The sequence below is a fragment of the Pelophylax lessonae genome (assembly GCF_965119305.1).
Source record: "Pelophylax lessonae genome assembly, chromosome: 2".
In the NCBI taxonomy this organism is placed as follows: domain Eukaryota; kingdom Metazoa; phylum Chordata; class Amphibia; order Anura; family Ranidae; genus Pelophylax; species Pelophylax lessonae.
In genome coordinates this window covers 129,101,412-129,245,590 of record NC_138769.1, presented here as the reverse complement: position 1 = coordinate 129,245,590, position 144,179 = coordinate 129,101,412, and the positions used below count along the sequence as shown (strand labels likewise).

Below are 144,179 nucleotides of genomic sequence, written 5' to 3'. Positions count from 1 at the left end.
TTCATGAAACTACTCGGGGTAAGGAAAAACCTGACCCGATTTTTGGGCTTTGCGGGTCCCAAAGGAAGACCGCTTACCCGACAGGTGGGGCTCATCATCCAAATTTAAAGTGTCTTTTACAGAGCTAATTCAGGAGTACCTGAACCCTCTACCAGATCTGGGGGGAATTTGCTATCCTGGGACTCCATAATAGCAATCTCAATTTAAATGACGCTGGCCCTTTAAATCGGCGATTCCTGCGGTCCCCAACGCAAATACACCGCAAATGGAGAGCAAGTCCTGTGCTACAGGAAACTGCAAAAAAATGAATGCTAGCAGGAATGCAGGCCAGGAAATACAATTAAAGCCCCCCACAGTGTGCTATACTTGCCCCACGCTGCTGAACAATCTGAAGGGAAGAAGAAGGAAGTGACCTCACACCCCTAGAGGCAGAAACAGCCCTGAGCCACAAAAAAATGGTTGCCAATACAAGTCTATGGGAAAAGCTCTGGGAAAATGGCTGCTGTCCACACAAGGACACTTGCCCACACTAAAGATGGCGCTCGATTGGCGCCAAAAGTACAGTAGAAACAGCCTGCCCACATAAAATGGCGGCCGCGTGGTTTTGCGCCAAAAGCGGCCCCACACACCATGTACTGTTCCCCAGAAAGTTGCACAAGCACCTCAGGGACATAGGAGACCCCCGCAACCCCCCATACAGCGGTGAAACCGCCACAGTGCCCCCGCAGGAACCGGGAAGGGACACACAGGGACTGCACCTACAGACATGAGGGGGACATCACAGAACCCATACCGAACTGCCGTCCCCATAAAACAGAGGGCCCATATACACCCCCCGACAGACATGGTCAGAGACAGAGGGGTATTATGGTACTCACCGGTCCAGTGAAAACGTGGGTACCGCTCTGTGACAGGAAGCCTCCCACCCTGAGTGGGGGTGCTGTCAGCCGAAGGGGACGCTAGCAACACGCGGGCGTACCGCAGTTGAGACATCCCGGCGAAAATAGCAACTTCGCAGGCTCGACCCTGAGGACAGGGACATAGTCGTTTGCGAGTCCTGGGCGTACCAATAACCTGCTAATGCTTGACGGCAGGCTGGGATTCCGTAAGGCTCTAGAATAACCAGTGCAATTCCCAGCTCCACAAACGCTGTAGTCTTCCAAAGTCCGACTAACTAAGCGCAGGAACAAATAAAAACCTATCTTTTAAAAGAAAAAATACTTTTCTAAGGATAAAACATAAAAAGAAGAAAAAAGCTGAGACCTCAGCCCCAGCCAGGGAAAAGCCAGCCTACTCCTAAGCTAGGCAGCAGCAAACTGAATTGGGAATGAAGCTAGCTGTGGGTATTGACCAGAGGGACAGCGCGCTGTAGGTGTGTCTATACAAAGTTTTTGTGAATATTCTAACAAAATCTTCTGCCTAGCTTACTCCTGTGGAGAAGGCCAATACCCACACGTGCAGATTGTATGAGTGGGCGGCGACTGTCAGAGCACGTAAGAGAAAACTGTATTTTTGACTTACCATAAAATCCTTTTCTCTGAAGTTCATTGACCGACGCAGCTCCATATTCTTCTTAAACTTTGGGTTATGCTGCCCCCTAGAGGAGTAGGACACTAGGCAGGAAAAATCTTTCCCACGCCTATGTGGCAGTCCCGGGGGGTATACACCCACACACTCTGCTATAGGCATTCAGTTTTGTTGCAAGCAGTGTCAGAAGAAAATAACCCCAACCCAACTCATATATAGAGGGGCAGGTGCTGCGTCTGTCAATGAACTTCAGAGAAAAGGATTTTACGGTAAGTCAAAAATCAGTTTTCTCAATCGTTCATTGACAGACGCAGCTCCATATTCTTCTTAACTATTGGGACGTCTCAAAGCACTATTAACATGAGGGGTGGGAAAACAACACAGAAAAGAAAAGGCTAAACTTAGCCAACCAGGTAACAACTGGAGCTCACGTAGAAACAACATACACCCTCAAAGAGAAGAAATTCTCTTTTAAACAGCAGCCTGCAAAATCTTGTGGCCAGAAGAAGCATCCGAAGATGCCAACACATCTACCTTGTAGAATTTTGTGAATGTAAGCACAGACGACCATGTTGCCACCTTGCAAACCTGTATCACTGACGCCTGATGGTGAAAAGCCCAGGAGGCATTTAACGCCCTATTATAATGCGCCTTCACATGGAAAGGTGGAACCTGACCCTTAATTGAATAAGCCTGTCCCACTGTCTACCTGATCCATCTAGATATGGTCGCAGCAGACACAGCCAATCCTTTCCGAGGTCCGTCCGTGATTACCGTATATACTTGAGTATAACCTGACTTTTTCAGCATGTTTTTTTATGCTGAAAAAGCCCCCCTCGGCTTATACTCGAGTCACGGTCTCACTTACCTTTTCCCCGGTCATTGCGCACGCGCTGCCGCCGCTTGGGAAAGCCCGTACACGTTAGGCTATTCCCGGGCAGACAGCGCATGAGTAGTGACGTGTTGGCGCCGGGCGGCGCCATTTTTAAATGTAACACAGAAAGGTAAGTGAGACTCCTCCGCAGCCTCTGCATTTCCTCAGGAGATGCAGTGCTGTGGGCATGGTACAGGAGATTCTCCTGTACCATGCCCGCAGCACTACATCTCCTGTGCCATGCCTGTACCATCTCCTGTGCCATGCCTGAACCATCTCCTGTGCCATGCCTGTACCATTCCTGAACCATCTCCTGTACCATGCCCACAGCCCTGCATCTCCTGTACCATGTCCGCAGCCCCTGCACCATGCCCGCAGCCCCTGTTTTGGGTCTCGTGGTGGTCCAGTAGCTGCTGCATTTCCCACCCTAGGCTTATACTCCAGTCAATAAGTTTTCCCAGTTTTTTTGTGGTAAAATTACTGTAGGTGCCTCGGCTTATACTCGAGTATATACGGTAGGTCAAAATACCACCTTGTCTTTGTGGACCACCAGATAAGGTGAGCGGCAGGATAGTGCCTCCAATTTCCGACACTCTGCGCGCAGAGGTAATAGCCACTAAAAAGGCTACCTTCTTTGACAGTGTAAGCAGAGGAATCTCCCTAATGTTTTCAAAAGGAGGTTTCTGAAGAACTGCCAGTACCAGGTTAAGATCCCACGGAGGTAACGGGGACCGTATCGGGGGAGCCATGTGGCGAAAAGTGCGAATCAAAGAATACGTGGCTTAATGGTGCTGAAAAAAACACTGCTAGTGCTGACACCTGGCCTTTGATAGTACCCAAGGCCAACCGCTGCTCAACCCCTCTTTGAAGGAAAGTCAATATCCGAGCCACTGGAAATAAGCGTGGATGCACCTTAATGGATTCACACCATACAATATACAATTTCCATGTATCATGATAAATCTTCCGAGAGGTAGAATTTCTGGCCTTCAACAGTGTGGGAATCACAGAGTCAGAAAGACCACCATCTTTCAAAACCTGGCTTTCAATAGCCACGCCGTTAAGGCCAGCGACTGTAAGGCAGGATGGAATATCAGCCCTTGAGACAGCAGATCCTTCCTGAGAGGAAGTCTCCAAGGAGCATCAGCGGCCAACCTCACCAGATCAGCGTACCAAGAACGGTGAGGCCAGTCTGTAGCCAGTAGAGTCCCTTCCACATCTATTCTGCGCAGAAGCCTTGGCAGTAGATTTTAGTGGGGGAATCGCATAGATCAGCCGATAATGTTCCCAAGGATATGGAAAGGTTGGGAGACAAGGATTTCGGGCACTAGATTTTCATAAAATTAATTTTTATTAAACAAACACTTTAAGGATTATATATGTTTTTTTGTTTTCATTTATTTGCAAATTATTGATACTTAACCATGCATCTTCTCTGTAATCATTATTTAGATCAATGTATTGTCTGTTTTTTGTTATCATATGTTTGCAGATGATTCGTACTGAAGTATGTAATGCTAGAAACCTTCGGGGGCGCTGTGGGACGCTAGAAGTTATAGCCAATCTGGTGATGCATGTGCGGCCTGGTAAGCCACAGCGGACTTCCGCTCCTAGGAGCGCAGTTTCCTGTGGCACCAGATCGGACTTTCCGGAGCTTGTCAGCTCTGGGAGTCTGATCTACCCTCATGGAGGTCTGCGAGTGGCTGCGGCAGAGTCATTTCCGCCTACGCCGCATCGTCGTATCCGGGGGGTGTGGCCGGGGCGGCGACGTCCTTTGACGAACCGCCCGGGACCCACGCCATAAAAGGGCGCCATACAAGCGTCCGAGTATGGCGGCGGTTCCCCATCCGGGGAGGACTCTCGTGACGGAATATAGCTCAACAGGGTAAGCCGAAAAACTTTCATCTTTGCGATCTTCTGGAGTATGCACACCTCCTTACTTACAACTTTGTTTTCAATCCTCTTTTAATTCAATAGTGTCTGCCACTTACAAGGCAGGTCTAATTACCCTTACCTAAACAAAGTATTCCGCAGGACCGGTGAGCATGTTTAACTATCAAAGCCCCCAATACACTTGCATGCAATTCTTGGTGATTCTTAAATGTCTTGAAATATGCATGGACTACCACTGTTGGGCATATTGAGAGAAGTGTGGTACCAATAGTAATCTTTTCAATCTATCATATATCTAAGGCTGAGTAATGGATATACCACACATGTGGAAATGAAGTACCTTGCGTTTTTTCTGTATGGAAATTTAGGACCATACAAGTGGTTGCTGCCTGGGTAATTATCGCTTTAGAATTGTTTTCAAAATAATCTTTAAATACTGTGGCACATGAAAACACACAGTAAAAGTTCCCTGCCCCTTATTGGTATATGTCCATGCATGCACAACATCTTTCTCCCCCCCCCCTTTTCCTTTTTGGATTAATGGGTTTCTTTTCTATATATAAACAATCCTGTTTTTACCTATCTTTGTATCAACATGCACCGGGTGTGGCTATCTGCTATTGATAATGGATTGATATGTTGATATATCATAACTAGTGCACTCTCTATATCTAACCCAGACACAAACATACAGGAGCGTTTGTATTTACACTCCATGTGAATATCGGCTCCCTAATTTATGAGCTCCGTGACCGTCTCTTAGTCCTCCTCGTTATATTATCAAAAGAGTTCAGAATATACAATGTACAGGTATGTTCATATCCTATATAGATGTGTTTCTTTTCTATTTATACATACTTGTGTTTAAAATACAATGTTACCCATGTTATACGGTGTGTGTCCCCACATGCGTCCCAATGGCTGTCCTCTTGCCTTCCCACCAGCCCCCTCTGCTGGCTAGAATAGTAATACCATGATTATCATATGCTTTTTCCTCTACATTGACATTGTATGTTATATATAATGCATTGTTAATAATAATACTCTCATTTGTGAAATATGTATTAAATAATACATTTTGTTTTCTTAAAATTACTTATGTTTCTATACAGACAAAGCAATTAGTAAGCTCCAGATGAAGCTTTCATCAAGAAGGCGAAACATGTTGAGCAAATTGTCACAAGTAATGTATACTATGTATCTACTGTAAACTTCAGCCGACCCTGCTGACTGGCACCTTGAGCATCGAGGTGTCCGCCGGCAGGCTCCGTCTGCTTTGAAGTATATCACATTGGATCTATGCATAATACAACTTGTTCTGTACACAATTGTTTTCATACTATATGAAGGCCCAGTACCTCATGTAATATTGTATCGCATACTGTCGACCGTTTTTGGTCTTATGCTCAATGTAGATTTTTCATCTGCTTGTATTATTAGACGTTTTTAAAGTGTTTGTTTAATAAAAATTAATTTTATGAAAATCTAGTGCCCGAAATCCTTGTCTCCCAACCTTTCCATATCCAATGATTTAATGTAGGATAGGGGCACCTTCAGGTGTTATATGTAATGACCCAGATTGCTGCTATCTGGTGAGTCATTTGTTTTGGAAATGTTCCCAAGGAGCCACTAGTACATCTGTTGCATCAGCCAGAGGATCCCAAGAATGGCTACAAACATCTGTACCTTCCTGTAGAGCCGAGAAGCTAACAGATCCATACCAGGAGTCCCCCACCGGACAAATCGCAGGTGGAACACCTCCGGGTGAAGGGACCATTCTCCCTGATCCAACACCTGATAGCTCAGGTAATCCGCCTGCCAATTCTCTACTCCGGGGCTATGCAGATAGGGCTGGAACAAAATTTCTGCCCATATTAGGATCTCGGCCACCTCTTGAGCCGCCAGGACACTCTTTGTGCCCCCTTGATGATTGACGTAAGTCACGGCACCGGACACCCTCAAAGGTGATTTGTCCAGTGAACCAAGCAAAGCTTTATTGCTCTGAGTTCCATAATATTGGTCAGTAGTCCTGACTCCTTTACAGTCCAGGTTCCCTGAACATACATCTTTCCAAGTACTCCCCCCTCCCCACCCACCAACCGGACAGGCTGGCATCCGTGGTAACCACAGTCTAATACAGGGGATCCTTGTTCCACTTGACAAGAATTTCTCTTTTCAGAGGTCTTGTGTGGAACTGTGCGAACGGAACCCCCTCGAAGGTAGACACCATCAGGCCCAGCCCACGTAAGCAAGGCCGTAGAAAGGACAGTTTGCTGAATAACAGAAGGCGAATCGTCCTCTGCAATTTGTGCAGTTGGTCCAGAGGAAGAAACATCCTCGCCGAAGCTGAGTTTAGAGTCAGTCCCAGATAATCCAGTTTGGAGGATGGGACTAGAGCAGGTTTCTGGAAATTGAAATTCCAACCGATCTCTTGCTGACTCCGTACAGTGATGGTTAAGTCGGCCAGCAGGACCGAATGGGAGTCTGCTCTTAAGAGGAGATCTTCCAGGTACCCCAGTACCGCAATCCCCCCGCTGTCCCAGTAATGTAAATTCCGGAGCCAACACTTTGGTGAAGACCCTGAGAGCAGAGGAGAGACCAAAGGGTAACGCCACAAATTGATAATGCTCCTTGCCTACTCGATAGAGGCCAAAAGGTCTCCTTGGTGTAGGGACGCCACTACCATGCAAATGGACTCCATTTGAAACTTCTGTAACCGCACAAAGCGGTTCAGAGCCTTGAGATTCAATTTAGGATGCAATTGCCTTCTTTCCTGGGCACAGTGAACAGGTTTGAGTAAAACCCTTGAAAGCGTTCCAGAGAGGGTACTGGCACAATCACGCCTTGCAACAGCAAATCTTGTACTGCCTCTCGTAGATCTCTTAACCGGTCTGGAGATAGGCGTAGATTGGATGGAAAGAATCTGTCCGACGGTCGAGACCTGATCAGTTTGTGGACCCATTTGTCTTGAATCAAGAAGGTCCATGGTTCCAGAGGGAAACAAAGATGTTCCCCCACCCCAGGTAAGGGTGAGGACGCCCCTTCATGCAGAAGAGGGCTTAACTGTGGAGGGGCCTGCTCTCGGCTTACCCGACCACGTCTTCTAAGAATCCCAAGATGATCTTAGATCCTTTTCCTGCGTGCCAGAGGCAAAAAAAAGGCCGCTTTTATGCTGAAAAAGAGGGACCCCGTCGTGACAAGGTGCCTTGCCCTGAGCAGATTGATGAAGATGATCGATGAAGAAGAGTACTCTTCCCACCAGTAAGACCCTTGATAAGTTAATTCAATGAAGAACCAATTAAGCAATCCCCTGTAAAGGGCAGGTCTGACAGAGCCTTTTTGGAAGCCCGGTCCGCAGGCCAGCTTTTTAACCACACCATGCGTCTTATGGTTACCCCTACTGCGGATACTCTAGCTGCAAGCAGGGGCTGCATCTAAAGATGCATCACCTATAAATTTTAAACCTTCGGCCTTTTTGTCCTCCAGTTCGGCAAAGTCAAGGGAAAGCTGTCTCACTTCCAAATTACTCTTCAAGAGCATTGCCCATACCGTAATAGTGAAGACCGGTCTAAGTATTGAGCCCACTATCACATGTAAGTGGTGGGATAGAGCCTATCCTTCTATCAAAAGGGTCTTTAAAGACCGGAGACTCCTCCTCCATGAATCACAGTGGATTTGTTCAGTCTGGAGACTGGATGGTTTACCTTTGGTGGAACGGTCCATTTTTTGACCACAGCGTCCGCAAGGGGATAGCGTCTCATGACACGCTTCGGCACTACTAACGTGCTTATAGCGCCCCACTGTTCAGTAACAATTTCATCAAAAAGTTCAGAACAGGGGAAAACCTTGACCGACTCACGGCTTTGCGGGTGCCAAAAAAAACCTGCGTCCCTGACGCTGTAAAATCATCTGCCATTTTTTGAGTTTCCCGCACTGACACTATAAGTGCCTTCACCAGCACTTTTTTCTGCGTGGCTGCAGATGAAGAGTATCATCCTCGCCATCCGAATCAGAATGCGATGTCGCAGACCCCTCAGGGTAACTCGCGTCCGTGGCGGCCATATCAACCTCAGAATCTGAAGCTAGAGCTGAGGCAAGTGAGGGCAGTCGGCACTTTTTAAGAAAAATGAGAACTTCCGCGCTATGGATTAAGTGGATAGATAAGTGAATAATTAAGTGAAAAAAATGTGTGTATAAATAAATAAATAAAAAATATGTAGTAAATGTATGAAATATAAAATATATATATATATATATATCTAAAAATAGGCTGCAGCCTCCCTGGATGATAGTCCGGAGACTATGCACTGGATATAAAAGGAATAGGGGTGATGGCGCTGCCTATATAATTTAGATATAATAAAAAGCTGTGCTGCAAAGTGCCTTAAACTAAAAGCAATAATGTGTAATATTCAAACAATAATATATTTCATAAAAACTTCAATTAAGTGCAAGTGCAAGGTATAAAAGTGCCTGCAGAAAGATTAGAAAGTGACTGGTGCAATGATGTATGAGCAATAAATAATATTTAACATGCAATATTAATGTGCTAAAAAATATATAATGTGCTAAAAAGTATAAAATATAATACTATATAAAGTGAGCTGTTCCACTAATACCACGTGTTGGTATGGGGAATAAAAAAGTGCCAACAGAGCAACAATAGAAAAAAGTTATTATTTTAAAAAAAAACAGCTTGCAATGTCCAATAAGAAAGATCCAGTAGAAAAGTCTATTTCATGTGCGGTGACTTCAAAAGCAATAAAAGTGACAACACTCGGAACAAACCGACACTCAGGTGGAAAGGTGACCCCGTGGTGGGTGGTAAGGTGCTGGGATTCCTTTGATAAAATTGCACACTTACCAGAGACACCCACCCCACACAGGGGTATAGAGCGGGTGTATTTATGGGTCTGGCAACCTAGCGGTATCCTCCTATCCCTGGGTGGAGGGCGTGTGCCGAGGATCAGGCTGGTCCTGGTATGGATGTACCCTAGGATGGTCCCCTGTGTGCCTTCCTGCCTAGGTATATTCCGAGGGATCCACTCAGCTCCACTCCCGATATTTAAACCAGAAAATAAATGGTGGACATAGTGTAATTCCGCGATATGCTTTATTGAGCAGAAATTTGAAAAGGTACTCACATTAAACAGGAAAAAAACGAGCGTGACTGTATTGTCCGAGCGCTTGCGATCCAAGCCTCGTTCCCATATAGGTTTACCGGAAATGACTTGACACGCTGTACGCGTTTCGTAGCTTGTACGTCATCAGCAGCGTTGCTGATGACGTACAAGCTACGAAACGCGTACAGCGTGTCAAGTCATTTCCGGTAAACCTATATGGGAACGAGGCTTGGATCGCAAGCGCTCGGACAATACAGTCACGCTCGTTTTTTTCCTGTTTAATGTGAGTACCTTTTCAAATTTCTGCTCAATAAAGCATATCGCGGAATTACACTATGTCCACCATTTATTTTCTGGTTTAAATATCGGGAGTGGAGCTGAGTGGATCCCTCGGAATATACCTAGGCAGGAAGGCACACAGGGGACCATCCTAGGGTACATCCATACCAGGACCAGCCTGATCCTCGGCACACGCCCTCCACCCAGGGATAGGAGGATACCGCTAGGTTGCCAGACCCATAAATACACCCGCTCTATACCCCTGTGTGGGGTGGGTGTCTCTGGTAAGTGTGCAATTTTCAAGTAAAAAACAAAACCTCCTGCGCTTAAGTGCTGTCTGATGGAGTAGAAAGAGGTGCACTACAAACTCAGATGTAAAGAGAGCTGTTTGGTCTTGCTGCCCCCTTCAGGATCAAGGGTATCCAGAACCACTGGTAGAGAAGACAAAAAAAGAAAAAAGAGGGGCGCACCGACCTAGTGCATTACCATAAAAACTTTTATTAAAATATTAAAAGGTGTACAATATACTCACAAGACTGGTGTGGTACAACACACATCAGGAATAGCATATACAGTCTCCAAGGTAGCCAGGTCCCAATAGTGACAAATGGGCATACAGATAGTCGCATGGGGCTGCTGTGGCTAGGCTGACGCGTTTCAGGGGCGAGCCCCCTTCCTCAGAGCCAGAAAAGATGCTGCTAGATCACAAGCCGAACGGTCAAAGACTAAATGGAAGTAGGCCCCACCTCTTCCTGCTCCACCCCAACCCTAAGGGCGGGACAGAGGGGAGGGGGGAAGTGAGAAAAGGGAAGAAGAGGGGAGAAGAGAAAGGAGAAGAATAAAACGGACACAGCAGCAAGAAGGAGAAGGGGGGGGAAAAGAAAAATGGGGATGCTGGGACAGGGAAAGAACATGGAAGGGGGGAGGGGGAGGGGAAGAGGGGAGGACAGAGAGGACACTTGTCCAGTCCGAGCCAAAACACACCCACCTTCCAAGGCCAGCTCGGACTATGTGATCAGCGGCAAAAGAAATATAATAGATAAAATAAATATACAGCAAATGAAACACTTGTTCGAACAAGAAAGGAGATAACAAATCAAATGTGACGGGTAATGCATTGTGGTCAGAAGTGGTATACATATATACGTATATACATATACACATGTAATAACTACACACGTATATATATACATGCACACATACATACATATACATATACATGCACACATATACACTCACATCAACAGTCAGTACTTTAGGTCTCTATTGGATCAGATGAGAACTCCACTGCTTATCCTGTGCATATCCACTAGCAAGCAGAGCAGTGTCAGCCACCCCTGGCCTACAGCCATGCAGGGGGGACACTACCCGTAGGAGCAGAGCGTATACAGCTAGCCTGGCATGGTGCAAGAGGATCTCGCTGGCCTCCACACACAAATAGTACCTGTGATCATGATGTGAGGAGGGTGCCGCTGGCCGGGACTAAAAGGGGTCTGCTGTGTGTTGAAAAAAATCTCCTTTATGTAGTATTATCTTTCAGTGGTATTGTTGTATTATTGCATCATGTTATCAATCAATCAATCATTTACCTCTATTTATTATTATCACTACTATTATTATATATATTCTTTTGTCAATATGTCCTGATCATGCTATATGTACCTTGCAAGCTTATGCAAATGGTGCCATCATTGCCCTTATTTTTGAACAGCCTGCCTGTTCACCACGGACATTTTATATATATACATATGCACTTGTAGCCACTTGCTTAGAGACGCAAGGAGGAGGGCGGAGTCGGGTAAGCGCCGCTCTGTCCATGTCCACTGCTGGCTGGCACAGCTAATGACTTGCAGAGAAATGGTCCGAGCGGCGCCCCGTAGTGATGGCGGAAGTGATGCGGGTGAAACGCATCCACCCGCACTTCCGGTTTCTCACTTCCGGGTACGGGTTGGCGTGCGTCCCAGAGAAGGGACGCAGCCATCCAAATAGGGATGTTTCAACATACAGCAGACCCCTTTTAGTCCCGGCCAGCGGCACCCTCCTCACATCATGATCACAGGTACTATTTGTGTGTGGAGGCCAGCGAGATCCTCTTGCACCATGCCAGGCTAGCTGTATACGCTCTGCTCCTACGGGTAGTGTCCCCCCTGCATGGCTGTAGGCCAGGGGTGGCTGACACTGCTCTGCTTGCTAGTGGATATGCACAGGATAAGCAGTGGAGTTCTCATCTGATCCAATAGAGACCTAAAGTACTGACTGTTGATGTGAGTGTATATGTGTGCATGTATATGTATATGTATGTATGTGTGCATGTATATATATACGTGTGTAGTTATTACATGTGTATATGTATATACGTATATATGTATACCACTTCTGACCACAATGCATTACCCGTCACATTTGATTTGTTATCTCCTTTCTTGTTCGAACAAGTGTTTCATTTGCTGTATATTTATTTTATCTATTATATTTCTTTTGCCGCTGATCACATAGTCCGAGCTGGCCTTGGAAGGTGGGTGTGTTTTGGCTCGGACTGGACAAGTGTCCTCTCTGTCCTCCCCTCTTCCCCTCCCCCTCCCCCCTTCCATGTTCTTTCCCTGTCCCAGCATCCCCATTTTTCTTTTCCCCCCCCTTCTCCTTCTTGCTGCTGTGTCCGTTTTATTCTTCTCCTTTCTCTTCTCCCCTCTTCTTCCCTTTTCTCACTTCCCCCCTCCCCTCTGTCCCGCCCTTAGGGTTGGGGTGGAGCAGGAAGAGGTGGGGCCTACTTCCATTTAGTCTTTGACCGTTCGGCTTGTGATCTAGCAGCATCTTTTCTGGCTCTGAGGAAGGGGGCTCGCCCCTGAAACGCGTCAGCCTAGCCACAGCAGCCCCATGCGACTATCTGTATGCCCATTTGTCACTATTGGGACCTGGCTACCTTGGAGACTGTATATGCTATTCCTGATGTGTGTTGTACCACACCAGTCTTGTGAGTATATTGTACACCTTTTAATATTTTAATAAAAGTTTTTATGGTAATGCACTAGGTAAGTGTGCAATTTTATCAAAGGAATCCCAGCACCTTACCACCCACCACGGGGTCACCTTTCCACCTGAGTGTCGGTTTGTTCCGAGTGTTGTCACTTTTATTGCTTTTGAAGTCACCGCACATGAAATAGACTTTTCTACTGGATCTTTCTTATTGGACATTGCAAGCTGTTTTTTTTAAAATAATAACTTTTTTCTATTGTTGCTCTGTTGGCACTTTTTTATTCCCCATACCAACACGTGGTATTAGTGGAACAGCTCACTTTATATAGTATTATATTTTATACTTTTTAGCACATTATATATTTTTTAGCACATTAATATTGCATGTTAAATATTATTTATTGCTCATACATCATTGCACCAGTCACTTTCTAATCTTTCTGCAGGCACTTTTATACCTTGCACTTGCACTTAATTGAAGTTTTTATGAAATATATTATTGTTTGAATATTACACATTATTGCTTTTAGTTTAAGGCACTTTGCAGCACAGCTTTTTATTATATCTAAATTATATAGGCAGCGCCATCACCCCTATTCCTTTTATAGTCGGCACTTTTTACTAGTGCTCTTTTTAGGACCATAATAACTTTTGACACCAGGATTCCAAAAAAACGACATTAAGGCAGACAAGGGTTGCGACCCGGAGGTCCCAGGAACACCAAAGGGGGGATCAGTAGGTGATACTTGCTCCTGGGACTCCATGTTAACCAGGGGACAGTGCAGTGTCACTTTAAGAACACTGCAAAAAACTGCCCCACACAGCTGCACCAGCAGTACTACAAGTCCCAACACACTAAGCTGCAATATAGCAGAGTGAGGGAGCGACCTACAGGGACCCCAAAAGACTCGCCACTGCATGTAATAATGGGGAGGATGGCCTGCGGGGGGGGGGGCCTTGGAGGGTCGATGGGGGATGGTCCCTAGAGACCCCACATACAAGGGGGGGCATTGGGGTTGGGAGGTAACCCGAGGGTCTGACCGTCCCAGGGAGGGGCCTACGTCCACCCAGAGACCGCAAGGGATATGGTGAGTAGTGTCCCCCCATACCAACAATATTCGGGTGGGCGCCACTCCGGACAGACCACCTCTCCACCCGAAGTGGGGGTGCTGACGGCCAAAGGATACGCTGCGACTCAAGCCAAACTAGGTCGTGTGCGTCCCGGTGAGGTGTTTCACTCGCAGGCCAGCCCCTATACAATAGGGCTATGCCATGGCAAGGCCTTGCGCATAGCTGCGACCTGCATACGCTCGCTGGCCCGACTGGGAGACCATAAGGATCTAGAATATCCAGTCCAATGCCCAGTCAGGCTGTTCATTGCAGTTCCCTCAGGAACATAACTAGCTAAAAAAAAAAAATTTAGACAAAAGGTTCCCTTTTTACATAAAAAAAAAAACATGCTAGAAACCAAAATCCCAGCAGGGAACTAGGTCCTTACTCCTGACTAGGCAGAAAAAAAAACTGAATGCCTATAACAGAGTGAGTGGGTGTATACCCCCAGGGACAGCCCCATAGGAGTGGTAAAGGTTTATCCTGCCTAGTGTCCTAGTCCTGTAGGGGGCAGAATAACCTATTGGTTAAGAAGAATATGGAGCTGCGTCTGTCAATGAACAATAGAGAAAAAAAGATTTTTGACTTACCTGTAAATTCCATATCTTAAGCATGTATGGAAAAATGTCTTTTTAAACCTAACTAGCCTCACCACTCATACAAATAGTGGTCTGTTTTGGTTGTAGAGAATCAGGTGCGGTTAAGCAAAAACGAATGCGCACCACATAAATTTGTGTGTCCACAGTGGAAAGCATTAGGCGGAAACCCATAGCTTGTAACTCATAAGCTTTAGGGAAGGGAGCTGCCTCTACTACAAAATTAATGTCCTCAATACTTTCATCCATATCTTCAAGTAAAAGCAGTTACACTTCTGATTCCTGAACAGGGTCAGGGGGAAAAGACAACATGTGTAAAAATGTGCTATGCCTGGCAGCTAGCGCTGTTGTACAGCTAAGAACCAAAGTACATCTAAAGGGAAACCCTGTTTTACTATATCAATGATGCTGGCTATAATAGGACCTCACCTATGGGCATTCATCCAAAAGGGATCTTTTAACCACAGAAATGGGCCACAGAACAGAACCTGTGTAGCACCCTGCAGCTAACTTCACACGTTGAACTTTATACCAAGGTGGTCACCTAACGCAGGAACCAGTGCCCTAAACAAAAATTAGTGGCCAGCCCTATAGAGTGGGATGTGAGCAGTTCCCAAGGTAAACTGCAAAGATGACCATTCTGGAAACTGCTAGGTAACACAAGCCAAAAAAAAAAAAAAAAAAAAGATGTTAATAGACAAGTCAAACAAAAAAAATGTAAAAAGAAAAAATACTTATAGGCAGAACTGGCAAAAAAAAACTGGAGCCTCATGACATAGGTGGGAATATATGGATACTCTAAACTTGCTAGTTTGTCTAACACTACCCTCTCCCCAGGGTGAAATTGCTATTTTGCAAAAGGTGTCTCCAACCAGAATGAAGACACCCGAAGACAGGAAATGTGTTACTGGCAGGATCGCAAGATGAAATATAGGGGGGAAAATGCCTAAAAAAGAAAATGAATGCACCTACCATAATAAAGGCTGATAAACCAAATAATATTAAATTCTTGTTTTGCAGTTTGATACAGCTTTATTGTGAATGCTATCAACCTGTTAGATGGGTTTCAACAAGCTTTAGCGCTGGTGTGATACAACACTTAAAGTAAAGTGCCTTGAAAGAGTATTCACACCCCATGAAATCTTCCACATTTTGTAATTTTACAACCAAAAATAAATATATTTTATTGGGATTTTAAGTGATAGATCAACACAAAGTGGCACATAATTGTGATGTTCTTAACTATTGCGTTATACTGCCCCCTACAGGAGCAGGACACTAGGCAGAAAAAAAGTCTGGCTACGCAATATGGGCAGTCCCAGGGGGTATACTCCCTCTCTCTGCTATAGGTACTCAGTTTTGTTACAAGCCAGAGGCGTAACTAGAACCTTCGGGGCCCCAGTGCAAGAAACCATGAACGGAAACCCTGACCGGGGCCCTTCCCTTTAAGCCTGGGGCTCTTCCCACTGATCCTGGGGCCCACAGGAGCCCAGAGACAGCAGAACACAAGTTAACTGGATAGGAGGAGAGGGGCAGCATACAGAGGAACCAATCTCCTCCATTTTCCTCCTGCAGCTACAGGAGGAAAAAGGAGGACAGTGATTTCTCTACATGCTGCCCCTCCTATCCAGGTGTACAGGGGAGCTGCACAGGCCCCCTGGAGCATGGGGCCCGGTTGCAATTGCAACCCCTGCAACCCCTGTAGTTACGCCCCTGTTACAAGCAGTGTCAGAAGAATTACAACTCCACAGAGGGGTGGGTGCTGTGTCCCTCAATGAATGTCAGAGAAATGGATTTTACGGTAAGTCAAAAATCCCATTTTCTCTTTCGTTCATTGATGGACACAGCTTTTTATCTTCTGAACCATTGGGACATTCCAAAGCAGTGTTAAACATGAGCGGTGGGAACAGCAAAAAATAAATTCCCTAGGCTAACTACAGCCAACCAGGTAAACAGGTGCGCAACCAAAACCTCCGGAGCTCACCTGAAAAAAGCAATACATCCACAAAGAGGACCAGGTCCTCTAAACAACAGCTTGCAAAACCTTGCGGCCAAAAGGAAGCATCCGCCGATGCCAACACATCCACTTTATAGAACTTTGTGAAAGTGTGCACCGACGACCAGGTGGCCGCCTTGCAAACCTGAGTCACTGACGCCTGATGAAAGAAGGCCAAAGAGGCACTGAGTGCCCGAGTAGAGTGTGCCTTGACAGGGAAAGAAGGAACCTCACCCTTGATGAAATAGGCCTGAATCACCATCTGTCTGATCCATCTGGAAATGGTCACAGAGGAAGCGGACAACCCTTTCTGAGATCCATCAGTAAGCACAAATAGGGAGTCTGATTTCCTAAAAGACTCCGTAGCTGCCAGGTACACCCTAATCGCCCGGACCACATCCAAGGCATGCAAAGCAATTTCCTTCTGATGTTTTGGCTTGGGACACAGGGAAGGCAACACAATGTCTTCATTCAAATGAAAATCAGACACAGCCTTATTTTGGAAGAAAAAAGAAAATCAGAGACAGCCTGAGGAAGCAATGACGGACAGGGGCGAAGAACCACCTTATCACTGTGAACCACCAAGTAAGGTGAATGACAGGGTAACCCCACCAATTCCAACACCCTGCACACAGAGCTGAAAGTCATCAAAAAGGCCACCTTCCAGGACAACGTAAGCAGGGGAATCTCACAAAGATTCTCAAAAGAAGGCTTCTTGAGGACTGAGAGCACCAAATTGAGGTCCCGAGGCGGCAACAGAGAACGCACTGGAGGGATCAAGTGCCTAACTCCCTGAAGGAGTATGTGGCCTTAGGAGTATGTGGCCAAGGGCCGTTGAAATAGGACCGCTAAGGCCGACACCTGGCCCTTGATAGTACTCAAGGCAAGTTTCTGCTCAACCCCCTGTTGAAGGAAGGTAAAGATCTGAGCCCCTGAGAAAGAGTGAGGATAATCCCCAAGAGATTCACACCATGCAATGTACGTCTTTCATGTACGATGGTAGCTCTTCCTAGAAGTATATTTCCTAGCTTTCAACAGCATTGGAATCACCGACTCAGACAAACCTCTATCCATCAGCACCTGGCGTTCAACAGCAAAGCCGTCAAAGCCAGCGACTGTAAAGCAGGATAAAAGATTGGTCCGTGGGACAGCAGATTCTCCCGAGAGGAAGCTTCCAAGGAACGTCGGCGACCAGCCGCACCAGATCGGCGTACCAAACCGGCGAGGCCAGTCTGGAGCCACTAAGATGACCGGAATCCCTTCTGCCTTGATCCTGCGTAGAAGTCTTGGCAGAAGCTTGAGAGGAGGGAAGGCGTAAATCAGACGATACTGACCCCCACGGGGCCCCCAGCGCAACCGTGGCATCTGCCAGAGGATCTCATGACCGAGCCACAAACCTCTGCACCTTTCTGTTGAGCCGGGACACCAACAGATCCACTCAGTGGATGCCCCGCTGAAAACACAATAGATGAAACACCTCTGGATAGAGGGACCACTACCCTTCGTCCAACGCTTGCCGACTGAGGTAATCCGTCTGCCAGTTTTCCACCCCAAGAATGTGTACCGCGGAGAGGGCTTGAACGAACCGTTCTGCCCACCTTAGAATGTCAACGACCTCCAGAGCTGCCAGGACACTTCTTGTGCCCCCCTGATGATTGACATAAGCCACGGCCATGTCCAATTGAATGTGCACTGGACATCCCTAAAGATGATCTATCCAATGTTCCAGGCAATGTTCGGTAGTATGGACAGTGTCCAGAACCCCTAAGCAGAATTTTTGCCAAGGACGACTCCGCAGCCGCCACAGGCTGGCTTCCATGGTGACCACTCTCCAATACAAGGGGAGGAAGAATTTGCCCAGCCAAAGCACAAAGCCACCATATCAGGTACTCTTTCGCTGCCTGGCTCAGCCGGATTTGATTGTCCAGAGACTGCAGATTCTTGTCCCATTTGGACAGAATCTCCCTTGCAGTGACCTTGTATGGAACTGTGCAAACAGAACCACCTCGAAGGTAGACACCATCAGGCTCAGCACCCCCATGCAAGCCTGGAGGGATTACCATCTGCTAGACAGAAGGAGACAAATTACAGCCTGCAGTTTCTGGAGTTTATCCAGAGGAAGGAGCACTCTATCTAAGGCCAAGTTCAGATTTAGGCCCAGATAGCCCAGCTTTGTGGATGGAACCAGAGCAGACTTCTGAAAATTCAGATTCCAGCCCAACTCCTGCAGATTTCGTATTGTGATATTCAGGTTTTCCACCAGAGCAGAAGGAGACTACGCTTGCAGAAAGAGGGTCGTCCAAGTAGCCCAGTACTGCGATCCCCCATTGGCTTAACAATGCTAGTACCAGGACCAACACTTTCATTAAGACCCGAGGAGCAGAAGCGAGACCAAAGGGTAACGCCACAAATTGATAATGCTCCTCTCCCACAGCAAAGCGGAGGAAGTGCTGGAGACCTACACATTGGATTGTGAAGGTAAGCGTCCTTGATATAGATGGAGGCAAGAAAAATGCCCCTGATGCAGATACCACCACTGTGCAAACAAACTCCATTCTGAACTTCTGCACCCGCACAAAGCAGTTCAGCACCTTGAGGTCCTGAATTGGACGCACCTTGGCTTCCTTTCTGGGGACTGTAAACAGGTTTGAGTAAAAACCCCTAAAAAAAAAATTCTGAAGTCAGAACAGGGCCAATCACCCTGTAAAGTAAAAAGTCTTGCGCCGCCACAAAAAGAGCCTGTAAGCGGACCGAGGACAGTTGAAAGGAATAATTTATTCAGTTGAGCGTATTTAATTTATCACCAGCCTTTGTTGGTGAATTGCTGTTGATCTACAGCTTCCTTATCATGGTTTATGGTTGCTTCCTGGTCTGAGATGGAGGCTTGGGTGCATCCTAGGGTCACTTCCGGGTACATGATTGCGTCATTTCCTGGCGCAACAGGAAGTGATGCTAGATGTACACAATCACCGTTTGGCCAATGAGAGAAGCTGACAGCATCACTTTCTGATGACGCTTAGTGTTTTCCAACCAATTGGACATGTTTACTTTTAATAGTGTCATTTCCTGGTGACGGAACGGCCCCTTTGATTGAATTCATAGGGAGGCTTGAACCGCAAGCCAATGTGGCATGGCCACAACAATGTGAGATATTGAAACAATGCCCATTTGGATTGGTTCTTAATGAAGATACCTCCTAATTGGTGCACTAAAAGGAGGCTTGATTTACATGCCGGAGCCATATTGGAATGGTCCGGTTTGTCATCATTTTCTGATTTCTATCAGCTGCTCCCATACACCTCTATAAATACAAGGTATGTTGATTCAGGCACCAGGCTAATTCCTTTGAAAAGGTTATGTGTAATGAAACGCGTTAGGATTGTCAAGAGTGCCGAATTGTATTGAATGCTTCTTACCATTTGACCCATTGTAAGTGTATTACTTTCTTTGCTTTAATAAACCATTTAAACGGTATCACGCTATGGTGTCTTTTCGATTTATCCTACATACACCTTTCTGAGTGGGGATTTCCAGATATCCATATGTGTACCATCCTTGAGTGACCTTCCTATAGCCACCATTTGGAGGAGAATTTGTGGAAGCCTCTGCCATCTGTTCCAAGGAGATCATCACTTTCAGCCTGCATGACCCAATTGCTGTAAGGTACTTTGGGTCCATGCCATCTGGTGAGCGAATTATATTCTCTGTTTGGTGTGGGATTTATCACAAGTATTCACTCTTCTATGTGGGACTGGTCACCTTCCCTTTTTTGTCTAATTTTGAATATTGGACTTTATTTTTGCATTTCATTGTGTATCCCACTGTACTCACTTTAACATTTGAGCGCTGCACAATTTATGTTTATAGTTGGAAGGAAGAACCTTCACCAGAGTGCAAGAACAAAACTCGATCTTGTAGTCGGACCGAATTACCTCCTGGACCCACCTGACTTGTACCAGAGGAGTTCACGGGTCCAGGAACCAGCGAAGTTGTCTCCCCACCCCAGATACAAGTGAGGGCACGCCTTCATGCTGAAGGGGCCTTGTCTGTGGGTCTAGAGAAGCAAGCCCTTGACTTGCCAGCCACCGTTCACTTGGATCCTCCAGAGGAGGCCCCGAAGGGCTCCGATCCCTTGTCAGTCGACCCTGAGGGACGAAAAAAAACGTATGAGCCGAGGAGGGCTCACATCTACGGACGAGGGTCCTTGCCCTTAGTAGTTTACAGAAGAAAGGTACTCTTCCCCCCTGTGAGACCTTTAATGATGTCATCCAGGATAGTGCCAAACAAGCAATCTCCTTGAAGATCAGTCAAGGCCTTTTTAGAAGTCTGGTCTGCAGACCAGCATTTGAGCCAAAACACACACCGAAGGACCACTGCCGAAACAGAGTCGAGCCACTAGGGGAGCCGCATCCAAAGAGACATCACAGATAGACTGCAGCCACTGGACTAGGTGGTACGCCAACACAGTAAAGGCAGGGGGGAGCTACTCCCCCTCCAGGTCATGGCGCAAAAGCCTAGCCCTTTGGACTCTGCAACACCAGTGCCAAACCAGCCAGGGTGTACATATTGCGGGCCACAGCCTCCATCAGCCAGGTCCTTAAATCCAGCCTTTATGGTTGCCTTGTTCAATCTGGAAACCGGAAAGTTCAATTCTTAAGAAGGGACTCCTCATAGGAGTATCGCCTTGCAAAATCGCTTAGGGACCCCAAGGGAAAGCTTTGGTCGTCCCCGCTATTTAGTGACAATTCTGTCAAATAGGAGGGGAAAGGGAACACTTTTTCCACTCTGGATGGCTTGTGAATGCCAAAGGGAACCTGTGCCTCCGCCGCAGCTTCAGTGGCATTCTCCATCTTTAAGGTCTCACGCACAGCTATAATCAGTGCATCCACCAGCGCCTTTTCGTATGCGGTTGTAGAAGTGGAAGAATCCTCACTATCTGAGGATCAAAGATGTGTGGTCCCACAACAGCAGGGTGACCCACAACCGCGGCATCTGAATCAGGATCCGATGAGCTTTTTGCCAGCCCGTCGCTCAAAAGCCACCACCCCCCGGGACACCAAGACCGGGGATAAGGGACAACCCCCACTGCTCTGGCAGCCCACCCTGTTGTCAGCCACAGAGCACCAATCAATCCTTAGTAGAGAGGAAGAGGACCACACCAGACTCACCACCCCACAGAAACCAAGCACCGCATCTACCAGGAGAATCTGCACTGCAGATCCAGGAGTCAGCACCAGGAGATGTAGAGGGGCTCCCACTGCCGAAATTGCTGCGCAGAGGGCTCCACTATCATGCCCGCTGCTTTTTTTTTTTTTTTTTCAATGGCAAACCACCGAAAAAATGGCCGCTGGACAACACAAACATGCCTGCCATGCATTAAGCACACAGGATACAAGAAAATGGCAGCACCACGAGGCTCCCAGAAGGGACCCCTAGGCCTCAGAAAATGGTGCAGGCGGGGGGGAGGGTTTGAGTACCAACCAGATACAGCTCCCCGCCCACAGCTGGTCGCCGGAGACTCACCCCGCCACAACCCTAGGGGGTGAACCAGGCCACTCCACAGCCCTGTCAGTACAGGAGGGGGTCAAATGGGGGGGGGGCGAGAAGGCCCACAGGGACCACCAGACTGATGTGGGGGGTGCCTAACAGGAATAAAAGGGAATCCAGGGATTCCGATCGTTCCATGGGAGGGGCCCATGTCCACCCCAAAACCCTACAGGGGTAGAGGGGGTGGACAGTTTCTTACCATACCAGGAACCAGGCGAGCACTGCTCCAGCCAGAACCTCCTCTCCATTGAAAAGGGGGAGCTGTCAGGCAGGAGGAACGCTGCGACTCGGGCCGAGACCCGGTAGTAGGCGACCTCGCAAGATGTTTAACTCACAGGCCAGCTCCCGCCCGGTAAGGCTACGTAGTGGCGGACCTAGCACAGAGCTGAGTTCTGCGCACGCTCACTGGCCAGACTGGGGTGACCAGTGGATCTACATTATCCAACCTGTCGCCCAGTCCGGCAGTTGATTGTAGATCTCACAGGCAAAAATCTAGGAGAAAAAAAAATTCTATCTAAAAAGGAAAAAATTGCCAAGACCAGAGATCCCAGCAAGGAACTAGGTCCTTACTCCTGACTAGGCAGGAAAAAAAAAAAAAAAAAGTATCTATACCAGAAAGAGGGAGTATACCCCCCTGGGACTGCCCATACACGTAGCCAGACTTTTTTTTGCCTAGTGTCCTACTCCTGTAGGGGAGGCAGTAAAACCCAATGGTTAAGAACATCAGGACCTGTGTCTGCCAATGAACGAAATAAATGCTAAAGGGTTTTCAAATGTTTTTACAAATCAAAATCTGGAAAGTGAATTTGTATTGAAGCCCCCCCCATTCTCTAACATATGAATATGCTTTGATCTAAACCATTCCATTGGCACTGGCTATATGTTTAGGGTGGTTGTCCTGCTGGGAGGTGAACCTCCGTACCAGTCTCAAGTCTTTTGAAGACTCTTAAGATATTCTTTTAGGATTGCCCTGTATTTGGCTCCATCCAACTTACCATCAACACTGACCAGCTTCCCTCTCCCTGCTGAAAAAAAAAAACATCCCCACAACATGATGCTTCCGCCACTAACTTTCATGGTAGGGACGGTGTGTTCAGGGTGATGGGCAGTGTTAGTTTCCCGCCACACAGCGTTTTGCTTTTAGGCCAGAAAGTTCAATTTTGATCTCATCTGACCAGAGCACCTTCTTCCATAGGTTTGCTGTGTCCTCCACATGGCTTCTCGCTAACTGCAAAAAGGACTTTTAATGGCTTTCTTTCAACAAAGGCTTTCTTCCTGCCACTCTTCCATAAAGGACAGATTTGTGGAGTGTGCCTGACTTAATAGTTGTCCTGGGGATAGATTCTCCTACCTGAGCTGTGGATTTCTGCAGCGCCTGCAAAGTTCCCATGGGCCTCTTGGATGCTTCTCTGATTATTGCTGTCCGTGCCCAGGCTAAGAGTTTAGGTGGACGGCTAGGTCTTCGTAGGTTTGCAGTTGTGTCATACTCTTTACATTTCCAGATGATGGATTGAACAGTGGTCCATGAGTTGTTCAAAGGTTGAGATTTTTTTTTTTTTTTTTTTTTTTTAATAACGTAACTCTGATTTAAACTTCTCCACAATTTTATCCCTGACTTATCTGGTGTGTTCCTTGGCTTTCATAATGCTGTTAGTTCACTAAGGTTCTCTAACAAACCTTTGAGGGCTTCACAGAGCAGCTCTATATATACACAGGTAACTTCTGAAGGCAATTGGTTCCACTAGATTTTAGTTAGGGGTATCAGAGTAAAGGGGGCTGAGTAAAGGGGGCTGAATACAAATGCATGCCACACTTTGCAGATATTTGGAAAACCATTTATCATTTTCCTTCCACTTGAAACTTATGTGCCACTTTGTGTTGGTCCATCACATAAAATCCCAAATAAATACATTTACATTTTGGTTTTAACATGACAAAATGTGGAAGATTTCAAGAGGGGTATGATTTTTTTCAAGGAACTGTATAGGTAAACCCTAACAATGCTCTTATTTGTTCCCTTTTGGTATGCTAACTATACCTTTGATTTGGTTTTATTATACATGTTCAAGAAGTGCAAAAAGTATCTTGTGAGCAGATAACTTACTGTGCAGAACGTATGAAAAGGAGAGATCTGTGTTCTTTATAATACATCAGACATTAAAGCAGACATGGCTGATGACGTGGGGTTGATTTACTAAAACTGGAGAGTGAAAAATCTGGTGCAGCGCTGCATAGAAACCAATCAGCTTCCAGTTTTTTTGTCAAAGCCTAAATGAACAAGCTTTTGCTAGAAGCCGTTTGGCTATTATGCACAAGTGCCCCGGATTTTGCACTCTAGTTTTAGTAAATTAACCCCCATGTGTTTAGGAATTCAGATCGGTCTTGCCACGTCAAAGAGGAAGGTAGCATTGCACTATAGGGAAGACTTACTAAAACTGGTGCACTCAGAATCTGGTGCAGCTGTGCATGGTAGCCCATCAGCTTTTTACTTCAGCTTGTTCAAACCGCAAACATTTTTTTCTGCAGTAAAATGCATGAGGGGACGTGCATGAATTTTAGGGTTGTACTAAATATTTTTTTAGTCTTTTAATTCTGCCTTGGCTTTCACTTTAAAGGCCAAAGCATAGACAAGCCCTTACTTTGTACAGCACCACAGAATATGTTGAAGGTACATATATTATAAATAGAAATGAAAGAAGGAAAATAAAATGAATACAACAATAGGTAGCCTTTGGCATTTCTATAAACTTGCCGTATTTTAAGGTGTCTGTCAATAAAAACATAATACAGGAGCTTGGTAAGGCATAAAACAAAAGTTGTTTAACTGACAATAACAAATGGAATCACAATTTGAATCCTTTGTATTTAAACCCACTTGCTGCCAAGAATATGAAGAAGAATTTGTTCTGCTGATGTGTGGCCATACTATCAAAAAGCATGGCCCCAAGCTGCCTTAACAATAAAATATCATATGATAACAAAACAGACATAGGTTGCACCCTTCAAACAGTGCCCTTGAATGCATTGCTAAAATCTCCGAGCTTTGCAGATTTTTCTGAAAAAAAAAAAAAAAAAAATCACTGCAGAGCTCAACACTGTGTGGTTAGGAAAGAAGACTGGAGGACTTTAAAAAGTCTATGTTGGGGGTTGTCATAACTCAGAGTGTATGTAGTCTGTCCTTGGAGGCTCACTCGGTTTCATGAAGATGCCTTCCATTACTTTCCAGTAGTTATGCTGACTTGCATACATCATGCCGTGCACTTCTCTCTGCCCATTTATAGGACGACCATACTGTTCCCCTGTGACAGACAGCAACATGTTGGTTGACACATGTTTGAGCCGCACCTCTTCATCCCGCTGCCAGTATTCTCCATTGCAGAGGATAGTCCAGTCATCTAGGATGTCTCCTTCTCCATCCTCTCCAAATGCACTGACCTCCTGCACAGAGTAAAGAATACACACATTTAGTAGAATAATGAACATGATGTACCCCAAGGCCTCTTGCACACAACCATAATCATTTACGGGAGGTTTTATATGCAGGATCTTTCTGGCAGAAAGATTAGAGAAAGAGAGAGTAAAAAAAAAAAAAAAAAAAAAAACTTAAAGTTACATTCTGTAGGAACTCATGTATACATGCACCTTTCTGCTTGGTATGGCTGTTGTGGATGCTGACACAACATTAACCCATCACTACCATGCATTTGCTAGGTTCTACTCCAAAACAAAATTTGCAATGCATAGCACCTTGCTCCTGCGCTCAGAAACAGGGCCCCCCGACCACTCCTATTACGGAAATCATACTTGGCATCCCCAATGGCTAAGGCCTTGCTGCCCTCTAAGACTGGGGTGGTCCACTGCAAAAAAACAGACAGGGCGCACCGGCCTAGCGCATTAGCCTCAATAAGGCTTTATTAGTACAAAGTAAAAGTGACTACTCACAAACGATGGTATAAACCAGCATATCAAATCCGAACATCAGGATCAATTTGTATCAATGTCCACGGTCCTTGATGAAATGACGGCTGAATCGTTTCGAGGCTTCGCCTCTTCCTCAGAGCTGATGGGCCATGTCAAGACCACCAGTTTATATAGCAAAAACAGTTCATGCCTCATCTATGGGGCCTTACAAAACCCCTCTCTCATGGGTGTGGTTGCAATGGAGATGTTAACCCCTACCACACACACTATTAGCTTACAATACTGCTGATTCATAGTACTCAAACATTATGACAAATGTCCTGATTAGACATGCAAACAATATGTCCACAATAATACATTAAAAGATTAAAAAAAAATTCATTAATTAGAATATATATATATATATCATCCGCAGCATCTCCATGTAACACGGGTGGGCACAATACAATTAAATAAAATCAATTCACTGATTTCATTTGAAACCAGTATGAGATAAAAAAAAAAAAAAAAAAAAAAGTCAGTTTTATGTTTTGTGGGGACAGCGGGTATATGGTGGGCTGAGGTGCAAGGGATAGAGAGTGCTCATCGGCTTAGTTTGTCGCTTCTAGTACTTTTTTTTAAACTGTCTCTCGTTCATTTGTATGGACAGACCGCAATTTAATGGAGGCGGAAGTTGCAGGAGACGGAAGTGACGAAGGAGGCACTGACGTCACGGGTTTGTAACACATGACGCAACAGCTATTCGGCATCCGGCGGCGTGCGTTCCACGCATTTCTATTCTATGTTACAAGGGGTAAGGGGCTCGTAAAGCGGTGTTTAAGCCCCATTACCACATTAAATTCTCCAAAATATATTTAAAGTATATATACTATGTGTATTCACAAAGGATTGGAGAATATATGGTTCACTATAAAGCACAGCAGTATTAGTGCATAGATACGAGCATGGCTACATCCGATCCCCAGCAAGGCCCAGAGTGACATTGATTTCTACTATATATCTGCCATCATACTCCATGACAGCATCTCCCTTGACTGGTGTGGATATGTTCTGCTATTAACCCTCCCCTTTTCTAATTAATGAATTTTTTTATCTTTTAATGTATTATTGTGGACATATTGTTGTAACGCTCTGGTTGGTTATTTCATGAATTGGATCTACAGCTGCAGAGTTCCACTCAGCAGTCTTGTAGAGATATGTCAAATCACCTGATTTAACTCTGACTCATCATAGTGGTTCAGCCTGGTTCAGTATGCACATGCACAAACACTCAGCAAGCGATGTTATAAGAGTGACAGGTACTAATGCAAGTAGCAGTGAATATGATACACTGCAGATATAATATAGGTTCAGCGGTGGAATAGTAAATTGTAATGACTAGTGTTCTCAAGAGCTAGCAATCAGACACGTCAAAGCAGGTGGTAGGTAATAGTAGACAAGATGTACAAGAGCTAGCAATCTAGTTCAGCAATGCAGGTAATAGGTATTAGTAGCAAAGTGTTCAAGAGCTAGCAATCAGGTTCAACAATGCAGATGACAGGTATTAGTAGGAGTTGCAATGGATAACACATATGTTAGTCTCCCCCATTGGGGTACTTATCCTTATAGGAGTGTGGAAACAGGTTGGTAACCGATGTGAGAATCGGATAGGGCTGGTAACCGATGTGAGAATCGGATAGGGCTGGTAACCGATGTGAGAATCGGATAGGGCTGGTAACCGATGTGGGGTTCAGAGGTAAGCACAAACAGAGTTACAGGGTAACAGATAGTAGTAGACACAAGAGCTAGCAATTAGGCTGAGACATGCAAGTAACAGATAGCATATGTGGTCTTGATAAGGGAGTTCCCCAGTGGGATACTTATCGGATCTTCAGGATACAAGCAGCGGCTAGCAGAAGGTAGAGAAGCTCCAGTCGGTCCAGCAATGAGGTACAGGGTCACTGGCAGCTACAACATTGTCGGTTTAAGCAACTCCTCTGAGCGGTTGCACCAACACCCTCTTCATCCAGACCAGCAGTTCAAATAGGCGCCATGAACGGCACCCGATAATGACGTCACGGCGCCGTCAGGCTTCACCACGCCCACATGCGTTCCACCTGACCAACTGGTGGAACGCAACCCGGAAGTAGGAAACCCCGAGGGATCTTACAATTGTTTGCATGTCTAATCAGGTCAGTTTGAGGACTTGAGACCTGCTTGATTAAAATTAATTAAAAACTCGACTTGACTTTGATTTGGTATTCATGACTTGAGACATGACTTGGACTTGAGATATATGACTCGAAATGACTTTACTTTTTTAAGTTATTAAATATTTGCATTTTCTCAACATGTGTTAAAGCAAAATGAATGTGCCTGTTATGTTTCTGACACCACAGTCAGTTAAAACACCTCAGCGTGTTCTGATTTTTAGGACGCTGGCTGTTTTACAATGGAAATACTTAATACAATGTTTTTAGTGACTGTGGTGTTGAAACATGACCGGACGAAGGATTTTGAGCTGTTTGGGCATTCAAAGTGTTTCTTTAATATGCCAAGAAAAAAGCACTAAGCAGTTTTGTTAATGTTGAAAATAAAACAAAACCTTTCCTGACCACTGAATTAACTGATTTAAAGGTGAAAATTGGGGTAGATCAGTATTTTGACTTGATTTGTGACTTGACTTGCTTGACTTCTAGCAGGGACTCGACTTGACTTGGTTGTTTTTTGCCACAGTTACTTGGGACTTGCTTGAGACTTGAAGGTTAAGACTTGAGACTTGCTTGTGACTTGCTCCCATGTCTGGTAAGCTAACAGTGTGTGTGGTAGGGGGTTAACATCTCCATTGCAACCACACGAGGGAGGGGTTTTCTAAGGCCCCCATAGATAAGGCATGAACCATTTTTATGCTATATAAACTGGTGGTCTTGACATGGCCCATCGGCTCTGAGGAAGAGGCAAAGCCTCGAAACCCGTCATTTCATCAAGGACAGTGGACATTGACACAAATTGATCCTGATGTTCAGATTTGATATGCTGGTCTATACCATCGTTTGTGAATAGTCACTTTTACTTTGTACTAATAAAGCCTTATTGAGGATAATGATTTGCTAGGTTCTGGCTCAGGTTATCCAATAAAATCTTCACTACCCCCAAAGTAGATGTGGCAATTAGTGACGGCACTGCTGACCACCTCTAACCTGCTACAATCTTTGCAGATACAAGCAGTCAGCTCCCAGCACAGAAATTCTTCCATAACTAATATTTCAGGCCTATGAATAACCAAATCATCATGGCATTCTGAGCTCCGACATTGCATCTCCCTGCTGCTCAGCACCCCCTGCACTCCTGACTGTGAAACTGCTTGCCACCCAGCATCCCTACACACTAACACACTGCACTCAACTATGAACCTCTCCGACACTCAAATTTCCAACGCCCTTTACACTATCACACCTCCCAAGACATTGCACCTTTCTGCCAACAAGCACCCCTACCACTGTACTCGACGCTCAGCACCCCTGACTCTAAACCAACAACCCACAGAGCAACAGATTCAACTTAGTATAAAAAAAGCTATGAATTATAGTGTTATTTAACAAGGCATAGTCATAGCCATGGCTGCCAATAAGGGGGCACCAATGGTCCTCCTGTAGAAAGGCATCAGATGTGGGCAGGACAGGGAGGAGGATCAGTGTGGTGGGAGGGCAATTACAGGAACGATGCCCTGTGCATTTCTCTGCAGCAGGTGAAAGCCGGTTTCTCCTTCTCTCCCTCTTACCGGCTTTTAGCTGCTGCAAGGAGAGACACAAAGCAGTTCCTGTAATTGCTCCCCTCACCACACTGATCTCCCTTCCCTGTCCTGCCCACATCTGAAGCCCCCTGCTATGTGCTCCCCCACAGCTCTGTCGGCTGAGTGAGAAATTGGGCCCGTAAACATTGGCCTTTACCAGCCCCTTCCTTTAGTGAATGAACACAGTGTTTACTATGCTTCAGTTCATTATTGAACAGAAGCCTCTGTCTGGTGTTCATTCTTCTGCAGTGCAGCTGAGTCTGCAGAGAAAGGAATTGAATAATCTGTGAGAGAGAAAAACAAACTGTAAAAAGTTAAGAACTCATTCACACAGGTTCCCTGGCCCATACAATGTGAATGAGTGGCTTGTTTGTGTGGCTGGAGCTGTCTGTTACTCTATGTGTATGCAGCAGCTGTATGAACACAGTCGCAGGCCCTAATTTGACAGGTGTGGTTGAGTGGCACCAAATACACAGTCAGAGTTCAGGGGCCATACAGTTGTCAGATTGGGACCTGCGGCTGTGTTTTGTACCGCTGCGGTGTCTCCCCCAAATGTAACGTAGGCTGCTTGCACACAGCTCCAGCCACCCACCAAAAAAAAAACTCTGCTTTGCACTGCACAGGCCCCAGCACTCATGTGAATGAGCCCCAGGACCTAATTTACACACAGAACTTTATTACCTTAATACAGTTGTATCCTTTAGATTTAGCAGGAATGTTGAAAGCTATGTTTGTGTCCGCTAATGATGATTTTAGTGGATCAATTTTTTTGGGGGGGGGGGGGGGGCCCTGTCAGGTAGGCTGTATAGGGCTCTGATTCAGCAGCCCTGATCACATCCATAAGAAATGTTTCAATTACATTAATTCACAGCCTGCTATATACGCTAATGAAGTAATCTATACAATTCTGTATTTATTAAATATGGAAGATCTGAAAATCTAAGTAGTATGGACATACTAATGCAAGGAATATACAACATAACCAATCAATCTATACATTAAAACACTAATGCAGCTTACCTGGTTTCCCGATAATGGAGAGGTGAAGTGATGACTGTGAAGGTTGCGCCCAGTATTGACATGTGTAAGACGGACAGATTGTCCACATTTTATTAGTGTTCCTCGCTCACACACTGTGGAGGTTTTTCCACGGATTCTCCAGTAACTATTGCCATCATCTGCAGTAGTGACCCCAGTCACTGACTGCTGACCACTGCCTAAAAGGGAAATCATAAATGAACAAACTAAAACACTGGTACTTCACTATTTTAATTTTATTTAGTTGCCTAGTACGCTAACAAACATTTTTAAAGTGGAACTATACTTACCTCGAATCCAGCTATGTCCAGTCCCCGGAACTCACTGCCAGTCGCTGACATCTTGGCCAGGCCAAGATGAAATCACTCCTGCACATGCACTGGAGTTCCATCAAATTCTGCAGTGAGCTGTGCCGGTACAGGGGCTGACAGGCAGGTAGGTAGCTTTAATGTAGGTGAGAACAGTCTCTTCTGCATTTAAAATCCTACCTGCCCACCCATTTTCACTTGAAGGATAACAGTGCAACTTCCTGTGGTCTATTCCAAAAGAACCTTTGCAGTGGAAGGGTGTGTTTGCCTTTGCCAAGATACAAGGTAAGATAAAAGGTAAGGCTAAGGACTCAGTTTAAAAATGTTCATTTTCCAGCAAGCAAGCTTGGTCTCGCCTAACAAGACCCTGTCTGGTAAAAAAAAAAAAAAAAAAAAGGATTTTTAGACTTGTGTTTTTGTTACTTTGGAGTACAGTACAGGACCCAGGACTATTTATAGATCACCCCTAGAGCGTACTCATAACCCCACAAACCTTTTTTTTTTTTAGCAAGCGAGTAAGTACAACACAGAGAGGAGGGGCCTGTACAGTACACCAAGATAAAAAAAAATATATACAGGCAAGTCAAAATTCCTATTGACTTTAAATAGAACAGTACCGTATGCAGGACTTGTGGTGATAGAGCATGGGACAAACCAAGCAATAAGCTGAAGGGCGGGCAGCAACATAGCAAGCAGAAATGCTAACAGATCTGCAAGAAAAACAAGGGTTAAAGAACCGAAAAAAAAAACAAAAAACACTTAGCTTGAAGCAACTTGCAGCTGAAGTTCAGATCAGTCAAGGCTTTAAAGTCCACCTAGTAGAAAATGAGGCCCCTTTCACACTATCCGTCCATCGGACGGATTCCGTTTTTCTCAGCGGGGGATCGAGCCGCCGATCCCCCGCTGAGCAGGAGGATGACAGCTGTTCTCCGCGCTGTGTGCGGAGACAGCTGTCAGTTCCCCATGCATCTCTATGGGGGAAATCGGATGGGAACGGATCGTTGTTCTGTTCTCATCCGATCCAAAATAGGGTTTCCATCCGTCCAGATTTGACGGATCGGATGTCAGCGGACATGTCTCCGCTGACATCCGATCCCCAATAGAGATGCATGGGGGGACCGTTAAGATCTGCCAAAAAAACGGACAGGAGGATCTGAACGGTCCGCCTGTGTGAAAGGGGCCTAAGACTGTGTGGTGGGATTGCAAAAATAACAAGATGCTTAATGCTGAAAAGCCAAAAGAGACAATGGTCTTAGTGGAAAGGGCACCGATAGGGAAAGGAGCAACTCTTCCCGAATGAGTGTAGATCTTGGGGAGGAGTTGCCTGACCCATCTAGCAATGGTGTAGCAGGAATCAGAATGCCCTCTACAAGGACCCACAGGTAGGACAAAGAAGAACTCAGGCTGGCCAAAAATGATACCATTTTCTTTCCTTCCAACACGGATGGAACGCAGGGAGCATTCTCGCCCAACAGAATACAATAGTTACTGCTGGTGGCTATAGCCTCTGGCAGTAATCATATGTAAGAGAATCTGAGATGCTGGTTGTACCCAAGGTGATCGATCAGCTTGGGTACAATCAGCCTGCCCATACATGGTTAGAATCTAGGCCAGTCCCTGCTGAACTGGCCAAGATTCGAACAGTCTATGGCCAGCTTCAGTCTTGCAAACAGTGGCTGTGGTTTTGTCTTGTGGCAGGACAAGGGAAGGAAGTAAATTTGTCATCATCAAAGAAGTTGTAAAGTTAGGAAGGTTTTTTTTTTATCTTAATGCATTCTATGGGCCTTAAGGAGACATTATAATGCAGGCACTAAAGGGGTCTTTTAGGCTAAACGAGGCTTGTCGCTGGTATGGTGCGCATTTTAGATTTAAAGTGAGGCCTGGCCCTAATGCGGTGTCCATTTTGAGATTTGGAACAAGGCTTGGTACAGCGACGAACATCTTCGTAAGGATGAATGTCCAGCCGTGCGGTTTAATTGCTGCCTGTGCCCATCTAAGCCTTTAGGCGAACATATAAAAATACATCAAATTACTTCATGTAGGGTTTTGGCCCTTTGAGATAGTAATTTGTTGATAAAAAGCATCAGAGCAAGCCACGTAGGTGAGGTCATCAAGACTCAGAAGTGTCCCCAAGATGGAATTTGGCTGATCAATCTGTAGAACACGGTTATTTCTTTTCCCATACATGTGAGTGCATCTTTTTAATAAAAAAAAAGCGGTGCTTGATTGATGGAGCATGGGTCTCCTTTTACATTTTGAGTGCACGGACAGATGTTTGTAGCCAAAATGAACCTTTGGAAGTGTCCTGTGAGATCAAAAATTGAGTCGTTTTTGTTGGCTTTTTTGGCAACTACGGAACATCTGGAAATACCCTAAGCCCATTCTGCCACGAAGTAATGAGCTTTGAAGTGTGATGATGATCCATGCGATATATGACGGCTCCAATAAATTTAAAAAGGTTATATATTTTTGGTAAGCCTTTGCAAATAAATCCCTGATGAAGACCTTTTTTTCTTCACTAGTGTGGGAAACACTGTCAATCTGGAAGTGGATTATAATAACACACAAGTTGACTTGGAAATTTGCAGACGTGACATATTAAAGTATTGGTGTTTTTGCATGATATGCACGTTTGGTGTTTTTACCTTTACTGAAGCACAGCACATTGTTATTCAAATATTGTTATTCAAATATTGTTGGCTAAGGTAGATATCGCCTAGAGTGCCTTCAGCTATTTAGTTCACATCCACTGGTGTATCACTAGCACAGTTTTACATTAGAATATACCATTTTGTGCCTACAGTTTGTGTGTTTCATCACTGACCTTTCACTACTGAACAGTGAGAAGTGGGTGTGGGTAAATATGGATTTTTTTTTTTTTTTTTTAAATAATCTTATTTGTTTAATCGCCCCAGTTTTTCTACAATTACCCTGCTCCCTCTGTACAATCCTCCGGGCACAAGGGGCCAAATCTGTATGCCACGGAAGCTGGGATGCTCCACGTTCATAGACTTCTAGACAGGAATGTACTCCTCACAACAGAAGTGAGTTATATTGCAGCACTGGAAATGCCTATGGATGCCATCTTGGTCCACTTAGGCTGCCATGCACCCTTCTTACTGGCCAAGAACCCTCTGGAGCCATTTCTACCCCAACTCATCACCACCACTAAGCAAAGAGAGAGGATAGGCAGAGCAACACAGGTCAGGTCACCCCCATATTTTCTGGAGGAAGTGAGTTCCAGCTGTAAGATAAAGGACCCAAGGATGGGTAAACATGGGGAGGACACAATTGGGCACTGGATCTGACTACACTGAGGGGGGCCTAATAACCACAGTAATCAGGGCCAGGGAACATGGCAAAATTTACGGTGTACTTCTGGAAGGTTGGAAACACAAATCAACTAAGGACCAGGGGAAATAAGAAGCTTTTAACTACTTTGTTGGTGTGTTCTGTTGAAGGTGGAGCCAAATCAGTTCTCAAGTAGCTCTCTTGGAAGAAGTTTTGGGAATACAGATGTTACGATGCCCACTTCTGAACAGTCAGAAGAAAACACAATGAAACTGGGGACAAGAAGGTTGGAAGGACTTTTAAACTTATTTTGGTTTGAGTTGCCTGTTGAAGGTGGAGTTAGTCTCAGATAGCTGTCCTGGATGATAGATGATTAGGGACAGTTGTTTGTACTTCCCAGATAACTTTTCCTATGTTTGAAACACTAAATGTAGGAATGCGAACAAATCCTCATATTAGTGTCCCTTTAAAAGGGTGCTAGATAGTGACAGCCATTATGTGGCACAAACATCAAAAGAGAAGGTGTCTTAATTTAAAAAAAATTAATCGGAAATTGTAGCCAGGCTCCTGATGTTGCATTCTGACAAAACATGTAGGGCAGGGCTTCTGGTGACATAACTTCTGCTTCTTTGAACGCACACTGGAGAGCAAGGCAGTAGTTTCAGTTTCACTTTAGTTACAGCTAATGTTTTTATCTATGCAAGTGCAATACTATTTCCAAGAGAGTTTAATAAAAATATTACACAATGAGAGGCTTTCCTTTTGATGTTTGTGCTACATGTCTATCACTATCAAGCGCCTTAAAAACCACAAAAAGGTGAAGGGCCCAACGGCTGGACCATAAAAAGGGACTGAGGAACATTAAAAACCAGAGGGAAGACCCAAAGCATGACATGCCGGCAGAAAAGAGCTGTTTGACTTCTTTTTATACTAGGAAGTCAACATCATCAATGGAGTGCGGTATGTATACTAGGGACAAAGAGGAGGAAGCACACTAGGTTTACAACACACTTCTGTCTTTTGGATTTCATTTATGCACAAGTAACTTTATTCACATAGTAACTCAAACAATAAATAAAGGACATGGTTGCATAAATATAAGAATTTGTTTGCATGATTGGGACATTATATGTTAGATTGGTAGCAGCTTTGGTTTGAGTGTTTTTTTCTTTGTTTTGCCATTTGCACACAATATAAACGAGCATGGGCATGCTCTAATGTTTTAAAAAGTGGTAATAAACTCTATATACTAGTGGTGCACCGAAATTTCGGCCACCAAAATTTTCGGCTGAAAATGGGCCTATTCCATTTCGGCCAAAAATGGGTTAAAGATGCTGATATTAATGATGGCCGCCACGGGAGCAGGTTTCAAAAGTCCCGCTTCTGGCCTGCAGCCCACCTCCCGGTGAGGTCACTACTACGACTATGTATGAATGAACTAACACACCGGGCGGGCGAGCTATAACTAGGTGAGCCCTTCACTTCCTATCAGGGAAGTGAAGGGCTCACATAGTTCTAGCTATCCTCCCACTCGGTGTGTTAGTTCATTCATACACATAGTCGTAGTAGTGACATCACCGGGAGGCGGGACTTTTGAAAGGAAGGACACAGGAGGAGCGGAGAGTTTGCCTGCCTGTGACATGGAGGTTCCGACAAGTAAGGAGATTGCATCATTGCGGTGGGGAGGAGCGCTGAGGCAGGTTGGGGGGGGGGGGGCGCTAAGGCGAGGTTACCCATTGTATTTGTATTATGCCGCATGAGAGGGTTAAGGTATTGCCACTGCTGGTCACTGATGCATTAGTGACCGACCAGTGGCAGTTAATTAACCCCTTTGTGCTTCATTAGTGCAACTAGTAGTAGTGCAACCAGTGTTAACACTGACACTGGTTGCACTACTGCAGCACAAAGGGGTTAATTACCTGCCACTGGTCGGTCACTAATGCATCAGTGACCAGCAGTGGCAATACCTTAACCCCCTCATGCTGCACAATACAAATACCATTGGTAATTAAATTAACCACTTGCCAACCCGTCACATATACTGCGACAGGGTGGCAGCTACAGGTGTACGTTGCCTGTTTCTGGCGTATGCCCCTGTTCTATTTTAATATAATTTGGGGGAAAAAGTAATTTTCGGTTTTCGGCCAAGGGCATCCTGCATTTTCGGTTTCGGCTCCCGGAATTTTCATTTCGGTGCATTCCTACTATATACAAAAAAATAAAAATTCCTCCTGCAAGGCAATCTTATAATGCGCTAGTATGCATCGCATACTCTCTGAATGGATGGGTAGAGAGGACGTCACTCCCACACATGCACGCGGGCGTCGCTGTTCATGGCACAGCCCTCTGATGGAACGTCACAGGTATGCCGTTCCTTGAGGAGCACGTGTGTCGGTGATGTCACCGCAGCTGTCACAGTAAATATCTTCTAAATGGTGCAAGTATAGGTGATATTCCTGTGCTGAGTGCCTTTGCTTTTCAGGTTTATGTCATTTTGTTATGAGCACAGATATATTGCTTTGCTTTTATAGATGATATTTACTATACCTATAGGTAAGACCTATTCCTTAGTTTAATCCCACTTTAAAAAAAACGCAGGAGTATCAGTGTGCATAAGGCCTTAGGCATTTGACATCTCTGGGAGTGCCACATGCCTGTGTTCCCTGCAATGGTTCTCTCCTTTGACTCCTAGGTCACTATAGAACGCATCAGTCACATAAGGGCTGGAGGACAAAACTACGCCATTTAGGAACACATTTACTAATTACAGTGCTGTGCTTAATAAATGTGAGGCGTTTATTTTTTAAAAATTATTGGTATGGCTGTGCACTTCTCTTTTATTACCTGATCCTTCATTTCACTAAATTATGGAGGCATGTCTAGAAAGGAATGAGAATGATATTTTGAAAAAATGAACATGGTCACCTTCAAAATATGCACCTTGTAAATGTACATAATGCTCCCAGCTATTCCAACCGCCCCATTCTTCAAAGCATCCTGGATGTCTTCAAGTGAGATGGTGTTGAGAGCCTATGTAGTGGCCCTTTGGACGTTATCCACTCTACCTAACTGGTGTCCCTTTTAAATCCTTCATCTTTGAGAATACGAAAAAAAGTCGCAAGGAGCCAAGTTGGGACTGTAGGATGGATGGGGAAACAATGTGATGTGACAGCGAAATCACTGTGACTCGGTGCAGTGTCGTGATTAAGGATCCAAGTTGAGGTGATCTCAGGAAGCACACAATAAAAACAATTGGTCTCAAGCGACCAAGAACTCCCAAACCTTTGATTCACAATTTGACCAGCAGGTACAAATTCCTTATGGACAATTCCAGGTAAATAAAAAAAAAAAAAACAATTAAGTCGACTTTGATTTGCTTGTTCGAGCCTTCTTGGGTTGAGGGAATTGGGGGGGGGGGGGGGGGGGGGGTGTATGTCATTCTGAACTTTGTTTCTTCGGCTCAGGATCGTACTCAAACACTCAGGATTATTCTCCCATGATCACTTGACTCCAAAAATCAGGCTCTCTTTCCAAACAAGTCAACACTGTTCCTTCTGATCAGGTGACAAGTTCTTTGGAACAAGTGTTGCACACCTTTCTCATGTTCAAATCGTAAATGATTTCATGAAAAATTGATTGATTTGGTAATCCCTTTTCCTCTGCAATCATTCCTCTAGTGAGCCTTCAGGCATGGTTGAGAACAAACCTCACAGCATCCACATTCTGTTCTTGACAAAGAGGGGCATCCTAATTGTTGTTAATCTTCAACACCTTATCATCCTTCCTTGAAGGCCTTGGACCATCGGTACACCTGTGCAGATGATAGTGCAGCTGCTCCATACGTTTTTTCCTCGCCATTTCCAAAATTCCTGAGGCACTTTTACCCAATTTCACACAAAATGGTATTGTGTACCACTGTTCTAAACTCGCTTCAATTCAGGGTGTTACAAAAAAGAATGTATTGACTGTGAAAGGGCTGGAATGCAACCAATCAGTTTTCTAACAGATACCTGGCATCCCACCCCAAGTGACCTTGGCCAGCTTCTCCCTTCACAGAGCCCTTCTCGAGCGTAGGAACTTAATTCTCATACTCTGAACACACCTTGTATATTACTAATACAGCGACTCATTTTCACATAAAAAAAAAGTAATCTCCAAAAGCATTTTATATTTCTTGCTCCTGTCCTCCTGGCAACAAAATGCATATAGCACATTCTACATAGTGTTGCTCTGCTGGTAGTTGTCAGCATCCCCTTCTTCACCCATGGCTAAATAAAGGCCAATATTTACTTAGTGCTGATTGACAGTGCTCGTCTTGGGCACCAGACATGCATGACCACTAGGAATGCAGCGGAAGGGGAAGAGTCAGTTCCCCTGTTCCGCACCCCTCTGAAGCAGTGAAAAGCTCAGCTAGATCCTCCACATGGCAATCTAGCATCATTGGTTGCTAGGATGCAAAAGGCTGGGCTGTATAGCCCCACTGTCGATTGGGCCTTAAAGCATTATCGGTTGTTAGTATGCAGATAGCCAGGCCTTACAGCATCACTGGTTGCTAGGATGCAGACAGCCAGCCTACACAGCATCATGCATTTTCCATAGTGCAGCCAACTCAGCTGTCTGAACCATAATAACCAATAATGCTGTACGGCTCAACCACCTGCATACCGTTGTGGAAATTTTGGTTGTGGACATTTCTTTAGTTAAATAGTCATAATGTCTCCCAGTGTCGAGTTTTACCGATAATCGCTATTTACAGTAATTATCGCTTTAACTGTCATCGCAGGAAAGACTTGTTAGTGAAAACCTTCCATTGGATGAGATGGCACAATACTGGTAGCAGAGAGAGTCCATCGCACGGATCTATGTCCGAAGTTCGGGGCCCTGTACTGCTGGGATATGTTTGCGATATGGAAATTCTTATCATTGTACCAAGATTAATAGATGGCACCTTTTAGTCACATTCGGTGTGACTGAGGGGCTGCTGCTATTATCTTATGCAGATAAAACCACATCAACTGGAACAAATAGAATGGTCACTATCAAATGTGCTTTATATGTGAATCGTGTTTGATGAAGATCCACTAACTGGTAATGGTTCCATGTTTATGGATTGACATGAATGAACAATGAACAGCCATGTGCCCCTTGTGGCAGTTGAGCCCTTTGTTCGCTCGTGTCCATTCATGGGCATGTACTCCACAGTTTCTATTGTGTTTTTTTGAATGTATACTTGTTCTGCGATTGGTGGTCTTGAAGCCACTCCCTGTAACTCGCTTTTGTTAAATAAACCGGATGTGTCCTGGAGGAGTTCAGTTACTCAGAGGGACTCTCCAGAGAGCATCAGATTGACTACAGCAAGCGTGTCTGTTCATTTCTTTGCTGCCAGCGCTTGGAAACCTTTACACAAAAGAGCGGTACAATTGAACTTTTCAGTGCAAGCTATTAATGGAGCTTGGTGCGTGTCAAGTGACCTCTGCCTGCACTCAATACTAGGATTGCCCACAAATTGGGCTTCTGTCAGGGGAGGTGCAGAGAAGATAAAAAAAGCAAGGTCTATAGAATAGATTTTCTTCATATATCAAAAGTTTCCTCAGGGAGGCAAATACAGATATTTAGCAATAGATGTATGGACCTGAATTCAATTTTTAATGTTCATACGAGTTATTCCTTATAGTGTATACAATTTTTTTTTTTTTTTTTTTTTTAGGGGGTTAGCTTGGAAAAAAGGGGGGAGGGGCAGGGGAGTGCCTTGCCATCTTAGGCTACAGGGCTGTGTGCTTCTCTTGATGCTCACAATGTCAGAAAACACTAATTTTAGATGAATGCACATCCTCTATTAAAGTACATTCTCTGTCTACACATCTTGATGGACGCACAAAAAAAAGGTGACCCTGGATAGTTTTTTGAAATGTTGGCTACTATGAACTAGTAAACTACAATATAATAAAAATGATTGCTTTGGGGTTTAATATTGCTTTAAATCCTCAGCTGACTATGAGGAACACGAATGACTGACATTTGTATAGTCCATACAGACATGACACTGCTTACCAAGTGACGTCACCCCCTGCCATCTCTCCTTACCTGAGCCGTATCTGACGTCATGGGAGTGAAGACGGACGTTGTGTTTGGTGTTGAGCAGCTTCACCGCGGAGCCGCATGTTACCACAGAGAGCTCAGAGGCGAAGCTCTGCGGAAGCAACAACGGGGTGATGAAGAGCAGGAGAGAGCCTGCTCCTTCCTGCGCCTTCATCATCGCTCTCGCCGGCCGGTGTTGTAAAATTTTGTCGGACCCGTGAAAAAATCGGACCTCGTCACTTCCGGTTATGGGAGTCTCAAGTGCGCATGCGCACAAGACATTATCTTGGTTTGGTAAACTTATAACACATAGCGGGCAGCTGAATGAGAGGAGGCGGGGCTGAGGTGGGACGGAAGACACCGCCGCGTCATCTGCAGAGCTGAATAGAGGAGGCGGGACGGAGGTGCGGCCGTGTAATAAATGCAGGACTTTAGCGACTCCTTCTGTTTTATTATCTTTAGTAATTATCGTATTATTTACCCTTAGGATTTCATTACATTTAGTATTTCTTATTTTGCATTATAGAAATACTAAATGTCATGAAATCCGAAGGATAAATAATACGATAATTACTAAAGATAATAAAACAGGGAATCGCTTAAGCCCTGCATATATTACACGGCCGCACCTCCGTCCCGCCTCCTCCGCCAGCTCTGCATATGTGCCTCCGTCCCGTCGCACCTCAGCCCCGCCTTCTCTCAATCAGCTGTCCGTTCTCTGTTATAATTTTGCCAAACCTCGAAAAATGTCTTCTGCGCATGCGCACGGACGACTCCTATCAACTGTTTTGTGACGCTCTGTCACCGGAAGTGACGAGGTCCGATTTTTTCACGGGTCCGACAAAATTTTAGAACACCGGTAGCACACTAACGTAGGCAGGATGCCCCGGAAGTGCAACTCCCACCCCCTCACCCATCGGAAGCCGTGAGGTCCGTGCCGCCATTTTGGTTACTGGCAAAATCAGCAAACTCTGCCACCAAGCTAATTACCGTCTGTGTTATCAAATAAACTGCGACTTATTTTATTATACCAAGGACGTTTCTGTCATTGTAAATGGGACGTTGAGAGGTATTATAATAACAGCGAGCCGTGTAGTGCATTCAAACCACTGACGCGACAAGTCTCAATCCCCTGTAATCCCACAACCTGGGGAAAGCAAAAGGGGCCTCGTCTCTACGTTTTTCTTTACACGGCCAGATTTGTTTACAACATGTCCTCAATTACGCAACCTAGTCACGCCGTGTAGAACGCATGCGCTGGAGAAGACTCTAGGCCGTGCAGTAGTAGAAGATCACACTTCTTAGTTCGCCACGCCTTCGCGCATGCGTGCTAGGAACTCGGCCAACTGGACTGGAGGAGGGCGCCTGCGCACTGCGGGGGGAAATGACGTAACGTGGGCTTCTCAGTTTTCTCCCCTTCGCTGGTCTAGTACCTGGAAGTGGGGCCCTCGGTTTTCATCGTGCCGTACAGAAGAACCAGACGGGGGAGGAGACGCCCGACAATTGAGGTGAGGCACTCTTCTCCGGTAAAGGGACCGCCGTTCTAGGCCTGGCTTCCTCTCCGTGAGACTGGGCGGTGTTGTGGTGGTGAGGCCTGGACACAGAGCTGTACGGCTGGCTCGGCCTGAGGCTTTGGTTATCAATATAGACACCGCTGGGGCTCCACTAGTCTTGTGGGCAGCTCCATCTTCTTCTCTGGATAGTCCTGAAGAGAGGAACGTTTCAGTGAGGGTGTCAAACCGTCTTCAACATTTCTAAGGTTCCTGAGAGCACAACTCCAAGTACTTCTAAAGGCAGAACATATCTTACCTCCATGTATTCCCCCCCTGCATTCACCTTCAAGAGGAAGTCAACTTCCTTCCCTTGCTTTTACTTCTAGGTAAACCTATATTAAGGCCTACCTAAAGGGAGTGTAAATATCTCCTAAACGGTGCCCGTTGGAATCGCCTAGGCCAGTGGTGGCGAACCTGGGCACCCCAGATGTTTTGAAACTACGTTTCCCATGATGCTCCTGTACTCTGTTTTGTAGTTGAGCATCATGGGAAATCTCGTTCCAAAACATCTGGGATGCCAAGGTTCACTATCACTGGCCTAGGTGATCCTAGTGAAACCCCCCCCCCCCCCCCATTCCGCCCTGCCGGCAACCTTCTGGAACAGACCCCAGGAGGCCATTCATGGAGCTCAGTGCTGCTCACCTATATGCAGTCACAGCTGGCTTCCCACATTAAACATGGTGGCGCTGGAGAACCATAGACCAGAGAAGAACTGGCCCAAGTGAGGACAGCTCTGGATCCCAGGACAGGTAAGTGTCTCTTTATTAAAAGTCAGCAGCTACAGTATTTGTAGCTGCTGACTTTTCATTTTTTTAACCTAGGGTGAAGATCCTCTTTAACCACGTCTGGACTGCCTGCCACAAATGTACTGCGGCAGTGCGGCCTGACTGCGCAAAATCAAATACATGCACGTGATTTTGTGCAGGTGGTGTCGGGGGAACGCACGCTGCTCCCGCTGTGATTGGACGCAGCGGGAGCCAATCCGCGGGTCAAGCGGGACCCGCCGATGATTCAGCGGAATGACAGACAAGGCAGACCGCGAATGTGTCACAGAGGAAGAGAAAGATATTGTGTTTCAGCTAAGCTCTCTTTTCCTCTAGTGTGGGGGTGTCGAACTCAATTTTCTGTTTCAAGTATTTTATTGAATAATTCAAGTGAGTAACAACGTTTGACATACAGAATAATGCAATTTAATGTAAACAAAGCTTGGTAACAGAGCATGGCCAATAACTGTAAGTGCCGGTTCACACTAGGGCGACCTGGTCGCCTCACAGGTCGCCTCCCATAGGGAAGCTGCGGACCCGTTCTAATAGGAGCGACACAAGTCGCTCCGACCTAGAAAAAGGGTCCGGAGCTTCTTTGGGGCGACCCGGAGACGACCGCCATAGACTTCAATGTTATGAAGTCTGTGGCGGCCGCTCCGAGGTAGCGGTGCGCTGCTCGCACCGCGACCTCGGAGGTCGCGGTGCGAAGTAGCGTCGCCCCTATGTGAACGGGGGCTAACTACAGCAAATTGTGAGGGTTAGTAGACTAGGGGCGGTAAAATGGGTGGTCACGAGAGAGTAGTGATTGGCATCCCCAACCCACCGGCACCCCATATAGGGAGCACACTGTGCCTAGGTGGGGAAGCAAAACCAACCAATTGTTAAACTAAAAGGGAACAGTACCCAAGTCTACCGTATCGTGTGGGGAGAGGCAGGGGGATGAGAGGAACCTCACGGGTATCTACCAAACAGGAAAAACATGGGCTACAGTCAGCCAGAATGAGGGAAAAAGTCGAACGGGTAACCTGTAAACTGTATGTCGAACTTAATTTTATCACGGGCCTCACCAGCATTATGATTGTCCTCAAACGGGCCAGTTGTATCTGTAAGACTAGACGTTCAAAGCATCCCCTACCCTTACCAAAGACGTCAAGAGCCTCCCCACCAAGGACTGATTGTATGATGTCCAGAGCATCCCCTACCTTTACATAAGACGTCAAGAGCCTCCCCACCATCAGAAGTTGAGTTCCCCCACCCTCCCTTACAACACAGTACACCCCCCTTTGCCATGTGCTGCTGCTAGGAAGAAGCTGGAGGCATTGCTGAAAAGCAGAAAGTACAGGGTCTAGAGGAGGACCAGAGACGGCCTGGAGCTCTCCTGCAGGTGAAGTGTGAGAGCCACATGAAATTACCTGGGGGGCTAGATTCGCTCTTCGGGCCTTGTGTTTGACACATGTGCTCCAGTGCATCCACTCCCCGCACAGTTAGAAAGCACTCCGTAGGAGCACACTTAACCACTTAATCACCTCTGGCCTGTGCATTTTTCTTAGGACTGATCACTGTATTGGTGTCACTGGTCCCCAAAAAGTGTCACTCTGTGTCAGATTTTTTTGCAGCAACGTCGCAGTCCTGCTAAAAATCGCTGATCGCCGCCATTACTAGTAAAAGCAATAATAAAAAAAAAAAAAGCCCATAAATCTATCCCATAGTTTATAGACGCTATAACTTTTGTGCAAACCAATCAATATACAACTATTAGGATTTTTTTTTATCAAAAATATATAGTAGAATACAAATTGGCCTAAATTGATGAAAAAATTAGAATTTTTACATTTTATTATTGGGTATGTTTTATAGCCGAAAATAAATATAATTTTTTTTAAAATTTTGGTTCATTCTTTGTTTATAGCGCAAAAAAATAAAAACCGCAGATGTGATTAAATTCCACCAAAAGAAAGCTCTATTTGTGGGAAAAAAAGGGCATCAAGTTTATTTGGCTACAGCGTCATAGGACCGCGCAATTGTCAGTTAAAACAACGCAGTGCCGTATTGAAAAAAATGGCCTGGTCATTAACCACTTACAGACCACCCACCGTGTTTTTACGTCGGTACTTTGTAGTTCAATTCCCCGGTATTTTTTTAAACAGTGGGCGGTCTGCTTTAACATAAGGGTGGTCCCATCGGCGAATTCACCTTTATGGTGCCCCCTCCCGCCGCTTCCGGGTCGTTTTCCCCGCTTATCTGAGCCGCCAGTAGCGGGGAAAACGATCCGGTCCGCTCTCCTCTCAGGCAGGAATTCGAGTGAGGGCAAGATGGCCCTCCCCTGACTTTATGGCCTTGGAGGACCGGAGCAACGTCATACGTTGCTTCCTAGCAACGGTTTTAAAGAGTCCATTTTTTTTTTCATCATGGAAAAAAAATGACTTTTATTTTTATTTTTTAGTGTAGATGTGAGATCGGAGTTTTTTTTTTTTTTTTTTACACCAAATCTCACATTAAGGCCCCTTTCACACTTATGCGATGCAATTTTACCGCGACTTTGCCGCGATTTTGACGCAATTTTGAAAGCAATGGCAAGGCTATATGCCTCAAAACGCATTAAAATCGTGGCAAAGTAGTGCAGGAACTACTTTGAAGTCGGTGCGACTTCAAAATGCACTGATATGAATGGGGCTCATTGAAAATAATGGAAAACGACTTGTCATGCGATTTTTGCGGTCCAAAATCGCGGGACAAGTCGCACTAGTGTGAATGGGGCCTAAAGAAGTCCTGTTGTGCTTATTTCTATTACTAGGGATGTTTACATTCCTTGTAATAGGAATAAAAGCGATCAAAACATTTTTTTTTTTTTTTTTAAGGCTGCATTCACACTTGAGCGTAGCGTTTTACCGCGTTTTTTTACAGCGATTTTCAGGTGTTTTTTTCAGGCGTTTTTCATTGACATCTATCAAAAACGCTGGTAATCAGCCCAAAAAGAAGCTCATGTACTTTTTTCAGCTACAGGCGTTTTGCAAAACGCTCAGATGTGAACAGGGGCCATTTAAATGAATGGGGTTTTACTTGTTGGGCGTTTTGGAATGTTTTTTTTGAGCGTTTTTGGAGCTGAAAAACACTCAAAAATGCCCAGGTGTGAATGGAGCCTTAAGGACAGTGTTAAAATAAACGATAAAATAAATAGAAAAAAAATTAAAGCACCCTGTCCCTGTTAGCTCGTGTGCAAAGTGAACTCGTACTCAAGATATGCCCACATATGTAAACGGTGTTCAAACCACACATGTGAGGTATCACTTTGATCGTTGCAGCAAGAGCAACAATTAGAGCCCCTGAACCTCCTCTGTAACTCTAAACTGGTAACCTGTAGAAATTTTTAAAATGTCGCCTATGGAGATTTTTAAGTACCAATGTTTGTCGCCATTCCACGGGTGTGCGCAATTTTGAAGCATAACATGTTTTGTATCTATTTACTCAGTGTAACATTATCTTTAAACCTATAGAAAAAAAATGGGTTAAGTTTACTGTTTTCTTATTTAATTCAAAAAAGTGTATTTATTAAAAAAAAAAAAAATTGAGTTTGCAAATACGGTGTGATAAATATATAATGTTTGGGGGTTCTAAGTAATTTTCTAGCAAAAAAAAAATTATTTTAACTTGCAAACAAGTGTCAGAAAAAGGCCTGGTCCATAAGGGGGTAAAACCTTCTAGAGATGAACAGGTTAAAGAGGTCAAGCCTCCTTCAGAAAAATTAAAAAGTCAGCGGCTACAAATACTGTAGCTGCTGACTCTTAATATTAGGACACTTATTAGAGCTGCACGATTATTGGTTAAAAAAAATCACGATCTTGATTCAACCCCCCTCATGATCTCAATCCTGCATTTCCACCATTCATTGCAGAGCCGTTCTCAGCTGACAGCTGTCAAAAAAAAAAAAAAAAATCAAAGTTTATCACAACATTGTTAAGCACTGAGAGATGAGGAGAAACATTGTATCTTTTTGTACTTTTATATCAAAGGGATAACCTTTGTCTGTAAATGAGGTCAGTTTAACCTCCTAAAGTCTAAGGGCTCTTTCACACGGGCGTTCCGCTTGTCCGTATATCATCCTATTTTTTTGCGGATGATATACGGACATAATGAATGTCAATGGCATTGCGGATGTCAGTGGATGACCATCCGCTGACATCCGATTTTCGTCCTTTCAGTTCTGTTCTGTTTTTTGGAACAGAACCCTATTTTTCTTCCGTTTAAAAAATGAAACGGATGCAAAATTGGATGTCAGCGGTGTCATCCGCTGACATCCGCAATCCCCATAGACATACATTATGTCCGTATATCATCCGCAAACGGATGGGATGATATGCGGACATATGGAGCGGATGACACAAGTGTCATCCGTGTCCGTGCAAAAAAAAAAAAAAGCACCGGAGCGGAACAAAAAAAACTGAACGGCCGTGTGAAAGAGGCCTACGCCCTTTTCTTAAATTTGTTGCCTACAAGTTAAAATCAGTATTTTTTGCTAGAAAATTTCTTAGAATCCTCAAACATTCTATATATATATATTTTTTTAGCAGAGACCATAGAGAATGAAATGGCGATTGTTGCAATATTTAATGTCGCACAGTATTTGCGCAGCGGTTTTTCAAACACAATTTTGATTTTTAAGAAATACACTTCAATGAATTAAGACTAAACTGTAAAGAGAGCCCAACTTTTTTAGTATCATGTGAAATATTTTGTTACACTGAGAATCGTGATCTTCATTATAAGCAAAAAATTGGTGATTCTCATTTTATCCAGAATTGTGCAGCCCGAGCTCTTGCCTGTCCAGGGATCCCGCAATGTCAGCAACCCATCGGCTCTGGGGTGCTGCCGCCACGATTGCTTCCATGTGAAACCCGGCAGTAAAGCCTTGCGGCTACACAGCCGGTTACCTACTGTGCATGCGGGAAGCGTGCTGTGCTTTCTGAATGACCTGGAGGTGAAAGAAGAAGGTGGGGGGCGAACTTCCGAGTGATCCCGTCACACAGATGGAAAAATAAGTTATATTCTTCCCTTACTCCATCCAAAATGAAAAAAAAGTTTTGCCATGTTGGGGACAAGAGCCTCTTCCGTGTTTGTGGGGGTCTGCGGGCAGGGCACTTATAAGAATCTGGAAGCCATCTTCAACAAGTCCGGCCCCCTCTCCTTATGTGAATGAGTATGGGGTACATTGTACCCCTACTCAATTCAGCAAAAAAGTGTCAAAGAAAAACACACACAGTTTTTGACAATTGCTTTATTAATAAAAAAAATGTCCCCTGATGTAGATCTATCTCACGCCGCCTACTGGACCCAGGGGAAAAAAAAAAAGCTTGCCCGTGACGAAGGCTAACAGCCGACTGCCTGCTCCTCCATCTGACGGTTCTTCAATAGGGAAGGTGGGGCCAACGGGCGATGTCACCTGGTGGAACCGCCCTATGTGAAGTCAGCATGCACTGGTTGAGGTGTGGGGTTCCCAAAGGGCCTGATATGGATTTGGGGAGAGACCCCATGTCTCCCCCCCCCCCCCCCCCAAATGGTTTGTTTTTTTTTTTTTGATTTTACATTCAACTGTCAGTGGTCAGTGGGGAAACTTGCTTACAGCTGATGACTCACCTGGTGAATAAATACCACCAAAAAAAGCTTTATTTGTGTAAAAAAAAATGATATGGGTACAGTGTTGCATAACCATGCAGTTGACATTTAAAGTGCAACAACACTGAAAGATGAAAACTGGCCTGGCCAGGAAGGGGGTGAAAGTGCTCGGTATTGAAGTGGTTATGGCACTTATTTAAAATAAACTTTTCCTCTCTATACCTGCTCTGTATAATGGTTTGGGCAGAGCAGCCCTGATCCTCCTCTTCACAGGTCCCCCCCCCCACTGGTGATCCTGGCCCCTCCGACCTGCTGAATGCCCCCAGAGCAAGCAGCTCCATGTGTCCAATCATACACCAAGCAATGGCTTGGCCCCACCCCCTCTGTCCTCATGGGCTCACTGGCTGTATTTGAACGCAGCAGGAGCCGAGGCTCTCGTGCACATCACTTGATTGTGATAGGGGTCGTTTTTTTTTTTTTTACATTTCTTCAGTTTCTTCCTGGTTTTCATACCTAGGCAAATTTCATACATCCCATGAGTCTTCAGGAAGGGGAGAGGGAGGGGCAAGGGCAGATAATTCATGTAGCATGGGATCCACACTTTCTCAAATCTGGCTTGCTTGACTCTGAGGATGCTGGTCAGCTCTTCATGTTTCAGGAGAGTTTTTGTTTTACTAAAGTAACGTTAACCACTGGAGATTCAGGGCTAGACAGTTTTTACCGTGCGGCATTTCCTGCATTAGGGTAAAAAATGTTGCAGTGTTTTATTGCCCCCCCAACTTAGTTCTGTCTCAATTCAGTGCTGTGCCTTATCGGCAGAGGTTCCCTTCTCTCTCTCTCTCTCTCTCTCTCTCTCTCTCAGGCAGCATTGTGGGGGCCATTGGCTTTTGCTGCTGTCAAACCAATCCTATGAGTGGGGGGGGGGGGGGGGGGCTCTGAACCACCCTTTGTGTGTCAGTAGAGCAGAACAGAAACTACAGAACAGTCAATCTCTCTAATGGAACCATGTTACAACACTAAAACTTGATAATTCTAGACCTTACCCATTTCATCCAAAACTAGAAAAAATGCAGCTATTGATTTACTTTAAGCTATATTGCTGGTGTCAGTGTTTTGATATTGGCAATTGCTCAGGTTTAAGGCTAGATTCAGACTTGTGCCGGGGGTCAGGAACACTTGGAAAATTGCACATGTTCGCAACCTACAGGCAAAACCCGCTGCTCTTAAGCAGACACTTGGGGTGTCAAGAATTCTTAATGGCACTTGCACACCTCTGCAAAACGTCCATGTTTTCACTCAGGCGAAATTGCATGGTACTGCAGCAGAATGCAGTTTAGTGTGGCGCAATTTAAAAAAAAAAAAAGGTCTTGGACTTCATCTAAATTTCTTGCGGCCAAGGCAGGTCATTGAAATGGGTGGGCTGCCCCAATCGCAGAACCTGTGTCACGCTGATATGAACCTAGCATAGTTGTAAATAAACAATAAGAGGGAAACAGGATACAGAAACTATATTGGGTTAAAAAAGAGGAACAGAAACAATAAGTACTATGTTAGTAGTTTATACATAGAAATCTGGATGCAGGTCACATTACCAATACCACAACAAACTGTTTTTTTAAAGGTATGGGATTATTATTCATTGAGATTACTTGACCCTAATAATGCTGTTGCATGTTTTTCTCTTCCATAATCTAGTCAGGGAAAGCAGCACAACTAAGAGCCGGTTCACACTGGGGCGACCTGGTCGCCTGACAGGTCGCCGTAGGTCGCCTGCCATAGAGAAGCTGTGGACCCGTTCTAATAGGAGCGACACAAGTCGCTCCGACTTAGAAAAAGGGTCCGGAGCTTCTTTGGGGCGACCCGGAGCGACCTGCATTGACTTCAATGATATGAAGTCCGTGCCGGCCGCTCCGAGGTCGCGGTGCGAGCTGCGCACCGCGACCTGTGAGGTCGCCCCGGCAAGTCTGATCGCTCATATGTGAACCGGCTCTAACTGTTCTTTATATTCAATCTTCATTTGTATTACTTTATTTTTTTGGTATTTTTAAAACCTAGATTGTTGTTTCTGGGATCAAAAGCGAGGGTATATCCCCAACAGCATTCCATGAAGCAATTATCTAGAACTGAAATACGTTTTGCAAAAAAGAAAACAATTTTTCTGGTACGCTATTTTTATTCTCATGCAGGGGATACGAACAGTAGGTATAGCATAAAACCGCATAAATACACACATGGAGTGTTTTAAGGCATAAACTGCCGAACAACAGTGACCCTCTGACCCAGAGATGAGGGTCAACACAAGGTGCCTGAGCCTTAGGGCTCAGGGGCTGGAGTTAGGCGCAATCCACAAAAATCTGGGGTAAACAAAACAGCATAAAAAGCAGGTTTTAAGGCAAAAACAGTCACTCTCGGACCAGAACCGAGGGTCAACACAGGGTAGCTCAGCTCAGTGGCTGTAGTGTGGAGCAATTCACAAAAAATTGGGATAACCAAAGCTTAAACTGACATAAAAAAGGGGGGGGGGGTCAGGGGTCAGGTAATGAAGGAGAAGGTGAGAGGGGGAACACAGTAGAAGAAGAGGGGGGGGGGGGAAAGAAGGGGAAAATTTAAGTTTTGGTTATCCCAATTTTCTGTTTTGTTGCTCCACACTACAGCCGCTGAGCGGAGACTCCGATTTTTCCAGGCTGGGAGGCAGGAGAGGTCGATTAGAGAGGCCCAGACTGGTTGGGTGTAAAGTTGGGAGAGCCGTTTTGTTCCAAGCCAGATCTATTGTGCCTTTAGCGGCAATAAATAAATGGCCAGTTTCTGCGGGTAGGGGAGGAGGCCTGGGATGGGACAGTGACGCAATGCAAATTTAGCATCTTTGCGGATCGGTACATGGAAGAGAGAGAACATGAGAAAAAAGACCCTCAACCAAAATCCCACTGGATGGGGCAGGACCCTACCAGATATAATGATGCACTCCATCACAATAAAGGAAGCTGATCTATTTATAGAGTAATTCGGGGCTCAACAAAACCCAGTTTCGACTTGGCGCCTGGGCTGCCACTCAAATGCTCCCCCCCCCCCCCCCCCCACCTCGCGTATGAGACCCTGGATGTCCCATTAAAGAGAACCTGTGACCAAAAATAATCACATAGGGTCCTTGTCCCCTATGTGATGGGGAAAAAAAGTTATTTAACCACTTAAGGACCGGGCCTTTTTCTGACACTTGTTTACAAGTTAAAATCATTTTTTGCTAGAAATTTACTTAGAACACCCAAACATTATATATATTTTTTAAGCAAAGCCTCTGGAATTGTTGCTATCGCTCTAACGATTGCGGCGATACCTCACGTGTGGTTTGATATGTGGGTGCGACTTGCGTATGCGTCCGCTTCTGTGCATGAGCTCAGAGGGACGGTACGCTTTTTACATTTTTTTTTTTTTCCTATTTATTTTACCTTTTTTATTTTTACACTGTCCCATATTTTTTTAGTCACTTTTATTCCTATTTTAAGGAATGTAAACATCCCTTGTAAACGAAACAAGCCGTACAGGTCCTCTTTAATGTGAGATCTGGGGTCAGAAAGACCTCAGATCTCACTTCTACACTAAAAAGCAAAAAAAAAAAGGATTTTTTTCATCATGAAAAACAAATGGGCCCTTTTAAGGCCGTTGGGAGGAAGCAACGTATGATATCGCTCCTGTCTTCCAAGGCCATAGAGTCGAGTGGGGGCCAGCTCGCCCTCAATTGACTTCCTGCCTAGAGGGGGAGAGGACCGGATCCTTTTCCCTGCTCTGGCATACCGGGAAAACCACTCCATATCTCCTGTGACTCTTGGGTTATGCTGCTCTCAGGAATAGGACATTAGACGGAAAAGAGTTACGGTCCTTTCTCACGGTCCGCCGTCCGTAGGTGGATCCGTGCTGCTCAGCAGGGGATCGTAAAAACAGATCCCCGCTGAGCAGGAAGGTGACGGCTCCCTCTCCGCTCTGTGTGCAGAGAGGGAGGTGTCAGAGCCCCATGCATCTCTATGGGGGAATTGGATGAGAGCGGACCGCCTGTCCGCTCTCATACGATCCTAACCCCTGGACGGATGGAAAATAGGGTTTCCATCCGTCAGGATTTCATGGACAGGATCCGATGCGGGTGTCAGCGGGCATGTCACCGCTGACATCCGCTGCCCCATAGGGATGCATGGGGGATCCGATCAGATCCGCCTAAAAATACTGACAGGAGGATCTGATCGGATCGCTCGTGTGAAAGGGGCCTTAAGAGTTTACTACACCCATAGGGCAGTCCCAGGGGGTATACTCCCACTTCCTGCTCTAGCTCTTCAGTTTTTTTCTGCCTAGTCAGGAGTAAGGACCTAGCTCCCTGCTGGGATCTTTGGTCCTAGCATTTTTTCCTTTGAAACTGATCTTTTTGGTTTCTTTCTACTATCAAGTCTGTTCCAGTGAGACCTACAATCAACAGCCAGACTATGTAATGCACTGGATATCCTAGACCCTTGCGGTCTTCCCAGTCTGGCCAGCAAGCGTGTGCAGACCGCAGCTCCGCACTAGGTCGGCCGCGACATAGCCCCACTGGACAGGGGCTGGCCGGCGAGTGAAACACCTCGCTAGGACGCAGCGTACCTCTGGGGGCCTGAGTCGCAGCGTACCTCTGGCTCGCAGAACCCCCCAAGGCCTGCCCGGTTCCAAGGTGTGTTGAGCAGTGTCCCCCCCCCCACCCCTATGTTTTCCTCGGGGTAGGTGTGTGCCCCTCCTTGGGATGGTCCGACCCATGGGTTCCCTTCTATGCCCCCAGCCCCTCTAAACAGTCATGGTGGGTTTTTTATGGCATCAACCAGGAGGACTTTTGGCATTCACCGCACCGGTCTTGAGCTCTTTTGACCCCAGACTGAAATAGCCGAGGGTCCAATATTTCCAGTGACGTGTGGGGGGGCACTGGAGGGGAGTGAAGCACCCCATACCGGTTGATGTGTTTCAAGCACTCCAGCGACTTATACTTGCAAGCACATTTATGCACTGTTGTGGACATTTGGAGCACTGTTGCACTTATATTTGTGGGCATACCCTAGCACCTTATTATTCATTGTTGCACTTGAACACTTTATTGTTTTTTTTGTTAGATCTATCAGTTTTTAGGCAAGCGCTGTTTTATTATTTATTTCACGAGTGTTGGCGTTGTTGCGTCAGAGGGGGATTGCGGTGCTGGATTACCTGGATGATCTTTTAGGAGAAGTCTCAGACTGTTCTGGCGGACAACCAGGAGATTACTGTGCGGACTCTGTAGGCGTTTGGTTAGAAATTTAATTTCCAGTTATTGGCCTTGGTTCCATCCACCTAGTTGAACTATCTGGGTCTGTTCTGGACTCAGCCTCAGCCAGGGTGTTCCTCCCATGGGACAAGTTCCAATATCTGTTTACACGTGACCTCTGCATGAATTTCTTGCTTTGTGAAGCGAGAATCCACAGTCTCTAGATCATTCTAGATCATCTGATCCTGTTAAGCCAGGGTACGAGAAGGTCCCTGCTTCGGTGGCTTCACTCTCCTGCCTTTCAACAGGGTGATTTTTTCCTTCCCCTGTACTGGACAGTGGTCACCATGGATGCCAGCCTGTCCATTGGGGTGGCGTGTTTTTGACACGGATTGAGTTCAGTGGGTCTGGCCTCCTGGAAGAATCCAGACTACCAATCGATCTAATGGACATCTCCTCGGAGGTGTTTCATTAGTGGTGTCTCTGGTGGGAAACTCCTGAGTTGGTCCTGTTAGCCGCTTGTCTTCCACTCCTACCACAACCGTTTCGTTTACACGTCAGCTGTCAGCACTGGTACAAAGCATTGAAAAGTTATTTACAAACAAAATAAATGTTAGGTTTTTTTTTTTTTATGTGAAAATATAGGTTAAAGGTGTAAAAATATTAACGAACAAAGCAAACAAAGTTTTTTAATTATGAGTAGTTTTTAAAATAGAACTGACTTCATCTACAGGTTGAAGTTCATCCCTTTGATCTGTAGATAAACTGAAAGATACAAAAAGAAACAGTGTTTCTTTTTATCATTCTGTTTCAGCAGTTGAGCAATGTTTTTGGTAAACCTTTCCAGGCTGTTTTTTTTTTTTTTTTTTTGTCAACAGGGGAACCCCATTGACAGCTGAATGAGTCATGAGTTGGCAACTTTTTTTTTTTTTTTTTGACATTTCAGCTGTCATTGGGGTTATCGGTTTCAGTTATTGAGCATTTTGCACGAGTACCGAAACCTGTGCAAATGCTTGGTATCGGTACCAATATCATTATCAGTGCAACCCTAATGTAAACTGATATATTCTGCTGGAAAGCTTGAGCTTTTGAAAAATAGACTTGCTGGCTGGATCCCCAGATGACTATAGAAGAAAGTAAGCCAAAAAAAAGAAGGAATTGGTACGCTGCAATATAATGTTTGCTTTTAGATTTAATACTGCTTTAAATCAAATTACAGGTTACTTCTGCTATGGTTATCTCACATCCGTGGCATCAGTTCACTTTAATATAACCCCTTTGGATTATTCATAGTTACATAGTAGTTGAGGTTGAGTAAAGACTATAGTCCATCCAGTTCAACCTGTGTAGGTGTGTGTGGCCATAATCATTTCTCATACCCCTTAATGTTCTGATACTTGAGATGTATATCCAAGAGTCTTTTGAAAGTAGCCATACTTCCTGCAGTAACTACCTCTTGTGGTAGAGAATTCCACAATCTTGTAGCCCTAACAGTAAAGAACCCCCTGCGTTGCCTGAGGTTAAAAAGCTTTTCCTCTAATCGCATTGTATGACCTTGCGTCCTCATGCAATCCTTTCGACTGAATAGTTTTTTTCTAAGCTGAGATCACCATTGAGGTATTTATAAATTGCTATCATGTCCCCTCTCAGGCGTCTTCTCCAGGGAGAATAAATCAAGCGATTGCAGACGCTCTTCATAATTAAGGTCCTCCAATCCCCTAATTAGTTTAGTTGCCCTTCTCTGGACTCTCTCCAGCTCCAACATCCCTCCTGAGGACTGGCGACCAGAACTGGACAGAATACTCCAGATGCGGTTGGACCAGAGTTTTATAAAGTGGTAGGATTATAGTTTTATCTCTGGAAAACATCCTCTTCTTTATGCATGCTAATAGTGTGCCAGCTTTGGCAGCTGCAGCTTGACATTGCATGCTATTGCCTAGTCTATCCTCTACTAAGACTCCCAGATCTTTCCCCATTTTTGATTCCCCCAAAGGTTCCCCCCCTAAAGTGTATTGTGCTTTTATGTTTTTAGTGCCCAAGTGCAAAACCTTACACTTCTCCACATTAAACCTCATTTGCCATTTAGTTGCCCACTCTGTTATTTTGTTCAGGTCATTCTGTAAGATATCTGCCTCATGTTGTGAAGTTATCGCCCTGCCCAATTTTGTGTCATCTGCAAAAACTGAGATTGAGCTACTGATCCCATCCTCAATGCTGTTTATGAATAAATTGAACAAGGTTGGTCCCAGGACTGAGCCTTGGGAGACCCCCACTTACCACCCCAGACTAGTCTGAGTACGTGTTTTTAATTACCACCCTTTGGACACGCCCTTTTAACCAGTTCCGCATCCAAGAGCAAACCTTGTGGTCGATGCCTGCAGACCTTATTTTATAAATTAAGCGCTTGTGGGGAACTGTATCAAATGCCTTTAGCAAAATCCAAATTTGCCACATCCACTGGTCTCCCCCTATCTAGCACACAGCTCACCTCCTCGTAGAATGTCAACAGATTGGTTTGACAAGAACGCCCTTTTGTAAACCCGTGCTGATTACTGCTGATGATGATGATGTTGTTGTCTTTAGCAAACTCTTGGATATAGTCCCTTATAATCCCCTCCAGAAGTTTACATACTATCGACGTCAGGCTGACCGGCCTATAATTTCCCGGCACATGCCTCTTGCCCTTTTTTGAATATCGGTATCGCCTTAGCCAGGGGTTGACAAATTTTCTTTGAATCTAGGAGCCAGCTAAAAAAGTTAGGAGCCAGTTTTTTTTAAAAAATCTGCCCCGCGCCCAGAAAAAAAAAAGAAAGAAAGAAATAAAAGGGAAATAAAGGGAAAGAAGGGGAGGGGTGAGAGAGAGAGAAGGAAAGAGAGGGGAGGGGGAGAGAGGGAGGGAGAGAGTGAAAGTCTCAGGCAGATGTGTATATGTACAGCTCTATGGTGTGTACAGAAGAATTCTCCAGAAGTGTGGCACTCCCCCACCTCCACCTTCCTCCTATACACTCAGAAAATGGCCTGCTCTGCTCCACCACACACATGTCTATGCATTTTAAAGCACATTTCTAGAGTGTATATAACAATGTGCAATGCATGTATTGTGTGCTGATTTTTAATGCGGATTGATTTGTTTATTTTCCCTGTTTAGTAGGGAGAAGAAACAAAGCAACTATTCCCTTTGTACAGAGCCCTCCCAGGGGAGTTGACGGGTGAGGGCATGCGCCTTAAACAGGCAGAGATGTATGGGTACACTGCAGGTCCTGTAGTTACAGCCCTGTTGCAGTATATGTACTTCGGCAGGTGGGCAAGTGGTTAATTACCAATGGTATTTGTAAAATGCAGCATGAATTGGGTTAATGTATTGCCACTGGTAAACCCCTACATGCTGCAGCATAAATGAACACCGATACTAATGCAACTCATGCAGCACAAAGGGGTTAATTTTCTGACACTGGTCACTAATGCATTAGTGACCAGTGGCAATACATTAACCCCCTCCTGCTGCATATTACCATTGTAATTATATAACCTCTGCCCCCCCCCACCCAGAGTATGCCAATTCAACTGTAGATGCAAATCTGCTTACTTTTCGGATGCGCTGGCTGGCTGAATCCTATCCCGGCGGCTCTCTATGGTGCTCTCCGATCCCGCCTCCCGGTGACGTCGCGCCTTGCCGAGACTCGTAAGCATCTGTCAGGCGGAGATTACCCTGCGGCTCTGCCTTACAGGGAAGTGAAATCCGGGTCCTAGGCTTGTGCCGAGTGCAGGAGTGCACTCGGCACATCCTCCTTGCAGCTCTGCAGTGTTGTAGCGCGACCGGCGCCCGGCGGAAGTCACTTGTTGCCCAGAAAGTAACACACTGTCAGCACTTCACCTGCTCTGCGCCCCCCCTTTCTAAAATAAATTGATCTGCCCACCCCTTGTACCGGGCGGCCCTGCTCACACACCGCTCAGCTGCGGACCCAGCACTCTTACCTGATGTGCCGGATGACCGCAACGAGAAGGGCTGACAGTGGAGACTGGAGAAGAGGCAGCCGGTTCTGATTGGTCAGCGCCGTCCATGTGACGATGCTGACCAATTAAAATGCCTTGTCAGGACACAGAGATAGGAGCCGCGGGGATTTCAAATCTCTGCATCACAGAGCGGCGTCCCGATGCCTGACAGGAGATGGCTGAAATCCTAGGCGCCTGGACTAAGTTTCTAGTCGCCAATGCGACCTGGCGCCCGGGAATTGTCGAGCCCTGGCCTTAGCTTTCCTCCAATCACCTGGTACCTTTCCTGTCATAATACTGTCAGCAAACATCAGGAACAGTGGTCTAGATATAGTTTTACGAAGTTCTTTGAGTACTCTCGGATGTATTCCACCTGGGCCTGGTGATTTATATGTGTTAATTTTATCCAGCCTCTCTCTGATTTCACCCTCTGTTAGCCATAGTGGCAAGTCCTGTGAAGTACTGCAAACCATAAAGTCGTGGTCAGTATATCCCTCCTTTTCCTGTGTAAAGACTGAGAAGAAAAAAGCATCAAGCACGGTTGCCTTCTCAGGGTCCTCTGTAACCATCCTCCCCTCATCGTTAATTAGGTTTGCAACATGCTCAGGCCTCGTTTTTTTGCTGTTGATATATTTCAAGAATTTCTTAGGGTTCTTTTTACTATTCTCCGCTATTTGTCTCTCGAAGTTTATTTTAGCCATTTTCATTTCATATTAACATTTCTTATTTGCTTCCTTGTATTGCTGGAAAGCCGATAATGTGCCTTCTGATTTATATTTCTGAAGGCCATTTTATTTCCCCTAATAAGTTTTTTTTTTACATTTCGGGTTAGCCAGCCTGGTTTGGCTTTGTCTCTTCTAAATTTATTTCCCATAGGAATGCACTGCGAGATGCATTTGTTTAATATGTTCCTAAAACATTCCCATTTTTCCTCTGTGGTCAGTGATCCCAGGGTTTGGTCCCAGTTTACCCTTTCCATCATTGAGCACAATTTGGGAAAGTTTGCCCTTCTGAAGTTTAGGGTTCTTATGTTCCCCTCTTGCCTTGTTATATTTTTAATTACGCTAAATGTGATCATCCTGTGATCGCTAGAGCCCTGGTTTGCCCTGGACTCCTACCTCCGAGGTTAGGTCTGGGTCATTAGTGATCAATAGATCCAGCACTGCATTTTCTCTACTAGGAGAATCCACCAACTGAGACATGTAGTTGTCCTGTAAGGTTTTCATGAAGAGACGGGCCTTCTGTGAGTGAGTATTCCCCTCTCCCCAGTCAATGTCGGGATAATTGAAGTCCCCCAATATGATGACTGATCCCAGCTTTGCCACTTTTCCCAACAGTGATATAATTTCCAGCTCTACCTCCTCCCTCCTCCCTTTGGTTGGGTGGCCTATAACATACCCCCACAATTACTTTCCCCTTTCCTCCTTCCCTATGCAGTTCTACCCACACGGATTCTAACTCTGTACTCATCCCTTCCATAATATCACTCCTCTCCACCACCCTTACATTATTCTTGACATAGAGACATACCCCTCCCCCTCCCCCTCTTTTTCCTACCCTGTCCTTCCGATACACAGAATACCCTTGTATATTGGCCAGCCAGTCATGTGATGGGTCGAACCAAGTTTCTGTTCCCACAAGGTCTATGTCCTCCTCATGTACTAACATTTCCAACTCATCCATTTTATTAGCTAGGCTCCTGGCATTTGCATATACCCCTCTTAATTTTATGGAAGTTGATAGTGAATGGTGCTTATTTTTATCCCTGTTTGGTCTGAGGTTTGCCCACACAGACCCCCCCCCCCCCCCAATTGACGTTATTGATCTATTGTCGCTGCTGGTCCCAATAATACCTTCTGTTCTTTGTTCCCTCGTGACTGACTCTACTTCTGAGCCCCCCCCCCATCAAACACTATATAAAAAGCTGTAGTGATGGGTTACTTACAGAAAGAAGCAGAAAAAAATCCTGTTGCAGCAATTTCGATCTTTGTCCTATTCTGTCCCCCTTCCTTGACCTTAATTCCTGCAATCCTATCACTTTGACAGTAAAAGAATGCACAGGAGCAGAGACACAGGCAAATGCTGGGTTCACCTCTTACCATTAGTCTATTACAATCACTATCAGCCCATCTTTCTATTCGTTATAGATATAATTGTACTTTAATCTGTTACCAGTTTGTGTTGTCTTGCATGGGCTCAACATCTAATTTCTGAGAGATGACCAATATAATGTAAATATTTCATATTTTGTTTCAGAAATCACAGATCCTGGAATAAACATGTCTGATTTTGTGGAGAGTGAAGCCGAGGAGTCTGAGGAAGAGTACAATGAGGATGGAGAAGTTGTACAGAGGACTACCAAGAAGTTTGTTGAAGATGATGATGGTAAGTTTAAGTACTAAGACAGTAGTTTATCCATGAACTACGGGTACTCTTGGGATGCAGGATACTGCAGTGGATGCAGTTTGTTGATTTTTTTTTTTATTTTATTTTGTATAGGGGAAATGCTTTGTTAGATATTTTTCAACTTTTTGTGTATACGTGTTATGGGATAACTGTTGTGCTCCATGAGATGGGGAGAACAGAATCCCTGCAAGTTACCTGGAATATCACTGGAAAGCTAACTGATCTAGGATTTTTTAAATCAGTTTATTTAAGCCTATACTGCAGGCTTTCCCAGTCCCCCCCCCCCCCCTTTTTTTTTTTTTTTTCTTTTTACATTGGATGAACCCTTGGCAAAAACAAATAATCAGATCTGCAGCTCACAGAACATTGGATCTGATGGATCAGCTATGTGTAGATCTAAAAACAATTTACAAAGACCATTAAATAATATAATAAATGTAAAAAAACTTGCCTCCCTAATGCCTGGGCTTGCTTTTTTTCTGCACAAACGCTCAGCTCTGGGTTGAACATGCGATAAGCACACAGAGTTGCTTTCCTCCACATGTAGGGCAGCACTGGGAAGCTACTATTGTAACATACTTTTTCCCCTTAATCCCTCCTCTTGTCCCAGGTGATATCACATACAAGAGTCTGGGACAGACAGAAGAGGAAAAACGGTGGGGAACAGCGCAGTATTTAATAGTATGTTTCCCTGCACTGTTCTACAAATCCATAACACAGGGTTTCTCAACTGGAGTTCCAAGAGCAGTCCCCAGGGGTTCCGCTGAATTTCAATATTGTGGCAGATGTATATCTGCCCAATTTTTTCAATCCACACGGACGGCGCACATTGATTCCTGATGCCTCCTCTGTAGTTGCGGCACCGGGAGGAGTGTTGAGTATGGAACAAGTGGCTGGATCAAGAGGTGACATGCTGTGTATGGCAACGGTGAATGCAAACTATGGATGGGGACGCAGAGAGCTGGAGCACATGGCTGAATTTATCAGAGGCACGTGGCTGAATGAGACTGAATGTACCCCCCCCCCCCCCCCCCCAGTCAGTATTCACTGCTGCCTTACACATATAGAGGATCTCGCCTCTTGGTCCAACCACGTGCTTCAGCTCTCTTTTCCCACACCCTCCCTTCACCCACCCTGCATTACACCACTGCCATACAACAGGTTCTTACCTCCTGATCCAGCTCTGTGCTTCCTCCCACAGTCTGTATTTAGCACTGCTATAGGAAATCACCTCCTCCTTCAGCTCCTGAACTCTACACTCCTCCCAGAGCCAGTAGTTCACTACAGACCTACAGAGGAGACATCGAGTATGAATAGACGCTGACAATACCAACTGTCAGTGCGCATTAGGAGTAATACTTGAAACAACATTGACTGGTATACGTCTGCCACAATATTGATTTGCGGCGGAACCCCTGGGGACTTTGAACCCTGGCTTTAGAAACTGACGGCGGTCCTGGAGTCCCTTGTGTCCCGGGTGGAGGCGGCTTACGGGCTAGCAAAAAGTGCCCCCTGCCTTCCCTTCCTCATCTGCTCCTCAGATCAGATAGTGAGGATGATTCCCCTGCTTCTGCAACCGCGCATGAAAGGGCGCTGCTGGACGCACTTATTGTATCTTTGCTTAAAACTTAAAGTTGGAGGACGCAGCTATGACGGAGGCGTGGGTTCCTTTTGGCACTCACAAGCCATCCAGAGAGGCAAGGAGTTCACTTTCCCCTCTTATTTTGACAGAATTGTCACTGGAATGTGGGGACGACCAAAGCGTCCGCTTGGGGTCCTTTAGCGAGTTGCTAGACGATACCTCTATAATGAGTCCCTTCTTAAGAAGTGGACTGTTCCACTGGTGGTGGACCCTCTGGTTTTCAGATTAAACAAAGCTGTAATTTCGGTTGAAGTGTCCCCGGCCTTTAAGGACCCAGCTGACAGGAAGGCGGAGTCTGTAGCCTGCAATTTGTACACCCTGGTTGGTTCGGCACGGAGGCCGATTTTCACCATTGCCCTGGTGTTGCAGACCCTGACCGAGTGTGCTAAGCTTTTACGCCGTGACCTGGAGGGGCAATAACTTAGGGTCAGTTTAAGATTTCTCTGAGATTGTTTAGAATCTATTCTGGGCTGCAGTTGAACTCCATATGAGCTATGTTTGACCAACTTCAACTAGGTTTAGCATTTTTCTTAACTGGCATAGGAATGCAAAACACAATTTGAAACAAAATCTACCCTGCCGATACAGGCCCAAAATGTGTCAAAAACACGGGAGTGGTTATACTCTCATGGATTCTCATGCAGCATTTGTTAAGCAAGGTTGTTGATGGGATCGATTTGATATATAGCAACAGGGTCACTGGAAGAGAGGTTACAAACTTGCATATGAATATACAGCATAGAAAAAAGTACCAAATCAGGAACTGCCTTCAAGTCGACTAAATAGTAATTTTTATTGCAGTTACGATTTTTTTTTTCACACTTTTTTTTTTTTTTCTAGATGAAGAGGAGGAGGAAGAAAATCCAGAGGACCAAGATGAACAAGGAAATTTGAAAGGTTTTATTAACGATGATGATGATGATGAAGATGAGGAGGAAGAAGAGGAGGGCAGAAGTGGTTCTGAAGGATCAGAGGATGAAGTTGGTCACAAGCCAAAGAAACGCTGTAAGTTGTTGTTCTGAAACATTGAAGGCATTGCTTATAGTTACATTATTACTAAAATCATTTTGTTAACATGCAGCATTCGATGACAGACTGGAAGATGATGATTTTGATCTAATTGAGGAAAACTTGGGTGTGAAAGTCAAACGTGTAAGTAATACTTGAAGAATGTTATTTACTTGGATATCCTTTTTTATTTCATTTTTTTTTTAATCTGAGATATTAGCAGGCAATTTGTATATAAGAGCTGTATTTACCTGGCTCTTTACCAATATAGCAAAAGTTCAGACGTGTGCGAAAGATGTCCGAAGACGAGGATGAGGAGGAAGATGCAGGAAAGGAGGAGCATGAGAAAGAAGCCATTGCTGAGGAAATCTTTCAAGATGGAGATGATGAGGGGAGGCATGAATCTGCTGACCAGCCTCTTGTGGATGGTGAAGGAGAGGAAGAGGAAGAGGATGAAGAGTCTGGTAGGTGTTTTTAAATGTGCTTGCCTAATGTTAATGAGTTAAAGTAAAATTCCTACACTATGTTTAAAAATGTTACTTCTACCTATGCTAAACCTACGCCTAACCTGTGTGTAAAAAAAAAAGGGTATACTTGCCTATTTTTTACTCTATTCACGTGATCCGCAGCTTTAGCTTAAATTAATTTTAAAGGCAGAAGGTTTTTTTTTTTTTTTTTATCTTAATGCATTATATGCATTAAGATAAAAAAACCTAAGTGCAGCAGCCCCCGAATACCTGAGCCCCATCTCGTTCCAGCAAAAGATTTGGCTGTCCAGGACTCTCCCTCCTGATTTGGCACAGCAGTGGGAGCTATTGGGTCTTGCTGCTGTCAATCAAAGTCAGTGAGCCAATAAGGAGAGGGGCCGAGTTCCTTGTCTGTCTGGACACATAGCAGCTTAACTCGGGTGCCCCCATAGCAAGCTGCTAGGTGTGGGAGCAGGGGGGAGGGGCCAGGAGCACCAGCAAGGGACCCGAGAAGAAGAGAATCTGGGCTGCTCTGTGCAAAACCACTGCACGGAGCAAGTAAATAAAACCTTTTTTACCAAAAAAAAAAAAAAAAAGACTATCACTTTATTTGTCAGTCGGCGGCTGCTGCAGGGGAGAGGAGGGAGTGCTGATGACAGCAGAGACACGGGAGCCTTTAAGTGACATTACAGCTCCTGAAATTACTAGCCATTGTCAATCGTAACCTCCTCTCCCTTGCAGCCACAGCTCACTGACACCAAGGATCTTGTGACTGCAGAAGCTTAAACATTTGTAAGTATACAGGTCTTTTTTTACGCAGGTTACCAAGTGTGGGTAGCAGGAGAGTGAACACATAGTTTATTGTTAGACAGAAACTCCACTTTAAGGGCTTATTCAGACATGCACTGAAACCTGTCCCCCATGCTGAGCTGATTTTTCTGCACAAATGCAGCCCATAGTGGCTGCATGGACACAGTTGCATGTCAAAATTTGATTTGCAGGCAGGAGCAAGTGCACAAACATGAACTCGGACTTGAGGTTGAGTTGGTAAAGGCAAAAAGGTCATGCACGCTGCAAGTGCAGTCGTTCCAGAGCTTAGTAAATGAGGTAAAGCCAATCCTGTGCAAGGAAAAAAAAAACAGCATTTTGCTTGCACGAGTTTGGATGTTGGAAGTCAGCAGAGCTTCTGCTTATTTACTAAGCTCTGGAGCAACTGTGCTTTGCAAAGTGCACAGTCTATTTTCCTTTAGTAAATCAACCCCATTGTGCTTTCAAACCTGTGCCACCCATGCCTGCCTGCATGTCAAATTTTTTTTTTCAATAGTGTCCGCGCAGCTGTTGTCTACATCCACCTCTATAAGGCTGCCTGCGCAAGGCTCTGAGATGTATGCAGACGCAGCAAAAAGCAGCTCAGCATTAAGGACTAATCTCTGCACCTGTCTGCATGAGCCCTAAGGCGAAAGTGTAGCAAAGAGCAAACTTAATTATGTCCTTTGTTGCTTTGCAGACATTGACGACTTTATTGTTGATGATGATGGACAACCATTAAAAAAACCTAAATGGAGAAAGAAGCTTCCAGGATATACTGATGCGTAAGTTATGACACTGTAATGTTTAAAAAGGATAGCATTTGCTTATTTATAGTACTTAAAGCGTAACTAAACCCGCTGGTTTAGCTGTTTCCCAAAAGAAAGCTCAAGTTAGAAAGGTTCAATAAATGGTATTAAAACCAAAATGGTAATCTAATGCAGCTTATCAGTCTCTGGTTGTGGTGGCTGCATTAGTATTTTTTGTAGGCTTTTACCCTCTGTTTTTATCTGGTGATCTAGCCAGTAACACAGTTTCTGTATAACTCTGGATAGAGGTGCACAGGGGCACCTTTGAACAACAGCATTGTCAGTATTGGGTACAGGGGGAGGGGGGAGGGGGGAGTTGGGATGTACTATCGGATTTACATACACTAACAAATTGAAGTCCAGCTAAAACTACAGTTACAGCAACCGTGTTTTTTTTTTTTTGGGGATAAAGGGCTTAGATGAATTAATAAAAAGGCGATCATTTAAAGCGCCTCTGTCAGTGGCAAATGCTTTGTCTGATACCTGTAACTGCTACATCTGCAGAAGAGCTTGTTATTTTGAAGTACAGATTAACTGGCAGAATCGCCAGGTGAAAATATTTCAAAGCAAGCCCAAAAAAGTAAACATGCAGCCCTCACATCTAAGAATTGCTAAGTTGCAATATAATTTGTTTGCTTATGGTTTTAATGCCACTTTTAAATTGTGTATTTCCACTTTTGCAGTCAAATTTGAGCAAAATCTACCATGTGTCCGGGTTCCCATTCAGACAGCATGCCTACTTTTTTTTTTTTTTTTTTGTAATACTGTAGAAATATTTATTAACTCTTTGGATGCTTCACAGGAGAAGGCCTCGTGGCCGATTGCAAGCATTTAGGAACCATATCTGAGTCAGTCTGTTCTATATGCTGAGTCTCCTCTCCCTAACTTACAATGCAAGAAGCACAGCTTCTAAATTCTTAACCCTTTTATAAGACGTAAACCGAATTGAAATCAGCACCGCTCACATGCTCCTGTCTGATATACTGGCTGGTTTAAACACTGCTACTGGGTCTCTGATAAGAGCACATCAAGCCCATCCCTATGTTTCCCAGGACTGCATACCGGTATAATGAATTTCAAAACACATGATCACAAAATGGCTTCAGCTGGCTCTCCACCCATCAGGAAAACCCATTTTAACATGTTTCACCCATTTACGGCCTAATCATAGAGGCCAGTTACTGCTCAAATCTAGTTTACAACTGATAGAGTAGACTGGGTCATTTGTAACTATAACAGCTTCCTGTTAATCTATGATTTTTCAGTGCTGCAGTCATCGGAAGAGCATTTAAAATGTTATGCAGCACATATTTGAAGTGAAAGTCCAGGATCAGTTTAACCTAAACCTGCTCCTACCCCCTCTCCACTGTATTCTGGGTTGTGATATGAGACTTACTCTCTCACACCTGGAGCAAAATAGTATTTTTGCTGAGTGGCACTCGGCCATTCAAAGGCAGATTTGTATTTCAGTTAATATAAATATTTCACTTGATTGGCTGAATCAGATTGTGACATCACTGGCCTGTCTCTCAGCCAATCAGAAGAAGTTTTGTATTCATTTAAAGAATAGCCTATAAATGACTGAGGTCCACTCCATCTGATGCTATTTTGTTCTGGGTGTGAGACAGGAAGGTCTCCTTTCACACCCAGAACACAGTGCCGTAAGTACTTGAGGCTGCATACAGTTTACACCGCGTGATCAGTGGGCGAATATGTTGGTTAAGGAAATAGTTCGCTTGGGCCAGTTTCGCCCAAATTAATTATTTAAAATGAAAGTAAAGCTTTACATTAGCTTTTATGTAGAATTCCAGGTACGATCTAACTAAGCTAAAACTGCTCCCACAACCTTTCTAAATCCTAACTACCTTGTAAAAGGAAGCAGTTTATACTTTTCTGAGGGCTCTCTGGTCACATGATCTTCTCCAAGTGGTGGCTTCAGTTGAGAGGAGGGACAGCTCACAATAGATGCCCCATACTATGCCCATGGGCTTACACAGGCATTGCAGTAGTTGTCGGCGCTTTCTCCTCTCCCCTGAAGCTGGCCATGGAGTCAATCACGTGACCGAGCTAGAATGCCATCACAATAATTAAGTATAAGCATCTTCGTTTTGCAGCGTAGTTGGCATTGGATTTAGAAAGGGGGGTGGGAGCAATTTTAGGCTTAGTTAGATCAATCCCGAACTTTTACTTTTAAGCCCATGTCCAGCTTTACTCTCATTTTTAACTGTGCTTCGAGTGTGAAACAAAACCTTTCTGTCTTACAGCTGGAGAAAAATAGCATCAGGCTAAATAGAACTCATTCATTTTCAGGCAGCCTTGTATTCTGTGAATGAACATAAACCTTTTCTGATTGGCAGACTCTGAGAGGTGGGTCGATAATGTCACGCTCTCCGATGGTCAGCGGAAGATTTCTATTCATTGATAGAATACAAAGCTGCCTATAAATGGCTGGGCGATGCTCAGCACAACACTATTTTGTTGCAGGTGTGAGATGTGATTCTCATCTCACATCTGGAACACAGTGCTGTACACTACATACAGTCTATACAGTTTGCTGAATAGGAGCACGTTAACGAAGTTAGTAGTTCTTTTGGGCCAGCTTGGCCCAAATTAACTATTTTTAAAGTGGTTTATCATCGCATACTAGTACTATATGAAATACCCTAGAAGGAAGCCTTCCAGCGGTGCACTGTCACTGCTGACAGGGCTTCCATCATCCCCAGGTCTTCCTTCCTTCCGGGTTTGCGTACTCTGGCTATGTGAGTGGCCGGAGCCGCGATAACATCACTCAGCTGAGCCCTCTGTTCCAGGTTTGTGCTCTGAAGGTCCAGGCACGGTATGCTGGACCTTCAGAGCGCATGTGCTGGTGATGTCACTGGCTGCATCCAGTGTGAATATCTGCTAAACGGTGCCCGTTTAGCGGATTTTCATTTTACTTACAGGTAAGCCTTATTAAGCGCTTACCTGTAAGTAAAAATCAAAAAGCGGACTTTACTACCGCTTTAAAGTGAAAGTAAAGCTGGACATTAGCTTTAAATGTTGTTTTTATGTTATGCTATGTGAATGAGAACATGTAACAAATGTAAAGTAGATGTTATCCCAGTTTGGTTGTAAAAGTGGCACTTTAATACAAAATACCAGTGTTGCATTTTGGAAAGCTCCAAAAAAACCTCCTCGGAGGCTTCTACCTTTTCAAAACGAAGAGTGCCCCATCTCTCTATTCAGGCTTCATCTTCTTAGCCAAGACTCAGCCTCTTTGAAATGAAGGGGCGCCCTCACTTCTAAGAGTTTGGACATGTATGTTTAAGTTTCCTCTTCTCTGCGTCACAGAAGTCCCAGACCTGTGGGTTCAGTCGGTGGTTTTAAAGAGGTGCAAAATAGAATTTCGAAACTACCCCCTCATTGCTTTCAAACCAAACAAAATATGTTAAAGGACAGTCAGATTTGCAGACCACCCTAAACCAACACTTTTCCCTGGGAGTAGTTGTCCCGTTCCCTCTAGAGGACCAGTTCAAAGGACTCTATTTACCTACCTGTTCACAGTACCAAAGCCAAATGGTGGTATTCATCCTATCCTGGACTTAAAATCCTTAAACAAGTACCTTTTTTTGTTTCTAAAGTTTTGCATGGATTCCACAAGGTCAGTTATTGCCTCTCTGAGGCAAGGGAAATACCTAGCATCAGTAGACATCCAGGATGCCCCTCAACATATTACCATTTACCCAGCTCATCAGCACTTCTGTGTTTTTCAGTAGCAGAGAAACCCTTTCAATTCCTCACACTACCATTTGGCCTATCCTTAGCGCCTACAATATTCACAAAGGTACTTGCAAACCTCCTTGCCTTCTTATGAACTCATTCTGAAGGACTCCTCTCACTTTCAACTATCTGCAAGGGACTATTCAGACACTTTAGGCTTTTAGTTGGGTAATCGACTTTCAACAGTGTGCAAGTATGCCCTCCAACCTTCTTTTATCTAGACTAGTCAGGCCTCATTCTAGACAGAGCCCAAGCAAAGTTTTCCTTCTAGAAAACAAAGTTGTCTCTCAAAGATTTCATGTTCAAACCTTATTATCAAACCAACCTCCATCAGTGAGATTCTCAGAGTTCTGAGCATCATTGTGGCCTTCTTTGGGGCTATCCCCTCTGCCTAATTTCCATTCAATGCCTCTCCAGCACAACACCACATTGGCCTGGAACTAACATGCTCTGTTTCTCAGTCACTTGCTTTGACAGCATGGATTTTGAAACCCAGGTTTTGCGAGTGTAGACTATCTCCCATTCCCACATGACTTAAAACCGAGAAAGTCACTTCCAGAAAGATCTGTTTGGACCTGGAAATCCTTTGCTGGTAATAACAAAGGCACTCCAACCCCAGAGATTACTCTGTGCCTTGCTTTCTGTCCTTTATGCATTCGGGACTTGACTAGAATTTGACCTTAAAGTGAAACTAAACCCATAACCGTAAAATCAGTCTGTATATACTGTAAAGCATGCTTGCTATACTCGTTGTGGAACCTAAGGTTTTAATCCTCTGCATTGTGAATAAAGGCCGCGTGGTTGTCTTCCCTTATCTTCCCTTTTAACTGTCCCCAATCCATTTGTTGATCGGGCAGAGCCCTAGGAGGCACCCTGCACATGCTCAGTTTGGTGTGTATTACTAGAGATGTGTTTTTTTTTTTTTTTTTTTTTTGAGAGGGTGCATGTGGTCAGCACAGGGCCAAAGTCAGGAGTCATGCAGCCTCCTAGAGCAATCAGAGGCGAATGAAAACTCCTCCCCCAAGCTTTAATCAGGGCTTGACCAGGCACTGATCGAAGTCACAAGACTGCTATATACTGCTGATAAGAAAAGGTATTTAGCAGTTTGTTTACTAAAATGCATTTCTGTGTACTGAGAGAGACCAGATACAGTGAATGCAAAGTACTGGGTTTAGTAAGTTCTCTTAAGGGATGTTTTTCATCCCTGCCCATTTTATTTCTAAAACCTCCGGCTGCACTTTCCCTTGTAAAAATCTTTATTCAAGTTATTTAACAGATCAGACCACTCTTACAGCACACTGTGCTTCCTGAAATATTAAGCTGCTGGTGGATGGGCTTCACGCTTTTGGGGGGCGGGGGCTGCTACTGATGGTCCTGTACTCGGTCCCCCCTCTACGTGCTGGAGTGTGTCAGGGATCCCTCCTAAGAGCTTCATGGAGCCATGTGCGGCAACTATTTGTACGTAGCTGGTGACTATTTCTTTGGGGCCTATGTCTTTTCTAATGACCAGCAGCTATGTTTTTTTGTAGTCCGGCAGCCATGTTTGGTTGGTCTGGCATACTAATAGAGCAGTGGCCATGACTGTGTTTTCCTTTCCCTTGGACGGGGTGTCCCATAGTGGTGCTACACATTTTTTGTGGTGGGTCCCCCTTTTTACTTATGGAGTCTCTCTGGAGCATGTTTCCCCACCTGACCCCCTCTCGGAGGAGGCAGGTCCCTCGAAGTCGCAGCCATTCATTGATGCACTGACGGCCCTAGAGTCCTTTGCTACCCGGATGGAGATGGCCTTTGGGCGGCGGGCTGGCAAAAAGCATCCCCTGCCCTCACCTGCCATAAAGAATGGGAGCATCCAAAACCCCCCTTTGTGGTTCCTAAACGCTTTCTCTGGCTTTTAAAGATCCGCCTGAAAGGAAGGTGTAGTGTGTGGCCCGCAATATGTTCACTATTGCTGGCTTTGAGCTTAGGCCAGGCCAGGCCAGTCCAGGCCATTGCCCTGGTGTCACAAACAATAACTGATTAGGCTAAGCTTTTGCATCGTGACCCAGAGGGTGAGCAGATTTCCTTTTGTTGAGTTGGCGGACCAGACCAGTTGGTCCAGAGGCTGCAGTTTGTCTACAGTGCCTCTTTGGAAGAGGCTCCCCTGATTTCTAAGCTTTCTGTTTCGCCAGTGGTTCTTAAGCGTGTGTTGATCTGTGGACCAAACCTCTAAAATAGCTCTTACTTTTTTGCCCTTTCAAGGCGATTGCCTGTTTGTGGCTACCCTGGATGACATCATTAAGAGTCTCACAGGGGGGGAAGAGTACCTTTCTTCCAAAGTCTGGGAAGGGGAAAAAACCTAGTAACAGACGTAGCCCGTCTGTCTCGGCTTACAAGAAGTTTTTGTCCCCCAGGGTCCACTGACAAGGTTTTAAAACCTTTTCAAGCCCTCCTCATGAGGTTCCAAGCAGCCATGGTCTGGCAAGCCAAGAGCCGGATTCTCTAAACCCGCAGACAAGGCTCCTTGAGCATGAAGGTACGCCCTCACCTGTGCCTGGTGTGGTGGGACGTCTTCACTGGTTTCTGGGCCTGTGGACCTCCTTGGTAAATGACAAATGGGTGCAAGAATTGATACTGTCCGGTTACAAGATCGTTTTTTCTGTCCTCCGGAAAGTTTCTTCCCTTCCAATGTGTGTCTGTCCCCAGTCCGATTGCAAGTTCTCTTTAGGGAGGTGCAAGACCTGTTGCTTCAGGGTGTGATTGTTCTGGTATTGAACAGTTTCAAGGTCTTTATTCAAACATGTTCAGTCTCCAAGAAGGAGGCCAAGGTACGTCCCATTCTGGACCTCAAGGCCTTGAACTTTTTGTGCGTGTATAGAAATTCAGAACGGAGTCCATTCGCACGGTGGTGGCATCCCTACATCGGTGGGACTTTCTTGCTTCTATCGACATCAAGGATGCTTATCTGCACATTCAAATGTGTGCCCGACACCAGTGCTTCCTCAGTTTGCTCTGGGAGGGGAGCATTATCAGTTCACGGCATTACCCTTTGGTCTTGCCTCGGGTCTTCACAAAAGTGTCGGCACCCGGTTCTTGCATTGCTGTGTCAGCAGGGGATTGCTATACTGGGCTATCTGGATGACCTCTTGCGAGTGGAGTCCTCTGCTGCCTTGATAAGCGATGTGGAGATCACAATACAGACCCTGAAGGAGTTTAGTTGGCTTCTGAATTACTAGAAGTCTGCTCTGATTCCATCCTGAAAATTGGATTATCTGGGTCTGACTCTGGATTTAGCTCTAGCCAGAGTGTTCCTTCCTCTGGACAAACTCCAGAAGTTTCATGCTGCTATTCATCTACTGCTTTGCAGTAGATGGTCCTCCCACCGGACTTGCATGCGAGTGCTGGGCCCTGATGATATACACCTTGGAGACCGTTCTGTTTGCACAGTTTCATATGAGGCCCCTTCAAAATGAGATCCTAGTGAAATGGGACAAGTGTCTGAGGTCTCTGGACAACCAGATTTGGTTGAGCCGTGAAACCAGGGGGTCCCTGGTCTGGCGGCTTCCCTCTCCGGCAGGGCAAATCCCTTTCTCCCCTTGCTTTGGACAGTGGTCACCATGGATGCCAGTCTGCCCGGTTGGGGAGGTGTCCTGGCACTGAGCTCCGCTTCTGGTTGTTGGAAGAGTCCAGACTATCGATCAATGTCTTGGAACTTCGGGTGATCAGGCTGTGCCTGGATTACTGGATTGGGGCTCCTGGTACAAATCCAGTCGGACAATGCCACGGTGGTGGCCTGTGTCAATCGCCAGGGCGGAACAAATAGTGTGATGGCCCTGCAAGTAGCCAGCATGATCCGGTGGGCAGAGTGTTTCGTTCCAGGAGTGGAAAACTGGCAGGCTGGCTATCTCAGTTGGCAAGCGTTGGGCCAAGGGGAATGGTCCCTTCACCCAGACATATTTATATCCGATATGTCTCCGGTGGGGCGCCCCCAAGGTGGATCTGTTGGCATCCCAGGTCAAATGAAAGGTACAGTGGTTTGTGATAAGGTCACGGGATCCTCTGGTGGCCCTGTGGGGCCGGTATCATCTGATTTACATATTTCCTTCTCAAACTTCTGCCGTGGCTTTTGCGCAGGATCGACCCCGCAGGGAATTCCGGTCATTCTGTTGGCCACCAGACTGGCCTTGTTGGTCTTGGTACGCTGATTTGGTGCTACTGGTCACAGACGTCCCTTGGAGACTGCCTCTCAGGGAGGCTCTCTTGTCCCAAGGGCCGATCTTCCATCCTCATTTTCAATTGCAGCCTTAATCGCAGCCTTTCTCCACCTGGCTGTTTAAAGCCAGGTGCTGAAGGATAGAGGTTTGCCTGGGTCAGTGATTTCTGACACTGCTGAAGGCTAGGAAGTCTACCTCTAGGAAGATCTACCATCGTACAAGGAAAGCGTACATTTCGTGGTGTGAGTCGATTGGTGTTCCCCATCGTTCTTTTTCGGTGACCTGGATTTTGACCTTCCTTCAATGAGGTGTTGAACAGATATTGGCCTTAAGTGTCAGCCTTGGCGGTCTTCTTTCAGCAACCCCTGGCCACGCGCTCCCCGGTGCGCACTTTTATTCAATGGGTTTGACATCGGACTCCACCGGTGTGGACTCCTCTACTGTTGTGAGATCTGAACTTGGTGCTTTCAGTTCTCCTCCAGAAAGCTCCCTTTGAGAATATTTGGGAGATTCAACTGCTTACACTGTCCCAGAAGGTGGCCTTTTTGGTGGCTATCACCTCTGCTAGCAGGTTGTCGGAGCTGGCGGCATTATTTTGTCATACCCAGATACCTTTTTGTGGTTCGCAAAGATAAGGTAGTTCTTCGCCCATGTCCGTCATTCTTCCTAAGGTAGTTTCTGATTTCCATTTGAATGAAGACATTGTGTTGCCTTCCCTGTGTCCCAGGCCCAAACATTCTAAGGAATTTGATTTGCATGCCTTTGATGTGGTTCGAACAATTTGGGTGTGTTTGGCAGCCACTGAGTTTTTTTCGGAGGTCAGACTCACCGTTTGTGATGACGGACGGGCCAAGAAAAGGGCTATCCGCTTTTTCTGCGACCATTTCCAGATGGATCAGACCGAATATGCCTGAGTTCACCGTCTATCAAGGGTCAGGTTCCTCCTTTCCCGGTAACAGCGCACTCTACTCGGACGCTTAGTGCTTCTTGGGCCTTTTGTCATCAGGCGGCAGTGGCACAGGTTTGCAAGGTGGCCAGTTGGTCGTCGGTGCACATTTTCAATAATTTCTACAAAGTGAATGTGTTGGCATCTGTGGATGCTATCTTTGGCCGCAAGGTTTTGCAGGCTGCTGTTTAGAGCGTCTGTTCCCTCTTTTGGGGTGTATTGTTCAGTTTGGGCTCCAGTGTTTTTGTTGAGCTCCTGTTTACCTGGTTGGCTATTGTGTTTTAGCCTTGGGATTTTTTGTTGTCCCACCCCTCATGTTTGGCACTGCTTGGGGACATCCCTGTGGTTCTGAATAATGGAGAGCTGTAAAATTCATTTTTCTGCGGTCATTGACGGACACAGCACACACCCTTCTATGGACATTTAGTACTTCTGACACTGCTCGTTACTAAACTGAAGGCCTATAGCAGAGAGGGGGCGGTATACCACCTAGGAATGCCCATAGGCATAGCCAAGTCCTTTTTCTGTCTAGTGTCCTACTACTGTAGTGGGCAATATAACCCTTTCATTCTGAATAATGGAGAGCTGTGTCTGTCAATGAACTCAGAGAAATGGATTTTACGGTAAGTACAAAAATCCTACTATCTTGGGGTAAATTATAGGACACAGTGTCGGTGTCCAATCACCTGAAGGTAGTAGCTTATAACCCAAGGTCAATAAATATTCAACCTGTGTTCTGTACTTCACTTTAAGGTATGGAATATTTATAGATCACTCAAAATTCTTTTTTTTTTTTTCCATAAATGTAATAATTAACAAGTCTGTTAATCTAGTCTGTCCTAGAATTGTTTTGCTTTCTAGTCCGATATTATAAACTTCCAATATTAGCTAATTTTGTTGTTCCAGTAATTTTCAGTATAGTTGGCTCTTAAACGTCACTTTTGACATTTTGTGTTTTTATTTTTTTCCCAGTGCTTTGCAGGAAGCCCAGGAGATCTTCGGTGTGGACTTTGATTTTGAAGATATTGAAAAGTACAATGAGGAAGATGAAGAAATGGAGGAGTATGAATATGAAGATGAGGAAGCAGAAGGAGAAACGCGTGTTCGCCCCAAGAAAACTGCTAAAAAGCGTGTGAGCAAGCGAAGCATTTTTGAAATCTATGAACCCAGTGAACTGGAGAGTAGCCACTTGACTGATCAAGACAATGAGATCCGCACGACAGATCTCCCAGAAAGATTCCAGGTACATACTGCATGCTTTCTTCTTGGCTTGGCCTGTATCTTAAATTTAGGTTCTAAGTACAGTATAATAAACTTAATCATTGATCTTCATACGGCTGTTTGTGGTCAGAGTCACCTTAAAGCGACTGATTCCCCATTTGTTCTACATTCAGGACTTTTGTAAGGGACATTGTGCTCCAATATCCACTATTGCTAGGTGGATAAGACAGCTCTTCTCAAGAGCTTACACCCTGCAGGATAAAGCACCTCCTGCACTTATTCATGCGCACTCCACCATGTTTGAAGGGTTTTTCTTAGGCATTCCAACATCAGGCCTCATAGCTTCTTATTCATTTCTTAAGAATGTCCCAGGGCCTATGAATTTGCAGCTTGTGTCCTGTACTGTACGATTATGTTCAAAGTAATTTTGACTTTCCTGTAAATTCTGTATCTTGGAGTACAGTACTCCAAAGCAAAAAACTGAGATTTCATGGAGTGGGGTTATAGGGGTGTGATCATGTCTTTCATGGTTTCCTGGCAGGAGCCAGGTGAAGGTAGCAGCCTAAAACCCACGGCCTATGAATTTCATGCCGGTGTTCTGCATTATACTCCAAGGTTTTGAATTTACAGATAAGTTAAAGTCCCTCTTTCCTCTTGACTGCTTGCTGTCTGCCCACGGTAGCTGTATTGCGAGTGGGTGGCAGCTGCAGGCCTGGCGATGTACTGGCACGTTAGGGCCTCTCTTCTGGGTTTGGCATACATGCGCCCCCTGCCAACCCATGATGTGATTGGACACAGAACGAGTTTGGTGGTTTATTTCAGCCCATAGGATTGGCTGAAGTCGGGTGATGAGCTCTGGTCAATCACACATAGAGTTCTGTGTTTACAAAACAGCGATGTGGCTTTTTTTTCTTCTCGTCAAAGCAGGGGAAAAAAAACACAAGTAAAAGCAACCTACATTACACATTGTTAGGAACTCAACCCCTTGATTGCCCCTAGATGTTAACCCCTTCTCAGCCAGTATTAGTACACTGACTGTGTACAGTATTTGCACTGATCACTGTATTAGTGTCACTATTGATGTCAATGTTCATGTACTTTCCAGTCAGTGTCAGCTAGCCAGGTTGCTGTTCACCGCGATTACTAGTATAGTGTCATAGCTGCGTAAATTCCAGTCTATATATACCTTAGTTTGTAGAGGCTGTAATTTTCGCACAAACTAATATACCCTTATTGGGATTTTTTTTTTTTTTTGCCAAAGACATGCAGCAGAATAAATTTTGGCCTAAGTTTATGAAGAAATTAGATTTTATAGATTCTTTTATTGGATATGTTCTATTAGGCTCGGTTTACATATGCAGTGGGGGAAACGTGAATCCAGTGCATTTCCCACACTGCATTGAAAATGCATGGCATGCATGCATGCATGCATACAGCAGGGGTTGTCAGTGTTAACGACCCCTCAAAATGGTTTGCAATACGCAGTGCGGTTGACAGAATCACACCGCATATGAACCCAACTCAAGAGAAAGTAGAAAATCTAGGGGTTTTGTTTTAAAATTTTCAGTCTTTTTCGTTTTATATTCCACAAAATAAAAACCCAAGTGATAATCAAATACCACCAAAAGAAAGCTCTATGTATGTGAAAAAAAAATAACATTTTAATTTACTTACACTCAGAGTTGCATGACTGCACAATTGGCAGTTAAAGTAGTGCAATGCTGAATATCAAAAAATGGTCTGATAATGAAGGTGGTAAAACTTTACAGAGCACAAGTGGTTAAAGAGTTAATTCGGGGACGCAGATCTTGCATTAATCTTTTTTTTTTTTTTTTTTTTTTTTTTTTTTTTTTTTTTTTTTTTGGGCTTGTTCTGTGGCTTGGTTTTTTTTTGTTTATTTTTTGAAGAGGTTCCCTCTTCAAAAGCTTACGTCAAGATTTCAGAGATGGGTACATTAAAAAGTACAGAGAACAAGTAGTAAAGAACAGAAGAGTTGTTTGTGTGAACATTTAGTATTTATTTCTGTTAAGTACTTCCAGCTACTACAGAGTTCACATTTTCCTTTACTGAGGGGTACAACCAACAGAAGTTGAAGCAATGCCTGTCTGTCTGCCTTATGTTCATCCTGCAAGCAGCAGGGCTCATATTGCAGAGGTCTGCTGTGCCCTATTGATCTATTTAAGAACAGGATTTTTTTTTAACTGGTCTTAAATATTACATTTAAACTTTATTTTTTTACTGCTGCCCTAATAACGTAATGAATATGTACAAACCCATTTTTGATTCACTTTAACATGCCTTACATCAAATGGCATTAAAATATACCACGCTGACTTCCTGTTACTGGAAATTAATACTGACTCCTGTAGTTGTGTACCATTCATAACTAGGTACCTAAGGATATCTTCGTAATATAATTCTGTGTTCTTTTAGCTACGTGTCATTCCTGTTAAATCTGCTGAAGAGGATGAGTTGGAAGAAGAGGCTGAATGGATTTACAGAAATGCATTTGCTACACCAACAATCTCTCAACAGGTAACCTACCTGCCTTATGCATGATCATTAAAATACCCACCTTTAATTGCAGTCTTCGTTTTTCTTATGACCTGTACAAGTGGTTCTCAACCGTCGCACTGCAGCCTCCTCCTTCTGTGCCATGGCTTCATGTGTGCTTCGGTCTACAACCGGGGATAGCACCGAGCATCGCATATACAGTGGGGGAAAAAGTTATTTGATCCCCTGCAGATTTTGTAAGTTTACCCTCTTACAAAAAAAAATAAAGGGTCTATAAATTTTACCAGGTTTGCACACATCTTGGGAGGAATTTTGGTCCACTCTTCTTTACAGATCGTCTCTCAATCCGTAAGGTTTCTTGGCTGTCGCTTGGCAACTCGAAGTTTCAGTTCCCTCCATAAATTTTCTTTAGGCCACTCCATGACCTTTAATATACTTCTTCTTGAGCCACTTCTTTGTTTCCTTGTCTGTATGTTTTAGGCCATTGTCATGCTGAGGGAAGACGTTTCTCATCCAAGATTTTACAATACATGGCCCTGTCTATTGGCCCCTCAATGTGGCTAAGTCGGCCTATACCTTTAGCAGAAAAACAGTCCCAAAGCATAATGTTTCCATCTCCATGCTTGACTGTAGGGATGGTGTTTTTAGGGTCATAGGTTTTATTCTTTCTCCAAACTGCGACTTGAGTTAATGCCAATGAGCTCAATTGTGGTCTTAACTGACCACAGCGCTTTCTCTTAAATGTTGTCTCCTTCTAACCAAGGTTCTTAATGCTGGTCTTGTGCAGATCTACAATCTTGTCCCTTCTTTGATAGCTCTTTGGTCTTGCGCATGATGGTGATATTTGAATTAAAGAGATTCTGGGAACAGGCGTCCTTTTATACACATAATGTGTTGTCTTTTAGGAGCACCTTAAATTGACAGGACTAATCTGTGTATCAGTGAGCACATACTGTTGCCAGTCTGTGGGAGCCAGAATTGTTTGTTGGTAGCGGATCAATTACTTATTTTACTCACTGAACTGCTACTCAATTGATAATATTTGTATCATGTCTTTTTCTGGATTTTTGGTTGATATTGTCTCATTTAAAATACACCTATGGTAACAATTACAGACCATCTCTTTGTAAGTGGGCAAACTTAGAAAATCTGCAGGGGATCTAATAATTTTTTTTGCCACTGTAGGGCTGAGGCAGAGAGGCTCCCGCTTGAGCATGGCTAGGGGTGGGAGCCTCCTCTGATTTTACATTGTCCCTTTTATTTGCAGGATGCAGCTGTCAAACTGAATTCCCAGTACTGCAGATTACATTGTGAAGAAACAATCAAATAATCAAAGCAAAAGTGGTCTGTTGCAGTTGTCTGCTCTGTATTGGAAACACCAATACTACTCCTGATTCACAGAACACTTCTCCATAATCTGAATAAAATTTGCACTTCATAAATAATAAACTACAATATTTCCAAAATGGGAACACAATATTTTTAATAAGATTTGTCTCAACATGCTGATTAGGACTAAATCAATGATTTTATGGCGCACACACAATACATGACCTAATTTTTTTTTTAAACGCCTTCTTATGCACCAGGTGTCATTCAAACTACATATTGCAAGAAAATGCTAATAGTGAAGCTCTTTCTAAAACCGTTCACTTAAAAGGTAATAACTACTCAAAAATAGGCAAAAGCCTGTCCGGAGAGCTGGCGGGCGCTTTCTGTCTTTATATATTAACTTTTTAAATAAACGGTTTTGGAAAGGATTTCACTATCAGCCAATTTGTAAACATTCTTGTTCTTTCTGTGTGGTTTGAAAAACACCTGGTGTATGAGGAATAGTTTTAGAAAGCATCCGAGTCAACAGTTTGGAAACTGAGATGACTCTTGGACTTGTTTTATATAGTGGTTATCATCCACACATCCATCCTGTGTTTTATCCCATTAAAAGCACTGTTAGACCTCCCTATATTTGAGGTCTATGAATCTGGTAAGCTGCTGCGATGAAGAACATAACCTAATTTCACAGAGGATTCCAAGATTATGGCACTACTTACTTTATATTATATTAGGTCTGCACATAATTTGTGAATTTTACACTTAAAGTGGCAGTGCAATACATTATTTAATACTGGTACTTTTATAGTGCTGCCAATTTACGCAGTGCCACACATATATATATATATATATATATATATATATATATATATATATATATATATATATATATATATATATATATATATATATATATATTACATTCACATCAGTCCCTGCCCTCGAGGAGCTTACAATCTAAGGTCCCTAACTCACGTTCATGCATACACACTATGGCCAACTTAGACAGGAGCCAACGACCTTTACCAGCAGGTCTTTGGCATATGGGAGGAAACTAGAGTACCCTTAGAAAATCCACGCAGGCACAAGGAGAACCTGCCATCTCCAGGCAGGTAGTGTTGTGGTTTGTGTTTTAAGATATATTTTGTGTTCAGTATCGGTGAGTGCAGCTGCTGCTCTGCTTTAATTATTGCCTGAATTTAAGTGAGAGCATTATTTTCACTTGAATTACCCTAATTAGTTGTAAAAAGGTTCTAGCACTTCCTTGTTGTTACTTACTTTGCACTGTCCCAACGTTTTTGAGATATGTTGCTGCCATCTTTTTCAAAATTACCTCATTTTTTTTCTTAAAAATTGTACAATTTTTTCAGTCTAAACATTTTGATCCAAAACCAAAAAAAGGCGCTTTCCCTGTGTACTATTGTGTTGAGCGCCTACATTTTTATGTAAATATTAAAAGTTTGATGCACTATATTACCAAAAGTATTGGGGTGCCTGCCTTTACAGACACATGAACTTTAATAGCATCCCAGTCTTAGTCTGTAAGGTTCAATATTGAGTCGGCCCACCTTTTGCAGCTATAATAGCTTCAACTCTTCTGGGAAGGCTCTAATTCATCCCATGGAAGGAACATCAGGTTTATACTTTAGAAAAAGACTGCTAGATGGCCATGTATGTCAATCTGTATATAAAAAACAGACACCTACGTCCCCAACGAATTACAAAAAATGTGTTAAGAGGAGTCACCATGGGGCAATGGCATGAATATTAACCCAACCGGAAATGGGAAACGCTCATAGACCCAACAGGCAGTGGGTTAATGTACCAGCCATATGGGAGGCTCCAAAAACACATATGAGGGGAGGGGCAACATATGGGACTTTGATGGTGTCCTACAATATGGGTAAAGACAGATTCATAAAGTTTTAAAAAAAAAAAAAAACAAGAATTTATTTATTACATCATAACAAAACATATCTTTTAAAAGACAATGAACAGGATAATAGACTTATTCAGAGAACATATCGTATATAGACAAGAGGGACATGGAGAAATACATATTGTATCAACAGAACCAGAAACTCTGGTAAGTAGGTGCAAAGGGTCCATGTCCATCTGAGATACTTTACATGTTTCGCGGTATTGAGACCGCTTCTTCAGAAGTTTTTTGTGCGTACATAGTCAAACATATCTAATATGAGACAATACAACAAACACAGAAAAAAAGAAAAACAGCGTAAATGGTACAAAATTCAATGATACATATTGTACTATACCAGCTCACTGATAGCAACCCGTGTAGCAAGTACCCATGCATATATCCCCTACAGTGCCAAAAAAGGCCTAGTTGGAAAAGGTAGGTGATTAGAGGTGTGCGCCCAGCCGCATAAAGGTCCCCCGGGCGAGTGCGGTGGCCCAGAAGAAAGAAAAAAGGTGGTTTATACTTAAATTTTTCAATTTTTTTTCATTATTTATTTTTTTTAAACCAAACGTGAACATTGCATTAACACATAGTAGCACATGTAACGTGTTGATCTGTTGTGGTGTGATGCATTTTGAATGGCATCTAAGGTAGTGAGCTGCAATGCATGTTAAGGTGCGTTTGCATCCCCTTCATTTTGAATGGGCTGCAGTGCATTTTTAACCAGCTACGTAATGTGCGCTGATGCACTTCATAAAAATAAATGGACCCTTATTTTTTGCGGCTTGGAAGGTTTTGGAAGAAAATTACTATGCCCTTGTCCCACTAATGTTGAGAACCACTCTTCTATATCCCCTTTCTTTCCTGCTTACCGTAGTTTGTGTCAGTGGTGGAAACCTCTCTCATCTATTTTTCTTCTACAGCTTGAAGGTAGCAGTATTTCTGTCTGAAAGATTTTCTTCAAAACAGTGAACCCGGCATAGTGCTCCAGATTTATTGTGTCTTATTTTTTTTTTACACCATGAAAATATTTATTTCCTATAACAGGAGAGCTGGGATTACCTGGAACGTGGACAAGTTACTGCCAGTTTTAGCCGCAAAGGACCTAGCACTATACAAAAAATCAGAGAAGCGCTTAATTTCATGAGGAATCAGCACTTTGAGGTATGTAACCTGCATATCACTAAACTACCTTGGTATGCCGCATCTGCTTTTTTTTTTTTTTTACATGTTCAGAATGTGCAAATTACATATGAGAAGCAATGCGTATGTAGGTTTTCTATCTTTCTATTTGCCATTGCAAGGATCTCAATGGAACACTTTATGAAGGGTGTAGTATTTTATATTTTACTTTCAGCACTTAAAACTTTGTCTAAAAAATGGTATTACTGACCTCCTATTTTGTTTAGTGTGTTACTAAATGCAATCATTTTTGTTTTATTAGATAATAACCATATTGTTCTCACCTGCTCTGTGCAATGGTGTTGCACAGAGTGGCTCCGAACATCCTCTGCTGTGATCCCCGGCCGGTGATCTTGGCTGCTCCTCTTCTCCGTGTGCCCCAATAGCAAGCCCCTTGCTTACTCCCGAGCTGTGTGTGTCTATGAAACTGCACTGCATAGACACACACAACACGGTTTGGCCCTTCTCTCTCCTCCTAGCATTTGATTAACAGCAGTAGAAGCTGCTGCCAGAGTACCTATGTGAAGACAAGAGATGCAGCTGTGTACAGTGCTGGATCAACTGAGGTCTCAGGTAAGTGTTAAGAATAGGGGGGGGGGTGGAGGTGGAGAGAGCTTTAAAACGTTTTTTGCCATAATGCAGGGAATGCATTCATGTAAAACTTTTTGACTTTAGAGTCACTTAAGTTTTGATTATATTCCCTTTTGCCCTGGTTGTTTTCACACAGCTTAGCCATATATTGCAGGTCACCAGCCTTGTGACGAGTCTAATTATTTTATTTATGCTCTTCTTATTGTTTTGTTGAATTGCCAGGCACTCCCTCATCCTAACAGTGACATCTGCCTTTCTTCCAGGTACCCTTTATTGCATTTTACAGAAAAGAGTATGTGGAACCGGAGCTCAATATTAATGATTTATGGCGAGTGTGGCAATGGGATGAGAAGGTAAAATGTTATGCCTTTATAATTGGATAATTCACTTATAGTTTGCTGATCATAGTCATAGCTGTACCTGAGTTTAATGAATTCCTCTAATGCCATTAGACTGTTTGTCTATCTGGGCCATTTTTTCAGTTTTTGCACCCTAACCACTTCAGCCCCAGAAGGTTTTACACCCTTAATGACCAGGCCATTTTTTCCCATTCGGCACTGCGTTGCTGTAACTCAAAATTGCGCGGTTGTGCTACGCTGTACCCAAATACAATTGATGTATTTTTTTTCCCACAAATAGTTTTGTTTTGGTGGTATTTTATCACACGGTTTTTAGATTTTGCACTATAAGCAAAAAGAGTGACAATTTTGGGGGAAAAAAAACTATTTTTTACTTTTCTGCTATAAAACATTCCCAATAAAAAAAATTAAAAATATCAGTTTTGGCCAATTTGTATTCTGCTACAGTGCCTTGTGAAAGTATTCGGCCCCCTTGAACTTTGCGAACTTTTGTCACATTTCAGGCTTCAAACATAAAGATATTAAACTGTAATTTTTTGTGAAGAATCAACAACAAGTGGGACACAATCATGAAGTGGAATGAAATGTATTCGATATTTAAAACTTTTTTAACAAATAAAAAACTGAAAAATTGGGCGTGCAAAATTATTCAGCCCCCTTAAGTTAATACTTTGTAGCGCCACCTTTTGCTGCGATTACAGCTGTAAGTTGCTTGGAGTATGTCTCTTATCAGTTTTGCACATTGCACATTGAGACTGAAATTTTTGCCCATTCCTCCTTGCAAAACAGCTCGAGCTCAGTGAGGTTGGATTTGAGAGCGTTTGTGAACAGCAGTTTTCAGTTCTTTCCACAGATTCTCGATTGGATTCAGGTCTGGACTTTGACTTGGCCATTCTAACATCTGGATATGTTTATTTGTGAACCATTCCATTGTAGATTTTGCTTTATGTTTTGGATCATTGTCTTGTTGGAAGACAAATCTCCGTCCCAGTCTCAGGTCTTTTGCAGACTCCATCAGGTTTTCTTCCAGAATGGTCCTGTATTTGGCTCAATCCATCTTCCCATCAATTTTAACCATCTTCCCTGTCCCTGCTGAAGAAAAGCAGGCCCAAACCATGATGCTGCCACCACCATGTTTGACAGTGGGGATGGTGTGTTCAGGGTGACGAGCTGTGTTGCTTTTACGCCAAACATAACATTTTGCATTGTTGCCAAAAAGTTTGATTTTGGTTTCATCTGACCAGAGCACCTTCTTCCACATGTTTGGTGTGTCTCCCAGGTGGCTTGTGGCAAACTTTAAACAACACTTTTTATGGATATCTTTAAGAAATGGCTTTCTTTTTGCCACTCTTCCATAAAGGCCAGATTTGTGCAGTATACGACTGATTGTTGTCCTATGGACAGAGTCTCCCACCTCAGCTGTAGATCTCTGCAGTTCATCCAGAGTGATCATGGGCCTCTTGGCTGCATCTCTGATCAGTCTTCTCCTTGTATGAGCTGAAAGTTTAGAGGGACGTCAGGTCTTAGATTTGCAGTGGTCTGATACTCCTTCCATTTCAATATTATCGCTTGCACAGTGCTCCTTGGGATGTTTAAAGCTTGGGAAATCTTTTTGTATGCAAATCTGGCTTTAAACTTCTCCACAACAGTATCTGGGATCTGCCTGGTGTGTTCCTTGTTCTTCATGATGCTCTCTGCGCTTAAATGGACCTCTGAGACTATCAAAGTGCAGGTGGATTTTTACGGAGACTTGATTACACACAGGTGGATTCTATTTATCATCATTAGTCATTTAGGTCAAGATTAGATAATTCAGAGATCCTCACTGAACTTCTGGAGAGATTGTGCTGCACTGAAAGTAAAGGGGCTGAATAATTTTGCACGCCCAATTTTTAAGTTTTTTATTTAACAAAGTTTGAAATATCCAATAAATTTCGTTCTACTTCATGATTGTGTCCCACTTGTTGTTGATTCTTCACAAAAAATTACAGTTTTATATCTTTGTTTGAAGCCTGAAATGTGGCAAAAGGTCGCAAAGTTCAAGGGGGCCGAATTCTTTCGCAAGGCACTGTACATATTTTTGGTTAAAAAAAAAATCCCAAAAAGCGTATTTTAATTGGTTTGCGCAGAAGTTATAACGTTTACAAACTATGGAATAGATTTTTGGACTTTTTGTTTTTTTTGTTTGTTGTTTTTATTAGTAATGGCGGTGATGAGCAATTTTTAGCGGGACTGTGACATTGCGGCGGACATATCTGACACTAATTGACACCTTTTGGGGTCCAGTGACAGCAATACAGTGATCAGTGCCAAATAATATGCACTTACTGTATAAATTACACTGGCAGAGAAGGGGTTAATACTGGGGGTGATCAAGGGGTTAAGTGTGCTCCTAAATTGTGCTTTCTTGATAACTGGGGGGGGGGGAGGGGGCTCTGTGACAGGCACACATAGATCGGGGTTTCAGCTTAGCTGAGAAACACAATCTCATTGTGCCTGTCTGACAGGAGAGCCGCCTGCCTTGTTTACGTAGGCAGGCAGCTCTCCTGTCATTTTCTCTTAAGATCGCTGGATGCCGGCGGTGATCGCGCCCGTTCCTCCCGCTCTCTGGCTCCCGCTGGGTCTAATCTTACGATTATGCGCAGCCGAGCTGCTCTGCCACTGTAAATCTTTGTGGGGGGGGGGGGCGACAAGTGATTAAAATGCACTTTTTTTAGGGTTGAATATTCCTTAAACCCCCAAACCAAATATATATTTTTTATGAAAGAAAGTATGTGGAAAAACTAAATACTAGTTGTTGAAATTTTTGATAAAATATAAAAGATGAGGTTGTGATGAGTAAATAGATACCCAACGTGTCAAGCCTTAAAATTGCACACACCTGTGAAATGGTGACCAAATTTGGTACCCTAAATTGTCAATAGGCATCGATTTTTTTAAAAGCTTTTTATAGCAGGGGTCTAAAACTGGCAGCCCTCCAGCTGTTGCGTAACTACAAGTCCCATCATGCCTTTGAAAATAATGCTTGTAACTGTCAGCCTTGCAATGCCTCATGGGAATTGTAGTTCTGCAACAGCTGGAGGGCCACCAGTTTGAGACCCCTGCTTTATAGGTTATTAGTTTAAATCGGTAATGATGGGCCTAGAACTACTGCCTATGGACAGTCCTAGCTGGTATACATCCCCCTCTGCTATAGGGTTTCTTTATTTTTTTTTCTGCCTAGTCAAAAGTAAGGACCTAGTTCCCTGCATGGATCTTTTGGTTCTGGCATTTTTTTCCTTTTTAAATGGCATTTTTTTTCTTCTGGGGTTTTTTTTCCTGTGAGATCTACAATCCACTGCTGGGCTGGGTGACGAGCTAGATCCAGTGGTCTGGCCATTAAGCGCGCGCAGACCAGAGCTCCGCGCTAGGTGGGCTGCGACATAGTCCCATTGGATGGGCGCTGGCCTCCTAGGTAAACGTGTAGCGAGGTTACATACGACCGAGTCATGGCATCATTCCTTCTGCCCGACAGTCCCCCATTTCGGTGGTGAGGGGCTCTATCTGGTGTGGTGCCCGTCTAGTTTCTGTGGGTTCGGTGAGAATGATGTCGTCAACCCCCCCCTCCTCCTGGATGCAGTGGGGGGGTGGATGCGGGTACCCCCTGGAATGCAAAGAAAAGAGCAACACTGCTCAGGCTCAATCAGCTGTGCTCTGCAATCCAGCTGGGTACACACCTCGGCTCACCACCGTGGAAGTATTTGTAGGAAAAGGTTGTACTCCATCAAGGAATGAAGTTGCTTGACTTTATTAAGTATCCTCATGCCACAAATCCAAACAGTCAGGAACTGTTAACGTTTCACATGGGTCTCCGTGCTTGTTCGCAACCCGGACCTAAAGGATCCCCCTCCTTCCCACCAGGCACCCTCTGTGTTATGTGGCCCCTGTGGGCCACCCGTGTTGTATCCAACCAGTGGTGGAGCAGGGCTTCCCTGATGAAGTGGGCACTGCCTGTGTGGTGATCTTGCAAGCCCAGGTCCCCCTCCTGCTGCAGAGTTTTGGCCTAGACTCCAGGGATATTTTTCCTGGTCCCTGGGAGCCTCGTGGGCGCCTCGTGTGGCAGCCAGTCCGGTGGCTATTTTTGGTTGGTCCAGTGTTCACAGGAGCGGTGACCATGACAGTTGAGCCTTATGGGCGGTGAATATTGTTGTGGGGGCCCCTCCTCTTTCCCCTGGTGTTTGACTCCTGGATTTCCTTTTCTCCTGGATGCCGCGTATGGATTCCTGGCTATCTCTGGTGCAGACCAGCGCTCCTCTGGTGGGGTGGTGAGTCCTGGGGGGGGGGCCCCTCTCTGCAGCAGGTTACAGGGTGCATTGTCTCTGGGTACATGTGGTAGTGCTGGGTGCGGAGGTTTAGGCTAGGGGAGTCCCCTGGCAGTGCAAAACACATTGCTGGTGGGTTCTCCCTTTTTAGTCATGGAGTCTCTGGAGCATGTTTCCCCACCTGACCCCATCTCGGAGGCAGCAGGTTTCTCAGGGTCCCAGCCTTCCATTGATGCTCTGATGGCGGTCCTGGAGTTCTTTGTTTCCTGGGTGGAGGTGGCCTTTGGACAGCAGGCTAGCAGAAAGCGCCCCCTGCCCTCCCCCCTCCCTCATCTTTCTCATCAGATCCTAAATCTGGCTCTGGTGCCACAGGGTTTGTAACCACGCTCCCTGATCAGTCAGATAGTGAGAATAATTCCTCCACAACTGCAGCAGTAAGGCGCTGGTTGATGCACTGATTACATCCGTGCGGGAAACTTTGAAGATGGAGAATCCAGCTGAGACGACTGCGGAGGTGGCCGTCCTTTTCTGTACTCACAAGTCGTCTCGCACGGCAAAAGTGTTTCCTTATCCCTCCAATTTAGACCGGTTTGTCTACAAAGATTGGGAGCGCAAAACTTCCCTTTTGTGGTTCCTAAACATTTTGCGGTGAGGTACCCCTTTGAAGAGTCACTTCTAAAGAATGGACTGTCCCACCGGTGGTGGATTTCCCTGTCTCCAGGTTAAATAAGGCAACAATGATTCCAGTAGAGGAATCACCGGCCTTTAAAGATCCGGCTGACAGAAAAGCGGAGTCTGTGGCCCGCTATATGTTTACTATTGCTGGTTCGGCGCTACGGCTGGTCCTGGTCTTTGCCCTGATGTCGCAAACCCTGAGTGGGCTAACTGCCTTTGGTAAGTTTGTGGACCAGTGGTCTGCGGACCAAACCTTTAAAAAAGCTGTAACTGAGCTACACTGGATGAGCTCATTAAGAGTCTTACCGGGGGGGGGGGGGGGGGAGCATTTTCTTATGCAGTTCGGGAAGGGGAAGGAGCCTCCTTGCAGACGCGGCCCTTTATTTCTCGGCGCACACGCAGTTTTTCGTCCATCTACTTACAAGGGTTTACAGCCTTTCAAGCCCTTCTCGGAAGGTTCCAAGCGGCCCTGGTCTGGCAAGCCGGGAGCGGGCTTCTCCAAACCCGCAGACAAAGCCCCCTCAGCATGAAGGTGTAACCTCACCCATGCCGGGGGTTGGGGGGGAGGGGCGTCTCCGTTGGTTTCCAGGCCCGTGGACCTCCTTGGTGAAAGACAAATGGGTCCACAAAGTGATTCTGTCAGGCTACAAGATGGCGTTTTGTTCTTGCCCTCAGGAAAGGTTCTTTCCCTCCAATGTGCGTCTGTCCCCAGGCGAAATTCAAGCTCTCTTCGGGGCTGACGCAGGACCTGTTGCTTTAGGAAGTGATTGTCCTGGATCCAGTATCAGAATGGTTTCAAGGTTTTTATTCAAACCTGTTTATGGTCCCAAAGAAGGAGGGCAAGGTTAGTTTTCATTCTGGACTTCCCGAAGGTGTTGGCTCCTGTTCTGGCGTTGCTACGTCAGCGAGGGATTGCTGTGCTGGGTTACTGGGATGACCTCCTCTTGCGCGTGGAGTCCTCATCTGCATTGATGGATGACTTGGAGATCACTATCCAGACCTTGAAAGAGTTCAGTTAGCTTCTGAACTACCAGAAGTCTTCCCTAATCCCATCCAGGAAATTGGATTATCTGTGCTTGACTCTCCGCTCTGGCCAAGAGTGTTTCTTCCTCTGGACAAACTCCAGAGGTTGCATGCTGCAATTCACCTGTTGCTGTCTCACAGGAGATCCTCCCTTCGGGCTTGCATGCAAGTGCTGGGCCTGATGGTGTCTACCTTCGAGGCGGTCCGGTTTGCACAGTTCCATATGCGATCTCTGCAAAGGGAGATACTGGTGAAATGGAAGTGTCCAAAGTCTCTGGACAATCCGATTTGGCTAAGCCGGGAAACCATGGGTTCAAACTCTACCGATCATTGTCCTGGAATTTCGGGCGATCAGGCTGTGCCTGGATCACTGGATGGATCGGCTTCGGGGGCTCCTGGTAAGGATCCAGTCAGACAATGTCACGGTGGTGGCTTATGTCAATCACCAGGGAGGAACAAAAAGTGTTTTGGTGGCTCTGGAGGTAGCCGGCATTCTCCGGTGGGCAGAGTACTTCGTTCAAGCCCTCTCCGTCGTACACATTCGAGGTGTGCAAAATATTCTCAGGCGGACTATCTTAGTCGGCAGGTAATGGACCAAGGGGAGTTGTCCCTTCATCTGGACTTTTTATCTGATATGTCTGCACTGGGGCACCTCCCAAGGTGGACCTTTTTGGATTCTTCACTCAACAGAAAGGTACAGAGGTTTGTGGCAAGGTCACAAGATCCTCTGGCAGGTGCCAGAGACGCTAAGGTGGCCCTGTGGGGGCCAGTATCGCCTGATCTATGCCTTCTCTTCTCTCAAGCTTCTTTCGTGGCTTCTGCACAGTATTGCGGAAGAAAGATTTCCCATCATTCTGGTGGCCCCATACTGGCCTCGTCAGTCTTGGTACACCGACCTAGTGCAATTGGTCGCCTTTGAAGGCTGCCTGCCTCACAGGGAGGACCTGCTGTCCCAACGGCCAATCTTCCATCCTGCTTTACCATCACTGGCTTGGGTGGCCTGGCTGTTGAAAGCCAGGTGCTGAGGGATAGAGCTTTGGCCCAGTGGGTGATTCTGACAATGCTAAAGGCTAGGAAGTCTAACTCTAGAAAGATTTACTATCGTACGTGGAAACCGTACATTGTGTGTGAGTCGATCGGTGTTCATCATCCTCGTTACTTTTCAGTGGCTTGGATTTTGACCTTCCTTCAACGAGGTGTTGAGCAGAAGTTTGCCTTGACTACCATCAAGGGTCTGGTGCCTGCCTTGGCAGTCTTCTTTCAGCGACCCTTGGCCACGCAATCCTTGGTGCATACTTTCATTCAAGGGGTTGAACATCTGACTCCACCAATGCGGTCTCCTCTACCGCTGTGGGATTTGAACTTTGTGCTTTCAGTTCTCCAGAAGCCTCCCTTTGAAAATATTCGGGAGATCCCCCTGCTTACACGGTCACAGAAGGTGGCTTTTTTGGTGGCTATCACCTCTGCTCACAGGGTGTTGGAACTGGTGACGTTCTCTTGTCGTACGCCCTATTTGGCCACTGAGTTTTTTCGAATGTCAGACTCGCACTTTGTGATCACAGACAGGGCAAGAAAAGGGCTGTGTCTGCTGCTTCTGCCACCATTTCCAGGTGGATCAAACAGACATTGGTTCAGGCCTATTCTATCAAGGGTCAGGTTCCTCCTTTCCCTGTAACGGCGCACTCTATGCAGGCCCTTAGTGCTTCTTGTGCCTTCCGTCAGGCAACAGTGGTGCAGGTTTGCAAGACGGCCATCTGGTCGTCTGTGCACACTTTCACAAAATTCTAAAAAGGGCATGTTTTGGCATCTGCGGATGCTTCTTTTGGCCGCAGGGTTTTGCAGGCTGCTGTATAGAGGTTCTGTTGCCTTTTTAGGGGTGTATTGTTCAGTTTGGGCTCCAGTTGTTTTTGGTTGAGCTCCTGTTACCTAGTTGGCTTCTTGTGTTTTTTGTCCCACCCCTCATGTTTTTGGCATTGCTTGGATGGTGTCCCTATGGTTCTGAATATGGAGCACTGTGTCTGTCAACGAACGAAAGAGAAAATAGGATTTTTGTACTTACCATAAAATCCATTTCTCTGACTTCATTGACGGACACAGCAACCACCCCTCTATGGAATTTTGATACTTCTGATACTGCTAGTTACTAAAATGAAGACCTATAGCAGAGAGGGGGATGAATACCAGCTAGGACTGCCCATAGGGGTAGCCAAGTTGCTTTTTTGGCTTAGTGTCGTTGTCCTGTAGGGGACGATATAACCCTATGGTTTCTGAATATGGAGCTCTGTGTCAGTCAATGAACTCAGAGAAATGTATTTTACGGTAAGTACAGAAATCCTATTACTGCTGTAAGTGTCAGGACACCTATAAATGTTACGTTGGCAACACGGTGGGTGACATTGACATGTTTTTAAGGAATGTTGGCTTATGCAGTTTTTTTTTTTTTTGTTTTAGTGGACCCAACTTAGATTGAGAAAGGAGAATCTGATGCGTCTGTTCCAGAAAATGCAGGCTTATCAGTATGAGCAGATCGCTGCGGATCCAGATAAGCCACTTGCTGATGAGATAAGACCTCTGGATACTTCAGACATGGAGAGGTAACTGGTAGAGTTTTATTGTAATTACTGAACAAAAAAAACTATCATTTTACTTTTATTTTAAAATTATTCAGCATATAACATTTAGAAACTCATTTGCTTGAAAAAAAAGTAATATTTAACATTGTACTCAATCAGCAATTTTAGGCAGCGGTTTTTTATTCGTATGAACAGCTTATTTAAATGGTTTGCTTTTTACCAGTTTTAACCTGTCACCCTATCCTATGCAATTGCTACAAGGTAATCCTGATGATGAACAAATGTGAACTTGTGCTGCTTCCTCATAGCACTAAGCCAGAGAATTGCCTGTATTTTGTTTAGTATAGAACTACTGTATTCAGTTACTATTAAAAAGAATATTCTAATTGTACATTACAGGCAGAGTACTCTTCTGTGTACCTTCAGGTGGACACTGCAAAGCTTTAGAGGGCAGCCATCTGGACACCCCCCCCCCCCCCCTATAACCCTAAAATTCTCCATGGGTCCTCAGCTTTGTGCTAGTGTCTGAAGGTGATAGACCTTTTTTCTTCGTTAGAGAAAATCACCCTTAGCTTTACTAGTTTAATATTTTTATTTATTTTATCTTCGGATTCTTCAATCAAGCCCTCTGTCTTCTAATGCCAATATATTGAAGCAGGGTATCCAGATTTGCTCAACCTCCGGAACTTGGAAGCCATACCCAGGCCCCACACTGGGGATGGCCTGTAATGTTGCTTCAGGCACTGGATCCTGCATGGGCGCATACCTTGGCACTTGGTGCAACGTGTTGAGTTGTGGGGTGTTCTACAGGTCAAGGGCAGTGGTCCCACCACTATGCAATGCAGTCCTCGGAGACCCATTATGGGGTATGCCCCCCCCTGTGACAGGCAAAGCCTGGATTTTGTATAGTCCAGTGTCATTGACAGGTTGAGCTTAGTCACAGGTGGATGACCTGGTCTTGCGTTGCACTACTGGTTATACAATTTACTACCCTTTTCACCTAGGGCCCTTATGAGGTACTCAAATGCTACTTTTCACCACAAGCATTCATTACAGGACAATCAGCACCTGGGTAATAGCACAGAGCTGGCACTTACACTAGCCTCTGCATCTGATTCTAGCTCTCAGGCACACAGCAGGCGGCCTGTTTGACTAAAGTAGAATTCTCCGCGTGTCATATTTGATTACAGCTTTGATACAACCATCTTCCTCCCGGCCCAATCAACTCCACGCCTCTTCTACTCCCGTTTCTTAACCTGAGTTGGATTCCAGAAATGCTAGTCTTAGAGGATGCAGACACCGAAGGGAATGAAGAAGATGATATTGAGGCAGTACTGAAGGAAACTGTAAAAGATATTTCTTCCCCAAACTATATTGAAGGGGAGCAAAGCAGCATGCTTGTAACACTGTAAAGCTCACTGTCTATTTCAGCAAAAACCTTGGAACTGTCCCCAGTGGACAAAAAGTGTGTAAAGAAATTGGCTATTCATATGGTTGATCCTGTCCTATGGTCTCTGTCCTAAATAAGCATCTCACTTTTTCTTTTGAAGATGTTCCTCCTTTTCAAATTCGGCACATAGACAATTTGAGACACTCCTAATGGCTCTTTTTAAATCTTGCAGACCCAGCCCTGCAACCAACTATTGCTGCAATTTCATGTCAAACGGCAGCTAACTTGATCTGGACAATGAACAACCAAAATGACCCTGTATTCCGGTTCCGGATTGCGCTGTTACAGAGCCAATTACAGCAGTCTCCTTTAGAACATGTCATGAGACAATTTTCCACAATGGCTCTTATCTCTATTCACATGCGTAGAATTTCGGCACAAGGCTTGGCCCACAAATGACACCAAGCTTTCCCGAAGCCCTCTTCACAATGAAGCAGCACCCCTTACTCCTAACACCGGGGGAACCTCTTGTAGGGTTTGCCGATCTGTGGGTCACAGATGTCCCAGACCTGTGAATTTAGTTGGTGGTTTCAAGGGGGTACAAAATAGTTTTAAACTCCACCACCCTGCCCCTTTCTTATTTCATCAAGTCAACCATAAACTGCCCAAGAACAGGTCAATTTGCAGAATGCCCTGAAACACCTAGACAAAACGTGTTGTCCAAGAGACCCGAGACACTTGCGACCAACCCGGTGTCCGCTACCACTCTGAGTATTAGCAATACATAATTTCCAGTGATGCAAGCATGCTGCTTGCTCATCGGTTATCTGTCATAACATAGTGCCATTGCATTGGCCTGCATCAACCATCAAGGGGACGCTAGGAGTCTGGCTGTCTTGCAGAAAGCAAACCCATTTCACATCCTGGACAGAAATTCCCTTTCAAACGATATCTGCAGTACACATCCCAGGAGTGGACAATTGAAATTGATCATCTCACCTGCCATCGCCTGGATCAAGGGAAATGGACCCCTTCACTCAGATGTCTTCAATCTGATATGGCAAAAATAGTGAATACTTGATCTGGACATCCTAGCCTCCAGACTCGGCAACCTCTGTTTGTTGCCAGAACCGGGAATCCTCTACTGCTTTCCTCAGATGCCCTGAAAATCCCCTGGTCTCAGTTCAAGCTAATTTAGAACTTCCCTCCGTTGCAATTCCTACTTTATCTGCTCAGGAAAATGGAACAAGAGAGGAAAACAGTGATTCGTTTTGGACCAAACTGGCCAAAAAGAACCTGGTACACAGACCTAATGTAAATCCTAGCAGACTATGCCTGACCACTTCCCAACAGGCCATATATACTATCTCAAAGTTTCCCGCATGGCAGTTGAAACCCAGTTCTGACCAGAACCTGGAATTAAGCACTTTCAAAGGTAAAGTTTCGTCCAGGCCTCTGGCTTCACTCTCTGTTGTACCTTTTTTCCCAGGTTTATCTTGTTTTAAGCCCCCCTTGCAGCACCCTGTGCGTCTTGGGATCTCATCTTGGTTCCTGCAGAAACTACCCTTTGAACCTATCAGGAATATACCTGCAAAGTAGCCTTTTTGGTCGCCATCATGTCTGTCAGATGTGTTTCTGAACTGGTGGCCATTTCCTGTAAACAGCCTTACCTCATACTTAACAAAGAGAAGATTGTCTTTCGCTGAAGGTGGTTTCAGTATTGCACCTCAGTGAGGACATTGTCCTACCATCCTTATGCCCTACTCTTAAGCATCCAAAGGAAATCTCTCTACATTGACTAGACATAGAGCCTTTAGAACATATATGCCTCAAGGCTACTGCTCCAATCAGCCAGATTCTTTGTGCTAACCTTGGCACCTGGCAATGGACACTCTGCTTCAGTGTTGGCACAGTTCTGTTGGCCTCATTGTTGCTCCCCCCCCTTCTTATTCATTGCTTGCAAACATCCCATCGTGTAGGAAGCCTCTGCCTTTGTACTTTTATGATAGAGAATAGGAATTATGACTTAACCTGTAAATTCCATAACTTGGGAGTACAATACAGGGTGCAGGCCACCCTCCTTTCCAATCCTTGTTTTACTTGCCCATGTTTTCTACAAAACTGAGGACTCGTGGTGTGGGTAAGGTTTATAGGGGAGGTGCCCAGGCGGTGTGTCCTCTAAAGCTTTGCCAATGTCCACCAGAAGGTACTCGCTTACAACCCTTGGTGAATACTTTGCCTGTGTCCTGTACTCCAAGATATGGGATTTACAGATAAGTAAAAATTTCTCTTTCATATTCACTTTTTTCAAAATGTTTTCTGCTTAAGTATAGTTGTAATTTTTTAATTTTTGTGTAGGCTGAAAGATGTCCGGTCAATGGATGAATTAAAGGACGTGTATAACCACTTCTTACTGTACTATGGGAGAGACATTCCAAAGATGCAAAATGCAGCCAAGTCCAGCCAGAAAAAGATGAAACGCATCCCTGAAGAAGGAGAGGAGGAAGGTTTGTGTATGATGGGGGCCAATGTACTTTAAAAGCACTGATTTCTAAATAGCCAGTGTTGACGTCACTACCACAATCTGAAACAAAATATTTGCAGCTATTTTATATTACATCTAACACAGTACAGAAAAATTAAAGACTTTTGGACTGATTTATACTAACTTAGAGAGCAAAAAAGTGGTTTACCGTCTTTTTTATTTGCTGAAATATATGTTGAAAATAGACACTTCCTGACATTCTTATTAATTGTCAATGTCCTTGTGTCTGCAATGTAACATTGCAAATATTTATAATTGCTGTGAATAATTTCCAGGGGCTGAGCCTGTAGAACAAGAGGAGGAGGAACAGAAGGGACCAGAGTTAAAGCAGGCTTCCCGTAGAGATATGTATTCTATCTGCCAAGGAGCCGGTCTTGGTAAGTGTCCTCTTTCATTGCAAGCATATCACCACACGTACAGTTGTGCTTTTAAGTTTACATACCCTGGCAGAATTTTTGATTTCTTGGCCATATTTCCGAGCATAAGAATAACACCACAAACTTTTCTTTCACTCATAATTAGGATTTGGCTGAAGCCATTTATTATCAATCAACCGTGTTTACTCTTTTTAAATCATAATGACAACTGGAAATTACCCAAATGACCCTGATCAAAAGTTTACATACCCTGGTGATTTTGGCCTGATAACATGCACACAAGTTGACACAAAGGGGTTTCAATAGCTATTAAAGGTAACCATCCTCACCTGTGATCTGTTTGCTTAAAATAAGTGTGTGTATATAAAAGGTCAATGAGTTTCTGGACTCCTGACAGACCTTTGCATCTTTCATCCAGTGCTGCACTGACGTTTCTGGATTCTTCATGGGGGAAGGCAAAAGAATTGTCAAAGGACCTGCAGAAAAAGGTAGTTGAACCGTCTAAAACAGGAAAGGGATATAAAAAGATATCCAAGGAATTGAGAATGCCAATCAGCAGTGTTCAAACTCTAAATCAAGAAGTTGAAAATGAAGGATTCTGTTGAAACTAAACCACGGTCATGTAGACCAACTAAAATTTCAGCCACTTACCAGGAAAATTGTTCGGGATGTGGTTACCTGTCCCCAGGTTATCCATGATGATCAGTTCAGCTCACATTGGGATTGTGAACACAGACAGGAGTTAGGACGAACGAGTCTTCTAAGCTGCAGAGCAACACGGAGAAGTGCAAGAGCCATAGGAGTTCATGTATTGAGGCTACCAGTGTTGAATCTGTAGGTGTTGGAGGAAAGGAAGCCCTTAGTGGGATATATCCAATGTGCAGTGTTTTTATTTATCCGTTAAGAGGCTTGGATATCTGTCTTAATCACGGGGTGAATATTCAGCACTGGAGACCCTTAACTACACAGAGTTTTATTTGGGAGTTTATTGCACCTTACTTTTATCCGTCGGGTAAGGAGGAAACCCTACAGGTGGTGGGAATCTCATATAGTTCTTTGGAATTGGATTGAGCACCACTTTGTTTCTATATTTGGATCCTACATTTATTTTGCGGTTATACACTTCAGATGAATTTGGACTTTATGGACACTTATGTTTATGCACATTGAATAGAATGTTTATTCATTTTCGATTTACCCACTAGTTATTGTGTTTATACCCACATTATTTGTGTGTGTCTTACACATGATATTTATTTTATTAGCGCACCAGATAATTTTTTTCATAAATGCTACATTTGGAGAGCAGTCAACAAGGCCTATGAGGAAAGGTACACCATTCCTACTGTGAAACACGGAGGTGGATCGCTGATGTTTTGGGGATGTGTGAGCTACAAAGGCACAGTGCCGAATGCAGTATGTTGTAAAAAAAATACTGGAGGAAAATTTGCATTCATCGGCCTGGAAGCTGCGCATGGGACGTATTTGGACTTTCCAACATGACAATGATCCTAAACCCAAAGCCAAGTCCACCTGTCATTGGCTACAGCAGAATAAAGGAAGGTTCTGGAGTGGCCATCTCAGTCTCCTGACCTCAATATCATTGAGCCACTCTGGGGAGATCTCAAACGTGTGCAGTTAATGCAAGACAGCCCAAGAATTTACAGGAACTGGAGGCTTTTTGCCAGGAAGAATGGGCAGCTTTACCATCTGAGAAGATAAGGAGCCTCATCCATAAATACCATAAACTTCAAGCTGTCATTGATGTTAAAGGGGGCATTACATGGTATTAAGAACTGGGGTATGTAAACTTTAATCAGGGTAATTTGGGTAATTTCTGTTGTCATGATTTAATAAAAGTAAACACAGTTGATTGATAAATGGCTTCAACCAAACACTAACCATGAGTGAAAGAAAAGTTTGTGTTATCATTCATATTCTCTGAAAAATGGCCAAGAAATCATAAATTCTGTCAGGGTATGTAAACTTATGAGCACAACTGTAAATCCCTTAAAGCAGTCCATAGATGAAAAATTATTCAGTTCCCTCATCCATACACTCAATGTGGAAGGCGAGTCCTCCCCACTGAGCTTTTGTATTCTGAGAGCAGATAGACTTCACCAATGTTAAGCGCTGTCGGCTATAGCCAGCGGTGCTTATCAAGCAGAGAAAATCCAGCAGGATGGTTGTACAGAAGAAGTCAGTCTTTACAACCAGCCTGTCCATACATGGATTAAAATGTTGGCTTGTCCCTGCTGAACCGGACGCATTTTGATCCATGTATGGCCAGATTAAGTTTAGTTGCGTACCTCTTCCCTGGACTTCTCTTCAAAAGCAATGGCAAAAACCTTCCACCCATCGCCACATGCCAGGGTGCTAGGTGTTATCCTGGACTATGAACTCTCCTTTTGGCCCCACATCCAATCACTTTCCAAAGCTTGCCACCTCAACCCCCATAACATCCCCAAAATACGTCCCTTCCTAACCAATGAAACCACAATGCTGATTTACTCCCTGGGTATCTCTCGCCTCGGCTACTGCAACTCTTCCTCATTGACTAACCTTTGAATTTATTTCCCTTTCAGTACATCATGAATGCTGCTGCTAGACTCATTTACCTTTACAACCCGCTCAGCTTCTGCCAATCCCTCTATTAACCGTCTTTCTCCATTACCTGCCATTCAAAGTTATCCACAACTCTGCCCCCAGCTACATCCCTACCTAGTCTCTAAATACCAACCTAATTGTCCTCTTCGTTCCTCCCAAGACATCCTGCTCTCTAGCTCCCTCGTCACCTCCTCCCATACTTGCCTCCAGAACTTCTCCAGAGCCTCTACCATCCTTTGGAATTCCCTACCCCAGTCTCTCGATCTCCAACTCTTTCCACTTTTAGGCAATCTCTTTTCTCTTCAGAGAAGCCTATCCTGCCCCCACCTAACAACTGTACTTGCATTTTCTTAATCAGCTCATCCGCGACAGCTATTACCTTTTTGTATCACTTGACCCTCTCTCAAGTTATAAGCTCTAATAAGCAGGGCCCCCTGGTTCCTCCTGTATTGAATTGTATTGTACCTGTACTGTCTGCCCTAACGTAAAGCGCTGAGCAAGCTGCTGGCCCTATATAAATCCTGTATAATAATAATAAATTTTTTTTAATTCGAACAAGGGGAGATTACTTACATTTAATTTGTCTCTTGTGCTGCTGGCTGCTCTGTTGTTTGAAGTCCCAAGTTCTCTGCCCCCGCTATATACCCCATCCATAATCATGCAGCCATACTCTTTCAGGGCTTTGAGGGTTAATGCAATCAGCTGGACTTCTAATTTCAAGAGTAGCCAACATGATAAGCGATACTTTGCATTGAATGTAAGTACCGCCCCTTGTGCGGTTTAAAAAAACTAAGCCTAGACTTTAAAGGCCAAGGAAAAAAATGCACATATTTTTGCAGGTAAATGTGCATTTTTTTTCCCTCCATACCGGCTTTCAGTTAGAAAGCTGAAGGAAGTGTGAATAGACTGCGAGCGCACTGATCAACACACTTGTAATCCTTTGAGAAATACAAGCCCTTTGCCGCGGTGGCAGGCGACACTTGTATTTCATTGATTCACAGATCACTGTAAATTAATGATGCAGCTCTGGACAGAGCCCCTGAAAGGTGAACTTATTTTTTCAATACTGTATGTATTAGTTAACCACTTGCCGACCGCCGCACGACTATCTACGTCGGCGGTCAGCCCCTCACAGGCAAAGTGACGTAGGGCTACGTCGCTCGCCTGTGAGGGTTTAGGGAGCGAGCGCGCGCCGCCGGAGGTGCGCTCCCGCGTGGTCACGGACCCCCCCCCCCCCCGCGCGTGTGACCGGCGGACCCGATCGCCGCCGGCCACTCTGCGATCGGCGGGGGAGAGGGAGAAAGTCAGGCAGCTTGTGTAAACAAGCTGCCTGTCATTCTCCTCTCTGTATGAGAGATGATCACATGGATCTACTATGTAGATCCATTGATCACTCTGCATACAGTTGAAGCCCCAGCCAATCACAGTTAGAATCACGCCCCTAGGGACACACACAGCCCCTCCCTCTCAAATAAAGTTAACCCCTTCACTACCAGTGTATTTTTACAGTAACAGTGCATATATATAGCACTGATTACTGTAGAAATGTCACTGGTAACCCCAAAAGTGTCAAAAATGTCAGTCAAGGGTCCGATCTGTCCGCCGCATTGTCGCAGTACCGCAAAAAAAATCGCAGATCGCCGCCATTACGCGTTAAAAAAAAAAACAACAAAAATGACAAAAATCTTTCCCTTTGTTAGTAAACGCAATAACTTTTGCGCAAACCAATCAAAATACGCTTTTTGCGATTTTTTTTTTTTTACCAAACATAGGTAGCATAAAACAAATTGGCCGAAAATATTAAAAAATTTTGATTTTTACATTTATTTTTGGGGGAATTTCATATAAAAAAAAGGGAAAAATATTGCTATTTTTGCAAAATTTACGCTCTTTTTTTGTTTATAGCGCGTGATCAAAAAATCGCACAGGTGATCAAATACCGCCAAAAGAAAGCTCTGTTTGTGGGAAAAAAAGGACGCCAAATTCGTTTAGGTACAGCGTCGCACGACCGCGCAATTGTCCGTTAAAGTCACGCAGTGCCGAATCGCAAAATACCCCCTGGTCAGGAAGGGGGTAAAATCTTCCGGGGCTTAAGTGGTTAATGCACTGAATTTGAAGGCATTTGTAGTCCATCTATTAATGAGAAAAGCAAATTTCTGTTTACTTTCGCACATAACTTACACTATTTGTGTAATGATTCTCAAAGCCTTTAATAAATCAAGCCCATATGTATTACCCATTTAAAGTGCCAATGTATTTCTAAGTTGTGGGAGAAACCCTCAACACCCAGACTAAACAATTCACTTGCAGACCTCACACACATTTCTTGGTGAGAATTAACCACAAAACTAATTAATAGGTGACCATGCTCTCAGGTATTTACCTAGAAATCCTTAATATTAATGTTTTTTTTTTTTGCTTTTTGAGATATTTGTATATCACTTTCTAGCATTCCTGGTTTTAGGATGCAATTTACTACAAGTCCAAATTCTGATAATTTACTGAGTCCAGCATTTCTTATGAAATCTCACAGATGGCTTGGCAAAGAAGTTTGGTCTTACACCAGAACAGTTTGGAGAAAACCTGCGAGACAGTTACCAGAGGCATGAGACTGAGCAGTTTCCAGCTGAGCCTCTAGAGCTTGCCAAAGATTATGTGTGCAGGTTAGTCCAAACTTTTGTTTTACACGAAAATAAACATCTGTTAATAGAGTGCATATCATGGACATCAGATCATAACTCCACAGTTGCTCATTTTAGTTTTCGCCTGTCACTGTACTAATACAATGCATAAAACTGATGTTTAGAACTGAAGCCAAAGTTAAAACCATTTGAATATAGGCAGATGACAAAACTATGATGTTAATAAAGTATGCCTACATAAAGCTTAGTCTTTTAATATCCTATTTTTTTATTTTTACAGTCAATTCACAACGCCTGAGGGAGTGCTGGAGGGGGCCCGGTATATGGTTGCATTGCAGATTGCCAGAGAACCTTTAGTTAGACAAGTCCTGAGGCAGACCTTCCAGGAACGGGGCAAAATCAATATTGTGCCAACCAAGAAAGGCAGAAAGGCAAGTGTGTGCTTTTTGGCTGCATTACATTTAAAGAATATTTTAGCTTTCTTTATGTTCACTAGGGATACACAAAACTAGCTTTAGTTACTTAGTATTCATTCTGTTTTTCATGTGTGCAGGAAGTGGATGAAGCCCATTTTGCATATACTTTTAAGTATCTGAAAAATAAACTTGTGAAGGAGCTTCGGGATGATCAGTTTCTCAAGATGTGCATTGCAGAAGAAGAGGGTTTAATTACCATTGAGATCAGCATAGATATGAAGGATGTTGAGGGGTAAGTGTGGAATATATGTTGCCATAGTGGCCAAATTGTGTTGCTTTATTAACTGCTTGCCGCCTGCCCACAGTAGTTCTACTGCGGGCGAGCGGGACAGCCCTGCCGGATCGCCTGTACCTGTACGTTGGCGGGGCTTTTCTTTCTTTGCGGGCACGTGTGTCCAACCACAGCTCAATTTTTTCAGCTGGTCTCGGCCAATGATTCATGACTGAAATCTGTTTATTGGCTGTATCCAATCACAGCACAAAGCCCTTACACACACTCACTCACACTCTCTCTCTCTCACACACACACACACACACACACACACACACACACACACATCAGCGATCTGGCTTTTTTCTTTGCAGAGCAGAGAGAAAAAAGCAGCCGGATAGAAAAGTAAAAGCTGCACACATTACACATTGTTGGGCATGTTATACGTTTAACCCCTTGATTGCCCCTAGATCTTAACCTCTTCCCATCCAGTGTCAGTGTACAGTTATGATCACTGTATTAATGTCACTAGCAATGTTATTGTCTGTCTGATACTGTCTGTTAACATCAGATTGGCCGCCACCCTATTACAGTAAAACTATAATGTGCTGATCACTGCCATTAGAGTATAGCATCTATAGCTGCGTAAATTGCAGTTTATATACTTTAGTTTGTAGATGCTATAACTTTTGCACAAACAAATTAATATACACTTATTGTGCTTTTTTTTTTTTTTACCAAAGACATGTAACGGAATACATTTTTTTTGGGGGGGGGGGGGGGGGCGCGTGGCTACAGCCAAGATGGCTGGACGTGTATAGAGAGAGCTCCATCTGCTGCCTTTAGAATCCATCACCAACCTGCTTTTTCCTAGCTGCTCCTGCAACATCACACAGGTCCCTTGATAGTCCAAGTGCCTACCTGCTTCCATGAGTAAAGATCGCTCCTCTATGGCGGCAGAACGGCTGAAAGAATTTGCTCAGGCTGAGAAGCAAGATGAGGCCACAGCCCTTCTCACACAAGAAGCAGCAGTACAGCTGCTTTTTTTTTTTTGAGACACCTAAACATGCTTCCACCACAGAGAAAGCGGATAAACTCACCCTGGAACAGGTTAACACGCAATTGCTGAATTATATATATATATATATACATGCTGTGGCACCTCTCTGACAGGTAAGATGGATGAAATCAATGTGGATATCGGCCTGCTTAAGGCAGGCTATGCAGAGAGTCTGAACGAAGAATCTTCTCTTGAGGATGATTTTTCACCTTTCCCCCTAGTAGGGTGTCAGCAGCAGAGAAACAGATCTTTTTCTGGTGCCAGAAAGCTGACGACCTTGAAAACCGCCTGTGGCGGGATAATCTCAGGATTGTGGGTCTCCCTGAGAAGGCAGAAGGTCAGAATCCTGGGTACTTTGTTGAAAAGTGGCTTAAGCACACCTTTTCTGCTGCTTTTGCTGTGGAACGGGCTCATAAAGTGCTAGCACAACCACCCTGTTCCTGGTGCTGCTCCAAGGCCTCTACTTGCCAGAATGCTAAATTGCAATGACTGGGACCTAGTCTTGAGAAAAGCCAGGCAAAAGGGCCAAATCCACTTTGAGAATGTGGCTGTCTCAATACTCTCTGATTTCTCAGTGGAACTGCAGAAACGGAGAGCCACCTTCACTTAAATCAAGAGGAAGATGTGGGAATCTGGGATTGTATATTCCATGGCTTACCCGGCTCGGTTGAGGGTGATGGACATTGGCAGAGTTCATTTCTTTACAACACCAGGAGCTGCCCAGGATTGGTTTTCCATGAAAGGTTACCTTCCATATCCTCTGGTCAAACGGATCTCCCTTTTTTCATCACTGATTCTCCTTTGTCTGGCATTCAGAGCTAGGAAGCAAAGATAATTTGGACTTTTAACATCCCTTTCTTACAAGTGTGTGCCTTCACAGATGTGCCTGTTGCAATCAGCGTTGTCTATTCCTGGAACAGTCCCTTTTACTGCAATAATTATATGGAGTTTCTACAGCGATTATCCCTTCTCACATCTCTGAATATTTACCTGTGGGGACTATGCTGTCTGATATTTGATCATATGCTGCCACCTACTGGCTGACTGTGGATATTGCATCTTCAGCATTACTCTTCTGGATATTTGTTTATTTGGAGGCCTTGTGAGTTTGGCTAACAACTAATATATTTCAACATACAGCAGGAAAGTACATGAGCTGATACGAAATATCTTGATGAGCATGTGTCCCCGCCACCCTACTACTTGTTGCCAGTATACATGATTGTTTTACCGGCTCTAAGGTCTTCTGACCTGGTTCTTTACTTGGACGAAAATATGCTCTATTGAATCTATGTGCCTCTGGATAATTTAATGTAGAGACTTCATTATTTCTTGACTTGACTTCCCTTTCAGGCCAGCTTCAAGGCATACACCTCTAATACTGATCCTTCCGATATTTGATTATGAGGAGACTGTTTTGTATATTGGGATTGACACTATACCACAAGTCTTTTTTTCAGTTTTGCCCTTTTTTTTTTTCTGTGGACTTGAACAATTCTCAGATGGACAAACCATGATATGCAAGCTGATTTCATTGAGGAGCGTGAAAGGCGGTAACATACATGGATTGCCCACACATATGCTGCTGCAATGTGCGGGCAATGCCCCATTGAAAGTGCTATTAATATCAATGTTTTGAAATACTCTTAAGCCCCCGTTCACACTGGGGCGACCTGTGAGGCGACCTGGTCTCCTCACAGGTCGCCGTAGGTCGTCTGCCATACAGAAGCTATGGACCCATTCTAATAGGAGCGACATAAGTCGCTCTGACTTAGAAAAAGGGTCCGGAGCTTCTATGGGGCGACCTGCATAGACTTCAATGTTATGAAGTCCGTGCCGGCCGCTCCGAGGTCGCGGGGCGAGCAGCGCGCCGCGACCTGTGAGGTCGCCCGGCGAAGTCGGGTCACTGCAATGTGAACGGGGCCTGACAGTATTGGTTGTATTTAGTTTTGCAATGGTCTAGACATTCCGGACTATTCGCCAGTTTGTTAAGGCCTATTTTGCATATGCAATGTTTTATAGCTGCTTGGAAGACTTCGATATTTGATATATGCTATAGGTTTTGTATCTTACAAGTTCACTTGATCTATGGCTAGCAAGTAATTTTATATCATGGATTGTAGGAGGTCTAGGTGCATCCCATAAACTGTCCCAGGTGTTCACCACCATCCTTAATGCAAATGCACATATCGTTTGCCTTCAGGAAACGCATATGGTGCCCTAACACCTGGAACGCTTACACAAACCCTGGGTGCAATAGATGGGACATGGGAATGTAGACTGCACTATTACTGCATACAAAAATTAAACAAAACTTACGTAATTTAAAGATATTAAACACAAAACAAAAAAATTTGGTAGTTTAATGGCCGCGGCACTTTTATTGGCATAAAAAAATAAATGAATGAATAATTCAAATAACTTTATTAATTCTAAAAATTCGAATAAATATTGAAGAAATTCAAACTCCAAATAAATATGTAAATAAAATTTGCTTAGTCATAAGTAACTCAAGTGAATCAATAAATTAATCAGAAGTCCCCCACCAGCCGAATTTTGTTGTAAACAAAATGCGGCCTAACCCAGCACCGTGGCCATTTCAATTCTATTTTGCAGACCTAAATTAAAAATATCCAGGCCGTCAGACAAATGAATGCACATCTTGTCTATAGGCCCGAAAATCCCCATTCCAAATCAACGTGTTAAGAAAAAATGCCGACAGATGGGGTAAACTTCGCGACAGAATGGTTAATTCTCCTCTGAATTTTATCTAGAGGATGCAACTCGGGAGACGATAACCAAACTAAACGAGGTACTATCTCCGAAAAAAAACAACAGTAGACCCTGGGAATAATGACTTCAATAAATTTAAATCGCGTTTTTATCATCCACATTAAATTTAATGTCTTACATTTACAACGTCATTACCACCAAAGTGTATGATTAACAACGAGAGCAAAGGCCATAGTTGGGATAATCTATAAAGGTGTGAAATAAGGTTAAACCATTGTAAGCCACGAATGCCTTTCCAAAGAACTTGAAAAGAAGTAATAGGTAAAGACAGACTGGATATAGAACACCGTTGACATGCCCTCTTATCGACCCAATGTACAAAGGAGTGTCTAATAATCCAAATGCAATATCTGGAACCTGAGAGAATCAAAGAGATAAATTAGGTTGAATATATAAACAAAAATCTATGAGAGTCCCATCTGCCTAAACTTTTAATAATAGACTCATCTAGACCCAGCCAGACTGCCTCTGTGGCGGCTCCAATTCGAAAGGAGTGAGAAGAAAAATTAAATTGAACTAAACCAAGCACGGAAAGACAACACTTAAATACTGCTGAAAACTGGAATTTTGTTACTTGGATACCATTATTGTGAATCGGGAAATTACCATCCCCGGGGGCCTGATAGAAATATATTTCTTCAAAGAGAAAATTAGACAGATAATGGAGTCGCCCCATGCCTGCAGACTGAGCCAATGACCCCTGCCTAAAACATCAGTTTTAGAGTTACGGATAAATATCATCGCAGACGAATCAGAGACAACATCCGAAAATCCTAGACCAGAACGGCCTAATTTATTATTCAGTACTAATTCTGAAATCCGAAGTGCAGCAAAAAACATTAACACAAAGGCTGCATGGAATATTAACGCTTCGTATTCAGATGAGCAAGCAGCAGAGGTTGCCAAGCAAACCTTTTTCAGTATATCCACAGTTATTGGCCTACGAGTATCTGGTCTAAGATTTCCTAATCTATAACCTTTTAATAGCTTGACGAACAGAAAAATAAGCATTACAGGCAGGTAGATGATATAGCTTATAGAAGGAAATGCCAGCTAGGAGTTTATTAATGACTGTATGAGTGTTCAGCTTGGAACAAAGTACAGATAAAGGCTAAGATTTGCTCTGTAGGAGCGAGACCTGATAATCCTAAGGCACAATTAAAAATCCAACCACCTTTTCCATGCGACCGAATAATCGTTCCAATTTTTTGGTGCGATGGAATTTTTAATCGCCGAAGCAATTGGAGTTCTATCAAATCCCAAAGATGACTTGGGCAAACAAAACCCACCAGGTCCGCTTCCGGTAAAAGCTGACGAAAACGCACCAACTGAAAACGAGACAGCGCGTCAGCTAGCACATTATCTTTACCTTGAACATGTTTAGCCTTAACCTAAATGTTAAGCTTTAAACAAAGCAAAACGAAATAACGCAGTAGTTTCATAACCAAAATAGATTTGGACAATAAGCAATTTACTGCGAAAATAACCCCTTTGTTGTCTGAATGAATCAAAATACGCTTATTAGCAAATTGGGGACCCCAAAGTTCAAAAGCGACAACGATGGGAAAAAGTTCCAAAAGGACAATATTCTTAGTGATCTTATTCGCAGACCAAGCTGGGGGCCGGGATCCGCAGCACCAGTGCGACCGCCAAATAGCGGCAAAACCCAGCGAACCAGCTGCATCCGTAAACGGATCAATATCCGCTGAAAAAACAAATTCATCCTGGAAAAAAGACCTCCCATTATAGTCTAATAAAAATTTGAGACCATACCAACAAGTCTGCTTTAATATCAGAAGTAACCCTTATGTGGGAAAACGGGGATTTTAAACCCGACGTTGCTAACGCCATTCTCCTAGAAAAAAAAATTCTGCAAACTGGTATGACCCTAGAGGCAAATGCCAGTAAGCCAAGGAAAGCTTGAATTTCTTTTAATAAAATTTTTTTTGGCCTTAGAAAAAATGATATAGTAGACCACAATCGGGCTATCTTAGCAGCTGGAAGTTGAAACTGCAACGACTCTGTGCTAATTCCAATGCCTAAAAAATCTACAATATTCGACGGAATAAATGTCTTCTCCTGAGCAATGGGAACTCCAAAGCCCTGCATAACACCCAGAAACAGCTGCAACATCAGAAAACAAATGGGAGACTCCGGAGGACCTACGAAGAGGAAATTGTCCAAATAATGGATAATTCCATCAAAACTGTACTCTTGCATAACAACCCATTGGAGAAATGTTGCAAATGTCTCAAAGTATTTATCTACAAGACAATGAACACCCCATTGGAAGGCACATATCATAAAAGAAATGTCCCTCAAAACAGAAACCTAATGAGTTGAAAGCCTCAGAAGAAATAGGGAGGAGACGAAAGGCAGACTGTGTATCTGACTTGGCCAAAAGCGCACCCTGCCCAAACCTTCTGATCAACTGAATGGCCTCATCAAAAGTAGTGTAGGAGACTGAAGCGAAGTCAGCATCGATTTCATCATTTAGAGAATCACCCTTGGGAAAAGACAGATGGTGAATAAGGCGATAAGAATTCGGTTCCTTTTTTGGTACTAATCCCAACGGCGAGACCCTAAAGTTTTTAAAAGGCGGAAAGAGAAATTGGCCAGCAATCCTACCAGCTGAAATTTCCTTCAATTTCTCCCACACGACTTCTTTATGCAGATCAACGGACATCAGATTACTTACCACTGTACAACCGGAACCTGAAAAACTAGGAAGTTCAAAACCGTTAGAAAAACCATTGATTAACAGTGTAGCTTTCTCCTTGTTTGGGTAAAGGAGTAGCCACCGGTACATTTTTTTTCCAATCTCACCGGTGTGAAAGCTTTTGGAATTGTCTTTTGACAGTGAATGGGATCTTTTAAAACATTTCACTACTGGATGACTACCAAAACAAAAAGAACACTCATGCCTGTAACTGCATGATGTTGACCATTTACATTGAGACTCATTAAAGGCGTAACAAATACCCTTTTTATAAAATGAAGATATGTTACTGACAGGTGCAGGTGCCGGTTGCTTGGGAAAGACTGGCTTTTGAGGGCTGATGAGGTTTAACCATAAACCTACATCCTTCATTCCCCATTTAAGACTGGGGTATACAGCCATTTTTTTGGGCGGAATGATTCATCATAACTAAACCATCTGAAGCCGCCAAAATTTCTATAGGCTTCAAGGATGTTTTCTAAATGCTGAGATAATCCACTGCACTTGTCAGGCTGTTTCTCGCCAATCACCGCAGAAAATATGCAAACAGCCTGAAGCCAATTATAAAAGGATCTAGGAGGGAACCTGCGCTTCATCAGTATCTTCTCTTTTTTCATTTTTGAAAACAGGAAGTAACGAAAATAGATCAATGAATTCACCTCTCCAGATTTTTTCTTTTGTAGAATTTGGCAGGTGAAAGCCCAAAGGAGAGATCTCACATGGCAAAACCTTCTTGAAAATGTTGCAGGAATATTAGGAACCAGAACCTCCTTTGCAAGACTGGGCTCAACAGTATCAGCAATGTTAACAACTTGTGCATTACTGACCACTGGATCTGACCCGACTCTTACCACTGGAGACACCTGTGGAATGCTGACTGACAACATATCATTAATACTAGAGATGGCTGCAAGCAGCGGAGTTGGCAGATAATGTTGAGGCAACTCACCATCCTGAGAGGGCTGGACAGCAGCGGGCATAAACAGGGGCTGTTCCCCAGAGGCCTTTATCCTAGGAGGGGCGGTGGGCGGAGCTTCCTCCTGCTGAGGGAGCACCACAGCATCCCTTAATAAAGGGCTGGGCCCTGGCGGAAAACCAGGCCCAGCCACATTTGGGGGCCGCCCACGGCCGTCACTCACCATGCGCGCTCTCCCTTCTGCCGACGGTACGTGCCAGGGAGGGTGAGGCCTTTCTTCTCCTCTTCTGGAGCCTTCTTCCTCCGCGCCGCACCGACCTAGCGGGGCCCTCCTCCTCCGAATGCCGGCCGGACGCCTCTGGTTCCACTGCTGGCCGGCGGGTGGTATGCTCCGCTTGACTCTTCTTGTTGATAGAAGATGGCTCCGCTGCGGGCTTGAGAGATGAGGTGGGACTGCTTCAGTCCTCTCCGCCGTGCCGCCATCTACACCATCCTCTTCTCCTGTTCCCGGGCCTGCTCCGACCTCCTTCCGCTCTCCGGCACAACTCCGCTTCTTCTTCCCTCAAAGGCGCTCCAACCGGTTCTTCTACTGACTCTTCGCCCGATAAGCCAAGGCATCTCCGCAGCCATTCTTCTCCGCCATCCTCCGCTGCCTTCTCCAGGACTCTTCTCATGAGTGTCTTCATGAAACTCCTGCATTAAAGCTCAGTATTATAGCCGAGGAGCTTGCTACACCGTACTAAATAAACTGAGCCTGGAGCCCTCACGCAGCCATTTATATAGCCCTTTCAGACCACGTGACAGATGCTTCCAGAAGGTCACGCGTTTCCCGCTTGAAGCGAAGTCACGTTTCTCCCGCTTAAAAGACCCATGCACGCCGCGCACGGCTTAAAGTTCAATTTAATTTTTTTTTTTTTTCAGCGGCAGCCGCAATCCCATGTAGCGAGCCACGTACTGCGCCTCGCCTGTCATTCATGTCACACCTCATATTCCAGAGGGGTATCTATATTAATACATAGAGTGGTCCCTTGGGAATGCATACAAGTTAAAACTGACCCATTAGGGAGGTACGTGTTTATACGTGCTCAAATTCACGCTCTACCTTTTGTCTTTATGGGTGTCTGCAATCCCCCCACCTGCCAATATGCAGGTGGGGAAGGAGACAATGGTGTTTGCTGCATCTTACCCAGAGGCCTATGTACTATGCATGGGAGATTTTAACCTTCTTCTGAATCCAGCCCTAGATAGACAATGTGGCCCTTTGATGACCCCCCTCAGAGTATGTCAGCTTTTACGTTCTCTTCTTGCAGAATTTTGGTGGTGTAATTTGTGGTGTAACCTTAATCCTTGCACCTGTGCATTCTCCTGGTCTATCCCCAGCAGAGCAACTTTATCTAGAATTGATCTTGCTTTGGGCAATGATAGGCTTCTACCTAAGGTCTCTGACATTAAGTATCTCCCGAGGGGAGTATCCGGTCACTCGCCACTTTTTCTCACTGTTGATGTTTGATCGGGGGGGGGGGGGTTACGCAGACCATGGAGGGTACAACCCTTTACCATGGAGGGTACAAACCTTTTGGTTGTCATTAATAGAGTCTTAACGATAGAATACCAGATCAATTGCATGCTTTCCTGAAGGCACATGGAGAAGCTAGGGATTTGATCTTCTGGGACACTCTAAAAGCATACCTGAGGGGGGCCCTCAGATCCACCATCTCATTTATTAAAAAATCCTCGAGTAAAGAGCAAGATCTCATCCAGGCCTATCAGGCTGCAGAGACGACATATTTGGGCTCTCCCGCTGTTACTAATCGTGTACATTGGGAATATGTGTCCCAGGTATATTCAACTCTTATAGCTACTAGTACTAAAAGGAAAGCATTTTATGCACAGCAAAAGTAATTTTGAGTTTGGAAATCAATCTAGCCAACTACTGGCTCATATGGCTAAACCGCAAGTTTAGCGGTATCTAAAATAGTCCGACTTAATGGAACTGAGGCAGGAAATGCGAAGGATATTCTTGAATGCTTCCATGCCTATTATAATGACATGTACGCTACCACTCTCACACATACCGAACAGGATATTGAGATGTATCTGTCTCACCTACAATTTCCTCTCTTAGCACAAGAGCAGGTATCACATTTAGATGCAGATATCACGGAGGATGATGTTTGCAAAGCGATTTGCTTCTTTGGCAGTAGGGAAGGCATCTGGCCCAGACGGATTGGCTCTTGAGGTCTATAATAGATATATTGATATACCGGTAATAGCTCTGATCCTTCTGCAAATATACTCCAAGGCATTTCAGGAGGGGAGACTGCTACCGTCCATGTATTCTGCCACAGTGGAACTTATACCGAAGCCCGATAAGGACCCTTTTGACTGTGCCCCATATCGCCCAGTTTCACTTTTAAACCTAGATTACAAAATACTTACAAAAATTTGAGCTACAAGACTTAATTCTGCTATTTTGAGCATTATCCACTCGGACCAAACTGGCTTTATGCCTGGTAAGTCTACCTATTAATATTCGTAGAACATAACGTATTGTCCAACGTGGAGATTACCTGACTGAATCTAGTGTCCTGGCCTCCTGGACACGGCCAATACCTTCTGTTCAATCGAAAGGCCCTTTTTTTAACCGCTTTGCAATCATTTTGGGTTTGGTTAAAAATGTCAAAAATGGGTTTCTATAATATGTATGCCAACCCCATCTCCCAGCTTCTGGTTAATGGCTTATTATCTACATCCATTCCACTTCATAGGGGTACTCGGCAGGGATGTCCTTTGTCACTGATTCTTTTTGCGGTGGCTATAGAGACCTTGGCTTTGCAGTTCCGGCAGTCTCCTCTCGTGAAAAGGAATTACATTGGGTGATAGAACAGATGTAATAGGATTGTTTGCAGATGATCTAATTTTGTCTCTACGAGATCCCTTGGGGTCATTAAGTGCTGCAATGCAAATCATTGACCTCTTCGGTACATACTCGGGCCTAAAAACTAATTGGGAAAAGTCTTCTCTGATGCCTCTCCGACCTCAGGTATTTGTAGAGAGTGGCGCTGTAACCCATCTAAAAACTCACCCCTTTTAAATATTTGTGAATATTAATTACATTATCTTCATCTGAGACGTTAAAGGCTAATATAGATCCCCTGATGGGAGTGGTTAGGACTAAACTTATGTCGGCTACACTTCTTTATCAGTAGCGGGCAGAATGAACCTCCTTAAAATGGTCCTTTACCGAAGTGTCTATATGTATCTTTCCATATGCCAGTGCCCAAGTCCTACTTTAAAACCTTGGACACCCCGTTTAGCTCTTTTTTTATATGGGCCCAGAATAGAAGAAAGCTTACATTTTCCACCTTGCGAAGGCCTAAAGTGGAGGCTGGTTTGGCACTTCCGAATTTGTACTACTATTTTTTAGCAAGACAATTACGACACTTAACTGATTGGCTGTCACCTGTTTTACCTACGGTGGAGTCACATTTAGCGCATGTCCTTTAATTGAATAATCTGTTAATAGCTTTGGAAGCACCAAAGACAGTCCTAGACAAAGTACGCCTGCAGATTTTGAATTTGGCTGGAGCGATGTGGAGAGAGTCTAAGCGAGTTGTAGGATTTAGGGACATTGAGGTTACACTCCCTACTTGGCACAATCCCATGTTTGCTCATCTGCTACATTTCACAGATTATTCTTTCTGAGAAACGAAAAGGTTTAAGTACCCTAGAGGATATCTAGAATGGCACTGTTTTTTTCATCTTTTGTTGAATTACAGTGAAACTTGACCTCCCCCGTATGAACTTTTACAAACACCTTCAATTTAGGCACGCGTTGCATGCTCAGTTTGGAACTAATGTCTCAAATTTTTCTAATTACCCGCTCATAGGCATATTAAAGTCACAAGGTACTGGAGGACTCCTATCCAAAGTCTATACCTATCTTTTAAATGCCACTATTAGCAAAAATCCACTGATAGTGCAATCTAAATGGCAACAAATCATACCAGATTTAGCTGAGGAGGATTGGGAAGAGGCTTGTTTCTCATTTACACCTCCTGGGTGGGGGCAGGGCACTATGATAGGGGGGGGGGGGCACCGGCGACCGGACAATCAGTTGTGTTTGTGTGTGGGGGGGGGGGGGGGGCAGGGGGAGGTGTACCTGGTGGGGGCTCCACTTCGTGCCTGGACCTGTCCTTGAGGCCTAGGGATCCCTCCTGGGTCCCTGGGAGCCTCGTGGCACCGCCCTTTTGCTGTAGCCTGTGTGCTCCATGCACAGCGGCCATGTTTGTGTAGTCCAGCATTTTGCAGTGGTTTGCCATGGCGGCCATGACTGTGGAGCCCTGTGAGCTGGGATTTTGGTGCTGGGAGCCCCTCCTTATCCCCCTGGTGCTGATTCCTGGATCTTTTCACTTCCTGATCGCTGTACATGAAGTGCAGATTATCCTGGTGGCTGCAAGTGCCTGTTTCTGCTGGGTGGTGAGTCTGGTGGGGTCCTCTGCCTCTCTGCTGAGGTTTGCTTGGTGTGCTTTGTGTCTGGCGACTGGGAGGTGCTGCTAGCACGAGGGTAGTTGTCCCTTTGCAGTGTTTTAAACTTTTTGTGGGGTCCCCCTGGTGACTCATGGAGTCTTTGCAGCATGTTTCCTCACCTGATCCCCTCTCTGAGGCTTCGGGGCCCTTCGGGTCTCAACCATCCATCGATTCACTGACTGCGGTCCTGGAGTCCTTTGTGTCCTGGGTGGAGGTGACTTTTGGGCGACGGGCTAGCAAAAAAGTGTTGGCCCGGTGCTAGCGTTGTTATGCCAATGGGGGATCTCGGTACTGGGCCACTTGGATGACCTCCTTCTGCGAGCGGAGTTTCCTACTGCTCTGGTGGAAAACCTGGAAATCACCATACGAGCTTGAGGGTGTTTGGCTTGATTCTGAATTTTCAGAAGTCTGCTCTGGTTCCATCCACAAAGCTGGACTATCTGGGTCTGACTCTGGACTTGGCCTTAGCCAGAGTGCTCCTTCCTCTGGACAAACTCCAGAAACTGCAGGCTGCAATTCGTCTCCTGCTGTACAGCAGATGGTAATCCCTCTGGACTTCCATGCGGGTGCTTGGCCTTATGGTGTCTACCTTTTGAGGCAGTTCCATTTGCACAGTTCCATACGAGGTCCCTGCAAGGGAGATTCTGACCAAATGGGACAAGAATCTGCAGTCTCTGGACAATCCAATCCGGCTCACCTGAGGAATGAAAGAGTCCCTGATATGGTGGCTGTGTTCCTCTGCCTCTTGAGCAGAAACTGGCCTTGTACTATCAGGGGTCAGGTGTCGGCCTTAGTGGTCTTCTTTCAACAGCCCTTGGCCACATACTCTTTGGTGCATACTTTTCTTCAAGGAGTTAGGCACTTGACCCCTCCAGTGCGGTCTCTGTTGCCACCTTGGGACCTCAATTTGGTGCTCTGTCCTCCCAGAAGCCTCCTTTTGAGAACCTTCGGAAGATTCCCCTGCTTACAGTCCCAGAACGTGGCCTTTTTGAGGACTTTCACCTCTGCACGCAGGGTGTCTGAATTGGCGGCGTTGCACTGTCCACCTTACTGGGAGGTTCACAGTGATAACCTTGTCAGTCTTTCCCTCCTCAGGTTGTGTTTGATTTTTATTTAAATGAAGACATTGTGTTGCCTTCAGAAGGAAATTGCTTTGCATGCCTTGGATGTGGTCTGAGTGATTAGGGTGTACCTGGCAGCTACGAGTCTTTTAGGAAATCAGACTCCCTATTTGTGCTTACGGATGGGCCTTGGAAAGGGTTGTCTGCTTCCTCTGCGACCATTTCCAGATGGATCAGACAGACCTATTCAGACTAGATTCAGGCCTATTCCTTTCCCTGTCAAGGCGCTCTCTACTCGGGTGTTCAATGCCTCCTTGGCCTTCCGTCAGGCGTCGGTGACACAGGTTTGCAAGGCGGCCACCTAATCGTTGGTGCACACTTTCACAAAATTCTATAAAGTGGATGTGCTGGCATCTGCGGCTGCTTCCTTTGGCAGCAAGATTTTGCAGGCTGCTGTTTTAGAGGACCTGGTCCTCTTTTGAGGGTGTATTGTTTTTTTCAGGTGAGCTCCAGTTTTTGTTGAGCTCCTGTTTACCTGGTTGGCTATAGTTAGCCTTGGCAATTTTCTTCGCTGTTCCCGCCTCTCATGTTTAACAGTGCTTTGGGACGTCCAAATGGTTAAGAATATGGGAGCTGTGTCCGTCAATGAACGAAAGAGAAAATGGGATTTTTGACTTGCCTTAAAATCCATTTCTCTGATGTTCGTTGATGGACACAGCACCCCCCGCCCCCCCCCCCTCTGTGGAGTTGTAATTCTTCTGACACTGCTTGTAACAAAACTGAAGGCCTTTATCAGAGGGGGGGTTATATACCCCCTAGGACTGCCCATAGGCGTAGCCAGACTTTTTTTCTGTCCTACTCCTGTAGGGGGCAGTATAACCCAATGGTTAAGAAGATCTGGAGCTGTGTCCATCAATGAACATCAGGGAAATGTATTTTACGGTAAGTCAAAAAATCCCATTATTAGTGTGGTTATTGTTAACCCTATAATTAAAGTATTGACCTTCTCTATTAGCCGGTTGTGTCCTATAGCTACATTCATCAGACTCCTCATAGAGGTAATTACCTTCATTTTTCCTTCAGTATTGGTAGTTATTACGTGGCTCCCTATACATCTATTGGTCAGATGTTTTGGGATCTACCTATCCTTATCGTAGTATGCATCCTGTGGTGCCAATGGGCCAAATCTATTGTGAGATTCAAACTCACCCCTAAACAAAGGAGTTTATGATCTACTAACTCCTCTGCCCTTTCCCTTTATTCCTATTGCTACCTTTAAGGGTTTAGGACCAGCCTGTCCTGAGATGCTGCCCAAACGAGAAGGGGCTTGTGTTCTAAGTGTACCAGTTGGCTCCTGTGTCACCAGGGAAACACCAGTTTCTAATTGCCCAAGGGCACTTAAAGAGAAAAAAAAAGGAAAAGTATAGTATATAGTTGATCCAATACACCCGGAGTTGATGTAGCATATGAATTATTCAGAACCACTGTCATAAATAATGTAAAGGAGGAACTGGCTTGAGCAGCTACAACAACATTTTTTGTTTTTGAGGTTTTTTTTTTTTTTTTCCGCTTGGCAGCTTTGTCTGTGTAAATATGTAGAAAAAGAATCTAATCAAAGCATGTGAATTGAACACATTATCTACAGAGCGTATATAATTCTTTAATTTGTATTGCCTAAAGTAAAAAATATATATATATATATATATATATATATATATATATATATATATATATATATATATATAATATATAATTTTTTTTTGTTTTTTTTCACAGCTTTGGAAATGAGCAGACCTATTTTGAGGAGATCAAGCAATTCTATTACAGAGATGAGTTCAGTCACCAGGTTCAGGAGTGGAACAGGCAGCGCACACTCGCCATTGAAAGGGCCCTAAAGCAGTTCGTTTACCCTCAAATGGGCAAAGAGTTGAAAAGTAAACTTCTCCTGGAGGCCAAAGAATATGTTATTAAGGTGAGGGACTAATCATGGTTTTATGTCATGCTAGAAATAAGGCTTTATTACAGTTTTTAAATATTATCTGACCTAAGAAAATGATTGGCCACTGTGTATAATTGAGTTTCCAGTCATTTTTATTGAAAAGTATTTTACAAGAGAAAGGTATAAATCACATTATAGGATAAATTGGGGGTAATGCCAAGCCATATATCTCCATAAACTTACAAAGATAAATAACATCACATATGGTAAGGATATCTGGACCCACTAAAGTCCATGGTTGTGGTGAGTCTAGCCTCGTACACAAAAATAAAATATATCACCATGGTACTTGGTAACTTAAACAAGCCTAAGGTTAATTTCAAAAGGTGGAAATAGGGAATAAAAGGGGGAGTATGGGGGAAAAAGACAATTGGGGAAGAAAAGGAAATTGGGACTTTAATTGAGACCTGTGCAATGGAGTCTCCATCCCTAGTGTATACATAAAAAATAACACATAGTATTCAAGGCTAAAAATGTGGGACTTTGAGGAGGTGTGGCCAGTGCATACATGAGGTATTGGTTATACATACACAGCTGCTGGTAAGCAAAAAAGGACCATATGATAAATCATCACGTGTTTATTAAAATATTCCATAGCACTTAAACATTTGTACATTGAGTATTGTAAAATAAAACGGGGAATGTAAACAATATACATAAGGATAACATGATACAATCATAATAAATGGTACATAGATTAACAAAATATACCAACAAATAAGCAATATAGAAATTATTGGATGCTTGCTTGTACAATAACTATCAGTTGAAAAGGCCGTTTTGTGAAGCATAGTTCACTTCCTCAGGAGCAGGCAATTTCGATCTCTAGAAAATATAAAATATTTGGTATAGCATCCAAAAAGGAGGGTCAGGGATACAAAAATGTGGAATAGGACTTACAATAAAGTAAAACAAGGATTCCGCATACGGCCTGGGCGCTGGGTCCATATAAGATAAGTGAATTCCCATTGAAGGTCATAGGGGCTATATTAAGATGTAAATAAGGAAATAATTAATAATGGGGTAGTCCAAGTATTGATAAGGTACAATATTAAGCCCAAGGCCAGAGGTAATCTGGCATAGGATGGGGCATATGGGAAAATCGGTACAAAAACATAATGGGTAATGGGGTAGACTGTAATAATACTGGGGGGTGATATATAGTAGAATAAAATACTGGTCCCAACACTAGAGTTGTGAGAAAAAGAGGAAAAGAAGGAAAGGAAAAAGCCAATGTGTATAGCGGTGTAACAAAGTAATAAGTAAATAAGCCTAAGGTTAAGTTAGGCCCTTCATCTTGACCGTAAACCGCTGAGGCACAAGGTGACCTTCACAACTAAGTCTCATCAGGAGACATCTTATCCCGTTAGCTGGATACACATTCCACAGTCTCATGCGCTGGCAAATTACATACCTACTCCAATCAGAGGGGATGACTTTGCAACTTCCCCAGAAAAAAGGGGATAGACCGGAAAGGACTAGAAAGAATAGAAGAGAAAGAAGGATGCACCAACTCCTCCAACCCAGACCGCTATCTAAACCAAGTGAGCTCAGGTGTTTCCCGATGGATATCGAATCCAGGGGCTCCAGGTTTTTCTCGAACAGCTTAGCTTTGTCGTTCAGTATTGCGGGTAGCTGTTCATTAACCATAATCCAGGGCAGTTTAGCCCGTACCAAATCTATAGGTTTTACTGCCGACTTCCATGATCTGGCTATGACCATCTTTGCCACCCCAAAAATTAATGAGATTAACCTGCATGAATGTCAATATATTTTATATTTGTTTTGTCAGGCGTGTAGCCGTAAAATGTACAACTGGTTGAAGGTAGCCCCGTATCGACCAGATCAACAAGTGGAAGAGGATGATGATTTCATGGAGGACAACCAAGGGAAAGGAATCCGTGTTTTGGGTATAGCTTTCTCTTCAGCAAGGTACTGTATATTTATAAATAGAACTGTTTTTTGTTCCCTTTTCCCCGTTTTTTTTAATTTTCCTTTTCTCTTTTACTTTACCCTTTATGTATTTTTTCCAGAGACCACCCTGTTTTTTGCTCTCTAATTAATGGGGAAGGTGAGGTCACTGACTTCCTGCGCTTGCCATACTTTACAAAGCGGAAGAATGCTTGGAGGGAGGAGGAGAGAGAGCGGAAGGTAGTGTTGACCTAATTAGGATTTATTTATTTAAAACCATGCAGAAATTGTGGACTAATTTTGGCATCTCTTACATCTGGCAGGCTCAGGACATGGAGAGCCTAAAAAAATTTTTGATTAGCAAGAAACCTCACGTTGTTGCTATTGCTAGTGAGAATCGGTAAGATTGCCTCCTTTTTAAATTTACTGTTGGCATATGTCTATGAATATTTGTGGCGGGAGGGGGCAACACACCACTGGAGTTTTAGCTGCAGTATGCCTTAGGCAATTCGACACTAAGCAAAAAGCAGAAGAATATGCTCTTTCTACTGGACTATACCACTCTGTATTGGAAGTGAAAGCTCTGTTGTAGATTGGTGCCTTAGGAGGCAAGACATCTGAAAAGGTTTTCTTAAGATTCATAAATTCCATAGTTCCGTTTAGGAATGTTCATTTTGGAATGCAGTATTTTTCTCTTGGCTCTCACCAGTGTTACACCAGAAAACCAAACTCCAGACATTTACTGTGCGAGAGCCTTTTTGTGGGGCTATTCTATCAAGGGTTTGCCAAAACCATATCTCTTCACATTGTGAATGTTTCTCTACCTAGTCTTGACGTGCAGCCTTAGCCATTTTTTGTATTTTGATACCCAGAGGCTTGACATCTGGATTCTGATATTGCTTGAACATTTATAGGTGTAATTTAAAACTTCTGTTGTAACTGGAGTTAATTTTTCTGCAGAGATGCACAGATGATGATTGATGATGTTAAACGAATTGTTCATGAGCTGGAGCAAGCACAGCAGATGTCTTCTATTGGGGTGGAGATGGTTGACAATGAGCTAGCTGTTTTGTATATGAACAGTAAAAAATCAGAGGTATGTATGAAACCTTGGACATCAGGAAAAAACATTTTGATTGCTTTTAGGTTTCTTGAAGGTAATCATTACTTATTAGTTGAGGATGAATAAAGACAATAGTACATCCAGTTCAACCTGTGTAGGTGTGTGTGGACGTATTCATTTCCCATATCCCTGAATGTTTTCATCTTGGAAATGTGTATGTCCAAGAGTCTTTCAAAAGTAGCCATACTCCCCGCAGTTACCATTTGGGGAAGAGAGTTCCACAATCTTATTACTCTTACTGTAAAAAAACCCTTGCGTAGCCTGAGGTTAAATCGCTTCTCCTCTAATTGCATTGTATTGCATCGTGCGCTTACACTCCTTGCGTCTGAATAGTTTTTTTTTTTTTCAATGCTGAGATTACCGTTGAGGTATTTGTAAATTGCTATCATGTCCCCTCTCAGGCATCTCTTCTCTAGGGAGAATAAATCGAGCGCTTGTAAACGCTCCTCATAATTTAGGTTTTTGTTTTCTGTATATTCAGTACAGAACATATTAGGTTTTAACACCTTTCCTCTGGCAGCATGGAGGAGGACTTTATTCTGTGCGGCTACATATATGTATATATAACTAGGGTCAATGTTTTGTGCTGGGAGCTTGATCAGTCTTGCAGCCTTAGCGCTGAGGCCATGCTTTAGCTGACTGCTCTTGGTTACTGTTGAAAATCGAAAGCCAAAATAATGGGCCCCTAATCGCATGAATTCAGTGACAGCCAATCACATATTATGATCGGGAAGTTGCAGGAAACGCCTCTGGCCTTGGAAGGCGCAGTGGGAGGAGGTTAGGCTCAGCACTCAGGTTTCATTTTAAGCACTTTTTTTTTTTCTCAGAGTGATTTCCGGGACTATCCTCCAATTTTACGCCAAGCCGTTTCTATTGCTCGCCGTATCCAGGATCCTCTGATTGAATTTTCCCAGGTCTGCAGCACTGATGATGACATTCTTTGTCTGAAACTTCACCCATTGCAGGTAACTTCTACCTCTTCTTCCAGTCTAGCTGATCTTTATTTAATTTGAATGTCAACATTTGTCGCTTTAAATTTTTTTTTTCCCCCTTCTTAGGATCAGGTAGTGAAAGAGGAACTGCTAAATGCCCTTTATTGTGAGTTCATCAACAGAGTAAATGAGGTTGGAGTGGACGTTAACAGAGCTATTTCTCACCCGTACACACAATCCCTGATCCAGTATGTGTGTGGCCTTGGACCACGTAAAGGCACTCACTTACTGAAGGCAAGTATAATTCATGGCAGTGTAGAAAGAGGGGAAATTATTAATGCTTCCCATATGTTCACATGTGGAGACATCACATTTAATATCAAATGCACTTCTGTGAAAAATTTTAATTCTTTCTCCTTCATTGAGTAACTGAACTCAGAGACATTTTAAGTTATACTGCTGCCCGCAGGAGTAATTAGACATTGACAAAAAAAAAAAGTGACCGGTGTGATAAAACCCCTCCCCCTTGCTAGTGTCCTAGGAGAATGGATGTCTTTTTCTCTAGTGCAGCTTTGAAAGTTGTAACTTCTTTCAAAGATTCTACAGATAAAATGTTTTAGGTTCTGCAAAAGGCTCTTTACTTTGCAGGCCCAGCCCTGCAACCAGCTCTCCCTGCAATTTCAGTATGTCAAACTGTAGCTAACTGGACTAGGGCAGTGACCAACCAACATGACCCTGTTTTTAGGATAATGTTTTAACAGTGCAGTTACCTTCTCCTCTGCTTTTGTGTGCGTATGTCCTAGAACAAGTAATGACACAAATTTCCAGAATGGCTTTAATCTCCATTCACATGCACAGAATCTTTTGGCTAAAAGCCTGAACAGCTGAAGCAGCCTGTAAAGAATGCCTCACACATATGCATTTTCAAGGAATATGTTTGAAGCGGCATTTGACCAATTCATGAAAGATGTCAGAAGAGGGAAGGGTTTACTTCCGCAGCAAACTCAAATCCCCATGATCTCAAACCCCCATTCTCAGGATCCTCTACCACTGCAAAACACAGAGCAGCCAATTGCTCTACCCAGTCTTCAGCTTCCAAACTGAAGTTCAGCCCCTACTTTCGGCGCTAGACTTTGGCCACGAAGCCAAGCAAGCCTTCCCCAATGCTTTCTTCCCAGCGAAGGGTTGCTCTTACTCCTAAGAGTGGGGGGGATATCTGTTACAGTTTGCCTCTCTGGGTCATATATGTCCCAGACCTGTAGGTTCAGTTGGTGGTTTAAAGGGGGTACAACATAGTTAAACTCTTCCCCCTTACTGATTTCTTCTCTCAGATCATCCAAAGATTATTTAAGTATAGTCAGATTTTCAAAATGCCCTAAACCATCTGTTGTCCCAGGGAATAGTTGTGCCAATACCCACACAAGACCAATTCAAAGGATTTTATTGAAACCTGTTCATGGATCCAAAGCCCAGTGGGGGTATTTGTACTATTCTGTACTTTAAATCTATCCTCAAATATCTTCACATTCCAAAATTTAATTAAATCTGCTAAGTTGGCAACTGTCTTTCTGAGACAAGGGATTTCATAGCAATTGTAAACATTTAAGATTCTTATCTGCATGTTCCCATTCATCCAACTCATCAGCACTTTCTACTCTTTGCAGTGGCAAGCACTTTGATTGCCTCACTGCCCTTTGGCCTGTCCTCTTCTCCTAAAAAATAAATTAACAAAGGTCCTAGCACCTCTCCTTGCCCTTCCTATATCTCAGGGCATCCAGGTAATCTAGACTGCTTTCTCCTGAAGGACTCATCCACAGGACAACTTAGATGGTCAATTAAAAAAAGAAAAGAAAGTCTTCTCTCCAGCCTTCTCTTCACCTTAAATACTTGGGTCTGATCTTGGAAGCATGACAAGCATAGGATTTCCTTCTAGAAAGGAAATTCTTTATCTTAGAGCCCACGCTTGTGATTTGAGGTTAAGTGACCTCCCACAAATTCTCCATGAAAGTTCTAGGCCTCATGGTAACCTTCATTGAGGTCATACCGTTTGCCCAATTTTATTCAAGATGCCTCCAGTACAACATCTTAGAACCACCATGCTCATTGTCTTGAATTACCCATGATCATTGCAAGCCAAGGAAGAAATTCCATAATTTGGTGGATATCTAACCCAGCCCTAAAAATAGTCAACAGTGATCACTGTGATCCACATCCCAGGAGTAATGAACTGGAAATAGTGTATATAAAATCCCCTTCCAAAATAACAAATAGGACTTTCATGGTACCACTGCGGTCAGTTGAACTATAAAATGTATCAAAAGGTCATTTAAAGTCACCCCTTAGAACAGTTTATGCACATTTGCTTGTCCTCATCGTATATTGTACAAATATCCACACAAATAGTTCTAGTTATTAATTTACAGTCACAAGCATAATGGAAGAAATTTCCATTCAACGCATTTCACAGGGCAAAGCCTGCTTCTTCAGGAGCAACAGATATTTTTCCATTTATCTGTAAGCATAAATCTACATATAGCTTTCCATTTAATTTTGAGCAGGTAAGAGAAATTGTTTACGTACACTGTCTTTAGGTCTCTAAATTAGTTTTTCTTTTTTCAGATTCTCAAGCAAAACAATACACGTCTAGAAAATCGTACCCAGCTAGTTACAATGTGTCATATGGGTCCCAAGGTTTTTATCAACTGTGCCGGTTTCATCAAGATAGACACAAACTCTCTTGGTGATAGGTTTGTATTTTCGTTTTCTGACCTCAAAGCTTTTTGAATTAGATATAAGCCGTAGCTGAGTTGCATTTTGTTTAAGTACTGTAAAACAATGCCAGAGCATTTGACAGAATGGATAATACCTGTTACAGCCTTCTTCTGTTACCTGTTACAACATTCTTGATCAGTGTGTACAAAGCTGCACAGGTGATTGAATTGGCACATTCTTTGATTGTCTGGCTATGGAAGCGTTGACTGTAACAGGTTATTGATCATCAAGAAACGGTGACCGCACGCCGATGGTTGAAATCAAAATTTAGGAGTATGTTTATTCTTCATCACAGTCATCAATACAAGACTGGTAAGACATGGGTCTTACCAGTCTTGTATTGATGCCTGTGATGAAGAATAAACATACTCCTAAATTTTGATTTCAATCATCGGCGTGCGGTCACCATTTCTTGATGATCTATTACCTGTCTGGATGGCGGATCCGACCTGCACCTGAGTTATACCTCACCTTGAGCGGTCCACCTGTGTTGGATTCCTGTAACAGGTTATTGTCATGCTCACAGATCAGAGTTTCTTTTTATAACCATCAACTCAGTTATACTGTAAAAGGGGAGTGTCTTGAATTCTCGTTCAGTAAAAAGTTAACATTTAAGCTAAGGAATACTGTTGCAATTATCAGCACTCATGGAAAATCTGAAATATGACGACAAAATTAGGATTTGTTCTTACATTTAGATATAATAGGTAAGAGCTGAACCCTCTATTTTACTGGTCCATTTATTTTAACTCTGCAACTTGTCCTTTCGACAAAGCCACCATTATTTCGTCTGTTGTATAATTGCTTAGAATAAACAATATATAGAAAAAAACTTCCTCAGTGTCAAGGTTAACATACCTACAACATATGTCTTTAGGAAGTCAAGTGTTTTACAACTTATTCATAGCTTTTGGGCCGTCAGTCTGTTAATTCCTTTAGAACCATTTGGGCCGTCAGTCTGTTAATTCCTTTAGAACCAGTGAAGGTTTTGCAATTTAGGCTGTCTTGAGAGCTCTCCTATGTATTCAGACAACTTGATTCAGAGTAGTAGTCCGATTGCCTTTTCCACTAAATGGGAATTTTTTCTTTTGCAAACACAATTGCTTATGTGAAAAGCTATTTAAATTCTTTGATCTAGGACTGCGATAATCTAGTAAAGGATTAGTACATTTCCTCCAGCATCCTAACATTGTAGCATTTTCTCAACCTAGTACGGATTCCTATATTGAAGTATTGGATGGCTCGCGAGTGCACCCTGAAACCTATGAATGGGCACGCAAAATGGCAGTTGATGCTTTAGAGTATGATGAGTCTGCTGAAGATGCCAACCCTGCTGGAGCTCTAGAAGAGATTCTAGAAAATCCAGAGAGATTGAAGGATCTGGACTTGGATGCATTCGCTGAAGAACTTGAGAGACAGGTACTATTTTATTTTTTTTACTTTTTTTCCACCCATTTAAAGTGTTTTTAAACCCGAAAAATAAACTTCTATCTCTTGCAGGGTTATGGTGATAAACATATCACATTGTATGATATTCGAGCTGAGCTTAGCTGCAGGTACAAAGACCTTCGAACAACTTATAGGTCACCTAACCCTGAGGAGGTCTTTAACATGCTGACCAAAGAAACGCCAGAGACGTTCTATATAGGTGACTTTCCTTTTTTGTTTCCTGCTAAATTTCATCCTACATGGTATATTTGGAAAGATTTCATTCAGTAAATTATTTTCTTGTGTTTTAAAATCACTAGCCAACTGACATGCTTCAGAGCTGTATTGATCTTTTTTTTTTTTTTTCAGGTAAATTGATCACCTGCAGTGTTATTGGTATTGCACATAGACGACCTCAAGGAGAAAGTTATGACCAAGCTATCAGGAATGATGAGACGGGACTTTGGCAGTGTCCATTTTGCCAACAAGATAATTTCCCAGAGCTTAGTGAGGTATGTCGTTTAAAAAAAAAAAAAAAAAAATACAGGTAATGTATGCAGGTATTAGTCTTAGTTTGTGATAATTAGGTTATTCATTTTTATTTTAGGTATGGAATCATTTTGACAGCGGCTCTTGCCCTGGTCAGGCTATTGGTGTTAAAGCCCGTCTAGACAATGGTGTGACTGGCTTCATTCCAACAAAATTTATTAGTGATAAAGTAGTTAAGCGGCCCGAAGAAAGAGTAAAGGTATGTAGAAAGACTTATTTTGTGATGGCTATGATAGATTGAGTTAAAGAGTAAGCCTGATATGGCTATTTCTTTCCAATGTAGGTGGGCATGACTGTCCATTGTCGGATAATGAAAATCAACATTGAGAAGTTTAGTGTGGACATGACATGCCGATCCTCAGACTTGATGGACAAAAACAATGAGTGGAAGTTACCCAAGGACACTTACTATGACTTTGACACAGAGGCTTCGCATCTCAAACAGGATGAAGAGCTAAAAAAGAAACAGCAGCGTACAAGTGAGTAAGCTCCTGGCTGCTAGCACACTGGAATAGAGTTGGTGTATGTGAAAGCCATAGCTTGAGCTTGTGGATGTGACTGGCAGTAATTGGTTGTGTGTGTATTTTATTACAAGTTTTTCCATATGTGCTTATGTCTCTTATTCTGGGGTACAGCAAAACTATAGTGTATACTATATACCAGGGATATGCAAACTGTGGCCCTCCAGCTGTTGCAAAACTTTAAGTCCCATCATGCCTCTGCCTCTGGGAGTCATGCTTGTGGCTGTTGGGAGTCTTGCTATGCTTCGAGGGACTTGTAGTTCTGCAACATCTGGAGGGCCACAGTTTACCACATGTGTAAATTGGTTGTAGTTGCTTATTCATTACATGCTCATAACAGACGATTTAGATGAATAGATGACAATTTTCATCTCAATAGCTGACTGATGGAAAATTCCCAAAACCGCATAGAGTCCAGAAAAACATGTCCTATATCTTGCTAGTACTGTATGGACCTGCTAGCAAGCATATATCCTAGAGCTTGCTGTCAGCACAGTTTGTGCATGAAATACCCAACCAAATCCAGTCATCAGTTTCTAGCAGATCTTAGTGGCGTTTCTTTATGGGTGTATGAATATACAGAAATCCTATGCAAAAAGGTATTAAACCATTACTTGTTAAAAGAAAAAAAAAAAAAAAAGCAGCAATCAAATGCTTTCTGTCTTTATGGTAATCTCCAGGCACCTTCATATGAATGTATACAACTTGCTGCAAGATTTGCTGACTCATCTCTGGTGGTGGTTAATTTCTTAATTGTCTGCACATCACCCTTTTTGGGTCAACCGCTTTCAATGTGTTCTTCTACACTGAATGATTATGCTAATGACTATTGTGTTGAGTACTTGCATAACAGCTTTTTTTTTTAGGATAATAGTGTCATCTGCCAACTGTATCCCTCAACTAATTAGTGCATGTGTGCATTTTCAGCTTACATAAAACGTGTCATTGCACATCCCTCTTTCCATAATATTAACTTCAAGCAAGCTGAAAAGATGATGGAGACAATGGACCAGGGAGATGTCATTATTCGACCAAGCAGTAAGGGGGAAAATCATCTAACAGTCACATGGAAGGTTAGCGAAGGTATTTACCAACATGTGGATGTGCGAGAGGAAGGGAAGGAGAACGCATTCAGTCTGGGGTCAACGCTGTGGATAAACACTGAGGTATGTGGAAATGAGCAGTGTGTAACCCATAAAGGTACCTTTTAAGATGTCTTTAATTTGTTTAGGTTTATACAATACATACTGTTGCAGACACATGTGAGCACACTCTGTTAGGCCTCTTGCACACTGCAGCTTAAAAATGCTCAGTACAGATATTTTTTTTTTGAGTTAAAATACAGCCCATTCATTGTAATGTGCCTATGCACACAGGCGCGTAAATGAGCGACGTTCAGTCTTCAGTAAGAACAAAATAGAAAAATCTGCATTTTTGGACAGTAATTTACGCTTAATACGCACAAATACGCGCAATTGCGCACAAATGAACGCACACGAACCTACTTGATCTGAAAAATGCTAATTTGCATATTTAAAAAAAACATGAATACATTTGCGTGAAAAGATGTGAAAATGCGAGCATTTCAATAAGACAAATTTACGGCTGAAAGAGGAGATGCTCAAACAGGAGTATCGTGTGTAAGAGGCCTTAAATCTACTGCTCTCAGAGTTGATTCTTTGTGCTTTTGAGTGAAACCTTGTTGCAAAGCATATGTAGTTGTTTAGAATTCAACCATTTAGGTTTATATGCTTTCTCTCTTTCGCTCTCTCTCGCTCTCCTTGCTGAATATCTTTTCGTTTTTCTGTCTTCTATAGGAGTTTGAAGACTTAGATGAAATTATTGCTCGATTTGTGCAGCCCATGGCATCTTTTGCAAGAGATCTTATAAACCACAAATATTACCAGGACTGCAATGCTGGAGATAAAAAGGTTAGTGTGGCTTTACATTTTAATTTGGATCTTTGATTTCCTGACTAAGCATTGTAAAGGTAATTGCATAACAAATGTAGGTATATTTATGATACTAGGTCTTTCAAATTAACACAGGTCGCCCCGGCAAAGCCCCACTGGATGGGGGCTGGCCCTGCGAGTTGATATGTCCCGCAGGCACCCCCTCTCATCCTGCCCCCCCTCCACATATACTGGGAATGTATTTTTTTTGGGTGGTCTGGCCACGTTCCGGGGGTGGGGGCAGGACGCTAATGGCTATGGGGGCCTACAGCTGGTGACTGATCGAGTGATTGAGTGCGGGGGGTCTGTACCTGGTGTGGGGGCCCCTGCCAGTGTCCTTTGTCCTGCCTGGATCTGTCTTAAGGCCTGGTCCCCCTATTCTCTGGGTCCCTGTATGCCTCATGGTGCCACCATTTTGTTTGTAGCCTGTGTGTTTCTATACACAGCGGCCATGCCATGTTTGTGTAGTCCGGCAGACATTTTCTTGTGTTTTCCCAATGCAAATAGCGGCAGCCATGACAGTGGAAACCTCTGGGCGGCGTTTTTGGTGGTGGGAGCCCCTCCTTATCCCCTGGTGCTGACACCTAGATCATTTGGCTTCCTGATCGCCGCACTTATAGTGCAGATTGTTCTGGTGGTTGCAGGTGCCTGTGTCAGTGGGTGGTAAGTCTGGTGAGGTCCTCTCCTTCTCTCCTGAGGATCGCTCCTTGCTGTTTGCTTGCGACCAGGTGGTGCTGCCAGCATGGTGGGGGTTGTCCCTTAGCCGTGCATTACACTTTTTTGTGGGGTCCCACTGGTGACTCATGGAGTCTTTGGAGCACGTTTCGCGACCTGATCCCCTCTGAGGCTGCGGGGCCCTCTGGGTCCCAATCATTCATCCGTCAACACACTGACAGCGGTCCTGGAGTCCCTTGTGTCCCGGGTGGAGGCGGCTTGCGAGCGACGGGCTAGCAAAATGGACCCCCCACCTAATTTCAGATTCTGAATCTGATTCGGATGTGGGTCACTCTGCTTGGTCTGCAACCACATGCCTGGAATCCTCTGATAGTGAGGATGATTCCTCCACGTCCGCGTACCAGAAGGAGCTGGTTGATGCACTGATTGTATCTGTGTGTGAGACCCTGAAGATGGAGGATGCAGCTGAAGCTGCGACGGAAGCGCAGGTACACTTTGGCACTCAAAAGCCATCCAGAGCGGCAAACTTTCCTGCCTATTTTGACAGAATTGTCGCCAAAGAGTGGGGCCGACCAAAGCATCTCCGAGGGGTTCCTAAGCGCTTTACTAGCTGTTACCCCTATGAGGAGTCCCTCCTTAAGAAGTTTACTATGCCACCGGTGGTGGCCCCCCCGGTTTCCAGATTAAACAAGGCAACCATGATTTCGGTTGGAGAGTCCCCAGCCTTTAAGGCTCTGGCTTACCTGGAGGCGGAGGCTGTGGCCTGCATTTTGTATACCTTAGCTGATTCGGTAATGAGGCCGGTAATTACCATTGCCATAGTGTCGCAAACTCTGACCAAGTGGGCTAAGCTCCTACTCCGTGACCTGGAGGAAGAACAGCTCCCTCCTGCCTTTTGCTGAGCTGGCGGACCAGCTGGTCCAGGGGCTGCAGTTTATCTGGGATACCTCTTTGGACTTTGCACCCTTGATGGCTCACCTCTGTTTTGGCGGTGGTCCTTCGGCATGTCTTTTGGCTCAAATGCTGGTCTGCGGACCAGACTTCTAAAAGGGCCTTGACTGATCTTCCCTTTTCAAGGAGATCGCCTGTTTGGTGCTACCCTGAATGACATCATTAAAGGTCTCACAGGGGGGGAAGAGTACCTTTCTTCCACAGGCTACTAATGGGAAATTGACAATGGCTCAGAGCCTTTCAGGGCCTCCTCTGGTGGATCCAGATGAACCTGGTCTGGCAGGTTGAGCGCGGGCTTCCCCAGAAGCATGAAGGTGCGCCCTCACCCGTATAAGGGGTGGGGGGACGTATTCGCTGGTTTCCAGACCTGTGGACTTCGCTTCACTGGTGGCAAGACAAATGGGTCCACAAAGTCATGCCGTCCAGCTACAAGATCGAGTTTCGCTCTTGTCCGCCGGCAAGGTTTTTTTCTTCCAACCTGCGCATGTCCCCAGACCGGTTACAGGGGCGGTACAAGACCTGTTCCTTCAAGGGGTGATTGTTCCGGTTCTGACTTTGGAATGTTTTCAGGGTTTTTATTCAAACCTGTTCCCAGTCCCCAGGAAGGAAGGCAAAGTGCGTCCAATCCTGGACCTCAAGGCGCTAGACTGCTTTATGCGGGTACAGACATCAGAATGGAATCCATTCCAATGGTGGTGGCATCTCTGCGTCGGGGATTTCCTCGCCCATATAGATATCAAAGATGCCTACCTTCACATTCCAATATATGCCAGTCACCAGCGTTTTCTCCTCTTTGCTGTGGTAGAGGAGCATTATCAGTTTGTGGCGTTACCCTTTGGTCTCGTCTTCGCTCCTCGGGTCTTCACAAATTGTTGGCTCCATTGCTAGCCTTGCTACGCCAACAGGGGATTGCGGTATCAAGCTACTTAGACAATCTCCTTCTGCATGCAGAGTCGCCCTCTGCTCTGGTGGAGAACCTGGAGATCACAATACAAACTCTGCGGAAGTTTGGCTGTGTTCTGAATTTTCAGAAGTCTACCCTGGTTCCTTCCATGAAGCTGGACTATTTTGGGTCTGACTCTGGACTCGGCTGAAGCCAGAGTGCTCCTTCCTCTGGACAAATTCCAGATATTGCAGGCTGTAATTCTCCTCCTGCTGTCCAACAAATGGTCATCCCTCCGGACTTGCATGCGGGTGCTGTGCCTGATGGTGTCCACCATATGGTGGCTTTGCGCTTCGGCTGGGAAAATCCTCCCTCCCCTTGTATTGAAAAGTGGTCACCACGAATGCCAGTCTGTCCGGCTGGGTAGGCGTCCTCAACAAGAATTCTGCTCAGGGGATCTGGACATTGGAAGAGTCCAGACTACCGATCAATGTCTTGGAACTCAGAGCAAACAGACGGTGTCTGGATCATTGGACGGATCGTCTTCAGGGTTGTCCAGTGCGCATTCAAGCGGACAATACCACGGCCGTGGCTTATGTCAATCACCAAGGGGGCACAAGAAGCGCCCTGGCGACTCTGAAGGTAGCTGGCATTCTAAGGTGGGCAGAACGGTTCGTTCCAGCCCTCTCCGCTGTACACATTCCCGGGGTGGAAAATTGGCAGGCAGATTACTTCAGTTGGCAGGCATTGGACCAAGGGGAGTGGTCCCTTCATCTGGAGGTATTTCAGCAGCTGTGTCTCCGGTGGGGTGCCCCCAAGGTGGATCGGTTGGCGTCTCAGCTCAACAGAAAGGTGCAGAGGTTTGTGGCTCGGTCAGGGGATCCCCTGGCAGATGACACAGGTGTGGTCCCATGGGGCCAGTATCGGCTGATTTATGCCTTCCCTCCTCTCAAGCTTCTGCCCAGACTCCTATGCAGGATCAAGGCAGAAGGGATTCTGGTCATCTTAGTGGCGCCGAGTCTGGTACATCAATCTAATGCGGCTGGTCGCCAACGTTCCTTAGAAGCTCCCTCTCAGGGAAGATCTGCTGTCCCAAGGACCAATTTTGCATCCTGCTTTACAGGCGCTGGCGATGACGGCTTAGCTGTTGAACGCCTGGTGCTAGAGGATATAGTTTTGTCTGAGTCTGTGGTGATTCCTACGTTGTTAAAAGCTAGGAAATCTACTAGGAAAATCTTCCATCATAAGTGGAAGATGTACATTGCGTGGTGTGAGTCTTTTGGGGTCCAGCCTCGCTCCTCCTCGTGACTCGGGTCTTAACCTTCCTTCAACAGGGGGTTTAACAGAACTTGGCCTTGAGTACCATTTAGGGGCAGGTATCGGCCTTGGCGGTCTTTTTCCATTGACCTTTTGGCCACACACTCCCTGGTGCGTACTTATCTTCAGGGTGTCTGACACTTGGTTCCTCCAGCATCTTCATTTGGTGCTTTCAGCTCTCCAGAAGCCTCCCTTTGAAAATATTCGGGAGATTCCCTTGCTTAAGCTGTTCCAAAAGGTGGCCTTTTTTGGTGGGTATCACTGTCTGCACGTAGGGTGTCGGAACTGGAGGTGTTATCCTGTCGTTTACCTTTTAATAGTGATCGACAAGGATAAGGTGGTGCTTCGTCCCTGTCCATCATTCCTTCCTAAGGTGGTCTATGACTTTCATTTGAATAAAGACATTTTGTTTTTCCCTGTATCCCAGGCCTAAACATCCAAAGGAAATTGCCTTGCATGCCTTGGATGTGGTCTGGGTCATTAGGGTGTACCTAGAAGCTACGGAGTCTTTCAGGAAGTCAGGCTCTCTATTTGTGCTCATGGATGTACCTCGCAAAGGGTTGTCCGCTTCCTCTGCAACCATTTCCAGATGGATCAGACAGACGGTGGTTCAGGCCTATTCCATTAGGGGTCAGGTTACGAGGGCGCTTTCAAAGTTTTATAAAGTGGATGTGTTGGCATCTCCGGATCCTTCCTTTGGCCACAAGGTTTTGCAGGCAGCGGTTTAATAGAACCTGATCCTCTTTGAGGGTGTATTGTTTTTTTTAGGTGGACTGCAGTTTGGTTGAGCTCCTATTGTCTGGTTGGCTAATGTGTAGCCTTGGGAATTTTTTTGCTGTTTCCCTCCCCTTATATTTGACACTGCTTTGGGATGTCCCAATGGTCAAGAACATGTTTGTCAATGAACATCAGAGAAATTGATTTTACGGTGCAAAAATCCTTTTTTTTTTTTCCTGCCTGGTTCCTCGCTGGGATCTCTGGTCCTAGCAATTTTTTCTTTTTAGATGGATTTTTTTTTTTTTTCTTCTTTTTTTTTTTTTTTTCTTCTTTTTTTTTTTTTTCCTGTGAGATCTACAATCCACAGCCGGACTGGATAATCTGGATCCAGTGTTCACCCCAGTCTGGCCAGCGGGCATGTGCAAACCTCAGCTCCGCACTAGGTTGGCTACAACAGCCTCACCGGACGGGGACTGGCCTGTGAGTTGAGCCTCGCGAGGTTGCATACGACCGGGTCTCGGCCCGAGTCGGTGTTCCTCCTGGCTGACTGCCCCCTCATTTTGATGGAGAGGAGGTTGTCTGCTGGAGCGGTGCCTGCCTGGTTCCTGATATGGCAAGTAACTGTTCTCCCCCCCACCCCCCTCCCCCCCTCCTGGAGAGTTTTGAGGTGGACGTGGGCCCCTCCATGGGACGGTCGGACCCCTGAGTTTCATCCTTCCCGTTAGGCACCCCTTTCATTGGTCTGGTGGTCCCTGTGGGCCATATCATCCCCACCCCCATCTGCCCCCTTATCCGCCCCCTTCTTCGCTGGGGCTGGTCCACCGCCTAGGGTTGGGGCAGGGTTCTGTGCTGGCTGGGGGGTGCTCCGCCAGTGACCAGGCGATCGGCTGCCAGCCCCCCCCCCCCCTCCTGCCTAAGCCAGTTTATGAAGCCCCTCCGTATCCCTCCTGGGTCCCTGGGAGCCTTGTGATGCCACCATTTCCTTGTAGCCTGTGTGCTCAATGCACAGCAGCCATTTTGCGGTGGTTTGCCATTGAAAATAGCGGCGGCCATGACAGTGGAGCCCTCTGGGCAGCGATTTCGGCGGTGGGAGCCCCTCCTCATCCCCTGTTGCTGACTCCTGGATCTTTTTTTTTTCCTGATCGCCGCACATGCAGTGCAGATTCTCCTAGGTGCCTGGTTTCTGCTGGGTGGGGAGTCTGGTGGGATCTTCTCCCTCTCTTCTGAGTGCCGAATGGGTGCTCTGTTACTGGCGACCGCGGTGGGGGTTGTCCCTTAGCAGTGTTTTTACACCATTTTTTGTGGGGTCCCCTGGTGACTCATGGAGTCTTTGGAGCGCATCTCCCCACCTGATCCCCTCTCTGGGGCTGCGGGGCCCACCAGGTCCCATTCATCCATCCACCCACCCATCGATGCACTGACGGCAGTCCTGGAGTCTTTTGTGTCCCGGGTGAAGGTGGTTTTTGAGCGACGGATTGAAATAAAGTGTCTCCGACCACACGCCCTGAATCCTCAGATAATGAGGAGGATTACTCCACTTCTGCAACCGCGCATGAAAAGGCGCTGGTGGACGCACTGATTATATTTGTGCTTGAGACTTAAAGTTGTGTGTTCTGTTCCCCTCCTATTTTGACAGAATTTTCACTAAAGAGTGGGGACGACCAAAGCATCCCCTTGGGGTCCCTAAGCGAGTTGCTAGGCATAGTCTTGCACGCAGTGTGTCGGAATTGGTGTTTTCCTGTCCACCTTATTTGGTCGTTCCTTCCAAAGATTCTCTGATTTTCATTTCAATTAAACTGGCAGTGTTATCCTGTTGTTTACCTTTTTAATAGTGATTGACAAGGATGAGGTGGTGCTTTGCCCCTGTCCGTCATTCTTTCCTAAGGTGGTCTCTGACCTTCATTTGAATGAAGACATTGTGTTGCCTGCCCTGTGCCCCAGGACTAAACATCCAAAGGAAACTGCTTTGCATGCCTTGGATGTGGTTCGGGCAATTAGGGTGTACCTGGTAGCTACGAAGTCTTTTAGGAAGTCAGACTATTTGTGCTTACGGATGGGCCTCGGAAAGGGTTGTCCGCTTCCTCTGCGACCATTGATCATTTCCAGATGGATCAGAGAGATGGCGATTCAGGCCTATTCCGTCATCAGGCGTCAGTGACTCAGGTTTGCATGGCAACCATCTGGTCGTCGATGCATACTTTCACAAAGTTCTATAAAGTGGATGTGTTGGCATCTGCGGATGCTTCCTTTTGGCCACAAGGTTTTGCAGGCTGCTGTTTAGAGGACCTTGTCCTCTTTGAGGGTGTGTTTATCAGGTGAGCTCCAGTTTTGGTTGAGCTACTGTTTACTTGGTTGGTTATAGTTAGCCTTGGGAATTTCTTTTTGGCTGTTCCCACCCCTCATGTTTAACACTGCTTTGGGACGTCCCAATGGTTAAGAAGATCAGGAGCTGTGTCCGTCAATGAACGAAAGAGAAAATGAGATTCTTCTGACACTGCTTGTAACAAAACTGCGTATCTATAGCAGAGAGCGGGAGTTTACCCCCTGGGATTTCCCATAGGCAAAGCCACAGATTTTTTTTTTTTTCTGCCTAGTGTCTACTCCTGTAGGGGGCAGTATAACCCAATGGTTAAGAAGATCAGGGGCTGTGTCTGTCAATCAGCATCAGAGAAATTGATTTTACGGTAAGTCAACAATCACATTTTTGTCCATCTTGTACGTCTCAAGAGGGGACATCCTGCATACTCTTCCACCATAGCTAGGTGGCTCAGGCAGCTAATTTAAAGAGCTTATCCCCACAAGGAAAAGGTTTTCCCATACCTTATCAGGACCCATTCCGCCCGATTTGTTGGTATTTCTTGGGCCTTTCTGCATCAGTCATCCATTTTGCAGGTCTGCAAAGCAGACCCCTGGTCTTATTTTCATACCTACTTCAAGTTCCAGGCATTTGTTGATATATTCTAAGTGTTTTGGTGTCCATTGACCCTTGTTACCTTGTGGACCTGTTTTTATTGTTGTCCACCCCTCATTGCTTGGGGACATCCCTCAGTCATTCTATTACTGCACATCGTTTGTCCTGTACAATTAAAATAATGGAAGTTTTAACTAACTCAGAGTACAGTACAAAACACTGGTTCCAACCATCCTTTCTGTTTCTCGTCATTTCTTGCTACGCCATCAGAGGTGGCATTATATGATGGTGGGGGGGGGGGAGCTCCCAGCAAAGCTTTTGCTAGTGTCCAATCACCTGAAGTTAACAGCATATCACCCATGGTCTGTGCCTACATGTGATGTCCTGTCCAGTATATGGAATTTACAGGGAAATCAAAATTGTAATTTTTCTTCAAGCATATTCTGCATGTTGTTAGCCACAATTGACTGTCTTGTCTTCAGTCCAGCATATAATTTCTCCTGCAACTGTTGTTTTTATTGTCCATATCCAGAAATTAGAGGAATTATTGATAAAGACAAAGAAGGAAAAGCCTACGTTCATTCCATACTTCATCTCTGCTAATAAGGAGCTCCCAGGCAAATTTTTGTTAGGATATCAACCCCGAGCTAAGCCAAGGTAAGTGCTGTGAATGCTGATACCAATCTTTAAAGGCCCTTTTTTTGACAGGTAATAAACTTAATCCTGTAAATAAATGTTCTGTTTTAGAATTGAGTACGTAACAGTGACACCGGAAGGTTTCAGATATAGAGGACAGATATTCCCCACAGTCAATGGCCTTTTCCGATGGTTCAAAGACCATTACCAAGACCCTGTACCAGGTAAGTGACTTGTGGTCTGTTAGTAATGTGAAGACTATGTAGCAAGGATGGAAACTTTGTGAACAGATTACTCAAAATGGCTCTGGCTTTTTTTTTGTACTTTGTGCTGCTCACAAATTTGAGCCATAATTGCATACCTTCAATAGACTTACTGTAGACCTATACATTTTTAATTTGTCAGGTATTACCCCTAGTAGCAGCAGTAGAACTAGGACTCCGGCCTCCATGAGTGCCACCCCCGCCAATATTAATCTTGCAGGTAAGTGGCCATGTTAAATTTCTTAATTTGTAAACTTGTTTTCTTCGCTCTGTGGACAACTCTTTTTATATTCTGGTTTCAGATCTGACCCGTGCTGTGAATGCTCTTCCGCAAAACATGACCTCCCAAATGTTTAACGCTATTGCTGCAGTTACTGGACATGGGCAAAATCCCAATGCCACACCAGCCCAATGGGCATCCAGTCAGTATGGTTATGGTGGAGGCAGTGGAGGTGGTAGTAGTGCTTATCATGTAAGTATCCCCGTGTTTTTTTGTTTTTTTTTTTATCTATCTTTCTCTATCTTTATCGGACATGAGCAGTAATAGATGATTCCTGATCGGTTTTCTATTGTGTTATTGAAAAGTTATTGCGCTGTAATTAGTGATATATTGATGCAAGTTAAAAAGCATAAATAACAAAACTTAAAACAAAAAGTGTATATATTGTAGCTAACCATTCATTGCATGTTGTGGCCACATTTGTTTTCATTTTCCCAGGCTTCTATTCCTTTTTCACCTGTGGATTGGCCAGTAACTCATTTCCTGTCTTAGAAGTGGCTAGGTTCACACTTCCATCTATGGAAGAGCGACATCACCACCCATGGACAGCAGCATTATCGAACAGTGGAGATGATAGTATTAGATCGGCTAGCAGATTTAGATGGTACTTTAATAGTAGTGAGGAACATTGTAAAGCCAAACACCAGCTAACACTTTTTAAGCAGTTCCAGCAATCCTTTTTCTTACTTTTGGGGTAAATAATCATTTTTCATAAATGATAGCTGACTATTGTAAGCACCCCTGCTAGTGTTGTCTCAACCTTCTAGCTATCACCTTTTGCCAAATAACGGGCTGTTAAAGCGGAACTAAACCCAACTTGCTATTTTTTCTGGTCAATAGACAGACCCTTTATTGCAGAAGAGACATGCAACATCTCTTCTACAAGCCAAAAAAAAAAAGACTGACTTGGACCTTCATCACTTCATAGAGAAAACCTGACATGCACTATTAGCCTGTGTGACCACTCAGTTAATGACAGTTAATTTTTTTCCCTGAGATCTCAGATTACCATTTTCTTATATTCCGGGAATCATGTCCTATACTGCATTAATAAAAGCTATTGAATAGGAAAATAATTACCGGCCTGTTTGCAAACCTCTGCAGATAGTAAACAGCGCATGCAAAGGAATCTCGTCACCCGCATTGGCCATTTAAGTGTGCTAAGATGAATGACTCTTGTACGTGTGTGCGATTTAATGTCACCCTGCGTCGGCCAATCTAGATTGCCGAAACCAGGCTAAATATGCCGGCGAGGGACCTCCTAGGTGTCACTGTTGGAACAGAGGTAAGTATTGCTACCTTTAGTTCCACTTTAAAAAAATTAAAAGCCAGACTTACTGGCAGGATCAATATGTAATAAAACATTTACATTGAGGACTCAGAAAAACACACTGACTTCTGCTAATGTCACTGTGTCATGCATGTCATATTTGATTTTGAGCATAGTTGCAAATTGGGCATATGTTGCACAGGTAGCCCTTGCGTAGTACTTAGATCACCCTGTATGAGGAAGGGATAAACCATTTTTACACCTGGTACACTACCTGGTCTTTCTGCAGTGAACCACATTTACGTGCCTGATCAGGGCAATCCCCAAAATGTAAACTAAGCTTTTTGGTATCCTTTTTCTTTTTTGCGCATGATGCATTAACAATCTTCATCTGTTTAACTCGGCATGGTAATTATTATTTTTTTTTTCTTTTTAGGTTTTTGCGACTCCAGCACAGCAGCCTATGGCTACACCTCTGATGACCCCCAGCTACTCTTATGCTACTCCCAGCCAACCTATTACAACACCACAGTACCATCAACTACCGCCAAGTGCTACACCAACCCCTGCACCACCTACACCACAGTCTTCTCATTCTCAAAGTTCATCAACATCAAGTTCCCGACACAGACCGCAATCCAAGTAAGTGTAGTGTGTATATATGTGTGTAGTGTGTGTGTATGTATGTGTGTATATATATATATATATATATATATATATATATATATATATATATATATATATATATATAATTAAATTAGATTTAAATTGTTTCTTTTATAGCTGTGCCTTTTCTCAAAAAAATCATTGAATGAAAGTGGCTGTAAAGGCATACTTAACTGAGCCCCATCTCGTTCCATCAATGTGCACAAGAGCAGCGGCTCTCCTGGATCTCTTCCTCATTGGCTGAGACAGCAGCGGAGCCATTAGCTCCCGCTACTGTCAATCGCAGCCAATGAGGAAAGAGTGGGGTCAGGACCTACTTGGCTCCATATGTATAGACACATAAAGCAACAGCTCGGGGGCCCCCATAGCAAGCTGCGAGCTATGGGGGCACTCAAGCAGGAGGTAGGGGTCAGGAGCGCTAGCGAGGGACCCGAGAAGAGGAGGATCGGGACTGCTCTGTGCAAAACCAACTGCATGGAGCAGGTAAGTATGCCATGTTTAAAAAAAAAAAAGTGTGCCTTTTTAATATCGCTTTTAGAAAGGAAGATCTTCCAGTATGACAAAAGTTCCAGTATTTTCCTGCTCCCTAAAACACAGCATCAGTGGAGAGGTTGAAATGTTACATTTTTGCAGTGTATAATTAAATATGAGGCAAACCTATTTCAGTTTCTTTTCTTATTTTAAGCTCTTGTGCTGTAAGAGCCGGTTCACACTTCTGCGTGTGCCGGGTTCGCATGTCATGTCGGAGCGCACTGCTCCGACATGACATGCGATCAGCTGTGCGGTGCGAGTTTAGCCATACAGTTTGTATGGCTAAATTCGCACCGCACCCGCAGCAAAGACGCACAGGAGGCATTTTTGCTGCCGCATCAGGATCGGATCGCACAGCGGTTCACACTTGTGCGATCCGATCCTGTGCGAACTGCACGATCGCACTGCGATATGCGATCAAACTGGGGGTGTCGTTAAGATTACATTGACACCCCCAGCGGATCGCATATGGCAGTGTGAACTGCCGGGGGTGCGTGTGTGATGCGGGAACAGGCTGTGAATTCGCAGCCTTCCCGCATCGCAATAGTGTGAACCGAGCCTAAGAGTGTAATTTTATTTTGCTCATCAGTGAGCGTAATTTTTCTGCCTGCTGAAAAACAAATATACTTTGTTTTTTTTTGTTTTTCTTTTTTTTTTTTTTTAAAAATGTAATTGGTTTAAATGTAATTTGCATATGCGGGCGTGACCTATGTATGCGTTCGCTTCTGCATGCGGGGAGGGGACACTTTATATTTTTTATTTCGTTCTCTTTCGTTCATTGAGGGACACAGCTCCAGATCTTTTTGACCCTTGGGTTCATGCTGCCTCCTAGGAGCAGGACACTAGGCAAAAAGTTTGACTACACCTATAGGGCAGTCTCAGGGGGTATACTCCTGCTTCTTGCTATAGGTCCCCAGTTTTTTTTTTTTTGCCTAGTCAGGAAAGGACTTAGTTCCTTGCTGGGATCTCTGGTCCTAGCATTTTTTTCCTTTTTTAAACTGTTTTTTTTTCCTTTTATTTTCTGTTCCTGTGAGAACTACAATCAATTTGGTTCCTGCGAGAACTGCAATCAGGTGCCGGACTGGGCGACAGACTGGATATCCTAGAGTCTTACGGTCTTCCCAGTCTGGCCAGCGAGCGCGACCCGACCTTGGCTCTGCGCTAGGTTGGCTGTGTCATAGCCCCATTAAGGCGTGAGCTGGCCGGCGAGTTAAATGCCTCACGAGGACACATAGCCCTGGTCACGACCTGAGTCATAGTGTGCCTCTGGCCCGCAGCACCCCCTTTTCAAGATGATGCGGTGGTCTGCCTGTAGCGGTTCCCGCCTGGTCTCAAGGTGTGGTGAGTAGTGTACACCCTCCCTTCTGGTGGTTTTTTCGGGGAGGACGTGGGCCCCTCCCTGGGTTGGTCGGACCCCCGAGTGCCCTTTCTTCCCTTATGTCGCTCCCCCTCACTGTCGGGGTCCCTCTCTAGACCACCCCCCATTCACCCACGCCTAGCTTCCCCCTAGCTCTGTTTTGGGGTGTCGAGCGGGTGGGGGCGCTGGCTGTGCAAGATGCGGTTTTTGGCGGTGGATGCTTCTGGATGGGGGTCCCTAGCTGGGTCCCCTCTTTATGTCCAAGTGTACCTGGGGGTCCTTGGTGCTGCATGTAGCCGCCATTTAGCCGTGGATGACTGTTGTATATTCGGCGGCCATGTTTGTGTAGTCCAGAGGCCATTTTCTTGTATTCTTGTATTTTCCCATTGCTATCACACGGTGGCCATGTTTTTCAAGCCTATAGAGCTATGATTCAGCGTTGGGCCTCAAGTGGCTGTTCCTGAACTTCCTCTTTCTCTGATCACCGCACGGCGTGCAGCCTGGCTCTGCATCTGAGGAGGGGGTGGGGAGTCCCTGTGGGTGCTAAACGTCTCCCTCTTTTTGTTATAGCAGTAATTGGTGCGCTGGGACTTGTGGTGCCGCTGGTGCATCAGTGGGGGGAAATTTTAACAGCATTTTTTACTCCTGGTCATCCATCCACACTTTCACAAAATTTTATAAGGTGGATGTGTTGGCATCTGCAGATGCTTCTTTTGGCCGCAAGGTTTTGCAGGCCGCTGTTGGAGAGGATAGTCCTCTTTGAGGGTGTTATTATTTTTCGTTTTTGTCAGGTGATCTCCAGTTGTTCCTGGTTGAACTTCTGTTTTACCTGGTTGGCTATGTTTAGCCTTTGGGAAGTATGTTTCTTGCTGTGTTCTTCCCACATGTGGACACTGCTTTGGGACGTCCCAAGGGTCAAGTAGATCTGGAGCTGTGCCTTTCAATGAATGAAAGCGAAAACTGGATTTTTTTTTTTTTTTTCTTACTGTAAAATCCTTTTTGCTGGTTCCACCATTAATGGCTAGGGTATTTACAGTAGGGGACACGTGCATCCTAGTTATTTTACATCCTTGACCTGTATATAACGGTTTTTCTTCATTTAGGTTTATGTCAAAATGTACTTGTTGCTGATAAACAGGCAGGGGCATCTTTATCCACTTGCAGGCTCTTGAATGTTAGCCCATAATGTGCTCAGTACAGATGCAGGTCGTTTTTCTTTTATATTATTGTTGATATATATGATTCCACATTAACATTCTGATCTTGTGTCTTTTTTCCAGAACCAGTAGTCAGACCCCTATTGATTGGGGCAAAATGGCTGAACAGTGGCTGCATGAAAAAGAGGCAGAGAGGCGAAAACAGAAGCAGCGGTTAACCCCTCGTCCGTCTCCAAGTCCTATGATAGAGAGTACACCCATGTCTGTCGCAGGGGATGCCACACCACTACTGGATGAAATGGACCGATGAGTGCTGGAGATGGGAAACCAACTCAAATTACACATGAGAACATTACTTTCCCCATTTTATTTTTGACAGTTGTACAAAAAGGTTCCCAAACTTGCAGTGGAGGTTGGTTATGTCTGATATAGCCACCTACCACCATGGGAAGATTGGACCTTTCCAGTGTAATGCTTGATTTACTTAGTGTTGGTTTACTTCCAAGAAGAGAGGTAAAAGTGCTAAGTTGACCTCAGTAGAAAAACAGTTATGTTTTTATGGGCTATGTTTTAAACATACAAAGGGGTTCACTGTTCTTTTTTAATTGCATATTCTGCCAAAGAATGCAAAATAAAATGAGAGGTCTGAAGCGAAGATCTCATTTCTGTAATCGAATGATGTCGACTGGCTGGAGCCATTTTATAATACATGCAAGTAAACGGGAGCATTAAGTGACTGGGGGCAGACAATATAGTCTTTTCTTGTAATATCCTCAAAAAAAAAAAATAGAGGAACATGCTACAATGTTTTATGCATTTGGGTATTTATTTTTCATCCTTGCTCTACTTTCATGCTTCACTGCAATGTGCAGCTAACTGTAAGTTTGCGACAGTGTCCCTACACAGTCTCGGTGCACAAGTATGAAATTAAGCTTTTTTTTTTTTTTCTTTTTTTTTTTTTTATATTATTTTCATTGCAGTGTACAGGTGTCGTAGATTTCTGATGGCACCTGAAGTTATCTTTAATCATTTTTATTTGTTTTGGCAGCAGACAAATAAAACAGTGACTTATAGTTGTGTGTTGGATGTCTGATTGATTTTTTTTTTTTTTTGTGGGGGGGGAGGGGTTTGTGTTTATCAAAATTTACATGACTGTGCTGGCTGAAACCCTTCTAAAAAAAAAAAAAAAGTAGAAGTTTGACATCTGGTAGCTAAGTTAACTCAAATCTTTTTTTTTTTTATAGTCATATATCACAGCACACTTAATTGACTACTTGATTATGGTGTCACTGGCAGGTGAATGAACACTGGCCACAAAAGGCAAAAATTGCCGGCCCAAGTATAACTCCTCCCAGCTCAGCAAAGCCTCAGGTTTTAGCTAGTGCCATTAGGCGATTTCCTACAGATGTCTTTCTAAAAATCTTGTGTCGCATGCTTAGCTTTTGTTTTATGGCTATTCTAAGTACCCTTGCTGGGAAGGAGATGGGCTTCATCCAGACTGGTCCTCTGCTGCCTGCAGGCCAACAGGGGCTGTACGTGGTCCCTGCATGCAAGAACGTGCCAGTTTGAGTTGGATCCTGCAACCGACGATATCCAGGTTACTGTGTACTTGGTGACCTTGCTGGAAGGGATCTTTAAAGGTCCAGGGCAGTAATACTTTTAAGAGGGGTAGTTAATTCCGAAAGGCCCTACAGGGCATGCCTACCGTAAGAAGTAAAGATTGGGCCTGCAGCAGGACTGGTGAGGGCCTCTAATAGTGGAGCAGGTGGTAGTCATCCTTTACTGTGTTTCCTTGTGCTTTGGGATGACGTAGACTAAGATTTCTTTGTTGAGAGTTATCTGCTGTAGTGGTGTTCAAAAGGGGAGGACCAGCATAGCATGTGTGTCCGATGGCATGGATGCTGTTTTGCCAGTTTCCTGGGCGCAGCTGTTCATCTGTTGACAGTCTCCTGGTTCCCTTCTGCCATTTACAGTGGCCAGTGGTTCTGGCTTTAGCCTCTGCTCTGCTGCAGCACCTTACAGTGTAGTCAGCGTCAGGGCATAGCAAGCATTGGGACACTTGTGTTGTAAGTTAATGCCTTATTCTTGAAAAGTCACTGAGCTTGGGCCATGGTTGCTGCTGGAACATTCAAGTGCTTACCAGTGTACCCTCACTTGCAGGAAGTGACGCATTTCAATTAGGCTTACCCAGAGAAGGTGTTTTGACTCACCCGTGCCCCATAGAGGAAGAATTGTACACACAGTTGTGCTCTGTTGACCTAGCCATTTCATTTTTAAATAAGACCCATGCCAAAACATGCATTTTCTCTTTTCTTATTGACAGACACAGCTCTCCATTATTCAGAACCACAGGGTTATATTGCCCCCTACTGGAGTATAACACTAGGCAGATAAAAGACTTGGCTACATCTATGGGCAGTCCTAGGTGGTATACATCCCCCTCTCTGCTATAGGCCTTCAGTTTTTTCTGCCTAGTCAGGAATAAGGACCTAGTTCTCTGCCAGGATCTCTGGTTCTGGCATTTTTTTTCCTTTTTACATGGCATTTTTTCTCCTGTTAATTTTTTTCCTGTGTGATCTGCAATTAACTGCCGGACTGGGCGACAAGCTGGTTATCTAGATCCAGTGCGCTCTGTGCTAGGTTGGCCGAGACATACCCCACTGGCATAAAGGTGTGCCCTCATCCGTATCTGGGGTCTGGACGTCTTGGCTGGTTCCCGGACTCATGGACCCCCCTGGTACAAGACAAATGGGTCCACTAGGTCCTTCACTCCGGCTACAAGATCGAGTTTCATTCTTACCCTCCCGTAAGGTTCTTCCTTCCAACGTGCGACT

The 144,179-nt window shown here is 44.4% G+C and overlaps 2 protein-coding genes across 2 annotated transcripts; one reads left to right on the top strand and one right to left on the bottom strand.

Annotated features, from left to right (window-relative positions):
• Positions 1-24,989: 24,989 nt before the first annotated feature.
• SDF2 (stromal cell derived factor 2) lies at positions 24,990-40,510 on the bottom strand. Its single transcript, XM_082246882.1, has 3 exons — positions 40,333-40,510; positions 30,632-30,828; positions 24,990-25,356 (listed from the first exon to the last, which is right to left on the bottom strand). The coding sequence occupies exons 1-3, from the start codon at positions 40,502-40,504 to the stop codon at positions 25,069-25,071; spliced, it is 657 nt and encodes a 218-aa protein (XP_082103008.1). The 5' UTR covers positions 40,505-40,510; the 3' UTR covers positions 24,990-25,068.
• Positions 40,511-41,741: 1,231 nt separating this feature from the next.
• SUPT6H (SPT6 homolog, histone chaperone and transcription elongation factor) lies at positions 41,742-142,017 on the top strand. The gene is made up of 37 exons (XM_082246655.1): positions 41,742-41,834; positions 59,748-59,876; positions 62,380-62,544; positions 62,621-62,691; positions 62,819-63,011; positions 64,522-64,606; positions 74,498-74,768; positions 77,180-77,281; positions 81,561-81,677; positions 82,550-82,639; positions 91,096-91,238; positions 94,966-95,114; positions 95,428-95,529; positions 100,670-100,799; positions 101,059-101,209; positions 101,332-101,486; positions 116,321-116,516; positions 118,336-118,475; positions 118,577-118,694; positions 118,778-118,854; positions 119,415-119,550; positions 120,405-120,542; positions 120,636-120,803; positions 123,129-123,256; positions 124,493-124,700; positions 124,782-124,929; positions 125,079-125,221; positions 125,317-125,457; positions 125,542-125,737; positions 126,707-126,945; positions 127,597-127,710; positions 135,718-135,842; positions 135,933-136,045; positions 136,227-136,304; positions 136,387-136,556; positions 138,071-138,276; positions 141,469-142,017. The coding sequence occupies exons 2-37, from the start codon at positions 59,771-59,773 to the stop codon at positions 141,653-141,655; spliced, it is 5,199 nt and encodes a 1,732-aa protein (XP_082102781.1). The 5' UTR covers positions 41,742-41,834; positions 59,748-59,770; the 3' UTR covers positions 141,656-142,017.
• Positions 142,018-144,179: the final 2,162 nt, after the last annotated feature.

Excerpts from the sequence above, each read along its gene's own strand:
- SDF2 (XM_082246882.1), bottom strand. The coding sequence starts at position 40,504 with ATGATGAAGGCGCAGGAAGGAGCAGGCTCTCTCCTGCTCTTCATCACC. Across the intron at positions 30,829-40,332 it reads TGACGTCAGATACGGCTCAG|GCAGTGGTCAGCAGTCAGTG; the intron begins GTAAGGAGAGAT and ends TTTCCCTTTTAG. Across the intron at positions 25,357-30,631 it reads CTCCATTATCGGGAAACCAG|GAGGTCAGTGCATTTGGAGA; the intron begins GTAAGCTGCATT and ends TACTCTGTGCAG.
- SUPT6H (XM_082246655.1), top strand. The coding sequence starts at position 59,771 with ATGTCTGATTTTGTGGAGAGTGAAGCCGAGGAGTCTGAGGAAGAGTAC. Across the intron at positions 63,012-64,521 it reads GGAAGAGGATGAAGAGTCTG|ACATTGACGACTTTATTGTT; the intron begins GTAGGTGTTTTT and ends GTTGCTTTGCAG. Across the intron at positions 127,711-135,717 it reads GCAATGCTGGAGATAAAAAG|AAATTAGAGGAATTATTGAT; the intron begins GTTAGTGTGGCT and ends GTCCATATCCAG.